At 38.9% G+C, this 143,796-nt stretch overlaps 5 protein-coding genes across 8 annotated transcripts; 3 read left to right on the top strand and 2 right to left on the bottom strand.

Moving 5' to 3' along the window:
- Nucleotides 1-20,143: 20,143 nt before the first annotated feature.
- SKIC8 (SKI8 subunit of superkiller complex) lies at nucleotides 20,144-27,915 on the top strand. The gene is made up of 11 exons (XM_074156663.1): nucleotides 20,144-20,207; nucleotides 20,431-20,474; nucleotides 20,577-20,604; nucleotides 20,961-21,066; nucleotides 21,985-22,157; nucleotides 23,229-23,377; nucleotides 23,731-23,824; nucleotides 24,615-24,708; nucleotides 25,381-25,473; nucleotides 26,126-26,204; nucleotides 27,625-27,915. Exons 2-11 carry the CDS (start codon nucleotides 20,463-20,465, stop codon nucleotides 27,712-27,714), a joined length of 918 nt encoding a protein of 305 aa, XP_074012764.1. The 5' UTR covers nucleotides 20,144-20,207; nucleotides 20,431-20,462; the 3' UTR covers nucleotides 27,715-27,915.
- On the bottom strand, nucleotides 26,621-34,624 carry DNAJA4 (DnaJ heat shock protein family (Hsp40) member A4). 2 transcript variants are annotated; one of them, XM_074156661.1, is made up of 8 exons: nucleotides 34,570-34,624; nucleotides 34,328-34,465; nucleotides 32,494-32,674; nucleotides 31,487-31,591; nucleotides 30,423-30,650; nucleotides 30,113-30,343; nucleotides 29,479-29,579; nucleotides 26,621-29,393 (listed from the first exon to the last, which is right to left on the bottom strand). In XM_074156661.1, exons 2-8 carry the CDS (start codon nucleotides 34,457-34,459, stop codon nucleotides 29,175-29,177), a joined length of 1,197 nt encoding a protein of 398 aa, XP_074012762.1. In that variant the 5' UTR covers nucleotides 34,460-34,465; nucleotides 34,570-34,624; the 3' UTR covers nucleotides 26,621-29,174. The 2 variants fall into 2 exon arrangements, with proteins under 2 accessions (XP_074012762.1, XP_074012763.1); XM_074156662.1 differs by lacking the exon at nucleotides 32,494-32,674 and having other exon boundaries at nucleotides 28,451-29,393; nucleotides 34,570-34,613.
- A 7,421-nt stretch (nucleotides 34,625-42,045) lies between these two features.
- ACSBG1 (acyl-CoA synthetase bubblegum family member 1) lies at nucleotides 42,046-77,056 on the top strand. Its single transcript, XM_074155850.1, has 14 exons — nucleotides 42,046-42,122; nucleotides 51,629-51,711; nucleotides 60,496-60,713; nucleotides 61,384-61,472; nucleotides 62,282-62,402; nucleotides 64,514-64,594; nucleotides 67,413-67,562; nucleotides 69,412-69,588; nucleotides 70,106-70,287; nucleotides 71,332-71,565; nucleotides 72,157-72,374; nucleotides 74,915-75,054; nucleotides 76,067-76,313; nucleotides 76,980-77,056. Exons 1-14 carry the CDS (start codon nucleotides 42,046-42,048, stop codon nucleotides 77,054-77,056), a joined length of 2,094 nt encoding a protein of 697 aa, XP_074011951.1.
- Nucleotides 77,057-77,536: 480 nt separating this feature from the next.
- IDH3A (isocitrate dehydrogenase (NAD(+)) 3 catalytic subunit alpha) lies at nucleotides 77,537-91,181 on the bottom strand. Of its 3 annotated transcripts, none has more exons than XM_074155985.1 (11): nucleotides 91,072-91,181; nucleotides 88,763-88,825; nucleotides 86,861-86,944; nucleotides 85,547-85,661; nucleotides 84,792-84,979; nucleotides 84,400-84,533; nucleotides 83,630-83,732; nucleotides 83,487-83,551; nucleotides 82,441-82,525; nucleotides 81,798-81,950; nucleotides 77,537-79,875 (listed from the first exon to the last, which is right to left on the bottom strand). In XM_074155985.1, exons 1-11 carry the CDS (start codon nucleotides 91,096-91,098, stop codon nucleotides 79,792-79,794), a joined length of 1,101 nt encoding a protein of 366 aa, XP_074012086.1. In that variant the 5' UTR covers nucleotides 91,099-91,181; the 3' UTR covers nucleotides 77,537-79,791. The 3 variants fall into 3 exon arrangements, with proteins under 3 accessions (XP_074012086.1, XP_074012087.1, XP_074012088.1); XM_074155986.1 differs by having other exon boundaries at nucleotides 88,787-88,825; nucleotides 91,072-91,118; XM_074155987.1 differs by lacking the exon at nucleotides 91,072-91,181 and adding an exon at nucleotides 90,279-90,631.
- A 36-nt stretch (nucleotides 91,182-91,217) lies between these two features.
- CIB2 (calcium and integrin binding family member 2) lies at nucleotides 91,218-141,903 on the top strand. Its single transcript, XM_074155984.1, has 6 exons — nucleotides 91,218-91,443; nucleotides 108,429-108,463; nucleotides 125,007-125,118; nucleotides 135,270-135,417; nucleotides 135,514-135,709; nucleotides 140,758-141,903. Exons 3-6 carry the CDS (start codon nucleotides 125,029-125,031, stop codon nucleotides 140,777-140,779), a joined length of 456 nt encoding a protein of 151 aa, XP_074012085.1. The 5' UTR covers nucleotides 91,218-91,443; nucleotides 108,429-108,463; nucleotides 125,007-125,028; the 3' UTR covers nucleotides 140,780-141,903.
- Nucleotides 141,904-143,796: the final 1,893 nt, after the last annotated feature.

Genomic DNA, 143,796 nt, shown 5'->3' with positions numbered 1-143,796 from the left:
ACCTGCTCTTTCTATCTTCTTTTCTGAACTGCTACAAGAATACAATAAAATGGAGAACTGTTTTCTTAACCAAAGTAAAATTTGCTGCTTTTACTCTGAAAACAAAGGGAGTTTGATTGTCTTTTCACTTGGGCATTAATTCTGTAGACTGATGAGCAATTTGATCCTGATCCAGCAATCTATAGTAGCAATGCTAGTAACATAATAACTGTGAACTGTGTTTTAGAGGTGCTCAGGGGTGTGTTTTCCTGGACTAGTACCAGAATAAACCCACAAATACCAATGGGGAGGAAAATCAAGATTGCTTAGTCTCAAACTAATATTCTGTCTGTAATATAAATTAGTTTAGCTCACTGCTTTGGAAAACCACTTAGAAACTGCTAAATAGTTGTGCAGGAGGGTCATACTGAATAACTAACTTCCAATAAAGATTTTTAGTAGCTGGACCCTTTAACCTACATGCACAGAATTTGAGTACTGGCTGAGAGTGTTAGGAACACAAGTGACATTACCTTCTGTCCAAACCGTCCAGCTATCACCAGATCACCAGCTGCCTTCAACAGCTCCTGTCTCCCAAAAGTCAGATTCCACATGTGGCTTGGCAGCTGAAAGGGAGTTATCAATGCCCAAGCCCCTTTGGTTCAGATAAAGCAACATGGCAGGAAGTAACAGTTTTGAAGCAACGTTAACAATCTGCCAAGTTTAAAATACAGTCTTGTATGAACAGGAAAAAAAATCTATTAACATAATTAAACAAAGCTTTATGTTTTATTGGGTACTTCAGAAAGAAAAAGAAAAAAATAATTTATTAAATTTCAGAATCCATGACAGTTAAGAATGGCCTGGGGGTTTAAGTCATCCTCTGTGAAGAGCTTTATGCATGTTTTAATGGATTTTTTGTGGATCCGTGAATCAAGGATGGCTGTCTGGATGAAGAAGATCCTGGAGAATCCCAGCAGATTTTTCACGAACCAGCAAATAAGATTCTAGCCTCCTTCTCTCTTTTCCCAGTTTATCCTTTACTGAAGGAAGCTAAATGAAATAGTCTGTTGAGACTGATTCAACTAATTTTGGGGATGCTACCCTTCAGCCCAATATCTTTGCTTTGGACAAGATAGTGATCATCTCTTTAAGCAGTAAAGTCACTTGCACTTGCTCACAGGCAGCCAAAGACAAGGACTAGGTGAGGAGAGCAGAAGATCTGAGGCAGGAGCTTCCTGGGCTCCCAAGGTTGCAACACACTGGTCTACATAAATCTCTAGGAAATAAAATCAAGCCACCTACAAGCCAAATAAACTTTCATATATATGTCCAACAGTCAGGAACAAAGTTACTATTCCCCTATCAGAGGCTTTTAAATAAATACCTCATATGATGTATTTAATCAATGTTTCCAAATGTGCACTTGAGTCAGACAAGGGGTAGAGATGTTGATATAGCAGCTCTTAAAAACCAACTTTTCCTTTGAGCTATGCCTGGTAGTTTCCCTCTGTGGTCACAACAAATAACTGAGCAATGCTAGAAAAGTGAGAGCAGTGCTCTGCGTGTTACACAGCCTTGGTTTGATACTGCAGGTTGTGACATTGCTGAAGTTTGCTTGTTAAATTACTAATGCAGAAAATTATCACTAATGCAGAAAAATTGTTTCTTTTTCATGAAGGGGCTATCATAACATTAGAAACCAGTGATTTCCACAGAGGCTTTCAGGAACTCTGCAATTCTCATTTGCTTGAACAAAAGGCATTAATAAAGCTGTAGCTGTCAATATAAAAGTAATCAAACTGTGTCAGCTCTTCTCTGAAGACAACACAGGTCTATTAAGATTTACTTACTCAGGCAGATGGACCAAGCTGGTGCATGGATTACCTTAGATATTGGAGACTCTTAAAGGATCTTCGTCTCTAGGGATAGAGGACCGTGTTATTTTTTCCAAATGTTCAGAAGAAGAATGAGTGAATTCAAAGGAATACATTCTCTTTTAGGTCTGGACTGAACTCCCAACAGGGCCATGTCCTGAAGCTATAGAGGCCATGCCATTTGCACAATCCTAGGTTTTACTCTGGTGCCCTGACCTTTGTGTATATGCTAAATTCAAAAGCTTTCCACTACATCTGGCAGACAAAAAGAAGATGAAGAAAATTCATTTTCCCTTTTCTAACAAAACAGAGTATTTAGCATTCCACATAAATTAGAACCAGGAAATAGGGATCTCATCCGTTAATTCAATTTAAAATTCCAAATGTTTTTGAAAAGCTTTTCATCAGCCTATTTCAAAGCAATAATAAGTCTAAGGGTTTGGAGTTAGTCCTTCTCAATATAAACAACTATAATCCTACTAGTTCCAGTGAAGATATGACAATTTATACTATCAGAACAAGAGGTCTAGAAATATGTAAGCCATAGGTGTTCTAACTCCTATCAAACCTTCTCCCATCTTTGTTTTGTCCTGCTAAACTTTGCTCAGAAAATGACCTTGAGTACAACTGCTCCTTCCATTGTTAACCCTCTGACCTTCTAAACTAACATCCTTTGCTCTTTCTAATTCAGAAGGTTTCTGGGGCTTATTAACTAAACAGGCCAAGTGACCGTTCCCAACTGAAACCAGAGTCTCTGACAAGGAGGTCATTGTTTTCCAGGCTTCCTCCCTAGTACTAGATCTGCAGAGCTCAGACTGAAAAGGAATAATGCAGACATTCTTTGTCTAAACATTATCTGGAAAGCATCAAGATAACTCAAGCCACTTCCTCGTCATTTAAGATTGGAGAGGTCATCCCTAGGGACCTAAGTGATTATGGCCAAGGTTTTCAAACTTGGATGCTGAAATCTGTAGCAAACTATATCATGACGTATCTGAATAAAAGAACCTTCAGCCTTCAGAATTAATAATAATTTGAAGTCCCACTGATGTCAGTAAAAGGAGAGGGTACTCAGCACCTCTGTGAATTGCAATATTTTTGCTTAAGTGCCTCACTATATGCTTAGATGAACAGCTGAAAGCAATCAAATTTGGAAAGTGTGAACAAAATTCTCAAAAGAAGATGCCGTATTTAGGCTTCTAAATTTTTAGTTTAGGATCCATGTGATTTTCAAAAGTGCTTATGAGCGAAGTACCTATTTCTGAAAATTCTTTCCCTTTTCTTTCGGTAAGACATAAAAAGTCTGATGTTCTGAATGGCTGTACAGGTTGAAGGGTCTTTGTGTAATACATCTTGGAAAAGCAGAAATTCTGACTGTGATACAGGCGCATACTACTAGGGGCTTCAGTCCCTTAGGAACAGCAGACATATTTTTACATTCATGTAACCCATTAATATAAATAACTCACTTTCTACCGAATTTGTCTCATTTCTCTCAAGAGCCCCTTCCTCAAAAAAGCCCACTCAAAATCTAAGAAATACACTCTGTATGTCTCAAAATATCTTTGAACTCTTCTTATTTTAAAGATAATGGCAGTGAATTTACTGGAGCACTAAGGAGGCTTTAGTTTCTCCCATCAGCACCACCTAGTGCAGAGCATGCTTCATGTCACTGCACCCACATGTAGCTCTTCCATCTGTATCCCAGATGCATTCAGCCTTGAGCAGTTTCCTATGTGCATCTTACATCAATAACGTTAACAGGAAAAACATGGGAGAAGGACAGGATATTATGTCAAGTAAATTCAAGGTATCAACTCTCAAAGAAGGGTAGGTGAAATACTACAACTGAATTTCAGGAGGGTATTTTCATAAAAGTTGACACACAAACAATAGAAAGTTTTTTATATAGGTACGCTATTAAAGGGGAATTGCTAAATTTTAAACTTGGTTGTGCTGATGTAATCTAATTTTCAGATCATAGGTGACAGAAAAAGGGCCACAGTGAAGCTGCAGTGATATTTAAATTTTTATTTTAATGTAGTATCGGTTTATTTTGCAAAGGGCATCAACATCTCTCCATTTCAGAAATCTAAACACCGGTCCCAAACCACAGATTTTAGAGCAAAAAGCTAAACTCTTCCTTTTTACCATTAATTGCTGTGGGTCACTGAATAAAGATGACTCTCCTCATCTGAACTCAATTTCTGCCACCAGAGCATCAGATTGCTATGGCTTTCCAACCCATACAAGAGATTCTCCCTTTACAAGAGAAAATTAAAAAAAAAAAAAAAAAAAGAAAAAGGAAAAAGAAAAAAGAAAAAGAATGCCATTGTTTGTTCTATTATTTAGAGTGTTTATGTCTGGGCAGATAGTTTATGAAAGGAGAAATGTCATTTTTAAAATTTTGCACATTTTAAAAGCAATACTAAGTCTGCATCCAAAAGAAAAACTCAATAGTTCCATGTAAACAGCCAGACCTAAATCATAAAAGGGCCTATGAACACAGACAAGACTAATCTTTTTCAACTATGCACTGTTTTTCAATACTGCATTAAAAAGGCCTTCCCAAGATTAAAGTCCCCAGTATGCCAGATGCTATACATGTAATTCTGTCTACATTTTTTCATTCATAAATAAATGTGAACGATATTTTCTTGGCACAAACAAATCAATGTATATATCTGGAACCCAGGCTGCTGAATCTCTGCTAAAATGATGGCTACAAGCCTAAGCAGAATTTCTACAGAGAAATGAAGCCCATATGTTCAGATTATCACAGCTGGATATGACAAAATTGTAGTATATTGATTAATTTTGCTTTTGTTTAATGAGCTATGACAGAAAGCCACTAAGCTAAAAGCATCTTACCTTCTGGAATGAGAGGAGTTCTGCCCATAATAGCACTGACTTTGAATGGACTCTCTCTATTTTTTTTGTGTTTTGTTTCTGAAATTTTGTGATCTACTGCCAGAGCAGTAGTAATGAAAAGACTTAGACTAACCAATTTAGAGAGAGAGAGAGTTTAGTAATGGAGGCTACTTTCCTGAACAAAGAGATGTTCCACTATCTGAAGCAAGATTACGGGGAGGGCTGTCTGTGATCTGAAACAAGAGGGAAAGATTGGTAATTATCAAGGCAACTAAACTCTATTCAGGAGCTCGTTGTGCTCCAGGAATCTGAACTCACTGTCTATGAAGGACTTGATACACTACGGATTTCAGTAGCCTGTGGCATAGGTGTAGCACAAGTGTGGTATAATGCTTAGGCAACCAGCCTACGGGACACCAAATACTTCTGCTTCCAGGTGCCAGATACGGGAGCTGTACCTGCAAAGCGAGAGACTGAGAGGTAGGAGCATTGATCAATGGATGGGACTGAGAACTGGAGAGGATTCAGCACTTTGGTTCAGTCACAAGGGAATGGTGCTCTTCTGGTGAGGCACATAAGGACAGATTGTGATACCAGCTACAATTATCATTGTCCACTGTTAGCAAACCTCTCAGTTTGCTGATCTCAAGTGACACCAGCAAACCTCTCTGCAAAAGAATACCGCCTTGCTGCTTATCATTTTGAGATATCCCAGTTCCAGAAAGAGTATTTGCCTTCGGGAAATGGGCTAAGCATCACAGACCTAATAGTGAAACATTTACATTAACTCATTAGAACAATTATAGACACAAAACCCAAGGTTCACTATCCCTTTTAAGGTAACCAGCATATAAGCTCCTCCTGACTTTCTGCTGTTAAATCAGACCTTCATTTTGATGATTTATTTCTTGCTTCAGAAAGACACTGCCTGTAGCTGTGATTAGACTTTCACAACAATCTCTAATGCACTTGCCATGCTTTTTAGTCTAATGACTCTGACAGTGTAGTTTGCTGCTAGCTAAAGGTTTCAAATTCTGTTTTATCTGACAGTTCTAAAGGGCTCGGTGGTACCATGCTCACATGTAGTGACTGGTATGACACTGACTATATATAGTACACCACACACCACTAGTCACTTTGGTAGGAAGAAACCCCATAAATATATGTAATATATATAATGGCTTAAGCCATTACCTCACACATCTGAAATAACTCACATAGCCAGTTCAGCTGGCACACATTTCAGAGGGAGTTCCCAACCTGGGAAAAGGCTAGGCAAACAAATAGGTGAAATATTTGATCAGTCATACTGTATGATCCTGCTGAGGGAACCAGTCTGTGCATCCAGCTCTCACAAGTCATTCCTTCCTGTGGATGCTGTGACATTAATTACATCCAACAAGAAGAGTAGGTGTGCCACTGTTCTAAATATGAAACAGACTCACAATGGCAATTAAAAGCAAGACAGGAGCAGTGACACACTGAAAAGATAAACAGACAGCTGAACATAGGTAGTGGGACTCTAATTGAAGCAGTACTGGTGGTGTGCTTCGTCAAGGATGAATTAAATGCCTTCAATACCTTTCAGGATCCATAACTTGATTTTTTTGGCACACGCTTGATTTTACACGCTAGTAAGCTGGAAAAAAAAGATCTGCACCATGGTCTCCTAATTCTAAATGTATATCAAAAGTAGAATGTAAATAGTATGTAAGGCCAGCTATTAGCTCATATAGCACTAATTAAGTGCATAACAGTCCTGACTACTATATCTAGAAAACTGTTTACTGCTGCTTGTCACAGCCCAAAAGCAGCACATCAACACTCTGGTTTCAGAACAGATTAAACCTTTCATTTCGGCCTTGGGCACTGACAGCAAGAGAAAAGAGGAGCTAATTTATTCATGATATCACTGCTTGTTTTGGAGTAGCTCTGCTCAATTGACTCTTTGTGATCTCTAGACAGCATGTAATGTTGTAGCAGATGAGAGTATTAGGATAGCACTGAGTGCATGTGTAGAAAGATGACGGGAATATTAGAAACGTTTACTTTACAAAGCCATCAGGCACACAAGCCAACACATTGGAACAGTTTTTAAGTTCTTGGCATCTCCTGCAGGCTAATTCTTTCACTTGTGGAGCAAGAAGAAATAATTGATATTCGTAATTTTATCAAAAGAGTATAAGGAAAAATGACTTCCACTAGCCTGCAATTTAAAAGATTAAAATCTGTGATTTTCCTACAAATTCCTGTAAATGTAAAGAATTGGATAAAAAATATTCTTGTAGCATTCTTTTCAGCTTCTTTACTTTGTGAACTGCAGGATCCAGTAAACTCTAGTGTTTTCTTCAATTTCTCTTTGGAGTCAACTTTGCCCTATAGGGTTAGTTTCAGTTCAGAGATGGGGGGGAAATCTAGTGAATCTTAACCGGGACTACACATGGTCACTATGGTCATCCATGAGCATGCAGTAGCAGGGTCACAGCATTCAGTTGTTCCACATCCCCTTTTATATCTTTATCAAATAAATAGTACAGAGAAAAGCATTTTAAAAAATAAGAGAAGTCATAGCAAAGCCACAGACCTGCAGGAAGACTCCATGGAGCACCCACTTCAGTTTTAAATGCATTGCTTTAAATTGATTTGGTTTTCTGCCAGCTGTATCTCACTAGGGTGCATATTTACAGCAATAGCATGAAAGCAAACTCTCACTTTTAAGTGAGATGTCAGAATTGGAATTTAATAAGGAAAAAAAAATTTGGAAATAAAATTTTAAAAATCCTTGTGATATCCCCATCCTCACAGGAAAGCACATTGACAGAACAAGCCTCTGGGTCAGGCAACAATAGAAAATAAAGATGAGACTACTGCACTTTCACACTTTTAGAGGAACCCTTGTGGTATAAAGCACTGCAGGGGCAATGTGGCAGAAACACAGACTTCCACTGCAGATGCTAATATGGTCTGCTGCTTTAGGAAATCATTTTTTCTCTACCACTTGGATCAGTTCTACAAAGAACTACTCCTACCAGCATGGATGTCATTGTACCAATATCTAAGAACTTCACTTGCCAAAAAACCAAATGAATGTCTTTCACAGACATACATACATTTTTGTGTTCAGCACCTCCTCACCATTTTCCCTAATACACAGAACGGTGCAATCCGACAGCTAGAATAATACTTTTTCTATGAGACTGATTTCACTATTAAGCAAGCTTTTATAAAAAGGAGTGTTTTATCTGGAACATTATGAAAATTGAGCAATTTGCTATCACTTTCATTAAATGCATGTCACATTCATATACAGAGTATTTTCCCACCAACTTAGAAAGGTACTTTTAAATGAATGAACTCTTAATGCAATTGAAAATGGGGGAATATACTCAAAGGTAAAAGATAAGGAGAAGCAGCTAATTACTTACTTGTGGCACTTTCAGAGTTTAAGATATATTTTTTACATCATAGATTCTACGTAAATCATTGTGTTTCACCCTGTACCATTTTAGAAATAAATTTTAGTAATCTCCAAGTTTTTATTTATTATCTACTTCAAAGTAGTTAGTGCTAACTTTCTGATAAAGTGTAATACACATGGGAACAGATCTTCATCCACTATACAAATAAACAAACCAAACAGAGATGGTAATCATGGCAATGAATTTCAGCTGCTGTTCTAGGAAAGTCTAAATCTTAGACTTGAAAGGAGCTGTTTTGTTCAGTGAAACCGTTAAATCCAATAATCTCTCAATGACTGCATGATTCTCTGTGGTCACAAGAGCTACTTCTAATTTATTTAATGATATTTAATTAAGTCCTCATTAATGCTCATTTTTAAACAGTTTCATCATTACCAAGAATGACTACTATTAACTGCAAAGAGTGTAGCCCTGGGCACAGGGAGATCAAAGATTAATAAATCAACTTAATGCTTCAGCGGTGCTATTTTAAATCTATCTATTTAAATCTATTTCTGTCTCTGAAAGCTTTCTAAATTAGCTAATGGTGCAGTATTATAGTTCTCATTGTATATGAGTTTATTTAATTATGGTAATTGTTAATAGTTTTCTTATATCAGCTACTACAAAACACGAGCTGATGGATGTTACAACAGGCAGGGCATTCATGCACAGGCATCTATTTACTTCATCTGTAATTCATGTTAACAGGATGATACATCTGTTCTTGTTACTTACTATTTCAAAGGATACTGATTTTGAAATCAATCCAATGATTTCATCTGGAGATTACTTATTATATAATAATAATTCAGAACAGGTTTTCCTACCTTTACTCAGAATGGGTTGTATGCAATCTCTCAAGTAAGCCCATTGAAACTGCAGAAGCTACTCCAAGAGTAATATACTGTTGCACATGAAAGAGAGAAGCAGACTCCAGCCCACAATTGTTGTTACCATGATTATTGCAGAAGCTATTATACTGAGTGGCCGAGGATAAAAGGGCCAGAGTTCATAGCTCTGAATGGTCTTGAGAGTGAAGACAAGTAACTTATGTTTAGCATGATGAAGATACGAGAACAAGTGAGTCTGTGCAGATGACTCAGAATGGTTATAGCAAAATCATTCTGGATAGAGCAACCCAAATCATCAAGACAGAGAAAAGAATATTATAGCAGCAGAGACTCAAGTCCCAGGATCAAAGGTTAGCCTGTAGCTGTCAATATCATAGAGATATTATGGAGAAAGACTCTACAAGCTTTAGAGACAGCTGTATAATAACACAGAAATAAGACAAGTCAAATGCGAAGTCCAAGCCTGAGACACAGAGCTGAGAAATTCACCAAATGATTGTTTTCCTCTGTGACTGGGAAAGACAAAGAAATGGACTTAAGGCAGAAGGAAGGGAGACAGGGTATAGGGAAGATAAATTCTTTTTGGCTATGTTGAACTTCAGCTGGTTGTGAGGCTTTAATAAAAACAGGTAGATGTAGGAGATATGAGTACAGTGATTCCAACTGAAATTGTAGGGGAAAACGATGTTACTCAGAGATAATGTAAGATGAGCGAGAAAGAGAGATTTACTTCAACAAATATGCTTTAATAATTATATGCTGTTACTAATTTTACACTCCTTTTACAAGGTCAGTTCTACCTGCAAGTACAACTGAACAACTACAGCTACACACAGAGTGTATTTCTTTTGAAATAATGGGGAGTCAGAAACATCAAGGGGACATTCATCTCTACACAGAGATGGGGATCTCTAGAAGAAATCTGCAATCACCTTCTAGAATGGGGTCCTTGGGTTCATTCTGAGTTCTCAAGTTTGTTCTTCCTTCTATATTTTAGCTATGTTTAGAGCCCGATTTTCTGCAATGCTCATTGTCTAGTGGGGCAAACTTTATTTACACTCCACATGAGGCCTTTATTACACACAGGCCTCATAAAGGATGCAAAGGGATACCAGTTCTACATTCCCAGGCCTCTGATATCAGTGCCTTTAATTATAACAATTTTGCAAGAAAATATGCACCGAAACCACCAGTATTATGCCTGCATCATTAATTTATCTGAGCATGTGTGTTTGCAGTGGAATGCACTGCAATGATATTAACATCCTGAACACCTTAGCCCCGAGATAAACATGTCTCTGATCAGAATTCAGTATATGGTGTATGTCACGATTTTGGTTTCATCAGAGTTGAAAACAAAATATAGCCACTCCAAGAGGGAAAGGTTATAGCTGTTCTTGCAAGCAGTTTAGCATGGCGTCAAAAAAATTTGTTGCCTTGACGGGATTGTGTTAGGGCGGGACCACCTAGCAAACTCTAGGATTTCTCATCTTCTCTTTTAGGTAGTTACCTAGAAAAGGAGGAGGGGATGAAGGAAACTCTGGAAAGAAGGGTAATCATGATCCCCAGCCACTGTGTATGCAGCAGTGTCAGTTCATGTAGAGCAAGCTGCAGCAATACCATGGGTAGCAGAGCACATCCTCTGCCTATCCCTCCAACCCTTCTCTCCCCTACTAACCGTGCTGAAGTTCTGGTTCCCGGGAGCCCAGTATCTGCCCGTACTGCCCAGCTCGTCTCCTCTTGCCTCAGCAAAGTGGTCTATGTGACTTGCACTAGCTAGACTTCAGTACAGAGAAGCAGGTAAGGAAAGCAGCAGTAGTCTGGGGCTGTTTCCTTTCTTCTCACAGAGCGTAGCAGCCTGAGAAAGTTCAGATCAGCCTGAGAGGACGGTCATTTCCACACTAACTCAGCGTGTATCTCAGATTTCCCTGCTCACCTTTCCCTTTGCTTATGGACTGCCTCTCAGATCTGTTTCACCAATCAAAACATAGTCCAATTAGGTTTTCGGCAGTTTGCTGAAAAGTCAGTCAATTGAAGCAGTTGGAAGGACCTGAGACTGTGTTTTCCAAGAGATTTAATTCCTTCAAGGGCAGAGCCTTTCTTTGCTGCCTCACACTTCCCTCTTGAAAACATTGGAACATTTGGGGAACTGTCACATTGGATTTTGTTACCATGCTCTAATGCAAGGAGACTGGAAAGTGACCCAATTCATACAAAAAAAACCCCCACAACAAACAACCCAGACCAGCAACAACAAAAAGAATTTGTGCAGACATCAGTGCAAAGATGGCAAAGCAAAGGGGATTGCGTTTACTCAGCAAGCTGATATTTTTCTTAAGGAGCTAAACAATGTAAAATCATCACTCTGTTAACAATTGAATTTTGTCCACTTGGTTTTGAAGGAAATCTAGCTCAAATTCAAGATATTCATCACTGAAGACAATCAAAAACCTTTCTGATTTTATGGAGTCTTTCTAAGGTAAAACTGTCCAGTGAAACCCATGACTTACAGTCTGCATCTCTTTAAATCAGCACCTTATCAGCAGTTGCTATAACATATTTCTATTACCACATGTAATAAACGCAGAAACTTTCCATCTCTAGAAAAGAAGCTGTTCTTGCTGTGATTTACACAGAAGGAAAGGTGAATACACATGCAACAGCCACGGCTGACATTGCACTGAGGATAAACAGCCAGCCAGGTTTACTACTCTTCCACTTACAGGGTCAGAAGGAGGATGACTAGAATCTAGCTATCCAGGACTTAAGGCTCCAAAGTATGTCAGATTGCAGCTCACATTACTAAGTCTCCTTCAGCTTTTATGCATTACCCTCCCAGCAAAGGCCTTCTCCTGGGCATTACTCAGTTCCTCAGAAGCTGAAACCTGGCACAAGAAGCAGTATATGGAAACAGGAGACGACTGGTCCTTGATACTTATGCTGGAAATCTGTAATTTGTTTTTTCTTCACATTGTAAATTATTCCAATTCTAAACACGTGCTGGGAAAGCTGCTTTTCAAAATCTAAAACTGCTGCAGAGGATCATGTGCCAATATTTAGACCACCCGGCTATGAAGCTGAATTTCCCATTCTCTCTTCTGATGTTTGATAGAGCACCTTTTATATTGAGAAGTGACTCTTCTCCCAGAGGGCCCCAAAACCTGCACACATTTTATCAAAATGCATGGAGACTCTACTAGGAGCATTCACAATTCAGGAACTGAAGAATCTGACCCAGGCAAAACATCAGCCTAAAATATCTCCTTAAAATTGATTCTTTGGTATTTGGGCAACACTCTTCACTGAGGAGATGGGAGAGGACTTTTATTACCTTCATCTCCTGTTATTAAAGCTCAGAACCAGCAAAATACTTAAGCATCATGCTTCAAAATACTTTCATTTCAATGCTAAAACACTTAGTATGTGCTTAAATATCCTGCTGGACCAGGACCTGAGCACACTGGTATGTATTTAGTTCAGTAGTGTAAAAGAGGCAGACAAACCCCTCTACTTTCCGAGCATTCTCATAAAATCCCCATTCATAATGGCAGTCCAGAAGGACCACTGCTGTCCCTTCTCTTGTTCAATACTGAGCTAGCTCCTGGGCCAAAACTACAGTTCTCTGCTTTCTAAGAGTGTGTTCCTGTGGGCAAGAACTGGACCTGTGTTTGCACTAGACTGGTGGATGCTGTGCTGACTAGCACCCATGGACTTTTACTATCACCTTGCTTGGGGGTAAAATTTCTACAATATGGCTTTTACTCTTAAAATGCTAGTTACAGACTTCTACTAATCCCATATTACTGTGATATACTATATATCACAGTAACATCCAGCGATGGCACTCAAATTCGAAATATCCCAGTCATTTTTATGGTGACTAGCACTTCAAACAATAAACTGCTAAATCTCTGCCAGTAACCAACATATGAACTAAAACTAGTAAGTGAGAACTACTGACTGCACTTCACGAAATTTGATGATGCATCACAAGGGCCCAAATGATCACTCTCTTTGTTCCTGACCTCAGGAGTTTTGGGGTCAGTGGGTAATTGTTTTCATGCAGGGTCAGCTCTGGCCTAGGTGTCATTACAGAAATGTTGTGCTCGACTTCCCTCCATTAGGCAGCATCAAGAGCTGTAACTAACTGGGTCACAGATGCAAATACAGCTCAGTACAGTGGCATAAACTAGTTGTTCTCTTTCAGGTGAATGCAGAAGGCACTGACTCCTGTGCACTGCAAAAGCCACTTCACTATCACTTGCAAACATCATATGATGAGCACATTTAGGGGCGCCTCACCCTTAGTACCTCAAAGTCTACTCTTGAGGGCCAAGACACTGGAAGGAAAATTGCACTCTTGGTATTTTCAATGCATCCATCTCTGCAAGAAAACCTTTCCCCACCATGGTTTTGGGAACTTGCAAGTCCAATTTGGAAGGGACACTTGCATTTTAGACTGCATTTCCAAGCCACCAAAATTCAAGAATCTCTTATCAAGAGTTCAGGGTTCCAAGTGTCACCTCAAAAATTAACTCAAATGTTACAATCCTCAGAGGACAGGTGTCCAAATTCTAGTAGTGATGGCAGAAATCCTCCAGTCACAGCGATTGATCTGAAATTCACTGAAATCAGGAGGCGTTTTTCCTCTTTTGTTTTTTGGTTCTATGTCTGTCTTAGAAAGCTTGAGACCTAGATGATGATTACCTCACATACAAAATCTATTATTTCCTCATGCCATGCTTCTGCTCATGTCAGTAACACATCACTAAACACAGGTGTCCCAAAACATTTATATAATCATCTCATTAGAAGTCAGGAATTTTTTTCATTATATGAAACACCCATCGCTGGTACAATGTCAAATGTGAATGAGGTACTTATGATGGAAACTCACAATAGCAGGGGAAAGTGTACAGCATCTTGTACAAGGTATTTATGGAACTGATTCAGCAGACACTTGAACACGTGCTCAGGACCTAGTAAAATCTATGAGACATGAACACATGCTCTTGCCATGCAGAAATAGTATGTTGAATCACCACTGTAAAACAGGCTTTCACAGCTAGCAACTGACACAATGATTTAACAAACTTACATGGTTTGATTCAAGCATCTCATCCAGAGGTAGCTGAATGTAATGTTTCATGATGTGCCATGCTCCCACAGACTTCCATGGGAGCCAGAGCATGCAAAGCGCTGGCATTTATCCTCCAGCATAGCTCCTCTGTGTAAGGTTAATTCCGTCAATTCGATTCACAAGAGTTTGTGAGCCAGACAGGCAAGCTGAAGAAGAATAAACCTCTCTCACAAGGAGACAAGAACACGAAAGAGGTTGCCCAGCAAAGTCATCAAAGCAAACAGCATGAATAAGACAGTGTTGATGAAGACAGAAGTGGCATTGAAGGCTGCAATAACAAAGCAGGGCAGTGACATGAAGATAAGTGGCAAAGTAATTGGCTGGTTGAGGCAAGTGTATCCATATAGTTCGCCTGCCAGCAACCCATGCAAACGAATACTAGGCATTGAAGATTTAAGTGTCTATTTATGTAAATATATTCTAGATGGTGACACAAAAATACATAGGAACAAACACTTACTAAATACAACTAGAGGCTTCTGAGTATCTGAACTAATTATTACAAACCTTCTTTGCATCTACTGCCAATGAAGGAAGGGTTTTCTTCCTGAGTTTTCTTACTAATTGTTCTCAAAATCCAGAGTTCTGTGCTCTACATATGATTCTGTAAGAGTTTTTTATATCAAAAAGGCCCTTGAGATTACAAAGGTGTCACATTGCCAGGTCAGTTTCTAGCTATCCACTCCAGCAAAAAGTAGGGTCAAAGCCAATTTAAGCAGCTAAGTTGAATGTCAACTTATAAAGAGAATCCCTAAGAAGCATAAGATTAATAACATCTTACAGTGGAGCAAATAACATATCCAGAGACTGGAACCATTATGCCTTCGTTTCATCAGCAGTGAATTGTGAGCAGCTTGGTCAGGCAGAGAATGTCCCACAGCAGGTAGAAGAAACTCCTTCCCTCCTCCCTGTCTCCCAGTTCAGCAACCTATTCAAACATTTGTCTACATGGATCAGGACAAAAAAGATGCTTTCTCTTGTCTTCTTTGCCACCACCCATCATAACTTCACATGACCCAGTTGCAAGCATTCTGGGTTAAAAAAGTGAGTGGGATCCCTGGTGCCTTCATACTCTCACTTTGTGGAATAACGTCTTGCTTTGTACGGGTAATGACTGTAGACATTCCTTCACACTTGAGCATTGAACATCACTCGGGTGATGTTTGGCATGGAAAAGCCTACCAATATGCATGTGTTACAGCATTTTCTTCTTTTAGCATCAGGTGTGGACACCAAAGTAAAAAGTACAGGACCAGGCTTAAAATAGTGGCTTAGATTTTGTGATCATTAGTTAGTTGCTCACAACAGATGATTATTAACTGACCATCAAAAATGTTTTCCTAGAGCTCAAGTACTTCAATTTTGGCACATAAGGTCATAGATTAGGTCCTCACCAGCTGTCATGTATATCTGAAGCCACAATAGCAAGGAACATACATTAATTTTGGTAAAACACATGAGATTCATCATACTAGAGAGAAAAGTTTTACTACTAGATTTGATGTATGGGTTGAAACTTTGTGCTTTCTAAACTCCCAACCACATGCACGATGTTTTAAAGGGCCTTATTTCAATCCTGACAAATGAGCACCAGATGTTTCTTTTATTGCACTTGCATTTTATATAGTCATTCAACATTTCAGGCTCATGTTAAGGCCTCAGAAACTCTCTCTGACCCACCTCTCGCCCCATAAAAAAGAGAAGCTGCAGGAGAGAACAAAATCAAGAATAAAAGATCATAATTCTGATTAAATATAGCAAATAAATGAGGGAAGGACGGAATTCTTTCCACAAGCAAAAAGAGAAGATAGGGCAAGAGTTACGGCTGGGTTCAGTTATCATCAAGCACAGCCCTACTGTTCGAAAACCTCTCGTGAAGAACAACGCTATTTTTCCTTTATTTTATTATTTCTTTAAAAACAACTGTGCTCGGAAAGGTTCCCTTTGACCTATAAATGCCATAAGCAGGAGATTAAAAGGCCTATAATTACATATAACCATTCTGGCTTCTCTGCAGGTGACAGTGGGGATGAGGTTGCTTCCGTGGAGAAGGGAGACGAGCTTTCAGGATTTATTTGTTTAATTAACTGTTTTCTTTTCTTCTTTTCTTCCTTTCTTCCTAGAAGCAGCTGTTCATTCACTCCAATCTCACTGCCTACCTCATCCATTCTGAAGGAAAGTGCTCTCCAGGCCAAGCTTTCCTCTAACCAGTACCCCATAAGGACACATTGAGGTGGAACCGCACAGTGTCAGTTAGAGAAAGATTGGTTCCTGCAAGTGCTAAGTATTATTTTCATTCCCATTAGGTTCAGCCTCTGGCAGTTTTGATTTGCTTTTCCATTTTTGCCTGACCCAAGAACTTTTTACTGCATGTTGACTGAATACATTGAAAGGCTTGCTTTCTTGCTAGAGAAGCAACTTAATATTTAAGCGTAAGCTTTAGTGTGTAGGTACACACTGAGTTAGAGCACATACCAAGAGGTTGAGGAAAGGGTTCCATTCCTTGATCTACCACTGACTAAATTCGTCACCTTGCTTCAGATTTCACCCATCTGTGAAACGGGATAATGATCCCTCCGTAACTCACAGGGCAAGAATGTCATTAATATTTGGAGTTGGTTTCAGATTCTTGAAGAAGAGCTTTTCCATTATATCATTTGCCTGTTTTGGCCAGCACTTGGACTAAAGATGTGAGTGTAGTTTCAACTCTATATTCTACAAAATCTGATGGCTCGGTGTGGTGCCATCACCTGCAACACGCAGTACCTTTATAATAGATGTGGTGAAAAATAAGACACAAGACTGCTCTAAAGCAAAGCCTTGATTTGAACTTCTGTGAACTTCAGGAAAATTTATATTTGACTCCACATCCCGGTTTAGCTGCTTGGGACCATCAAAGACAAACCTATCGGTGAAAAAGCATATGAAGTTGTAAGAAAAGTGAAGAAAGGGGCCTGCAGCTGACGAAGAGATAAGTGAGCAGAGGAAAACAAAGTAAAGCTGAAAGTTTGTCAAATCTGCATGCAAGCAACTGGACTAATTTCAAAAGTGGAACTGTAGACTGTTTTAGGATCTGATTTTCTGTGGCTCTTGCTTTTGCCTCAACTACCCTGATGCTAATGAACTACAATGCTGAGGGGTGCATTATACATGCTTTTATACTGTATTTCAAGAAAAAGGTATGTGTACTGTGTGTAACTGTCTTCCTGGAACTTGATGGAGGGGATAGATATCTGAAATGAATGAGCAAACAGTGCAAATGCCATTCCAATTCACTCCCAGGAACACAGTCCCTTAGTGGTTTCCTAGAGGCACATCAGGCAACACAAGCAGAGGATTCTTTGCTGCTGCCACGACAGTTCAGAGTCCCCAGACACAAAAGGATGCAGAATCATTAATGTTTCATTGTGAATGCCAACCCGTTGCTACTGGAAAGAGATGGAGATTATCTTGATGCTGCTGCCCCACAACGGGCAGATGGTATAAATCTGCACGCAGACTCCAAGCTCTGTGAGAGGTCGCCCTTTGTTTCGGCAGCACTCGCAGATTTCTGTGACTGATCCTACACTGAACACTAAGATGGAAAATCAAACCCCAAATTGATGGATCAGCCCTGAAAGGGCCCTATAATTGAATCCAGCCCTCTGCAGGTACAGTTATGTTATACAGTCACTTTCCTAAACCGACAAGGTCATTCCGTCTTGGTAACCACAAGAACACATATCCATGTATTACCCACTTCAGCACACACCACACATAACTTCTTCAAATACCATTATCATTTTCCTCAAACCCACTAGTAAATGAATTATTTAGTGTGGAGCAGGGAGAGGAGCTGACACGTCTGACAACGTTTGAATGCCGTAGTGTTCAGGTACCTGCAGAGCTGAAACTCCCAGTTAATTATCTAGCCTTGCTGTTTTATGGAGGTTCATGTGTCTTCAAGATCTTACTAAATCAAGGCTTACTTGGCATTTGTCTTCCATGTAAAGCTGGGCAGGTGTTCAACTGTGAATGCTGACCTGAATTGTGACTGCAATAGCTGGCACAATGGCACTCTGCCTGTTTTTTTTGAACCTAAGTGTTTTGCTCTCAGTGTGTCCTCTGGAACTGAGCCTTGCGCTGGGGAGTGCCTTTTGTGATGTTTGTGTGGCACCTCAAAGTCTTGACCTAATTCTCTTCCATGTGTTAGCACAGTGTCAGGATGATCGTAATGTTTTTAAATGCAGCAGGTTTTTTCCTTGTAACATTGTTTAAAAAACTGGTATTTAAACACATACACACTCATATAGTATTATTCTGATCACAGTTGAAATATCCATACAGATACAAAGCATGCTAGTGCTCCAGAACAAGGACAAACATATAGAAACATGCTCTCAGTCACCATCCCAAGGAGGCAGTTTATCTATAAATCAAACATGTGGCACACTTTTCTTCAGATTATCCTCTTGATGCACCAAAGCAGCATCTAATCAGCTTTCACTCTAACAAATAAAGATTTGTGGCTTAAGTAAGTGATGTAGGAAATAACCCACAATCTCACTCTGTGCTTGCAGGAGAACAATAACAAACTTTTCCCATGAATGTCTAAGGTGTTCCATCTACAAAGTAAATACTAGCGTGTAGGAGATCTTTGCATGATGTGAAAATTCGGGAGGGATTAGAAACACTGTCAAAGATTATATTACAGTACTGCTGTGCTCTATACAGAATTGCAAAACCAAACCCTGATCATTTGAACTTAAGGTGAAGGTACAAATTTAAATGGAAGAATTCTTAGGAGAATCCTGGTAAGAAATAAGAGATAGAATAATTTCTCTCACTTTTGGAAAAAACTTACCATTGCATCATTACTAACAAGAAAACAAGCATTTCTGAAATTCAATGTATTAAAGCAGTATGCCTTAAAATCCTCTCAAAGCTCAATCTAAATAATCAAAGAACTAAGGATTCTGTAATTATATGTAAGAGTTTTACCCAGATTTTCATTCTTGACTGCAGAACTGTGTTAAGACACATTCAGAATTCCTGTTTTGGTTGTTACTTTGCTTACTCAGACAAGCTCTATTAATCTCAAAGAGCTTTGTGTACACATAAAGACTGATTAAAAGCTGTGAAAGGTCACTGATCCTTTGTCTTTAATTTTAAACCTCCGGGAATCTGATTTATTCTCCTGAACTTTAATTCTGACATTTTTTCCATTTCTACCTTAAGCAGAGGCAACAACTTGAAAAAAACTCAGCTTCTGAAAAAGTCATACCTTTTTATTTTTCTGCGACAGATGATTAGTAGGGAAACTTCCTCTCATTCCAATGAAATTAAAGAAGCCTTCTGTGCTGCGGTTAGAGAAATGGGCAATACTGCTCAACTTTTACTGCAATTCCAGGATCCTGGGAGCTGGTGGTTTGTAAAATGACCCAACAGCCCAGGATAAGAAGTTAATTTTGTGCTCAGTCTCCCCTGGTGGGTTGGCATTCCTCCTCCACGTCTTTGACAAAAGATGGCCAGCTCCCATTTTCAGTCAGGACCTTCCGGTACTGCTGAGACTCGAAGGCACTCCTCAGTCCTTCATGTTTTCCACAGTTTACATCATTACTACCGTCGCAACACCCAAGGGTGTTACTATTATTAATATCATAGGCAAAAGAGACTTCTGGACAGCGGAAACTGCTGCTGCCAGAGGGGCAAGCCGTGAAGGTTGGGAGGGGATCATCTCCGCCGCCTTGGGCCCCGGGGCACTCCTGAGGCACACCTGAGGCCCTGAGGCCGCTGCCGGTAGAGGCCGCTAGGGCCGGTGGAAGCCGTTAGGGCCGTTAGAGCCGTTATAGCTCCCTTGGCCACGCGGCGGCGGGAGAGAGCGCGAGGCCGGCGTCCTCTCGCCCGCCGTGACGGAGAGAAGGGCCCCGAGGAGAGGCGCTCGTGCCGCGTTCTCGCTGGTAGGTGACGTCATTACCGTGCGACGGCGGCGAGGGCGAGGGTGGGCAGGAAGCTCGGTGGCCGGCACGGCTCGGCTCGGCTGGGCGCGGTACGGCGAGGGAGGGCGAAGGCGGCGGCGGGCTGAGGGGAGGTGGCGGCGGGGGTGCTGGGCCCTTGCGTGGCGGGCTCTCCTCGGCCTGCGAGGGAAGGGGGACAAAGAGGCGGGGTTTCCCCTCAGGCCTTGCTCCGGTACCTGCCGGGTTTTCGCCTTCCAGAGCGGTGTTTCTGAGGCAGAGTCTTATTTCCGAGCCTAATGGGTTTTCTCCTTCCAGAGCATTCCTGTTGAGACTGCTTCCGTAAAGACATGACCACGCAGGTATGTATGTAAAAACACAGCGTTAATTAAACTAATTGCCAGCTTGATATTTATTTTTTTTTAGGCTGCTCATTCGTAATATTAATTATTTTTTCTTTCCAGTACGGTATTCTCTTCAAGCAAGAGCAAGGTGAGAAAACACTAACATGTATTAAGTAATACCAGCTTCCTTGGATGATGTAAAATTGATAATGGCATATAGACTTGTGAGATGACCTGTATTATGTTTATATTAAGTATAAATCTGAATAACTCAAAAATAGCTATGCTGTTTTTTCAACAGTGACCTTGGTGAACAAAATACATCCTGTGTTTTGAAACAATGAGAACAGTGACAAGGGTCTTAAGAGCACTGAGAGATGTGAAGAGCAAAGGGTCTATTGCCACCATTACAATCAGCAATTTTAGCATTACCAAAACTGGTAGATGTCTTCCATTAAAAGAAACCACTTAATTTTTAATTTCTATGCTTATATTTTCTTTTAGCTCACGATGATGCCATTTGGTCAGTTGCCTGGGGAAAAAATAAAAAAGATGGTTCTGAAACAGTGATCTCTGGTTCTTTGGATGATCTAGTGAAGGTTTGGAAGTGGTAAGTGAAGTGCTCCACATTAACCAGTTTTAAGCCTTGGAAGTAGTCAGTATGGAAGTACAGCAGTCTTGAATTTCCATGATCTGCAGGGATTTTAGAAGTTGCATCAGGGAAGGGGTAGCCTGGCACACAGAATGTTCCCTCGAGCAAGCTTATCTTCATTGGTGCGTGCTTTCTCTTGGAGTGGTAGCTTTCTGATGTGCTTTAGTTGTTGAAGAACACAAACCGTTTTGAAAATACTTATCAAATTTTACGTGTTGTCTGCCAGAGAATAATACATGTAGTGACATAGTACAAAGAATGGATTTCTAAACCAAAGAATTAGAAATATAACTTTTTATGAGGCAGTGCACTGGAGCGTGTGTACTGTGAAAGGAATAATGGGAGTAGAGTGAAACAGGAAACGACATCTTCCTTTTTTATTTAGAAAAGAAAAAAATCCTCATAATCCTCATGCAAGTGACACTGAAGTGTGCTTTTGCAAATAAATCGTTTTATCTTTTAGCCAAAGCAGTATTAAGTATGTGCTTAACTGTAATGACATGAGTAGCTTTGTTGTGGTAATTACAAAAGTGTTGGTCATTGCGTTTCATGGTTTGCCGACAGATTAACAGTCTGCTGTGTAAGTACTCGTGTATTGATGCGCAATCAAAATTTCAGTGGCACTGCTTACAGACTTAAGATGAAGTACATGCTTTGCAGAAACATGATAAATGATGGATTTGCCGGTTCTTTCCCTTAAGCACAGAAAGCAATTTGTGCATAACTATCTTCATGTTTCATGGGTGAAATTCGATTCCCCTTTTGCTGAACAAAATAGAGAAATGTGGGTTGTCTTTCTTGTTTTGTCTGAGGCTGGAGATCAGTTATGTACCCCCAGCTATTAATAACTAGGCTTTTCTTTCCCTTGAACAAAAGGAATGATGAAAAATTGGATCTACAGTGGACTTTGGAGGGTCACCAGCTGGGCGTGGTGTCTGTGGATATCAGCCACACAGGCTCCATCGCAGCATCCAGCTCCCTTGATGCCCACATTCGCCTTTGGGATTTAGAAACTGGCAAACAGATCAAGTCAATAGATGCTGGCCCTGGTAAGATGTCAGTGTTAACCTGTCTCTGTGTAAGAAGTGTACTTACTCTAGATAGTAATACTGCACAGGGTATAATTAGGGTACATGAGATGACTAGTTTGTTGCAGTTTGGTTTTGTTGTGTTTTTTTTTTAAATCTTGCTTTCTTTGCAAAAATCTAAGTGATTTTTATGAACTCAACATAAAGTATATCAGACAACTTTACATTTATTTTTTCACACTGCTTGCGCTTTCTTGGATACGTTTATTTGATAAAAGGCTATTTTAAAAGATAATTCAAATGCTTATTTGAAGTGGCTTACGAAGAAGATCTGAGCTTTCTTTGTAAGCACTGCACTGAATTTGAGACAAGTATGTGATGCTTGTTTATGCAGTACATCCAAGCCTGAGGGAACAAGTCAAAACACAGTAAAGCTGGTCTGGATCAATGTTGTGTCTTCTGAGTTGGAATTCAGGGCCTAAGATCTTATTTCAAACATTTCATTGGTCCACCGGCAATCCCTAGTTTAAGAACAATCTTGCAATGTTTTAGGTAACTAGTATTAAGTTTATAGAAAAAAACCTGTTAATTACATTGTGCCAGATAAATACGTTGTACTGCTATAGAAAGGTATGGTATTTTAAATTCTGTTGAGGGGATGTTGCTGTATGTTACATTTGTATATCTGTGTTTCTCCTGCATCTTCTGTGCTTTGCTAGATACTAGTGTTGCTTTCTTTTACTAGTTTAGTATCTTTTGGTACCAGTAGAAAAGTAAGAATTTAGACTTAACTCATGCAGTCGTAAATTCTAAATTTATTGTTACAGGAGGGTCTGAAAAGCTCAAGGTCTTACTAGAAAATGTAATCTTTCACTAAATGGAAATAAATAGCTCAAGCTATGCTCCACTGATTACATAGAAGGAAATTAACTTTCATGAGTTTGTAAGCTCTTCTTAAGAGTAGAGTTTAGAGCATTAAGAGTAATTAGGGGGTTAAATGTCTAAAGAAGTGCATACAGAACTGACATTGTTGAATACCTAGAAACAGTATTCAGCTAACTGATTTATTTATTTTTTTTCTTTTCAACACAGTTGATGCTTGGTCCCTGGCTTTTTCACCTGATTCCCAGTACCTTGCAACAGGAAGTCATGTCGGAAAAGTAAATATTTTTGGTGTTGAAACCGGAAAGAAAGAATATTCCCTGGACACCAGAGGAAAGTTCATCCTTAGCATTGCATATGTAAGAAAATTGATAATTTCTTATGTGAAATTGCTATTGCTGTAATGTGTTGTAAATCTGATGTTTTGTTTCCATCTATCAGTTTATCTCTACATAATAGTTAAATGACGATCATACTTTGATAGTTCCATATATAAACTGTGTGACATTCCCACCCTGCATATATGGAAAATTTACTTTGATCTTGCTTATTCACACGTTGTGAATAAGTCAGATGAGGTCTTTGGGATTGTTGGAGCCCAGGTATCTTGCACAGATTTGTATTTGTGACAAGTTGCCAAGAAAATGTCAGGGAGGTACATAGCATAAATCCATACGGTTGTTAAATGCATACTTTTTGTGCTTTATTACAGAGTCCAGATGGAAAATACTTAGCCAGTGGAGCAATAGATGGCATTATCAATATTTTTGATATTGCAACTGGAAAACTTCTGCATACGCTAGAAGGTAATGATTTGTGTATTTGCAATACCCAAGTTTTGGCTTCATTCCTCAACAAAATTAAACGATATAACACAAGTCAGAATAATATACAACAGCCATGGCATAAATGAGTTCATGTTTCTGTCCATTAGACTGTATTTAGTTAGTTAGTGTGCTGTAACTTAAACCACTTAAAATATTGGAGGCAAACTGTAAACCGAGGCTTGCATCATAAATGCCTATTCTCAAACGGTATAGTCAGTAATGCTTAACTAAATCTTGACTTGCAGTTCCTTCTTGTATTGCAGTGCAGTACAAGGGAATAAAGCTAAACCAAATGTGTGCTGCCATGTATATGACTATTCTTTTTGCTGTGGTATTAGTTTTATAGCAGTTTATTCATGTTGTAAATAATAACCGAACATTTTATAAGACATGCATTTTTCTAACAGATAAGTGGGCTTCTAATGTCCATACAGTTTCTGTCCAGTTGTATAGTTAATTAAAAACCCAACTACAAAATGAAATGATATTAGAAAATATGACATACTTTCTAATAAAGATCCACAGCTGAAAAAATAAGATACTTTTGTGTTGCAGTGGACATGCCTTAACATTCAAAGTTCAGAATCACCCTCGGTTTCCATTTTATGTTGTGCAAAGAAGCTTGTAGAGGCGTAAAGAGAAACCCTCTTCTGAGGTTGCTTTCTTTTAACAGGGAACGCAGGAATGCTCTTCTGGTGTAGCTTCTTAAGCACTGTCATTAGGAAGAGGAATAGATACGTTCTAAGCCATATATAACTTTGAATTTCAGGTCATGCGATGCCTATTCGTTCACTGACATTTTCTCCGGATTCTCAGTTACTTGTAACTGCTTCAGATGACGGCTATATCAAAATTTATGATGTGTAAGTTATTTTGCAAGACACGCTAACAGGAAAAGAGAGGCTGATAACTTAATGTATCAAACCCTTTGCTGTCTATAATTTCCTCCAGCTTTTAGTGACTTCTTTATGTAATAAATAATATTAAATACTAAAATACTACACTGTTAAATAGTTTTTAAAAAGTGCATAGGTGGATGACAGGCTTAACTTGAAAACAAATTACTTTCCTCATATTTGGCCTTGTAGGCAACAGGCGAATTGTTTTGTAGATCTGTCCTGTGTGTTTGTGCTTACCCATCTGAAACATCTGCTCCATACCCAAGAAATTACATTTATGACCTGTTTCTGTTGCATTGTGCAAAAACCTGGAAGACCTTGTGGAGGAAAAAGCACAGCTTCAGTGATCTTCACTCCCCTAAACCTGCATTACTTTGCTTTCTTCATGGTGAAACTGTTCTGTCCACCAGTTTATTTTCTCAGTGACTTCTTTGTACATTAACCATTTGAAATGGAAAAACAGAATCTGTTGTAACACCAGTTCAGCCTGAATGAACAAATGCCTAGTGGTCACCTCCCACAACCTTGCGTTCCTGACTGCGCTACCTAGAGTATATTCCTGTTGCTTTTTCCCTGGAATTCACAAACGTTAAAATGTTAAAATTCTGTGTTGTCTAAAATTTGTTCTTTCCACAGGCAACACGCAAACTTGGCTGGTACATTAAGTGGGCATGGATCCTGGGTATTAAATGTAGCATTTTGTCCCGATGATACCCATTTTGTTTCCAGGTATTGAGGGTTTTTAACTTGTTTATGCTTATTGGAAAAAATCATATAATTTTATATTTACAAAGGGAAATGGATCATAAAAAGTAAACATGTACAAATTGCAATGGAATCTATAATGGAATAATGTACATTACAATTAAAGACTCAAGAGCCAGTCTGTGATGTGCTGCCAGTTGCAGTGAAAAGCTTTTTATAGTCTTAAGTCGTCCCACTGCAGTGTAGTTCCCTACACAAGTGAAGAACATGTAAAAGAAGGGCAATTTGATTCTAAATAGCTGAAAAATTGCCATTGAATTAAAAAGTACAACGTAATGTAGTAGTACATTAATCTAGTTGAACTTTAGTGTTAACTCTCAAAACAGCTGAGGCAGTTGGGGACCCAGTATATGTAACAGGAGTTTCTTTATCCAAAGAACTTACTTTAAAGAATTTTTTGGCTAAAACAGGAGTCCTCATTTTCATGTTGCAGATGTTGAAACAGTGAACATATTTTAAAGGTAGCTGGAAGACACACTCCTTTGTTAGTTTATCCCTCTATTTGGTGGGTGACAGGGGATTTCTTATGTCCACTGCATGAGAATCTTTTAAGCTTTGCACTAAACCGCAGTTGATCTATTCATTTAAATATTGATCAATACTATTTTTCTTTCAGTTCATCTGATAAAAGTGTGAAGGTTTGGGATGCTGGGACGAGAACCTGTGTTCACACTTTCATTGACCACCAAGATCAGGTATGTCTGTTTCTGCTTTGCCTGGGTCACTGTTCACAGGAGAACTGTAGTTGTGCACATTCCTGCTTCACGTTGGTGCTGTAGCTTCAGGGTCGGACTTGCTGTAATGAAATCTTAGGAGTTGCTTGTAATTATTTGGCACTTAATATTGAACTAATATTCCAAGCGTGTAGGTTGATCTCTTCCAAGTAATTTACTTTTTCAGGGCCAAATAAGGGCAATCCTGAGTGGCCAAAAGGATTCTTTCCAAGCCGTATTTTGTATCTTTGTCTATGGTCTTATTTCTGTATCTTACACAGTGTGTGCCTGTGCAAGTGGGGAAAATACTTATTTAAAAGGATGGAATTACCTAAAAAAGATGCTTGAAAGCAGCCTTGAAAATCTTTTGCGATTTTTTTTTTTTTTTTTTTTTTTTTCCTCCGAGTGATAGCTACCTTTGAGGGAAAAGGAAGTTAGGTATCTATCAAGATACTCTTTTACCAAATGTTAGGTGTTAAATAGAACAATGCTGTTTTTTAATGGATCACAGAAGAAGCCTTAACAAAGGAAATGAAGAATTTTTACTTGGGCTCTTTCTAACACAGTACTTTTTTGCTGGTAACCTTCTTCTCAGTTATCTACAGCTGTGGGGGGCTTAGTATTGAAATACCAAGCAGAATTGGATTCCCAGTGTTGTTTTAGCTGTTGTCTATAGCGTCCTAAGTTTGTGACAGGCAGAGATGCATCAGCTCTTTGGAAGGCTGGTTTTTAGGTATTAACGCACAATGGTGTAGAAGATACCTCAAAACATGTTGTTGTCAGTTTGCAACCCCACTCTAATGTACTGGGGGGCCTTCACTTTTCCCGATGTCATCCTGGTGATGGAGATGGGGGTCGATGAAAAGTTTGTGTAACTGTCCCAAGCTTAGGTCAGAGGACTGACCTGAATTTTTTTTAAGGTTTGCACAAGTAAATAGCTTTCTTAATGAGCCCAAGGATAAACTGCATCATTCTTCAGTTTGTCATGATGTGTCAGTCTGCGTGAAAAGAACAAACTCCCTCTCTTGCTTTCCTGAAAGCACTGGAAAATACTCTTTTTGGAAAGGAAGACAGGAGGGGCAGAAGTGAAAATGTTAGGTTTGATTTATGCAAACCGGGGCAAGCACTTTTCAACCTTTTTCAAGTAACCTTAGATTGTGTAAGCCATTGTCAGTAAAAAAGGAATGTTAAGAACTTGTCAGGCTACTAGATGGCAGTGTCTCTCTGCTTCATCAACCTCACCTGCTGTTAAAGCAGGAGCCATAACTGGACCAGCTCTAATAAGGTGATCTTAAATAATCCTCCCTCTTCTGCTTGTTGTAGCCAGTAAATATGACTGCTCTGAAGGCATTTTTTTTTCTTAAGTCTCCTGCTGATAACTTTGTCTATGTTCTAATTACAGGTTTGGGGAGTGAAATACAACGGAAGTGGGTCCAAAATCGTATCTGTTGGGGATGACCAAGAAATTCATATTTATGACTGTCCAGTTTAAATGTCTTGACTGGGCCCCTTTGGTTAACTCTTGTGGCAGTTTTCAGGAATACTACTGTCCTTCTATGTAATTTTTTTAATATGATAAAAGCATTTTAGTAATGCTGAGCTGCAAAATCAGATATGTTTATATGTAATTTTGATTTTGTTTAGCATGAAAAAAAGCTTTACTTTTTTAAAAATAAAAGCTAATGATGCAAGTAACACATGTCTAATCCTTAGAAGAATGTATTTTTGGAAATACGTCATCATGGGCGAAGTAACTGCCCAGTTAATCTCCCCTGTCGTTATACAAAAATAGACTGGAGCTGGGAAGTGTTGACCAAGTCCAACAAGTCTTATTTTAGGAAAAGGAAGAGTGACTGAGGCTGGGTGTTGTACGCATGGGAAATGGGAGCCTGCATTCATTTTGATGGTGGCACAGTGAGTGCAATAGGGTCACTTGAGTTGGAACACCTGTTCTGACAATTGTAGGATGACATTTAGCTCATTCATCATGATTTAATGTCACTAAAGGGTGCGAGTTGGTTCCAACCCTGACTTAACAGAAACTACTTAAAAACAAGTAAAAGAGCTTTAGTGTGATCATTTTGCTCTGGTATCTGGTCACAGTATAAAACAGCAGCAGTATACCCCCCACATGTGGTTTTGGTTTATTTGTCTTCGTTAAGGCTCAAGTACGCACCACCAAGGAGCAAGTAAAAACCCTTTCTAGGGAAGGCTGCAATACAGAGCTTGAGCTTCTGAAAGATCAAAGTTTTATTTGGAGGTACATGCCTAGATGTAGCTAGAAGTATACACATTAGGAGGATACCTTCTAACCCTTAGTTACATAGAGGTAAGCAGCTACTCTAATGCAACAAAAGAACAGAGGGAAGAATGTTATGCAAAAAGTGGGTCATGCACAAAGTGCTTTTGAAATACAAAGACAAGCACTAATGTTGCAGCTGACACCAAGGTGAATGTGGAGAACAGTCTAGACTAGGAGCTTGGAGTCTGAGCTTAAAGAAACTGATTTAAAAAAATAAAGGGATTTCTAGAGTGGCTTAGAAAGTACAAGAGAAGCATGATAAAGTGTGAAGAGTTCTATTTATTAGAAGTTATTTCTGCTATGTTTTAGTCTATGAAATTAATTTTCCAGTATGAAAGTATTTACATAAGACACTCCACTTAGCCTCTATCAATATTGCCAAAGTCTTATATAAATAGCATAGGTGAAATAAATTGAGAACCTTCACAGCAAAGGAAAATGTATACCAACTCAGTTGGGTCTCAGCTGTGTGACATTTGCTTTATATATAAAGACTACAAGAACACAATATAAATTAGTTACAAAAAGGTGATACTGACAGCGCAGCAACTCAATTTGCTGAACACAAAAACCACAAGCAGTGGCTATTACAGCCATGCAGTTTTCATTGTGAAAATTTACATTTTAGATGGCATCCATTCCACCTTGCCTTAAGATGTCTGACATTGTACTCCTGTTCTTGGACCCTCCTCATCTTCTTCATATGCTTCTCCCCCACTGTTACGGTAGGCTTGCTCATTTGGATCAAAATCTTCAAGGTCTACCTGCTCCATTTCATCTGTGACCATAACATCTTCTCGTGGAGGAAGCAGAGCCTCCAGCAGACACAGTTTCTCCCTCGGGAGCCAACAGTGCTCTGGGAACTGGACCTACAATTTTATATTTTTATTTTAATTAATAGTTATTTATGTTGGCATCAGGAGTATCTTTGGTACAGAACAGCAGTCAACTTACCAAAAATTGTATAATTAAGCTGCCTTTGTCCATCGGAGATTTGTAGATAGGCATCCCTTCATTGTAGATACACTTTAGGTCCCCATGTTTTATCACTTCACCTACACAGAGGGAAGAACTGTTAAGTAAGCGTATGTGACAGGCATTTCAGAACCATGAGAAGCGGGGTTATACAGTGCTCCTGCAGCACCTGAGAGAGAGCAGTAAGTGGCTCATAGAAAAGGCTGCAGACTGAAAAGTATCAAACCCAAGCTCTACAGAGCTAAGGCCATTTAGGCTATTTCCTCTACTGTAAGAGAACCAGCTTCTGTTAGCACAGCCTTCAGCCTGAATTAACAGATAATTTAGTAGAGCTGGAGTTTCTGACCTCTGGAATATTCTCCTGGCTATCCACTGACTGAGGCTGAAGTTCATCAAGAAACATTTGACAGCTTTAGCTGTAATTCTTCATGTAATTTTTAGGAGTGACAAGAATGACAAAGAACCAACTAAATTAAACGACTGCAAGTGCAGTTTGAATCTGTTGCATCAACTGGTTAAAAAACCAAACCAAACCACCCCCCCTCAAAGATCCCCAGTCCAGGCACAATGGAACAGGCAAGCAGTTTGTGTAGCATCAGAAGTCAGGACCTACCTGGCCTAGATGATATGACAAGAACTCTGTTATCCAGTGTTTCAATGGTCTTTCTGAAACCACATAAAGCCTCTGAGAGTTGAATTCTCATTTTTGTGATTAAGTCATGCCCTCGCCTCTGAAAGACACTGTGATCCTTTTGATCAAGCACAATTATAACATCACCAGGCTCCAGATCAGGTTCCTGGTCACCTTCTCCATGAAATACTATCTTCTGACCATCTTTCATACCTGGAGAAAAGAAACTCATTTATTCTGTGCAGAGCTGTAGACTGTGAATAGGGACACAGAACAAATACCCAGTTCTTACCTTTATCAACATGAACTTCTATGATCTTTTTCTCTCTTACAACCTTACAGCCATTGCAGTTGTCACACCTGTCCTTCGGATTTATCCTTTCACCTTGGCCTTTGCATTCTGGACACACGGTTTGGATTTGTTGTACCATGCCAGGTCCAATCTGCTGAACAATAACTTGCATTCCTCTTCCTTTACACACAGGGCACTTTTCTATCGCCCCTCTCTTTCCACCATAACCTTTGACAAAAAAGTTAAATCTGATCTCAGTCTCAGAAAAAAATAAATTAATAAAAGTTACTCTACAGCAGTCAGGCTGGAACTCACTGACTTCAAGGGCACCTTTAGGGCAACTTAAAGTAGTTCAGTAACATATTTCCAATGTAACTGGAATTTAGTTTCCATCACAAAACATGCCCCACAAGTTAGAAGTTTCTGTAAGCAAAAGAAAGTCAAGTTTTCCATGCACAGCTTATTTCATTAGCCTCTGCCCCACCTCCCAATACATCTTGCTTTTCAAGGAACTATCAGCATACAGACTTCAAGACCTAGACATTCCATTAATTCCATTTATTATGGAATTAATTCCATAGTATTAATGGAATTGATTATATTAATTAATATTAATGCCATTAATACTTTAGAAAGAATCTGCCTGCTAAATATTTAATAGACTACTAAGATACAAGACCTCATGAAGATTTACCTAAAAGACCATCATTATGGACACTTAATAGCTGCAAAATGAGTTGTGTAATACAAGCAACTCCTATCCTCAGCAATTAAAAAAAAAAAAAAAAAAAAGAGTTTAACAAAACAGCCATTTATTAAAGTTCCGGATTAAGGTACTTTTAATACAGGTACCCTTAACTATAATTCACAGTGAGTTTAGATCTGCCATCAGAACAGTAACTTTATACCACCATGTTAAAGAGAGGCTTACTCTGGGATAAGCACAAATAATAAAATTAAAAAAACCCCCATGCTTTATTCCCAGCCTCACTCCCAATGGTCTTTAAAAGGAAAGAAGGAAAAAGCTTGGAGTAAGAGGGGTTTGAAACCACTACTTTTTTTACCTTCACACTTTCCACAAATAACGTTTTTTTGCAGTGCCAGTTTCCTTGTAACACCATTATACAAGTCTTCAAGAGATACACCTAACTGGTGCACAACATTTTTCCCTTAAAAAAAAAAAAAAAAAAGATTAATTCTGGTTCAGCTGTTGTAAGGACAAATGTTTATTTAAAGGCTTCTACACTTGTTCATACATGCAGTCTCACTGAAGAGACATAAAGTTCATTCCAAACTTTGAACACAGCTCACCCCCCTTAAAAGCATGTGCAGTTCCATCAGCTTCCACTGAGCTGCACCCGCTTATGTCAGAACATAAAGTTTAGCTGTAATTAAGCAAAGCGTCATTAAAGCCACCCTATCCCTAACTTTTTAAGTTTAACTGAAACAGCAAGATGCAAGGACACTACCAGCTTCAGATCTAGTCAATTTAGAAGTTGCCTACCTATAAATTTCCATGCCTCTTCATAGCACAATTTCAAAGATTTTACAGCAAGTTACTACTTGCTCCTTTAACAGACATTGGGCATAGAAAGACAAAAGTCATACTGTGCTTTTGGCAGCACTCTGTACTCAAGTTTCACATAATTTCTCCCAAATATTTTCATGAGATTTAACATTACTTAAGTTGATGGTGTCCTTTGAAGCAAGTTGCCCAAAGCGTATGAGCAAGTGAGGCACAGATCTGAAAAAAAGGTTAACTTAAACCAGGTCTAATTCAACTGCTCTAACCTACCAACATTTCCCCCTCCCCTACAGATTACCCACACCCATTTTAACAAAAAATAAACACAACTCATCAGAAAGATTACTATGGCTACATCATGTTATCTACTTTATTAGACACTTAATACTAGAGTAGCTAAAAAAATAATCATAGTTTACTTGATCTATGGTTGAAATGAGTAATATCCACACTATGTGCACTTAGCAGAACAGCAGTACCATAGCACATGTGTTTTATGCTGAAGTGCATGGTTAGAGTTTCTAGAACTTGTTTAGAACTGTGTACCTCTTCTCTCTCTATTCATTCGGCCTCCACCACCAAAGAACATGTCAAAGATGTCCATGGGTGAAGAGAAGCTGCCGCCACTCAGGCCTCCTTCTTTAATAGCCTGCTCCCCACCCTGGTCATAGAGGTCCCTTTTCTTTGGGTCCGACAGAACTTCATATGCCTGGGATATGAGTTTAAACTAAAAAGAAAAAAGAAGCTCTGAACAACTATGACCAAGAGGAAAAGTAACCCTCTCATATGCAACTCCATCTTCAGATTGAGCCACTATAGCTCTCTCTTGTAGCATTTGTCTTTTTTTTCCAAAAGGAAACTCCCTAAACAAATGTGAAATAGACTATAATAGTACACTTCTGTCCAGGAAACCCACCCCTTTTCTCCCTCTCCCCCCTCCTCCCATGTTACAAGTGGACTTAATTCAGAGTTCCATCTAAGTTACAAGCACATGCAAACTACACTTTGATGACTGCGGTAGTTGCAACCATTATACACCTCTAACAAATCCATTCAGAAAGGGCTATGATATTATCCCCAAAGTCTTGAGGTCCCAAGACACTCAATGGCCCCAGCAGTGCCAGTCATTCTGGAGCTACACAGGGATCCTTCACGCCTGCTGAGCTGCTACGTCCAGCTATAACTTCAAGCTAGACATTTAAGTGACCAGACACTGGTGTTGCTTAGTCATTGCCAATAGAAGGCCTTAGATACAAATCAAAACATCCACTTTATCAAAAAAATAAGCATTTTTAAATAGCTATTAAGGATAGCCTATTACTAGGATGACTAAGCCAATTTTTAAACAAAATTTGCTACTACTGAAATTTCCAAATTAAAAATGGTTTAATTATGACCAGGTAAAGCAGTGGAAGTAAAAAAGCAGACCAAACCAAAAATAAAGGCAGAAAAGGTTACCTTTGACTATGTTACTATTTAGCTAGCTCAAATGTTGTAAATTGCATCTTCTCACAAATTCTGAATTGTGAATTTGTAAATTGTGTACCTAGCATACTAGATACACAAATATGGAGCTTCTATTCTTATGTTAACATATTATCTGAACAGTTTTTAGATAAATAATCCTATTATTCAAGTTTTCAACCGTTCTCCAATTGTGGTACTCATTTACCCTCCTAGGCCACATGCGGAGTTGAGCAGGTCTCTGCTGACATCGTGTAAGATGGCTTTGTTGTCAACAGTCCACCTACGTGCAGCCCAACGATTTCCTCTGGATAGTTACCTTATCCATCTGCATTAACAATTTCTCTGGAGAAAACTCATCCTGTTCAAGGGCACAACCGGATCCAGTACAACCCCAGCATGCCCAGCTGTGCTGGCAGCTGGATCCACCACTGGCCTTTGCAACATCTGACACAGCACGATGGCCACCAGCACACCAGAAAGCCTTTCAGCTTTGCCTGTTTTAACCAGCACCTCTACAAGAACGAGCTCTCGTTGGCAACTCTGGGGAGACCGGTAGGAACGGCCCCCAAAAAGAAGAACCAAGCCCTCCCCCCGCCCCCCGCCACAGCCGGGTCATCGGGCCTGCTGGCAGCCCTACAGGTTCTTTCAAACGGGAGCCTTCATGTAATGGCACTACGCTGCGCGTAAAGGCGTTACGTCTCTCCTTCAGGCAAAACAGAATTTAAAAATACAACTAAGGCCGCGCTTTTCCGCCGTTGTACACCGGCAGCGGCCGGTACGTGCCCGACCGCCGTGCCCTCCGCCAGACCCGGCCGCAGTCGCCCATCTTGAGGCCCGGCCTCGGCCCACCGCCGGGAGCGCTGCCGCCTCACCGCGGGCGGCCCACCGGCCCCGGCCCCGATCCCCCGCGTACCCGCTCGCCCTCGCTGGGGTTCTTGTCGGGGTGGTACTTCAGCGCCAGCTTGCGGTAGGCGCGCTTGATCTCCTCGGAGGAGGCATTGGGCTTCACCTGCAGGATGTCGTAGTACTCCGTCTCCTTCACCATGGTGCTCTGCGGGAGGACGCGCCGCGTTAGGCCGCGTTACACCACCGTGCCCCCCCCCGGCTACCCCGCCGCCACGGCACCCCACAGAGGCCCACCGGGCCAGCGCTCACCGCTGCAGCCTCCCCGGTACAGCCACCCGATGGCCGATCGCCCTCGCCCCGCCTCTTCCGCGGTCTTTATACGGGCACCGGCCGAATCTTCTGGAATGACGCCGCCCTACGTCACGGCCCTGGAACGGTCTAGAATTCCCGCGCGTGGCGTCACCGCCGGTACGTGCAGGGGGAGGGGTCCGTCTTCCGCCTGAGGGGAGGGGCAGCGGCCAGGGGGCGGCTGAGGGGAGCCGGGGCAGCCTCCCTCTGCCCTATTCTGAGGGGAAAGGCGCTCCGTGGGGGGCGGGTTCTTTCCCTCAGGTATCACGGCTTTTGGTCACTAAAGTGTAGTTTTACGGCAGCCGTCTTAATTGGTGGCAGTTTTCCTTCACTCCTCTTCTCTAAAATTCATTAATTCACGTCGGGAGAGTGTGATGAACACCCTCATATGAGTTTCCCGCTTCTGTGGTACAGGCTGCTGTTCTGGTTAGGTAACAGATTGGATTTCTGGTGCCTTCTTCCTCAGTAGTTTAAAATTAATTGAGGTAATGGTGTGCCCCTGCTCTGCTCTCATTTGCTCCTCGCCCTTTCCTCAAGCCAGCCTGCTGAGAGTGGGCTAGAAAGCAGGATTAGTTTTCATCTTTCTCCCAGCAACCGAAGGTCTGCAATTAATTATTTACCACTCAGGTGAAAGGAGATAACTGGTACCAGCGTGGGAGCTGGGTAAAAGCATATTTTCATAGAAGACCACGAATGCTGAAAATTGCAAGTGAAAAAATACAGAAAAGCTGTATGCACCAAGAACAGGTTTTGTTCAAATTAGAAACGAGTAGAAATGCTTATAAGCTGTTTGGGTTTTTTTTTTTTTTATTCCAGGGAGCAGTTCTTTATTCCTGGAAACAGTTTTCTAAACCAAGAACATCTCCTGTGGTTATGATAACCCAAAGGCTGCAGCGCTCTGTCAACTGCAGTACAGGTAAAAAGTTAGGATGACCGTGGTAAAAAAGAACCCTGTTGCATTGTTTAACAGTGGAAAATGGAGAAAAAGGAAAAAAAGGGGGGAAATACGAGTTTTGAATGAAAAATTTTAATGGTTTAAAAGTCTAGTGCCATTATAAGGAACTTTATACTGTATTTCAGGTAAATACTATTAGAAGACTGAATTAATGCAATCTCGCCTTTATGCATTTAGATTAAGCATGTAGATTTACTAAAGGAGGGGGAGCTAATCTACAGGCAAGTAATGCGAAATATCAAGGAAAGGACCAATTCAAAAACACAACAAAGAAACCAGCGTTGGTAACTCTTATTTTCTCTAAGCATAATTATCAACAGCTGAACATGTAAGTCTGTGTTTTGCAATTGTGAAATTATATTGACGAATAAATACAGAAATTATTTTCGGAGATTACTCTATTAAGTTGCTCTGTAAACTTGTAGGCTGAGAACTACATGTCCCTTTTTTAAGGGAAAAAAAACAGTTTATTCTAGTAATGGTCTTCACCTTAAATGAGCTACAGTCCTAAAGATAATCTTGTTTAAGAAAAAATGATAAATCCATTAATAGCTTTGTGGAAGCTGAATGCTTCAGCAGATGAGAGGCTTTCAAAGCACCTAAGGAATTTCACTGAGACTTGAATTTCAAAGATCAATTTATAGTATGTTTTAAAGAGAGAGTATATAATTTCTGTGAGTAGAAGCCCTCATGTAGGTATATGTAGATATTGGTAAATAAAATATCAGACTCATAGGTGGTTTCTTACTAGTAACAGGTGTTACTAGTAATAACACAAACTTTGCTGCTGTGGATCTTAAGAGGATTGAGCCTCCTGCTTTGTTTATTTTCCTTTCATTTTGTTAGGGGGAGCTATCATGTTATTTTTACTTTTATCTTTACTTTTATTCAGCATTTGTTTTCTCCATCTTTGGTTCCAGTTGGTACAACCGAACTTCTTGTTTATTCAAAGAATTAGTGGGAAAAGTAGTAAGGGCTGGTGGTTTGCATTAGAAAAATATTTTCATACTTCTTAGCAATTACAGAGGTGGTTCCTTTACTCAACCAACCTGGTCATCAAGTGTGTATGTGCTCAATCCTTTTTCTTTTGTTACACACCTTCCCCTCCTTGAGTTTGTGGTTGTTTCTAACCAGCAGTCGCTCATTCGTTTCTCAGATGAACAACTCATCTGTCTTAACTGTTCTTTCCCTTCCTTTCCCTCTTGTGCATGGTAATATTATGAATCAACTTATCACTTTTTACTTGCACAGTATCAAATTTGCTTGTAGGTCTAAACAGGAAAACAAGCAGACAATTTCCCTTCTCGGCAAGAAGAGGGAGTGCCCTGGACTGGGATTGGGGAATAATAAACTCCTACTACCTATTTAATTTAACCACCAGAGGACTTTGCCTTTAGTTCTGAAATAAGTATTCCTGCTGTTAGGACAAAACAGGAGTCAAAATATTGCCTCCCACCTGGCCTTGGGAGCATATAGCATCTTTATATGCTACAAGAATTATGCATTTATCTTTTAATTTCTGCTATATGAAATACTCATTGAATCTCCTTGTTTATATTTCCATCTGGCCATATTACCATTTCTCATTAATTGTGCCTTTTAAACTGTGAAGCTGTTGTTGAAAGCAATATCCCAGGGACACAGGTGAGAGTACAATCTGCTGACTTGCAGTTGCAGTTTCTTGCAGCACCCTTTATTTTTGTAAAGAAGTTCCAAGAATAACTTTCATTACAAACACCCGGGAAAATAAGCCAGAAATCTGAGGGCTTGAAACTTGTGTCTGTTTTCAATTGCACTAAATTGGCATAAAGAGCTTCAGTAACCCCTCCAGAAGGTGAAATCAGAATCACAACAGACTTTCTTTGGTGTCGACCTGGATTCTTTCAGCATTTAAACCTGATCAGGTATCACGATCACTACAAAGCTTAGAAAAACACCCTCTAAATAATATTTTTAACTTAGGATTTTTAATCTTATTTAAAATATACTTTAAAAAGTATATTTTAAAAAGGCTATTTAAATCCTAACAGTTTTGTGTAGTGGACCTTTAATGGTACTGGAACTTCCCCCCCATAATTAATATCTGAAAAGGATGTTTTATACAGAAGTAAGCTCTTAGGAAAATCTTTCTGCCTGTGATGGAAAGTAAGAGATCTGTATCTGCAAGAAAATTTAAATTATGACATTTCTTTTGAGCTATTTTAGGGCAGCGTTTTAGTAAGTGACTAGCATCTTTACAGGATTTTTCTGAAGCGAGTTTTAATTAATATGTGCAACAATCTGCAGTAATTAGTTTTAAGTTATAGTAATACAGAAGGACTAAGAAAGACCTGTTTTCATAATACAGTTTTGATTGGTTAAAGGCTGGGGATCACTAAGTGGTTTGGGGCTGTAGAAAATTTGACTGTTGATATGACTGGATAAATGAACACCTGAAGGTAAATGTGAAAATGCAAGCTGCTTACTGTGAGTTTAAAACAGTCTTTTCCACAGAAAGAAGTGGCAAAATTGTTTCTAGATGTGCTGGTCCTCAGACCAACTGTTGTTTTGACCTGACAGGATGTTCTCCCTCTCTCCAGTTGCTGGGAAGCAGCTACCTCTTTCTCCAGATGTGCATTTGCAGCTACTTTTTTTTCTCATGACTCTCCTCCTTAATTAGTACAAACTGGTAGTTACATGCAAATCTAAGATACTTTTCTTGTTGGTGGTCAGACTCCAGAAACTGTCCACAAACTAATTTGTTTTGGGGTTTTTTTGCCTATATTGTTGTGGAACAATTCCCTAGAAAGCAGAATGCATTGTTCAGAAAAGCAAAATGAAATTCCTGTTGCTGTGGCATGGTCAACGAGAGAAAACATTTCTACAGAGAGATTGCAACTGGAAATTTAATGAAATATTAATATAGGCAGCTGGTTATGCTTATGGATAGCAAAGTGTTTTGTGGGTTAAACTTTGCTTCACCTGGCCAATGTACATGAGGTAGTCTTGTTGGTTTTGCCTAAAAATGCTAATTTGAGTATGGATAAGTTCTCTTCAGTTCTGCAAGTATGGGGAGAAACAGGTAGGCGTTAAGAGTCCTTTTTCTCATCTGAACTCCTTCATTAGAAATGAATTAGTATAAAAAGTGTGTGTGAAAGTTTTTAAAAAGATGTTGCTTGCCTGGGGCTTTTCATTATGGAATCTGCCTTCAGCATCTTTTCCTTGGCCCAAGCTAGTGTAAATTTGTTGATCGTTAAGGTATGCTTTGAGACTTCTCTGTTTACTAAAACTTAAAGGAAGCATAGCCACAGTAACGTCTGAAGACATGTTTGGCTTTAGAATTTTGCTTAAGCCCTGAAACCTACTTTTGTTTAAGAGTAACTGTGGAGTTGACTTTGTTTTTATTTTAGCAAAAATGTTTTAGAGGCCAGATGTCATCTTTAATTCTATGAAAAACAGGGGAAAAAAAATAATAAAATGTATTAACATGTCTTGCGTGCAAGCTGTATATAATCACAGTAAATGCAGTTAACAGCCATTCAGGAGTGTAGCAGAGGGCTGCAATTAGTAGCAAACTGAAAAACTGCCGGGCTTTGAGAGGACTGATTTGAAATAATGAAAAAAGAGTAGAAGGAGTGCCATTTTTTTGTAAATAAAAGTAACAAAGCCTTTGAAATAGAAACTGCAAAGGTATTAGATGTTCTGCTGGTTGTTGTGGGGTGGATTTTTAGTGCTTTTAGACTTAGTGCTAGAAGTCCAGAATAACAGTAGGAGGGTCAGTTTAACATCATGCTTGTACCAAAAAGCATCGTTTTACACTAAGGTGTTTGTTACCAGTTAGATGACTTAAAAAAATGTGCTAATTACACATAGTTGTTTTGTTACATGAATTAACAACCTGCTTAAACTAACTGGGATGAACAGCAAGGAGCATCCAGAATTAGTATATTCCTCCAGTCATTTTAATAAATACAAGTTTTATGGCAAAACAAGCACTCTTGCCTTACAAGTGAAGAAAAGAGGCAGTACACAACTATTGGCAGTTTCACGTTGCCATAGAGGCATTGTGAATTAAACCTGAAACACCCTGTCCCAAACGCGAAGGGGTGCCACACACTCCACCCACCCCGAGGCTGATCTGCGCATTGTGGTGCTCTTGGTTACTGACCTTAGTAACAACATCGCTTTGTTTCGGCCTCTGCAGCATTTCTGTTTGGGATCTTGTGACAGTGCAAGCTTGCAGTGACAGCGTCTTCAACTCTAAGTTTCAGTCACTAATTCCTGAAAGATACCAATCATAATTGTAGGGCAAAGGATGTGAACAGTACGTGAGCTTTGTTTGCCTCTTAATTTCCTTCATAGCTCTGTAAGCCTGTCAATGCCCAGAAATCTTAACCTGTAGCTGGTAAAAGCAGCCCATCCTGCTGCAAAAATTCTGTCTGAGTCTAGTGCAGTCTTGTGCAAGTTGCAATGCAGGTGGATATAGGCATTAAAAAAAAAAGAAAAGGCCCATCGCATCATGTAAACGGCAGCATGTAAAAGTAATTTGAAGGTAAAGATAATTTCTTACTGAACTCTACAGCCAACCTCATTTGTTAGGATTTATTACTTGAAACTCGAGGAGTACTTGGAAATGTGGTACCAGAACTACAAAGGCAAATTCCGTGTAGAACTATTTCTTACAGCATGATGTTCATAAGGCTATTGTTAAAATGACAGGCCTGTTTGTAGCTGACAATTGCAGAAAACTTAGTTTAGCACAATCGTGTGAGTTTTCTACTACAGTCCAACAATACATGGTCCAAAAGCGACTCTTCTCCACCAGTCCCCCCTGATAAATTCCCCTCGCTTCACAGGCTGGCTGCCCTGCAGCCAGTTCTCTTACTGGGGCAGTGATTTAGCAGAGGAAAATCCTTGATTGCATCAAAATAATTTTCTAGCCGTCAATTAGTTTAAGGAAGATTATGTGAAAAACAAAACAAAAAAATCCTTTCTAAACACAGTATGTATAGAAGAGATGTGTATTTGAGGTTTTCTGTTTATTTGCTGAAAGTACAAGTTCCAGAGAAATAACAGCCATTTTCCTTCCATGAGACCAGCCTGTTACCTAGTCACTCAACATCCAAGATGCAACCTGAGCAAGGTAATTAGTGATTGTCTAATTGGATTCCTTCATATAGCATAGCATGTAAAACATTTTAGATGACCAGAAGAAGAAAAAAAGCAACCAGATTTCTCGCAACAGAGTTTAATCCTGTTTTTAATTTATGATATTTCTGGAAAGCTAGTTGCAAGCCCATGGAAGATACCTAGCGGCCTTCTGAAAAGAATCATTGGAATGAAGTGGGGATTTGGGGAATTATCCCAAAATGAAGGAACTAAATCAATCCTGACAAAATTGAATTTTAGCTGCGTAAGATGACACATTTTTACCACGGAAATATCCCTTGTTCAGTTTTCAGATCTTTTCAAAGCAAGTTTCTGGTGTGAGAATAGACCCCTTGCAAATCCCACTCTGAAGTTTTTTTTCTCTTCCCTTCATTTCAAATTGCACTGTCGACCATTAGGCATTTGGATGTGGTGCAAGATCACATCTTTCTATAAAGTTAGATGCTTACTAGCCTTACATTTTCCTAATCACTATAGCTGTCTTTGTACCACTAATTAAAACATTCTAGATCATGTTCTCTGGCTCTGAAGGCAAGTGGCATGGCCCAGCTTGCGTCCCTCTCTTCCTTCTTCAGACAGGGCATTTGTTAACATCGTCTCCCAGTAACAGCCCCTAGACTGGGTTATTCCCTAGCTTAGGGAAGTGCCAGTTCAGTTGGCACAGACCAAAACCATCCTAGGAAAGGTGCTCACAGTGGATGGTTTGAGCCATTCCCTGAATCTTTTTTGTTTACTACTATAGAAGTAGCCTAAGTAGGTAAACTAGACTTTCTTACATCCTGGGAAGTAATTTGTTTAGTCACGTGTAGAAACTTCTACACTGAAGTGTTGGTGTAGTTGTGATGCTGGAGGAGGTGCTTGGCTGTTGCGGTACTGAGTATAATTGACTTGAAGCCATTTCCTAATGTAATTAATCTGCGTTTTCTTTAAGAAAATAACTTCATTGAATGTTCTTTTTTGAAACTAGAGTTAATAAAATTAGAATTGCTTGAACTTCTGTGAACGAATTCGTTGGAAATCTTGGCAAAATAAAAGATTTGCATCTTAAAGCATTGTAGACTCATTAAAATTCTTCTCATGGATAATTAAAGAAAACTGAATTAAAAGGAAAGTTTAACAGTAAGCAGCTCACAGGCACTGCGACATTTCAAGCATGTTAAAATCAGAAAGAAATAGCTTTTGTAGCTGTAGTCTCCTCCTCTTGTATTACGTGTTGTTTTTTTTAACAAATAACCGGTTACTGTTGGTTTCTTCAGTTGTCCAAGTAGCTTATTTATGCCTGACCCGCACAGTTCTTTGGCATATTTGTGACCAGCTTTAGAGGGTTTGTCAGCATGCCTAACAGTGGAGAGCTCGCGAAAAAATTACAAGATGAAAACACAATGAATATTTCAGAAAGCTATGGAAATGGGTAAAGTAGCTCAAGTATTTATTTCAACAAACTGATTTACCAATTTTTCACAACTTAAGTTTGTCTTCTACTGTACAGATCCACAAGAGCCTTATGTGCCTAATGGTGCTTCTACTATCTAATGCAGAATAGGTGTATCTTTTGAGGCTAGAATGAGAGAAAATTGTAACGAAGTTTCTGAATAGATTTATTCTCCTATGCTAACTTCTAGTTTGGCGTTAAACTTAATAGCGTCATTCAGTATAGACTGTGTTGCTTGTATCCTGTATGTATATATCTAGCTGTGTAGTGTTCATTTTATCATACAGTGGCTCTTAGCCCCAGAATTGGGCTCAGCAGAAGTTCGTGTATAGCAGTTCCGACAAGAGGTATGCTTCGCTCCTGTGGCTCAGCGGCTCACAGCTTAGCAAAAACATGGAATGCTAACAAAAATACTAGTAAACTGCTAGACTCTTATGCTTCAGTAAATTAAATGATTAATGGCTTTTCAACCATGTGGTGAGATTATCGGCCTTCTCAAATACCAGAAAATAGCACATTTCAGATAGCTCAGGAAAAAAACATTCAAATACCATTCCTTCATGTGTCTCTGATGGTAAGAGCAGCACTGAAGACTCTATAAGTCCAGTACCAGTTGCTCTGCATATATTACGATGTATATAATCTACTTTGAATGGACTTTCAAAAATACCTTAGCTGCAGATGTGGAAGTAGGTCTCTCTTTCCTCCTGAATTTGGGGGAATAATCCTTAGATGATGATTTGCCTTTGTGGTTGAGCATCTTCTTCCTATCTAGGGAACAGAACTTAACGAGGTAACCCATATTTTAGAGCATGGGCTAGGAAACTTCATTTTAGAAGAGTTTGTTTTAGGGTCTATGTGACCTTTTTACAGAATGGCTACTGGATGCTTTCTGTCCTGGACAGCATGAAAGGGAAAAATACTTTCTTTTTCCTGTTACTCTGTCACTGGAATGGTATCTGGGAATACCTAGTTTAAAAATAGAACAACACATCTCAGAAGAAATATTTTATCTCCTGATTATTATAATTTTGTCACTATTGCTATGTAATAATTGTCCATTGCCAGGGGCTGAACTATTGTATCAGGTAGATACTTACTTTTCTGTTAAGTTAAATCTAACTTCACATTTGTTTAAGTAACAGCTTGTATGTTATATCACTTGGAAGATTTGCTTGACGCTTTCAGGTAAACGGTTGGTTGGGATCATTTGTATCATAATAGTTTCTTCTGTTCTGGGCTTTGTAATACTGCAGAAGCATCATTAGCAACAAACTGTAGACTTAACATTTTTGGAAAAGAAAAGAATTTAAGGAATCTTTGAAAGTGTTTGTAGGTTTTGATGTTGTTGCTTCTGGAGTCCTAATGTAGTTAATACTAGAATTTTCATTTTTTTTTTTGTTTAATCTGTCCAAAGATCATAAAATGGTATTTGGCTTGTGATCAGTATAGGTGTATATACACATTGACTCATGAAAGTTAGGATTTTGCTAGATTAGTAATAATGCCCCTATTTTAGTCCACGCATGCTTTTATTTGTGACATGCTTAAGCAAAAAAAAAAGTTTCCATGTTTTCTTTATTAAAAAGGGAAAAAAAAAAAAGATAAAAGAGAATGTAAAAATACATAGGGCATCCACTGTGTTGTGGTTTGGGCTGGACTGGCCAATAAGACCTGCAAACAGGAAAGTTAAGCTTCCTGTAGTAGAAAGATGTTTAGCGTTTGGTTTGTTTCTGAATTTCTAGCAAAAGAATATCACAGACACTAGAACTCCAAATACTTTGAATGCATTCAAAGCCCTTGGCATAAACACTTCTTTCTTAGTTTTTTGAAGAAGTCGGTGCATGTTGTCCTGCATGTTTACCTGGTGTGGTTTGAAGTTCAGTAGCAAACTTTGTATACCTTTTTTGTGTGCTGGAAGTAAGATTCCAGGTAGAAAGGACTAGACAAAGAAAACAAAATTCTGGCAAAATGGGAAGAGGAAGAAAAGACCTTTTATAAGGCTGAAATTGAATCAGTGTGACCTAAAAAATGAGGAAGAGATGAAATAATGAGTTCTGTGTAACTGAACTTTTCTGCGCACCCTGCATACAGAGCCGTACAGAGGCAGCTGCTGGAGGATTTCAGCTTCAGGTCTGGGTTTTTGCAGTGCAGGGGAGAACAGAGCCAGAAAATCTGTACCAAGGTCAGTGAAGGGTTGTAGTACACTCCCAGCTGCTGAATAGAGCCTTTTTTGGGGGGAATAAAAAAAGGCTGGATACATTGTTCATTGCTTCCCATTCACCCACATAGTTCTCAGCTCTCTGTAAAATCGGTCTGCTCACCAAAATAAATGGCCTGATTTTTGAGGATATTTAGTCCTAACAAAAGAAAAAAATACTTTAGTTTTATTTTTTTGCATGAAAAGGGGTAGGTTTTACTAGAAGGTGTGTGCCAGCTGTGTTACATGGCAAAATGGGTCTCAACTGTTAACTTTATCTTTAGTACTTGTTCTTTATGAAGCATTCGTGTTGCTTTTAAATATACCTTTGTGTGGGAAGAAGTTATATGCGTAATTTGAGAAAGACTGGTTTCTTGTGCACTATGAAAAGCAAACTGATTGTCGAATTAGTTGACCCTTTTTGCAAGAGTAGGAACAAAATCTGGGCTGATTTGTGGCCTGCTTTTTAAATCTCATGAGAGCATGAAAACCAATTAAAACCTAAATCTAACCTGTTCTTCGAGGACAAAGAGAATTTTTAAATAGAATGAATAGGGAATGTATTATAATATTGCCCTAATTTGAATAGAGGAGTAATTAGTAAATAAGACAACCAGTCATAGTAGATAGCAATGTCCCTGTAAAGGACCAGGAAGACCTTTTGTGAATCTTTACTTTGCCTCTTAATATAGGAAGAATTTTACATGTAATACAAAATTAGGGTTTAAAGAACTAATATTGTATGTCATTACTGTGTGTGGTTTTTTTTTTCCTTATGCTGTAGAAAATGAGAAAAAAACTTCAAAATGTCTTAGGTAACAATTCACAGCTCCTCAGAGTCTGGAGTTGTAATATTTGCTGCTTGGCTATTTATGTGCTGGCCACAGATTTCCATTTAACTGCTGAGCTATCAAAGCTTTGGTACTATGTTTCTACGTTGATTTAAGTCAGAGTGACTTTATTGCCTTTGTCTGTAACTGTAGAACAGATCTGTGATTCTAAATTTATTGTCTTGCACTCCCTCTTACAACCTCTCCCCAGAGCTCTGTCTTAAAATATTGGATTCAGCCCTTGCAGGATGCATGAGAAATCAGGAAAGGATTACTCATGAATGGGATCCAGATGAAGATATTTAGTTTCTGAAGTTTCTAGGCAAAGTGCCAGAATCATTAAAGTTTTCAGAGGTACTCATAGGTAATTTAAGCCATTGCTTTTTGCTGCCAGAAGAATTGTCAGATGATTACTTCATGATTCCATCTTGAATTCAAATGCCCCAGTGAGCTGTTGAAAATGCCTGACACCCAATGAAAAGTACTTTGGAATGTGCAGATGTAGACCCAGAACATACTACCAAAAGCAGCTCTAATGTAGATTAAGGCTGGTGGAATGTGTATAGTTTGGTTGTCCTAAAGATCATGTAACTAAAGCTTAAGGAAAAAAAATTATTTCCCATTGTTAGACCAGAGATAAATATTTAGGACACTTGTCACAAAGAACACAACAGCAAAAGATGCACAGCAACAGCAAAGAACACAACAGCAAAAGTTGGAAGGAGGATTTTTTTGTCTACTTATTTATGGATTATTTAAATAATCAACCAAGCTGTAGGAGTTTAGAGGTGAAATTCACCAAGTCATCCTCAGGAGACGCAAGAGGGAAAGATTAAAAGAAAATTTATGAAGTTTTGCGTTGGAAAAAAATGCATATTTTCCATTCAGCCTATTTTTGGTGTAATAAATAAGATTCATATTTAATAGTTAGGAAAGCCAATTCAACAACAGTGTTTGAGGAAAAAAGTACTTGTACAAATGGGGATTTACACACCTTGCTCCCTAAGATTTAACACCTGCATATTACAAAACATTTCTTTGGGCAAGGCAACCGGAGAAAGGAGTTTAATTATAAGGTGGAGACTATGTTGGAAGAAATATGTAGTAACATGCTTACTGCTGCTTGAAAGTAGCCTGATGGGTGAGCTTGTAAATGATATGCTCAGAGGAACAGTGAAGCAGATGAAGGAGCTGCACTGCTTTGGATCATCAGTGTGGGCAAAACACAAGTGAGCCTTCCTGAGAGCCACTGAGTGTGGAAGCCTTACGCCCAGGAGAAGCTAAATGGATTGCTTTTTAGAAAAAACATGTTTGTGACCAAGAATTGTATGCGCTCAGCAGACACTGTAACTGAGCATTCCCTCATTATTGGCTATGTTCTTTGTTGTAGACAATGTGCAGGGTAATTTATTTTGAAGGAAGAAACCAAAAAAAAAGTCATGTGATAGTATATACTAAAGCTTTGGAAGTTAAGCGGACAGAAACTGCAGTAACATGGTTGACCATAGCCATAGCTTTGCACCTTGAACGTATTATTCTTCTAAAATTCATAGAATCATAGAGTTGTCTAGGTTGGAAGGGACCTTTAAGATGATCTAGTCCAATCATCAACCTAACTATGATAAAACCCATCACTAAACCATGTCTCTAAGCACTATGTCAACCATCTTTTAAATACCTCCAGGGATGGTGCCTCAGCCACTTCCCTGGGCATCCCATTTCAATGCTTAATAACCCTTTCAGTGTAAAAATTTTTCCTAATATCCAGTTTGAACCTCCCCTAGCACAACTTGAGGCCATAAATTAGGTATCACATTAATCTCAGCTTACCTGATAATATCTGAATGCAGAATCTTCAACAGCAAACATTTCCCGTATGCTAAACCAGAATAAAATTCACTAATAAAAATATTTTCAGTCTATAGTGAGCCCACGCCTATGGTACAACATTATCCAGGTGAGAATGGAGAAGCTGTGGAATGGGAGAAGCCTCTGCATTAGAAACACTAGGAAAGGGAGCAGGAGGCGTTAGTTCCATTGTGAATCCAGACAGCATAGATGTGGAAGCTAAGATAATGGGCTCGGGATGAATGCAGAGTCTGAACTACTTACTATTTTAATTGCGGAAAAAAAATGCTTAAGTCTTTTTTGTAAGCAGTTGTGAATGTGATTTCCAGACTGTAAGTACTTGCTATATGTATATAAGGGATTATTAGTAAATATCCTGAAGTCTAAAGGAATACCTTGTGCTGAATGATGTATTAGCAATATACAATGTTGTTATTTGATAAAGTGCTTATTTTAGCAAGTTTATAGAAAGCTGGCTTATTTTTTCAAATTCTAATAACCCCTGTAGAGAGCCAACTGGTAAACATTTAACATTGACAAAGCTACAGGAGTTGAACGGTAGTGATAAGTAATAGGAATATGAATAGAATGCGAGATGTCTTTTTATTTGCCACTATACATAATCTGTTTAACAAATAGCTTTCCCTTAAATCTCATGATGACATGACTGCTGCCTAACAGTGTTCATATTCCATTGGCGCAATTTGTCATCTTAGAAACCACCCTTCAGAATTAAGGGTGAAATATATTGAACCCTACAACATGAAGTTCATTGGTTCGTTATATTAAAGACTGACTTTATAGATTCTTTTCAGTTTTACTCTTAGTATTTTTGCAAGATTTTACTAGGAGGAGATAATTTTCAGGACAGCAAATATCTCACTGTATTTGACCTAGAATATGAGATGTAAACAGAAATTCCAATCTCCAGAGAAGGAAACATAGAGACTGCAAAGAAAAGGCCAATTCCAAATTCCCTTGGCACAAAAAAAATATGGAAATTAGTATCACAGTAAGTAGTGCCATTAATCAGACACTCCGTATCATTATGGTAACAGAAAAAAACAGTTTTTCTAATGTGTAACTTCAGCAAAGGAGCACTGCCATCTCATAAGGATAAAAGTGGAGATATTTAGCTGTTACATTTAATTTCTGTAGTTATGATAAGAAATAGTACTGTATTCACTTCTTCCTATCAAATACACTTAGTTAAAAAAAGTAATTGCTATGCCAGCAAATTGAGATTGGATGCTTTGCTTCTGGTGAATCAACACCAGCAGTAAGGACTGTCAGTTACATCAGTCATTATTTTACCATTGTCATGTCACTTGCACATGCATCACTTCCACTGGTTTGCAAAGGTAAATCTCTCTAGAGCTGTTACAATCTTAGAACCAAAGAAGGAAAGGAGGTTTTCCCTTTGTTAAGCCAATATAGAGAATGTTCAAATTCTTGCTTCTTAGGTTGGCCTGATGTGTGAGAAGAGCTTCAATAGGATGTAACATGTAACTGGCATAGAGTAGTGGTGGTGGCTGCAAGTGAGTTGTGCTGCATAAGGATTTGCCACAGACCTGTGGATAGGTCAGTCTGAGCATGCCATGCCTCCATCTGGGGTGAAGGGGGTGTGTGCGTGGACTGAATTCAGGTAGCAGGTGAGATCATGTTTGATAGAATGGTACCTTGAAATGAAATCCCAGACTACTTCAGGAAATACCATCATTCAAAACCCACTCCTGCTAATGGAGTTACACAGAAGTATGCTTTGTTTAGTTCTAGCTGGTCAACGTTGTGTAACACGAACTCAGTTTGTTCTATTTGGCTTGCCGAAGTGACCTCCACTGCTAAATCCTATGTGTCCTTTGTGAAGGTTTTTGTGTATTACCTTTGGAATTGTAAACTTTTTTTTTAAAGCAAAAATCGGATGTAGAAAATCCCCTTTTAAACTGGTAGTTGGATTTTGGAACACGCTGTCCCTGCACTAATAACATCAAATAGTTTATGCAGAACCTCAGCCTTAATAGCAAATGTAGCGGCCAAAGTCCAGACTTCCAAAGCATTTTGGGTTTGCTGGGGCATCTCGCAACCCAACCATAATTCTGCAGCATGTTTTCTCCTTGCTGCAGCATGCTCAATAAGCTCTTGATCAAACAGTCCCACTGAATTCTGCTCGGTTCAGTCTCACTTGAACAATTCCAGGTAAGGTAACCATTCTTGGATCTTTACTTAATTTTTAAAAGAACAGCTCCTAACAAAAGCTAAAACTAACAACATTAAAAACATATTCTTTCATTCAGAAGGGATGGTTCACGTAAATTGTTGGTGAAAGAGAATGAAAGAGAAAATTTCTTAATTGTACTTTCAGGGCAAAAAAACTCCAACTGTCAAATTGACTGCTTAGTAGAAACAGGTAAGAACTACTTTGCACATAGCGCCACTGCCTTTAACACTCCTGAAGATACTGGGTGCATAGAGCTCCTCATATGACATTTGCATGTTGAAACACCACCAGAGCAAGTCCAGAGGTTCAGACGTGTTGGTCGATTATTTCTCTATTAAGGGAATATAATATAAACTAAATCAGTATCATATAGCAGTCGGATGAGAATAAAGCAAACTAAAAAGATTTTCATCTGGGAAAAGTCATTAATGATGATTACTAGAAGTTTTGAGCGGCCTCACAGGAGGCTCTTCTGATATATTACTAATCAGGTCTGTTTTCTTCTGAGGGCTTTTTTGCTATTTGTTTTTGGCAAGAGTAACATTCAGTTATCTTTTGACTAAGCCTTTGCTCTATTTGTTTTGTAAAATAATAAAAATTTTAAAGGCTTTAGTGTTCAAGAGGTATTTAAAGGAAAAGATTGCAAAAAGATGCAGATTCCTAAACATCAAATGTAGTTTTTCTTTAAAATAGGAAAAAATTCGAGAACTTTTGTTTTGAGATGGCAGATAGACACGTTTTTAGATTTTTTTTTTTTTTTGATGTTTTGTTTTGGTTTTATTTCCAAATGTGTCTTCCTGGTCTGTCATTCTGTCCTTGCAGTCCCACTTCATTAAGTCCCCATTTTCTGATATATCAAACACAGGCTTACTTTTCAAAATGCAGTATAATAGCCCTCTATATTTAAATTACTCAGTTTCTCATCAACATCCGCTTTCATCGAGCCAGTGACTATTTTCAGAGCCTAACTCTGCTTATCAGACAAGCCCTTTCATGTTTTGTCCCATTATGCCATTAACAAGAGAGGAAATATCCTCGCAGGCAAGATCAGTGATGACTCCTCATTTTTCCTTCAGCTCTTTTTGCGACTTGCCCCTCTGCTCGGGGACACGGGGATCTGCAGCACAGTAGTAGCGAGGGAGGAAACGAACTGCGATTGTCGCTTCTGATGGGTGAAAAATTAAAAAATCTGCTAAATTTTGTAAAAGAGATCAAGCTTGGTTAAGGCTTTCTTAAAGTATGATTTCATTGTGAATACCAATAAATTCTAGGAGTGTCCCACGTTACCGGTATTCTACAAAATGTAGTTTTGAGACAGGAAATAATGTCTGATGTAGTGTTGGTCCTACTGTTTGCAACCTGACACTGCTGTGTAAAACAATTGAAGTTGTTTATTATTTATTTGAAAGCTGGGAAGAGCATTGTTTGGACTTTCTTTTTCTACTTTTTGAGTTAATTTATTACACTGTGGAGGGGAAGGACTGACTGAGTTTCACTCGGGACTCTTCTGTTTTACCTGTTGAGAGGGAATGAAGGTAATCCAGATTTGTTCTTGGCTTCTGAATACTGCCAATTCCCACCCCTTGTTCTATTAAATGAAGTCAGCTAAGTTAAAAAACTTGCACACTAGTACTCATAAATAATCGGCAGTGCATTGCTTTATACAGTCAGTCATTTCTAAATGCTTAGTTATTTAGGTTTTTTGCTCACATAATCCTTTGCAGTCTATTACCTTACAAACCTTGGTTTTGAGTTTGTATTATCTGTGCATTAAACTTTGTCTGGTTAATATAAGCCAAGAAGGATAGTTTTGTCCATGTGGCAATGATAATTTGTTGCTTTAGTGACATTTTTGAGAAGCTTTCATTATTATTAGTAGTATTATTATGAACTAGATCTCCTTCTTTTCCTAGCCTTTAAAAATCCCAAACAAACAACAACAAAAAAGCCCCTGTCTTTAGGACTTCAACAGGTATCAGCAGTGACAATTTACAAGGTATTGTGATATTAGTACAGTGGCAGTATGATCAAGGTTAAGTTTGATAATTCATTCTGTATACTTGCACGGTTCAAGGCCTCTTTGTCGGTACGCAAAATCAGCGTCTCCATCTGGTATGTTCTGTGATGTTGAAGTCAAAAGTCCACTGCATGAAATAAGAATGTCATCCTTAACAGCGAAGGCATTTCCCTGTTTAACCTCATTGTACGGGAGTTTGCAACAAAGAGGCAAAATGTTCTTTGTTCGTCTGAGCTTTCTGTTTTCCACTGTTTATACTTCTAAGCGCTTGCAAGCTGTGTTTTTGTTTTCCCTTGGATATAGTGCATGTTGATTGTAGTGGGTCCTACCAGCATTCTTGGATAAGTTTTTAATAGGTATATTTTCTTCTAGAGCCTTTACAGATGCACAGACTGTCCGCAGAGATTCTCTGCCTCATTTGGAGGAGACCCAAAACGAAGGCACGGAGGCAACAGGTAAGCATGTAAAAGATGATCCTTGGAAAGGAGCTGGTTTTAGACTATTTTTAATGTAATTTTTGTGTCTCTTCTAGCAGGCTATGACTGACAATTTTTCAGGGCTGGGATAAGGGGAGGCAACCAAAAATAAACACAAACTGAAGTGAATTGCAGCAACTGAAAAATTTTCAGGACCTTTCTGTAAACTTGCATGAATTCAATAGTTTCTTTCAATTTTTGTCTGTATATTTGAGATGATTACTAGATAAAAGCGAAAAATAGCCTGATCCCATGGAAAAGCATAGCAAATCTTGTGTTACCTTTGGCATCACAGCCTACTTACCAGCTGTCAGCTGTTGAGAATTTGGCATACTGTAATAACTGGAGGCTGTAAAGGAATATCTATACTTTGGTCAGTTCCAAGTTGCATTGAAGCATATGCATACTACTGTAATTTTAAACCAATTGCAGTGGTAAATTAACCTAGTTGTACTACCGTGTGGCTTAAAAGAGGTTTACTGGCAAAATTTTCCGAGGTTCTTTGGAAGGTTTGCAGACCTGAGGGAGCTCCCTGTTGCCGTGGTGAGGCTGCTGCTGGTATCTAAATTTGCTCATTAAAATGGGGAATATTTGTTCTTTGAGACAATTGGAGCAATGACTGCAAGTGGCTTTTGAAGAAATAACAAATCTACACCGGAATCTCACATGCAGACTTTATACATATGTATAAATATATACCTGTATGCATATATATTTATTTTTAAATTTGTTTGATACACAGTTCTTTGATAGACAATAGGTTTATTTCCAAGAATTGAACTGCTAGCCGTTTGCTTTTTGTTTTACAGTAAGCAGGAAATAAAATTGGATGGATAAAGATGATAACTAATTTCTGTTTTCAAATTTTCAGGGTATTTTACTGAGCTATTTGAGTCATACATTGTATACATATATTATTACTGAGGCTGTGATTCTGCAGAGTACTTGCTTGTGTGCTCTTGAAGGCTCTGACCTATTTTTCCAAGAATTTATCTGGGACGCTGGTTACTGCTGTTAGCTATCTACCCTGCTTCTCTCCCTGAGGTTGCTGCTGGCTGCAGTTTAGACTAATACTCTGGGCTGTAAACCACAGTGCTCAGGAAGGAATGCACATGCCATTCAGCCACTCCTGCAGAGGTGACCACAGCCTCTGTAAGAAAGGTGAGGTGAACAACTGAGGGTAGAAGCCATTCCAGCTGTTCCATCATAATTTTCCTGCAAATACAAGTCACACCCCATGCATTTTAATTAAGCATTTCCTTTATTTGTGCTTAGATATGTTTCTAAGTTGATGAATCAGGAGCTTACCGTTTGCCTTCGTCTTTTATTTGACTTTGGGAATCTGTGGCTCTACTTGGTATCCATTTAAATGAGAAGCATTGTACGACTTGGAAACATCATGCAGCTATGCAGATGATGAGTGGTAAAGTGAGGACTGAATGTCAAAAACCTCTCCCAAAAAATCTTTCAGGAGAAGGAAGCTCCGTGTCTAGTTGAGGTGGGTCTGCTTTGTGTATCAAGAGAAAATAATGAGATTCTGGTGTTTTCTAGTTGTGCAGAACTGTATTTCTCATTTTATAATTGATATGTTCTGCAACCTCAGGAGTAAATTTACCTAATGAGGACCGCAGGTTGTCCTGGAATTTTTTTCCCCATTCTTTTCCACCAATGTATAGAAGTTCATTTCTATGGAACCAGGCCAGGTTTTGTTTTTTTTCTAATGCATATGTAAATCCAGAGTAACCTTACTGTTGGCAGCAAGCATTATATTCGCTTAAGACTAGTGTAAAGTTAAAAGAGAAGTCACTCATACCTGTTTTATACTGATGAAATCACAAAATAATATGTTAGAAAAGACCACTGGAGGGCAACTAGTCCAGCTTTCTGCTCATAGGAGGGCTCATGGCTTTGTTCAGCTGAGTTTTGAAAACCTCCAAGGATGGAGATTCCCCAGCCTCTCAGTCCCTCTTTGTAGGCTGAGTCACCTGCATGGTGAAATTATCTTTCAGTATCCAGCAAGAATTTTCCTTGCTGCAGTGCATGTCCATTGCCTCTTGTTCTTCTTCTGTGTGCCTCTGAGAAGAATCTGTCTTCTTTATAGCACCGTGTTCAGTCTGTGGCAGACTGCAGCTATATTCATTCTTTATGGTCTGCAGATAGAAGAAACCTGGCTCCTTTAGGGGCTTCTCATACATGGGACGCTCCAGGCCCCTCACCATCTGGGAGTCCCTCTTCTGGGCTTGCTTCAATTTGTCAGGATCACTGTCTTGCAGCTTCGGAAGCCCCAGTGCATGCTGCACTCTCATGAGTACTGAGTAGGGGGAAATAATCACTTTCCCTGATCTGCTGGCTATAATCTTGCTAATGTGGCCCAGGATGTAGTTAGCCTTTATCTCCACTGGGGTGGTACTACTGGCTCGCACTCAACTTGTCCACCAGGAGCCACAGGGGTTTTCTGCTGAGCCAGCTGGCATCCAGTCTGTGCTGTTCCATGGGGTTATCCTACCCCGAGTGCAGGACTTACGTCCATACTTGTTGAGCTTTGAGGTTTATGTCAGCCCATTCCTCCAGTTTACTGAGGTCCATCTTAATGGTAGCCCTACCTTTTGGCATGTTGGCCAATTCCCCAAGTTTGGTGTCATCTTTGAAGCTGGCGAGGGTGCATTCTATTGTCCAAGACAATAATGCAGTTATTAAACAGTGTCGGTCTCAGGACTAACCCCTGAAGAATGTCACTTGTAACTGACTGCTCACTAGACTTAGATGTGTTGGCCAGTGTTCTTGAAGACTAATTATTTACAATTTTTTGTCCACCTGCTACTCTGACTCCATCTGGTCCAAACTTTCCAAGGATGCTAGGGGACACCTTGTTAAAGGTAAACAACATGCCACTGCTCTCCCCGTCTAAGAGCCAGCCATCTCATCATGGGAAGGCAGTTGGGTTGGATTTACCAAGGCCAAATCAAGCCTGTCCATTCTGGCTGATCTCAGTCACCGTTTTATAGCTCAAAACGACTTCTAGGAGAGTTTGTTCTGTAGCCTTTCCACAGACTCAGGTGAGTCTGATTGGCCTTTAGTTAATTGAATCCTTTTTCTTCCCCTCTTTGAAGAGAGGTGTGACATTTGCCTTTTTGCTGTCATGAGGGCCTTATCAGATTGCCATGCTTTTTCAAGGATGGTGGAGAGCAGCCTTGCGATGACTTTCGCCTGGTCTCTCAGGGTACACTCTGAAGCATTTCATCTGGGCCCATCAACGTTTTTGTATGTGTCCAGTTCATGAAAGTGGTCCCTACTTTGATCTTGCTCTGCTGTTGTAGGTAAAACTTGTCGCCTGCCACTAGGAAGCCTGATCTTGTCAGTAAAGACCAAGGTGAAGAAGGCACTGAGTACCTAAGCCCTTTTCATGTCCTATGTCAGTAGGTTGCCCATGAGATCCTTGGTTCTCCTTTTGGCTGCCAGTGTACCTGTAAAAGCCCTTCTTAGGGCTCTTCATCACTTGCCAATTTCAATTCCAACTGAGTTTTGACTTTCCATTCCTGCATGCCTGGGCAATGTTTCTGTAGTGATGGTTCCTCCTGATTACACCCTCCACACGCTTCCATTTTGGTGCATCGTAATCAGTTTTAGAAGCGTCGGTATTGTTACGAAGCTTATTTTGTACTTGTTCTGATGAACCACTCCCTCTACGTCAGTTTGTAGAGGCATTCTTTGGAGGCTATCTTATTTCTCTGATCCACGTTGCTGGTAGTTTACCGATGTGAAGAGCAGTATGTTTTATTGCAATTCATAAATGTTCCCTTTTCCTCCAATGGAAAACGTACAAGTTCCTATGAACTGAAATATTTGTGTATTTTGGGTAATTTAAAAAGATTTCTGCTACTTATTCAGTCTTTTCTGTTTAAGAGTTCAAAGTTACATGTTTATCATGGAAAATTGATAATACAGCAGAAGACCTTCCTCCTCCCCCAGCTGTGGCAAGGCAAGCAACAGGAAGCTGGTTTCTGTATTGTTGTTTTTGTAAAGATTCACTATTTATATAGTCTGGCTGAAACATTCAGGTTCATTTGGAATTCAGAAATTCTGTACTTCTGTTTTATCTATTCATTGGCATGAGGGGAAGTCTGACACAAATGCCAAGCTCTCAGACTCCAACCTGTATGTACTCAGCTCCAGCTCTTACCAAAAAGAAGTGAAGCTTTCAGGGCCATAAACATCTTGAAGAAAATTAAAAATAATGGGTGAGAGAAGGAGTGATGTATTTGTGTTGTCAGCAGAATGTGATGGCATCATAGCTGTGGAATTTGGGATGATTACTATCCATCAGAAGTGCCTCCAGCAGAGCTGAATACCTTCTCTTGTCATTAGAGCAGAGTGATGTTTTGCAGGAACTGGCATATAATCAAGATACTGTTTTGTGAGTTAAATCTGAAGCAGTTTCAAGCAGAAGTTAAATTATTGTTTTAGTGCCTGCTTCTCAGCACACATCTATGGAATATCACTTGGAGTCACTCAGGTCATGCAGCAGGGCCATTCCACAATCAGCTTGTGTGTTTGTTTACCTGTCTGAAAGGTGACCTTGCTTCTTTTGCATTTTATATGGCTCTCAGAGTTGTTATTCCATAAACATCAGAATTCATTTACATTCCCCAAACCATTTTGGCAGTCACCAGGATACTTGCAGGTCAGGTAGTAAACAGAGAGAAGGTTTCATTCATACATTAGCTTTAAACTGTAGGATTAGTGTATTTCTCTTTTTCTCCTTTTTTTTTTTTTTTTTTTTGGCTAGTACACAGTCTCCTTCATACATCCCAGGAGTCCAGCAGTTTCAGCCAGACTGATTATTCATGCCAAAAAAAACATATGGACTTGCTATTTGTTTGTATGTTTAAAATAATTTTTGATATCAGGGCTGGGAGAGAAAGTCTGGACCATGTCACAACTGTTCAGCCAACCATGGTGGAAAGGAATAACAATTGGCTGATAAAAATACAAAAATTGTGATGTGTTTATGTTGTGTATTATTTCAGACTTGGTAGAACATACTTGAATAACAAATGTACTTTTATAAGTAAGTATTCACATGTAAATGGTTCACAAGTCTATGACTGTATTATAAGAGATCTGTTGAAAACTTTCAAAGTGTTTTTTTAAGTGGTAAAAAATATTTTCACTATTTTTTTTTTTCCTATAAAGTTTCTTGTTGAAGATTCACTTTAGTGGAAAAACTGCACACCTAAAATCCAAAATATTTACATCAGCTGTCCTTAGAGCAATTTCTAAGACAAGCTGCAGTACAGTCATCCTGTTATACACTATTTGTATAACTCTGAGCCACCTATTCCTTCAGCAGCAAAAACAGTGAATCATGGAAAATTTAGTCTGATCATGGAATTTGGCTGGGGAGGAGAATGACATGGGGGCAAAAAACACTTGAAGAGGATGGAAGAGTGAGTCAAGACTACCTATCTGGATATCTGAAAAAATAGTCATCTTTAGGAGAAAATCTTTTCTCACCATATCTGACCTTCAGTGAATTCATATGAAGGACATGACCCAAGGTCACATATTAGTGAATGAAAAAGCATTTTGGGTACAAAGTATAGTGCAGGTAGTGGAAAGAAAGAGGAAAGGAACAAGTATTCCTCTTTGCTTGCATATAGGGAACTTCCAGTGGTATTAAGTACTTTGAGCTGCAATGCTGTTTTATTTTTTTTCTTATGCTCTCTGTAAACCTACAGGTGTATAACATACCAACACTAATAGCATATTTAAAGGATCTTTATTGTGATTTCCACTTTGGTTTCAAGATGGTACTGAGTTCATTTCCAGCCTGGACATTGCAGTTTAATTTTCAGATGCTAATGAGGCAGAGTACCTATGTTGTTTTTCCCAAAGCTTATAATTGATTCATTCAGTATTTAGCCAGGCATTCCTTCCCAGGCTCTTTCTGAGAAGAACGAGCCCTCTGCTCAAAATCCCTCTGCAAACTGGCAATAGAATATATTGTTTGTGTTCTCTGTTTTTACAAATTCTATGGGACAGAATAGTTAGACCTCTAGAATTATTTGGCTTATTATCTAGATTTAGGAACTGGTTTTAGACTTATGTTCTACCTGCAAATACATTCAAGAACAGACACTGAATGGGCGTTCAAATTTATATTCCTTTGCAATATATATTGTGTATTATTGAGGTGATTCACTGTGTCTCTGTGAAACTGATTCTGTTCTTAGTCTTTGGTATGAATCAAAGTTGCATTTTTGACACCAGAATAAACTGTACAAGGAAAAGGAAAAGGAGACCCAGTTTCAAAGTATATTTTTTGTTTCTGTGTATAGATATTGCAATTATTTGATTGACTTTTCCCTCTCCTCTGTGGAAGCTATTCTGTTTTCTACTGTACGTCTGCAGTGAAAATGTAGTCATTATGCAACTTTAGTAATGTTATTGTAGGAATATTGCTAATATTTTCAGTTCCATTGAAGAGAAGACACTCTTTGTTCAGGAGCATTTTTAATAATACATGGAATAGAATTTTGTATTTTAGCTTTGTATGGTATGATTTTGTTTTCAACAGAGCAGTCACCCACCTGTGCTGAATCACACCTGCAGTCCCTGCCCTCTTTGTTGGTTTAGAAGCCAGAACATCATGTAGAGTTTTTGGTCTGGGCTTTGGTGTGTCACTGCAGAAAAAAAACATTTGGATTAACACTAGCTTCTGTCTCTGACAGATCTTATGTCTCATCCTTTTCACAGCGGGATTGGAGTTAAGTGCAGAAACACCTGCTTTGCCTTCACTACTCATAAAATATTTGTTGGGTGGCACAATTTACACTTTGATAAAGTCTGTCTGTCTATTACCTAGCTTCCTTCATAGCTACTTGTTTACTAAACTTTTTTATTTATGATGCCCTTCCTCTACTGACCTAAGCAAAGTTCCACACCTATGTTTTGAAAATCATTATATGCAGTTTACACATGAGAAAATGAAGGCACATGGAGATTAAGCAGCTTTATTTGTATTTATTGCTGTCATTATTATTTTCTGTTTGTCAAGAGAACAAATGCAAGACTGTGAGTCAGGAGCATGAATGGAACATAATGTGAGTCAGGAACATCTTCAGAAATAGTTTCACAGAATACTGGCAGCCAACTAGACTGGTTTTGGTACTTTTCAGTTTAGTAGTATTACTTTATCAGCCGATTATGAATGAGCTTTTCTACATAGCTACGTAATGAAACTTCTTTGCTGCAAGAGAAAGTTGGGTTTGGTTTTAGGTATTTTTTTAATGTACATTTGTGAGATTACAATAGCTTGCTGTGCCTCTGGTTGCTTATGCAGATTGCAAGCCTGACTTGAAGGAGGCTGCAAGTGCATTCCAAAGTGCTCACATGGATCAAGCTATGGTTGGTGTGTTCATATGCCAGAAGTGCTCAGAGAGATAGTTTCTATGCCCTCTGTGAAGCAACTTGAGGAATAGCATTTGAGATGGATGTGAAGCATGTTGTACTTTCAAACACTCCAGAGCTGCTTTTTTCAGCCACTGAGGTCCCAGGAAACAGTATAGATTCCAACTGAGCTGCCTTCACAGTTTGTTTTTTTATAAGTGTAATAAAAGTTCTTATTAACTTGTATCAGAAACTTCAAAAAGTCCTATTTTTGGTTTACTCTTAATTCTGACAAACCTAAGCTATTTGGTCTGAAATTTTCCACTAGGTCTCTGTGGAATATATATATATAAAAAATATGTTTATGCTAAAAATATTTCTTCATTTTTGAAAGTAAATCCAAAGAAAAAATGTTATTAAAATGTGTATTAAAATGTGCTTGTACTATTTTCTTCTGAAGTATGGGAACTAACTGTTTTTGTAGGGGAGACACAAGTGGTTTTTTGTCTTCCTTGTGAGAATTCACCTAAATTTTGCCAACTTACTAACCCCCTAGATTCTGTAAGGAGTGTATTTTTACCCAGGCTGCTTCTTGCTGGGTTTGCAAGAGCCAAGTAGAATCTTTGAGACAGTCTTGTGAATGCGAGGGACTGCCCCAGTCCTTGGCACCAGTGGTGAGAGCCAAGTGACATTTATTGGTGCTCTGTGTTTGTGTCCTGTCAATGAAAGGGAGGAAAAATACAGAGGGGGAAAAAAGTGGATGGTAGCAAGACAGGGTGAGGAAGGCAAGAGCAGAAGAAGGTGAAAGATGATGTGTAAGTAAGACAGGAGTGAGTGGAGTGGATGGATATACATGCTAGAACACAGGGCAGACCCCTGAGGGGAAAAAAACTGTAGGAAATAGTGAGGAACAGATGTAGGGTGAAGGAAAATAGCTGGAGGGGAAGGAGGGAGGAAAGAGCTATGACAGGCAAAAGAGTTTGGATGCTGAACAGGGACAGAGGTTTCAGATCTTTCAGATTTATGAGCCTTCTTCGCTGGCTACTCCATTAACTGAAGGGATAGTGGGTTGTGCAGGGCTGAGCATGGGCTTCTGGAATTGGTGGTATCCCTGTAACACACAGAAGATCAGTATAATTCTGTATGGTGGTACTTTTATTCAAGATGTGGAACAAAGTCTAAGAAATAAAGATTTCTCTTTCTACGTGACATATTTGATAGTTAAAAATTGGAAAGCCCTTCTCTGAAAAGGTGGGAAGTGCCAGAGTTGTGCTTAGTCCTGGAGTCTTTATTCAATCCTCTTGTCTTTCAGTACGCAGTTACACGGTATTTTTCAAAGACAGAATACCTTCATGATAATGCTTTATTTTCCAGAGGCTCTGTGGACTTCCTTTGCTGATGGCAGAGTCAGACTGAGAATAGATAACTCATGTCCACAGACTCCCATAACAGTTCATCAGATGTTCAAAGAGAGCCTAGGAAAATATGGATCCCTTAATGCCTTAGCCAGCAAAAAGAATGGAAAGTGGGAGAAGATAACTTTTTCAGAGTATTATTACCTCTCCAGGAAAGCAGCTAAGAGCTTTTTGAAGGTAGGTACAGGAAACAAAACAAATTCCTTTTTCTCTCTTTGCCTCCTTAAAAAAAAAACAACAAGAAAAACAAAGAAAACAAAAAACCCCACTCCAAAACACAATATAAGAAGCTTCTCCCATTAATTGAAGATCAGCAGTCATATGTTTTATTGAAATAATAATGATGAAAATTGGTTTTGGTCGAAGAGATAACACGGCTGTCGGGGAACATGACTGTGACTGAAGAGCTGCTGTGTGACACTCTCACTGGGACATGAGTACAAAGCACAAGGCCTTAGGATTTTAAAAAAGAAAAATTGGTGAAAGCAGCACTGTCATGAATTTGGCGCGACAAAGACAAATTTTAAAACATTTTAAACATAGGGTAAGGTTAGTGCTTATTATGCTCTTGTTCATATTGAAAAGTTCTGGTTTTCAGGCCTTTCTGGACAGCAGAGCTCAACCAGACAGGAGAAGGTAGTTGGAAAGTTTAGATCATGTTAATTGCTGATAAATACTGGTTTTGCTGTGGATATCAACACAGAGATGTGTGTAGGCATGTCTCATCAATACAGAAATAATAAATAAATCAAAACTTTCCCTGGTTTATATTTGTATGTATGTTTCATGCTGTATGTTTCTCTCCAGTGTGTCTATATTAAATAACCTTATGCTTATTATTTTTAAGCTTGGTCTTGAACGATTTCACAGCGTAGCAATCCTTGGATTTAATTCTCCAGAATGGTTCATTTCAGCTGTTGGAGCTGTTTTTGCTGGGTAAGGTTTTTTTTGGTTTGGTTTTGGGGGGGATTTGGGGTTTTCTATTCCGCTAGGTCTGGAAATGTAGCAAATCAGTATTTGGTGGTGTATCTTGGAGACTGTGCTGCAGCTGATTAGCATGCTCAGAGACCTACTGGAGTCTCACAGCGTTCAGTATATCTGAAATAGTCCAGATGCTCATAAATTGATCCTGTTTGCTGTGGGTTTCACTGTGATAGTCACACAGAAACTTTTGTATAGTATCTTATCACTGGAAGATGTGGGAAATGGATGAGACTCACAGTTTTATGTTAATGATATTTGTCGGCAGCAAGATGTGGTCAAGTAGATGAAGTGACAGATCAGTACTGAGTTGCCTGATTCCTTCTGTCCTGATACCTGTTTATACAATTTGGATTTCACCTCATAAGCTGTTTCTGTGCCAGTGAAATTCAAATTGGTATCTGTGTGCAGCTTCAACAGAAAGAAGACATAAATCATTTGGTGTTTTTTTTACCACTTCCTGAGCTAACTCTCATGTAGCCTCAAGTAGGTTAAAATGCTGAAACCTAGCCTACGGCATCCTCTACTGAATAGAGTTTGGAGATTAGTTTTTGCAATGTGCATATATCAGAGATATTCATGTGTATCTGTCTACTTGAAACAAACATGGCAGCTGTGCTGCTCTTTACTTCCACATCTTCATACTTTCAGCTTTCATCTGATCTCTGATTATTATTCTCTTTTTTTGATACTAAGTGCGTGTATATGTGTCTGTATATAAATATATGTTCTTTTATATATATATGTTTACATTTTTGGTACAGAGGAATTGTCACAGGAATATATACAACCAATTCTCCAGAAGCCTGCCACTACATTGCGCATGACAGCAAAACCAATATCATGGTTGTGGAGAATCGGAAACAATTGGAGAAGATAATGCAGGTACAAGGTGGCTGAATGGTTACTTAAAAATCATAATTTTCCCATTTCTTGATGCTGTGTTGGTCCCAAATACCATATGCACTATGTGTATCATGAAGCTTTTCATGGGAGGGTTCTTATTCAGAAATTTGGTATCTGGTGCTTGAGCTATTGGGTAACCTGCAGCTCTGTTCTCTGTAGTGTCTGTGGCTCACGTCTGAGCAGTTCTCATTCTCTCCAGCTGAGACTTCACTGGCTGGTTCACTGCAGACTTACCTGGAAAAAACCTCACATTTTGATTCCATGTTTATAATGTCACCGCTTGATTCTGTTTGGAAAAGCACAGACCACTCAAATGGAAGAGATTAGGATGATGGCAGTATGTAAAGGCCTTCCAATTAAATAACAAGTGTTCAGAATTTCCTCTTTTCAAAATGTCATATTTTCCTGCTTGTAATGTTAACACTTAAGGCTGTGGAGTTTACTGCACTTTGATAACATGACAGTTCGCATGAAATAGACTATAGTGAGAAAGGAAGAGGTTCTTTAAGTGAACAGTCACAATTTTGACAAAACTCTTTAGCAGGTTTGAGTGGGTTTCTGCAAGGGTGCCAGATTGAAGAACCAACTTGAGGGAAAGACCCCTGTTGCATGACTTGGGGGAGGAGCATGGGGGCAGCTCCCTGGGAAGGGTTTGTCTGTTAGTGAGATGTTGAGGGAGGCCTGTGGCTGGAGCTGAGCCATCAAACTTGAACCATATTGTACGGATTGCTGAAGCAGGGGGACCCTCCATGATGGAGTTTTCTGCCAAAAACACATACCTGCCAGAGAGAAAATATCCATGAATTTTTTTCAAATGTATTTCATATAACTTATACGTTAATTGCTTTGTATTTTATAGCTTTGTTTTAGATGCAAATTGGAGGAAGATAATTTGGTTTTTTTATAAGTATTCTGGGAAAACATACAATCAGACAAGCCGCCTTGCCGTGTCACTGACTAAATACCAGACTATGCTGTCACAAACGTGGAGACAAGAATATAAATTGAAGAAGTTGAGGGATTTGATTCATACACATTTCTATCTAGAAAAAGAAGCGACAACTCTAGCCATCACTGCTTTATCCAGTTCAGGGTGGTTTTTTTAACCTTTTTTTTTTCTGGAAGAACTCTAAACTGAAATAACACTTCAATTGTTATCCTTCTAATGATATATACATTATGGCTACCATGAAGCCACTGCTTTCGTGTTAGCACAGGTTGATTGAGTCAGTTCAGAATATGATCAAGGCATCTATGGCACTGGGTCCTACCAAGTTCAGTGAAATAAATGTTCTCTACAGGCCATGCAAAGCAGAGAAGGAGCTGCTGTCTGCCTGTAAGCCTCCAGCTTTATATTTGTATTTATCCTTAAAAATGTGCATATTGGCTTCCTTTCCTTTTTTTCTTTAAGAAGGTAGAATGTTTTTTTAGCATTTTAACAACAGTTGTTGCTGTTGTTGAGGGACTTCCTCTGTCTTTATTGGTAACCACAGCAGCTAGGGTCAGCTTCTAGCTTGACCTAGAGTGTTCCTTGATGTGCCCTTTGGTGCATTATGAGAAAGGATGTGGAGGAGCCCTTTCTGATTATTTTTTTTTTTTTAATCATAGAATCATAGAACGGTTAGAGTTGGAAGGAACCTTAAAGATCATCGAGTTCCAACCCCCCTGCCATGGGCAGGGACACCTCCACTAGACCAGGTTGCTCAAAGCCCCATCCAGCCTGGCCTTAAACACTTCCAGGGATGGGGCATCCACAGCTTCCCTGGGCAACCTGTTCCAGTGTCTCACCACCCTCACAGTAAAGAATTTCCTCCTAATATCTAATCTAAATCTCCCCTCTTCCAATTTAATCTTTTGACTGCAAACAGATGTTCTAGAGCAGACTATATAACATCTCCGCCCCCCCGTCTCCTGTTGGTTTTGGGCTAGTTGGTTGTGAATTTAGGGGAGAATATTTGAGCATGGAGAGAAACAGTAGGTTTCTTGTGACTGTCAAGTCATTACAGTTTTGGCAGTATTTTAGTGCAAAAAAAAAACCCACACAAGATATGAATCATGAATAATAAATTTGTTTTAAAAAAATCCAACAGATCTGGAATCGTTTGCCATACTTGAAAGCTGTTGTGCTATATAAGGACTCCATTCCAGAGAGACATCCAAATTTGTATACGGTATGTGAATGCTAGAACAGAGTTATAATTCATGGGGTATTATTTATTTGATGAATTTCTACTATGTTTAATCTGTGGTATGTCTACCATTGAGAATGCATTTCTGGTTCCAGCAAGCACATTCAAAAGCTTCATCAGCTTTTCTGTTTAATTTACCTGTAACTTCATGTTTGATTCTGGACATTTAAAATTAGAGCTGCCTTGCTTAACTGTCTGTCTTGTGTCTTCCTGGCTTTTTACTTGACTGGATTAACAAAACACATATAGGCTTCAGGTGGGAACGTGTAGTCTCAAACAGTTAAAAATAAAAGTTGTCCTCTGGTGCTAGTGAAAACTGAATTGTGGTTAGTTACCCTGGATACAAGAACATGAAAATGCTTGTAGTTTTATAGATGATAGTTCCATTTTGTTTGCACCAAACATTTCTTGTGGTAGGCAGCAAGTGAAGAGAAATAACTACGGACTACACAGAGGAGCACATTTTTTTTAGTATATGCAGAATCTTCATATCACATGGTAAAAATACAGCAGAAAAAGGGACAAAACCAGGATCAGAAGTTTCTGAGTGGTAGAAGTACAGTCTTTAACTTAAGAAATATGAGGACTTAAGCAGAACAGTTTTTTGTAAACTTGTTATTCCAATATATTTTAAATATATAATTGAAAATAGTTTAGTAAGAATACAAAAATCAGGGTTTTAAGTGGACTACGGATTATCAGGTTCTGGGCTAGAAAAACTTCCACTGGGGAAAAAAGATATTAATAAAGAGTGAACAATGTAGAAATATTTTAAAATGTTTGCACTTCTGATAATCTGAGGCATTACCAGGAACACAAGAAAAAAAATCTGCACTTGTTTTAATCATATCTTATTTTGCTAAGTTGAATAGCTTATAACTTAATAATAAGCAGTTACAGTTACAATACTGTGCATACTGGTATAGAGTATGCCTTGCATCTCAGTATAACAAAAAAAGTATTACAAAGATGACCTTACTATTTATATTTCTTAGTAAAAGGAGTAAGTGCTAGCAATTAATTATGGAAAAACATTCAATTGCTGAAACCTAAATGCCCGAGAATTGATATATTTGAAAACACCCCTCTCCAGGTGTCATGTTGGACATGTTTTCTCAATGGAGAAGGGCAGCTGTGAGTGTGTCTGACAGTTGCCATAGTTTGTCTAAAGGAAAAATCAGAGATCAAATCACCAAAGGCAGAAATGATTGTTTATTAGGTTTGATGTAAAACCAGACACTGCACCACATGGCATTTGATAAAAGGGATTTGTGTTGCAAGTAGACAGCTAATACGTAATGAGCAGTTGCTGCAGTAAGGGCAGAGCCCTGGTTTGTCCGTCAGTGCCTGTTTCCAGAAGGCAAATGCAAAGTCAGTAGCTGTGTGTGACTGTTTGTACCTTTCACATTCTGTGGAATGGGAACACTGTTTGTTGCAGGTACTGTTCAGTAAACAAAGCCTAGGCAACAGATTCACAGTGGTTAACACATTCTAGTGTGGGAATTCAATAAGGTCAGGAAAACAGGAACATCTGCTAAGTCACATAGAAACAATTACATCCTTGACAACTCCAGACTTTCCAGGAGCTAGGGAAACTGATGCAGCCACATTCTGTGGGAAGGGATAGGGTATGACAAATGCTCTGCTTGCTACAGAGCTGTGCATTGTACTGCCTCCCTTTCCAGAGATGTGGTGTGTTCAAAGAAAGTATAAAACTGATGATAAGTAATGAGAAGAATCCTTAGGACAGCCTTGCCACTCAAAAAAAGGAACTGTAGATGCCTCAGAGGCTAACTATTGTAACCTTAGTAGCACACTGGCAGTGGCAGAGGTCTGAAGGAAAAAAATGAACTCCCCCACAAGTATGGACTCTCCTTTTTTCTCTTTACTGTCCTTCGCATCATCTCTTTTATTGCTATGTGGTCCTGGATTTATCACTGAGAAATCATTGAAGAATGGAGGTGCTGCATCTTGCATAACATGGTTCTGTAGCACGATATGAATCATCTGATTCCAATGGGAAATTGACAGTTTGGTTATTGACTTCCTTAAAAAATCTTTTTGTACTCTAGTTTTCAATTAGGATTGAATTCAATGCAGCATGTCAGGTGCATGCAATAGAAGTATCTGGGAGCAACCAATGTAACGTAGAGGACCAGGTTCAGCATTCTTCTGGGCCAATTTGTGCGGCACAAAAGTCCAGCATCGTAAAAGGTTTAGCTCATTCTAGATTGAGACTAATTTGAATGGAAGTTGTGACCAGCATCATATGCTCTGTTTGCTGTAAAACAGCAGATTATTTGGGCAAACATTCATATATCTAGATGATGATGCTTTTGCAAAGAAGGTTTCATCCTATTTATATTTGTATTTATATAAAGGAGAAGGAATTATAGATGGAATGTCACAAGTGTACTCTTGCTTAAAAACAGTACATCCAGATTCCTTTAAATAAGACTCAAAATCCTTCTAACAGTGTGAGACAGTAACAGAATTTTAGCCTTTATGACTTGTCCATAGTATCCATCTTGGAGGAGAAATAGTATTACCATTCCCTTCTTAGACACTGAAAAGACTCATGGCAGAACAATTTCAGATAGCCTGTTTGCAATTATCACATGAAGTTTTAAGCTAGTCATATTGTACTTCTTACATGGGCAAGGCCTGGTGAAACTTGCCTTGGAAATGTTCAGAGCAAGGCACTGAATTTTTCTGCCATTTTTGAGACTGATGAGGTACTGCATCCTTCCCGCTTGTAAGAAGCCATTTAATGTCCTGTATTTTCTGTTACATGTTCTAGATGGAGGAGTTCCTGGAGTTGGGAGATGATATATCTGATACTACTTTGGATTATATTATTAACTCCCAAAAGCCGAATCAATGCTGTGTACTAATATACACATCTGGAACAACTGGGAAGCCAAAAGGAGCCATGCTGAGTCATGATAATGTATGTATTTTAGGCATAAAAATAGAAAAGTATGAGGATATTTATTCCTGTATTTTGAAATGACTGGTGCATACTAGAGCCTTGAAATCCTTTTGCAACGTGGATATTGTACTGCAAAGCAATATTCAAAATGCAGTTGGCTTTTTCTGGTAAGTGTAAACATGGTAAAGAATGAAACTCCATTCAAACTGTTCACCAGGTTGAACAGTTTGTTATGAATATCATTTTTTTTCATTGACTTGTTTTCTTGTGAAATACAATGCATTTTTTCGTAAACACAATTCACAGATTGCCATAATGTCTCTCAGGTGATGTCACAGGCCATATTAAAACAAATGAATCATATATATCAGCCAGCCACCATCAAAACAGCCTGATAGACTGCTTTTTCAAATTTTATTAGAATTAGGGGTGGATGTGTGGGGTTTGTTTTGGTTTTTTGTTGGGTTGTTTTGGTTTTTGTTTTGGGTTTGTTTTTTTTTTTTTTGCTTTGGCATTATTACATTCCTAGACTTGGGTTCCTACATCTGTCACTGGAGGATAATACAACTCTAGTGCGTAGGCCTGGTACTTAAATAGTCCTACCTGCATTGTTGCGAGCAGAAAATTTTCCAGTGATAGAGAAAAGCAAATCCATTTGCAAAAAGGACTTTACTCAGAGGTCTGCTAGCAAAGATCTGGAGTGTAGTTGTTTTGGGGTTTTCTATATTTAATTTTTTTTAAGGTGGCTGAGCAGGAGTGTGAAGTGGTAGGGAGCCTATCTGAACTCATAGACAATTTGTGAAAAGGTTGGGCTAAGTTGTGACCTCTCCTCTTAAAATAATGCAGAAACTATTGCAGACACGCACACTGTGGCGAGCAATTCACCCAAATGTAGGGAATCAGTACAGTAGCATCTGGAAGTGGAACATAGTAGACTTGTTAGACAAAAATACTTATCTGACATTGCAGATCCTATGCTCTTCCACCTCAAAGGAGTCTGGTGTCATTTCCATGTTAGCTGCCAAACTATTCCTGGCTGCTGATCACAAACAGGCTATTTTTATGTTGACGAAGGGTGGAAAACATGCCTTGCTTATAACTGTGCTGCTGCCTTCTTTAGTCAAAAGATGTTTGTCACTGTCCATATGCAAAACCAATGCTGAGTCAGTCATGTATGCACCCACACAGATCTGCTGTGAGTGTGCCTGCGTGCTGCGAGGCTTGGAGGATAAGCAATCAATGTAGCCATATCTCAAAGACATACCATTCTCCCTGCTGCGTAAGTCTCCCACAGCCACTTGTCCAGTGCTGCCACCTAAACTTAGAGTGGCCTGGCCTGGCAGCATGCTGCTCCTTAAAAACCTCTCTTGAGAATTTGTATTTCCGTAGACCACTTGTACACTCGTACCTGTAATTTATTAAAAAGAAAAGGAGCTGGCAGGAACATACTGTGATAAGAGGTATTGCATGGGATTTGTATCTCTTCCCTGCTGTCTTGAATAATCTCATTTCTGTGTCCTGCCTTACCCACTTTAGATTACAGACTCTTCAGAAAGAGCTGTTTCTTTTCTTGGTGTTTTGTTTTATGGTGGGTAGGTGTTTTTTTTTTTTTGCTGTGCACATATGTCTCCTGCCCTCCCATACCATCACATATATTTGCGAGTCTTCCGTATGCTATGTTCTGATAATGAAGATAGATATCCATATTTAGCATCCTTGAACTGCGTCTTCTGAGATCAGCCTGGTGTGTTGTCAAAGATTGCAATGTCTTACAGCAATTTCTGTGAGCACAGATTTCTCATTAGCACAGCATGAGCATCCTTAAAAACTCACCATACCTAATGTGTTTTATTTTTTATTTAAACAGATAACTTGGACATCAGCACATTGCAGCAGAGCAGGAGATATGCAACCTGCAGAGGTCCAGCAGGAGTCTATAGTCAGTTACCTCCCCCTCAGCCACATAGCTGCACAGATATATGACCTGTGGACTGGAATCAAATGGGGAGAGCAAGTTTACTTTGCTGAGCCAGATGCTCTGAAGGTATCTGTCTTGTATTGCACCTAATTAAGCTTGCACTTCTTGCTCTTAGAAAACATCCCAAGGAGAAAATATGGTCTTTGAAGAGGTACAGAAGATGAAGATTGAGAGTCAATTATTGTAAGAATTATGGAAAAATAAAATTCATTACACTTGAGATCCAGTGCTCTAGACTCCAATTAAAAGGTATAATCCAGATCCATAAGCTTCTAATAAGGCAGAAGAATATGCATCTAAAACAAAAGAAGCATAAGCAATTTTTGGAGAAAAGGGAGGCAGAAGGAACTAAACCACTTGTGTATTTTCCTTCTTTTATACATACTTACCCCGATGTGTCAGAGCTGGCACATGCAAGTGCATGTATCTGACTGACGTAGGTGCAGCAGTGCTTCTTCATATCCTGAATGTTCAGTGATGTTCTGCATGTTAGCATTGCAAGATGCAGATGGCATCACGAAACCTCTTTGTCACTGCTGTGGATGTTTTGCAATGTTTTGAAATGATTTCATGATTTTAACAGGGCAGCTTGATCAACACACTAAAAGAAGTGCAGCCAACATCTCACATGGGAGTTCCCCGAGTATGGGAGAAAATCATGGAGAAATTAAAGGATGCTTTTGCTCAGTCAGGATTTATAAAGAAGAAAATCCTGTCATGGGCTATGTCACTTAGCTTAGAGAGAAACCTAAACTGCTCAAGCAGGTATGTATTATAATGAGGTTTCCATCAGCCTGAAAGTAAATATCTGCTTGTAATAAACTATGAAACATCAGTGAGACTCTTCAGTGTAAACGAGTAAAATTTGACCTGGCAACAGAGCAGATAAAATGCAAGAGAGAGGATGGAGTTATCTATTACAGTAGGCTGATTTTAAACACGGGTGACTCTTAAAAGTGTCCCTCCATCCTCCCTGAGAACATACTCCCACTAATACCTCCTCCAACTCTGTGTTTTCTGTGAATTGAACTGGCTAGTTTTCAGCTGGGAGAGTTCCCTGATGTGGTGCGCCATGTGATTGCACAAGTGCTAGTTACTGGTGTGAGGAAAGGGCATGAATTGGGTAGAGGTGTATGGGAGGGGGGGAATTTGGAGGGGCAGCCCAGACAGACCGGCTCATGGCAGTTTGGGGTATGGACCGTGTGAAAAATCACAGCTCATCTCCGCACAGAAACTCAGGGACAGCCCCACAGACGTGTTCTCTGAGCTGTAAGTACATTATCTCTGGTCTGAATAACGTTGGTGTTTTTCTGCATAAGATTGCCCACATAAAGAATGTTGTATAAATTCAAATATTAACTAATTCACAATTATTTCCTGTTCCAAATTTCTTTAAAGCGGGACACAATGAAGAGTGTAATTGCTCACAGAAGATGGTATTGCAAAAGATCATGCAGTGATACTGCTTTGCTTGTCTGATCATTTATCTTTTCAGACAGGTCGTGCAAATTGCAGATTTTAGTGGTATACGTTCTCAGAGACACATTAACTGATAAAGAATCAGGAATACAAGAGCTTTGTTTTATACAACATGTTTTTATAGATTCTTTATGTATTTGCAGTATTTGGACACCTCAAGAATTGGGAGTTCGCTAGCAATGAAAGACATCGAATAAATGAAAAAAGGAAAAATATGTAACCTGATCTTACTGATTTAACTTCTGTCAACAAAACTTGTGTCTGATTTGGTTTTGGAAATTTCATAGGTTGCCCTGGCTTACTGTCTTCTTCTGTGTGTTTTGTACTCAGCAGTGATTTAAAGCAGTTCTGGACAAGGTTAGCAGACTACTTAGTGCTTGCAAAAATACGCAATGCGCTGGGTTTTTCTTCCTGTCAGAAGCACTTTTCTGGTGCTGCTCCTCTCAATACAGAAACGCTGTATTTCTTCTTGGGTCTGAACATCACCCTGTATGAGGCCTACGGGATGAGTGAGACCACAGGCCCACATTGCCTCTGTGGGCCCTATATTTACAGGCAGCACAGGTAACTTTACTTTTTTTTTTTTTTTTTAACGGTATGTTTCATTATATCTATGAGAAGAGTATTTAGTAAGTTCAGCAAAGATCTTACTGCTTATTTTATTTTCTCCCAATGCACTGCCACTCTATTGTGACTTTGGGAGGCAAAATAACTTCCAGGTCAGAAGCTGAACACATTGCCTCCATACCATGCTGAGCCGAGAGCACTAAAAGTGATCTACAGCATTATATGCAGAACACGGTTACTAAATCTGATATATACCCTAGCCCTGGCCCAGGGTAGGATGGCTTTCAAATGCAAGACCTCAAATACAAAAGTGGGTTTATGTCTGAAGACACAGGGCGGGGGGGAGAGGGGGACAGGGGGGAAGCAGGAAGCACACTGCAAGAGAGACAGCTGAAAAGTGCTTAGATAGTCTAACATATCTGCCATAGTGAATTAATATTCCATAGCTTTCAAACAGTTACAGCAGGGTGTTACTTACAGTCACTAATATTTTGATAGGTTCAAGGATTTGGCATGTTAGATGGCTTATCAGTATTATGTTTATTATTTCTGTGTTCCTTGTGGGTTTTTTCTGCTCCTCTCCGATAGCTGTGGTAAACCAGTACCTGGCTGCAGAGTGAAATTGGTGGATGAAGATACAGAAGGCAATGGAGAAATCTGTTTCTGGGGAAGGACTGTTTTCATGGGTTATTTAAATATGGAAGACAAAACAAAAGAAGCCTTTGATGAGGATGGGTGGCTGCATTCTGGAGATTTAGGAAAACTAGACGAGGATGGCTTTCTGTATGTCACTGGAAGAATTAAAGGTAATAAGCAGAATCTTGTTCCATGTTTGTGGTAACTGTTCAGCACTGTTCAGTCACGTCAGATGTGGCCCATCTAATTAAGTGTCTTTTCTCTAATGCCAGCAGCATTGACCTGGTAGGAAGGTAAAATAAACTTCCCTATAAGGAAACCATGGTGTGCCCTGTTTGGGAGAGGTTTCCCTCTAGTCTGTAATAGGCAGATGTGATTCAGTTGCTACAGTGAGCCTGTTTATCTACCAGACCTTTATGCAGTATTAATTACAAGTAGTAATATAAACTAATAATGCAGGTTTAATGTCATCTTCAATTCTAATGATCCATTAAGCTGTCCAGTCTCCCTTTGAATCTTGCTAAATTGTCTTAATTGCACATGAGAATGTTTAGACAGTGACAAGAGACAATGCTCTGGTACATAAGGGTTGTTGCTGTAGGTCAGAGCTGGGTTCCTCTGGTGCCTTAGGTGATGTGTTTGGAGAGACTAGTATTGAAGCTTGAAAGCAGAAGGGAAAGTTAAAGAAGTAAACTTAGGTATTATTACAGTACATGGTTTGAAGTCTCATGTGAGTAAGACTGGTCACTTGCTTACTTGGAAGCTTTTTTTTACAATACGTATTTGGAGAGTGGGATTGGTCGCAGTTGAGATATAACTGAAGAAGATTTAAAAATTGACTAACTATCATCTTAGATTATGCAGTGAATCACTAGGGAGATAACACAGATGAGTGAATTTGTCATAGAATGACATAGTGTCCTGTTAGGAACCAGGACTTGAGTAAATACTATTAATAGTCTGCACCAGGTGCAACTAGCTTGATTTTTAACTTGCTTTCTTACCTGATTCATTTTCCTTTAGTGTAGCAGTTAGCAACTCCTAGTCTCATTGTGTCATAACATTTGTATTTCGCTTACATCTTCCTTGATTGCTGAACTTATAGCAATTACTCTAAATTACAGAACAGGTACGCCATCTGGGATAAAATAACTGTCTCTCCAGTTTCATTAAAGTTTTAAATCCAAGTCCAAATAAGGTAAAACCTAATAGAAGACAGTAAAGAAGCTTTTCTTCTAGTGACTGAAACAGGACTTCCTTTGCTTCTGTGGGTCTTAAGAGCTTTAGGACTCATTAGCTGCAAAGCACAAAGATGTAGCTGGGAAAGTCTCTACAGGGGGAGTGTTTGTAGAGGTGTAGAAAAAATTGTTAAAATTATTACAGTTGTCTGGATCAGCTGGAAAAAAGCTGGCCCATCTCAGACAATGAAGAACTAAGTGCCAGAGAGGTCAGTAGAGGGTCTAAGACAAAAACAGGACTAAGGCAAAAGGAGGGTGGAATGAAAGGAAAAAAATAGACCTAGACAAGTTTGGATACACAACTAACTTCGGTATGTATCTGTGGTTTGACAGAAATCTCATCCTATAGACACTATTTGTGCTTCCTCAAACATGTGCAGTGTGGTTACTAGGGAGAGAAATAGTTTCTATAGTTATGAGATCAATGCCTATTCCATACTAGAAGGATGGGTATAGACTGGAAGTTATTTCTTATCGTAGTTCTCATCTGAGAACTGTTCCCTGTGAACGTTGCAAGGGTGCTATATTCCCTTTATTGCACCTAAATTCTTCACGTTTATTGCTGACAGGGAATCAGGTGCCAACCCAGTCCCAAATTCACACAATCCACTGCATTATTACCCAAAGGACTGGTATACCATTTGTCTGAATTATTTGTTGTAGCATGTTATGAAATGCTGCAAAGGCTATTATTTGAGGATAGTGAGAAGTCATCAATGTAATGAAAGCAGAGTTGGAATTTACTTAGACAATACTCAAATTCCAATGAATATTTGTATTATACTTAAGAATGAATGCATTCAAATAAAAATGAATTCTACCTTTATCAGTAGAATAAGGTATCACTACCATTGTTTACAAACCTAAAAAATAGTAATATTCCAGTCTGTTGTTATATTCCTCTCTTGTCAAAAGCAGGGCAGGAATCACTACTTCCACTGCAGACTTCCTCTCTTAGATCTTTACTTCCTCCTCACACTCCTCTCCCTTCTTTCCCTGTTGCTTTTATGGAGCCTTCCTGCAGTAGTAACTTGTTTTTGTCTGACCCCTCTTGGTGACTTTAAGAATTAGTTTTAATCATGATAACAACTGCTTTTTGTTGAGAGAGTAACGGTAAAATAGAGAGTGAATCCTATGCTAATTTGGAAGAGATGATGGCTCACAGAAAAATCCCAGATTATGCAACAGTGCCTTGAGAATAACTAACCTGTTTCTGGATTATGTACAAATTATCTGGAGCAAATACGTTATACTGAGGGAGAGCTGAGAACCTGAGCATGTATTTGAAAAATATTAGCATTTTTATTTTGAAAATAATTAGTTAATAGGCTTTGTTCTCCTCGAAAACTTTATCTTTGAAAAAAATTTCTCTTATTCTTTGTGTCAGAATAAGGAAAGTGGGTCGATCCAGAGATTAACCCAATTTTTGGAATTTATTTGAATTAAACTAATAGCCTTTATTTTTTGCCTAGATTTGATTATTACAGCTGGAGGTGAAAATGTGCCTCCAATTCCAATTGAAGATGCTGTTAAAGAAGAACTCCCGATCATTAGTAATGCTATGGTGATTGGAGATAAAAAGAAGTTTTTGTCAATGTTGCTGACCTTAAAGGTACACCAGTTTTAATCTTGATTTCAGTGAAATTATATACACCTAGCACCTAACAAAAAAAGACGAATTCTGAACTTTTTATAAAAAGACCCAAAATTAGATGGGAGCGCGTTAGTGGGCAAAAAAAAATATGTAGCAACTACAGGCCAAATCCTGATGGTCTACACTTATGATTAGATGATTTGCTAAACATCTACGTGTTTACTGCTGTTTCTCCTATACATATAATAAGACCTATTTTTTTAATCTAAATGCATATTTTTAATTAAGAAATCTTGAAAGAGTGAGAAGTCTCTCTAATGGAGCACAATAATAGCTTTTATTCTTGCAGATGAACTTTTCAACAGAAGCAGACTTGCCAACAGAAACATTTCTCCACAATTTGTTCTGTTCGTGTAACACAGGAAGGATGACTGTAGAGCAAAATAATGAATAGCTTTGCTGTGGTATATGCTTTAATTGAGAAATCCCTTTTTTCTAAGACATTTGCACTTCATGTTCTGGGTACATCAATAGTGAAGGACCCTTTAGTTTTTCTCAAGTTGTTTACCTCTCTGACTGATACTCCCCCTATACAGGTACAATAGAAATACTAATTTAAGAAGTGTAATTTCAAAGAATATGTCTATCTCAAGCTGCTTACATTATACCACAGTAATTCTATGTAATGATGAGCTAAATGTTCCCCTGTAACTATAGAGTAATTTGGAAAATATGGTAGAAATTCAAGGTCTTTAGATGGACTTTATTGCCTGATTCATTGACACATTTTAAGTCTGTTCATGTCATCTGCATATAAGCCAAAAATATTTGCATTTGGTAGCCAAGTGGAAAGAAAAGCACTATCATCTGTAGGCGTTTTTGCTTTTTAAGCCTTCCAGAATGTTTAGGGGTTGATGCTGAGCCTTCTTGATTCTAGTAATTCTGACTAGTAGTCAGGGACGTGATCAGAGAACATTTAATGCCTTGTTAAGACTGAGCATTTGATGATTCACTTCATTTGATATTTTAGAGCGTGCTGGACCCAGATACATCTGATCCCACTGACATTCTCACTGAGCAAGCTCGAGACTTCTGCCAGAAGGCTGGTAGTAAAGCCACTAAAGTATCAGAGATTGTAGCTACAAGAGACCAGGCCATCTACCAGGCCATTCAGGAGGGAATCAACAGAGTTAACCTGAAAGCTACTAATAGGGTTCATTGTATTCAAAAATGGATAGTCCTGCCAAGAGATTTTTCCATTTCTGGGGGAGAACTAGGTAAGATTTTCTGACTTATATCGACACAGTAAAGCAGCTGCTGATGTAAGAATATTTAAATACAGTTTTGTATGCCAAATTCTGGGTACAGCCACTAGAGGGAAAGATGATATTATGCAGCATATGTTAAAGAATGCAAAAATCAGAGTTTTTGCTGGGTACATATCTATATCAAACTGTGCTTATTTACAAGTATAGTTCCATAGTTAGAATTCAGATTGCTTTGGGTAATTAAACAGTACTTTCTGGTTAATTCCTTGTGCATCACAGTATTAATAACTTCCAGTAATACCAAAAAATTTTCATTAAAGAAAAGAGAGAAGCAAGACAGTGAAAGCCTGACAGCAGAGCCCCAAGCACATTTCCAGGCTCTTTGAATAAACTGGGAATGTTTAAAGGCCTTGAAAATTATTGTTTAAAAGTCTTTTAATGAAAAACATAGTAGTCGGTCATCACCCTCTTATTTGTAGCTCCCTTTGAAGTCCTCATGCTTATGTGGAGGCAACCTTACATACCACGCTTGCTTCTCAGTTTTAGCAGTTATTTACACTTACAGAGTGGGAGATGTTCTTCCAAACAGGCTCTTCAATAGAAAATCTTAGGAACCTAAAGCTCAAACTGAGTAGGAATTTTTGTTCTTATTTCTGCTATTGTGACTCTTTTAAGGTCCAACAATGAAGTTAAAACGGCTCACTGTGCTTGAGAAATACAGAAATGAAGTAGACTCCTTCTATGAAGAATAAGAAGTCTTTTACCCAAGCATTGAGAAAGATCTGTGAGCTTAAGAAAATATTTCCTAATCAAAAGCATTAATGAAGATTTATGCTTGTTTTGGTTTTGTTGTTTATTGAACTGAACCACTAGAAAACTGCTGTGTTAATTTAGTTGTTCCTGATACTCACCTAATTGTTTGTCCTCTTTTTACAGAAGCATCTACACAGTGTGTCTGCCTTCTAATAGCGTTTTTACTTTATGCCTTAAATGATTAAGACTAAAACTATCCTCGTGTTGTATAAAGCAGGTCTATCTAACTAATTCCTCTAGACTGAAACACAAAATTTTTTTATACAGTGATCTTCTTTTTTTGTTGTTGTGTTTTTTTTTCTACAGGACATTGCCTGTAACTCATGATATAATTTGGTAGGTTAGCAGTTCTGTATAACAGAAACTGTTACAGCACTCCAGTGATAATTATTTGAAAAAAAGAAAATACCAAAAGGGCTGCGGTTTTTTCCCTCCCAGAGAAGAGTTTATTTTTGTTCACTAACGCAACAATTCAGAACCTAAAGACACTCCTTTTCCATTTTTACAATGGCTAGAATTCAGACTCTTGTGAAAACAGCAACTCAAATTTTCTTAAATACATGTTAAAATAAGCATCACTATTTCTCCTAAAAACAAATAACCAAGAAAGTGGAGGGAATAGCTAAGACTGAAAGACATAAAATAGCAAATATAGCTGCTCTCACATGAAAGTACTGTTTAGAAAGAAATGTCTTTAAAATTGTTTACTTTTTTTTTTTTATTTTAAGCAAAAGAGTTTAGAAGAAACGTCAGCATGTATCTGCGTGTTTCAATATCCACATTGTACTAATTCTGACAAATGTGAGCTGCATTTCTTCTTCCCTTTGTAAAAAAAAAAAAATAATCATATTTTGTGAAGGACATACTTGACAGAAAGTTGTCTAAAGGGTAAGTGATCTTTGGCAGCGTTGTAATGGCTAACACAAGCAGGCAGGCTACAGCCACTGTTCTTGATAAAAAAACACATGCAGAATAGGATATTTTTTCCATGAAAGCTCCATTACCAGTTTTATGCATCTTACAGATTTAACATTTGCTGCAAGTACCAATAATCAGCTCAACACGTCAGACAAGACAGCAGCCTGGGATTATAAAAACAAAACAAGCAGTAGGACTTTGAAAAGTTTATTTTTCCCCATTTTGTGCGTAACGGTAATTCCGAAGTTCTTTGACAATATTAAGATCAAGGAAACAAGGAAGCAGCAGCTTGTAAAACACTGAAAGAAATGTTTCTCTATTTACTGAAAGCAGAGTCCATGAGGCATAAAGCTCATTGTCCCTCCTCCAACATGATGTTAGACTGTATAAAACAAGCTGGGATGCTTACTTTGTAGACTGACACTAGATGTTGTTACTTCAAGTTGATTTTACTTCTGACACAACCAGCCTCAACAGTCTTAATAGAAAGTAACGCTGTGGAGTAGTATCTATTAATAGAATTAAGCTTTAAGAAGCCTGGTTCTGGCAGTAGGGGTAATCCTGTGCTGTCACGGGTTTTAAAACACACATTTTCTTGTAGGGTGTACTAATGAAAGCATACCTTAAGACATACAGATCAGAATGACTCACATGATGATCTGTATGCAATGAAAAAGGGAGTGAAAAGTTGCTTTTGCACCTATTAAGCTTAGAAAGCAGGGAAAAAATAGGCTCAGATCCCCTTGAATAGGGATGAAATGTATTTCTGGAACATAAGCACCAGAGCCAAACCTTCGATCTGTCTTAATCCATTTAGCACTAGTCCCTTACATTCGGAGTTTCTAGAATAATATTACTAGTCAATACAGTAAGACACACTGAACAGACTATGCATAAGAGTACAACACGAAAAGCATTCTAGCAGAAGTCATGAAATATTTAGTATAAATTTGCCAAGTTGATACTTTCCCCTCAAAATATATGGCAGAAGTAATTTTTATAATTTACTCTCATTAAAATAAAGTGTGTTTCAGAGAGGAAAACTTGTAAGAATTATTTTGGTATATAGATTTGAAAAATAATTTTACTTCACCATTAATTCTCACCCCTTGCTGGTTAATGATTGTGGGCTTTTTTAAAATACACAATAGATAAATCTCTAGACTCCTCTATTTCTTTATTCATGCCCTTGGAGAGCAAAGCTATATTTTATGAATCACCAGAGCATCTAAAGTGGTTTCTGTTCATTGCTTTTAACAGGAAATTGCTATTTTAAGTTATTTTATACCCGTTTCTGTTTACGAAAGTCATCTTGTGCTATTGTTAGGCTGAAAACCTATCTTTTAAACTTCAGCAAGATCAATAAAGTAGGCTTTAACCATTAAGGTGCATTTACATTTCACTAATTCTGGTACTGGTTTATTTGCATAATTTTTCTTTGTGGAAAGTAAAAACCTCCAGTTGAAATGGAAAATGGTATACAGTTACACTGGCAATAAAAGAATTCACTTACATAAAAACATTCACCAGATAAGAAAAAAATAAATAAGACAAAGCACTTGGAAAAGTCCACTGAAAGCAGGCACAAGCATCATTTGTAGCCATTTGGACTAAATTTATTAATTGAGAGGCCCTAACTAAAAAGTTTGCTCTCTTAAGAGACAAACAAACTATATGCATATGAATATCAGGTTACATATAATGTACTTTGTGTGATGTGTCCTTTTGGAGTTATTGTAAGTAGTATGAGAAAAGTTTAGTCTTTGTCCCGTACTCTGCGGCAGATCTCCTCTGTGAATTCCGAACACTTGGCATTACCTCCCAAGTCTTTTGTCAAGACCTGAAAGAAAGAAAAAATAATATTACCAAAATGTTTTATGGGGCTAGTCTTGTCTTTGAGCAGTTCTATGTGTTGTGTACGGATATTAAGTAGGGGTGAGAAGGAATATATCAAGTTTAGGTTTTTCTGCATCCTGTATAGCCTTCATCTGAAGTAGGCAGAGAAAACTTGAGTATGAACATCAGGCATTACGTTATCCGATTTCAACATGATTTGATCTTGACTACAGGAAGAAAGTGTGTTTGGCCAAAGCTCTCCAAAGACCCTTGTCCACATAACAATGTAATTAATTGTTAAGTATTTAAATTTTCAATAAGAAGTTTGTCCTTTGGAAGTAAAATTCATATATGAAGGCTCAGCTGAAAGGCAGCTCATTAAAAGTCATTCTGTAAGGTTTTGGGGTTTGGGTTGGTTTTGGTTTATTTTTTTAAAGGAAACCCACACAGTAAAAAGCACACATAGCTCTTAATGCTGCATGTTAACGGTTCTTTAAGTTTGCTTAGTTTAGTTAAGAGATGGAAAAATGCAGAGTTAAAAGAAATTTTTTCATCAAGTACAAGTCCTGTCTGGCAGCATGAAGATAGTAAAATAAATTTAAAAAATTGGGCAAGATTGCTTGTCCAATCTAGCTAGATTAAAGCAGTCTAGGAGATAATTTAAAATCATTAGTTTTCCCCTTACATGACACACACACAGATCTTAATTAAATGGCTGGGGGGAAGGGAAGAAAGGGAGAAATAGCAAGCATAAGAGGCAATAAAGGTTACTATTTTAGGATCTTGTCATTTTAACTGCATTACGCTTTTTTCAATTGAAAAATATTCTCTCCCGTGTGAGATTATAATCATAACATTGTAAGTAAGGAGTAAACAAGTAGCCATGTCACAAAGCTTGCACTATGTTATCTTCCATAGAATTACTGACCTGCAGATGGAGGATTTCATTTCCAGAGCAGTAAATGGGAACTTTACAGGAGCACCTCTTTATTCACTTGTAAGTTTAGATTTTATTTTTTTTAACTGGCTCCTACACACAGTAAGATAGCTGCAAACAGACCACTTATGAAATGATGACAGCTTTTTGATTAAGCATGCTTGTTACTTTTAATTACAAAGCAGCTTCTTATCCTCCTGCCTAAGATAATTGAACAAGCATGGCTAACTACTAATCCTCTTTGACTGTGATCTTCAGGATATTTCCAGCTAGGTTTTGAAAAGGTGGACATCAAAGTAGATGAGTGAACCAATAGCGTTAAGAGCACAAATTCAAGTCAGGTTTCAGAGCATAAGCCCCCCTATTTGAGTCTTGAATCAGGAGATGCTCATTGGCGAAGAGAAATCACTTACAATCTTAACTGAAAATGTAAATACTGGATAAAAACTGTTCTTTCATAGTCCAAAAAAGGAATGAAAGCAGTTATAAGTAAAAAGAAATAATTGACCTGAAAAAACAGGAGCAGAAGTATTACTGTCAGCACTGAAATGCTTTACACAAAGTAGATAATTAAGCCTGTGAAAGGCAAATGAGTATCCTTCACTTCAGGATCCAGATTTAAATATATATGCTTTGTATGCATTATAAATTTAACAAGTGAAACACAACTAGTTACTTAAGCCTCTAATCCCCTTCATGAAAAACAGACATCCTAGTCTAGCTTTTAGAGTTCACAAAGCTGTGGAAATGTAAAATGAGCACTACTGAGACACAAGGAATGCTACAGCCTGTCCTTATTACTGAGCTGGACAGATTTAATACCACCAAAGATAATATATTTACTATCAGAGAAGGATAGCAGCACTGCTCTTGCGTCAGGCTAGCACAGCAGGTCATCCATTGTTCTGGTGTTAATGTTCTAAGTTAATTTTTGCTGTGATAGAATATGATTTTAATTCACTGCATTTATTTGCACATTCTCATATTACCTTTCCATCTTTAATTGTATCAAAGCAAGCCGTCTCAATTTTTGTGGCATGTTGGTGTAGTCCCATGTGACGCAACATCATTACAGCACTCAGAAGAAGGGCAGTTGGATTTGCCATGTCTTTTCCTGCAATGTCTGGTGCTGTTCCATGAACCTAGAAATAAAAGCAAACCTATCTGTTAGGATATAAATATGCAGATTAAAATGTCCCGGGCCATCCAAGTGTATGCAAGCAACCTCAAACATAGTCCTCGTGCACAAGCATGTTAAAATAGGACTTATTTCACTGTGATACAGTTAGCGGAAAGGAGACAGGAAAGACCAGAACAATTCAGTTCAAAGGCATCAGAAAGGGGGAACTAGGTCACCTATTACTTCCCAATTGTGCCCCTCAATTTCTGTTTCACAGAGTGTATTTATCTCACGAAAAAGAGGGAAAACAAAGCATCAGTAAGAGGACATGCAAAAAACTGCAATAACTACTCTCTCTGGGTAAAGTTTCATCTTCACAGTAAAAAATAGTTTTACGGAGAACTTAGTTAACTGACAGCCACATTGTATGTCATGTTTTAGATTCCAAGTTTTAGATTTTCAAGTTGCAACAAAGCAGTTATTAATACTATACCTTGCATAAGAATACTTACAGATTCAAAAATGGCAACTCCATTAGCACCAATATTTCCACTTGGGGTTACTCCAAGGCCTCCAATCAATCCAGCACACAAGTCACTGAAAAAAAACCCAAACAGAAAAAACCACATTTTTCCATATACAATTACCTCTGCGACATATTAAAATATTTTTGTGTCTCATTTTATTGCAACAGTAACTTCTTTTATATACCCACACAGTCTGAATAATATTGGGTAAAGAATAGATGCCGTTAGTCAGTTGTACTCCATTGGAGCATTTAAAAATTTGTAGAACTATGAGCAGGAGACAATTTAAGAAAGTAAAATTAAAAGGAAATTCCAAATACTAGAATAAAGCTGATTAAGACATAGGCACAACAAAAGGTACTCGAAGCACAGGATACCTGTAGAAGTCTCAAAAATTAGCAGAAATTGTAACATACAGTTCCCTGTAACTATCATGGAATCACAGAATGGTTTGGGTTGGAAGGGGCCTTAAAGATCATCTAGTTCCCCTCCTCTGCCATGGGCAGGGACACCTCCCACTACACCAGGTTGCTCAAAGCCCCTTGAATACCTCCAGGGATGGGGCAACCACAGCTTCTCTGAGCAGCCTGTTCCAGTGTCTCACCACCCTCACAGTAAAGAATTTATTCATAATACCTAATCTAAATCTATCCTCTTTCAGTTTAAAACTTTATCTAGAAGTCAATATCTAACTAAGCGTTCTTCCTTACAATTTAAGCCATTAAATTCTTCACACGTTTGGAGAAGTTTCTCTTCTGCCCCATCTGAACAATATTAATAGCCTCCACAAGCAGAATTTTTTTTTAAATAAGCAGCACATTCTCATCATATAGCCCTTCCTAACAATATATTAATAATTGAAGTGTAATAATAATACGATCCTTTCTTCCCATTTACAGTCCGATTTATAAAGTTTTAAACCCTGGATGCATAAAAATCACCAGCCAGCTGGTTAGCCTGTGACATGCATAAGTGTCTAGAAAGTAGCAGTGCTTTACATGTTGGGTTAGTTTAAATTAAAATCTCCATACCTGAGGATGTCACCGTACAAGTTTGGCATAACGAGCACATCAAATTGTGATGGATCCTGAACCATCTGGAAAGAAGTATATTTTCAGTAAGGTTAAGAATTTAAACTAAAAAATAACCACAATTAAAACACATAAATACTCACATTCAGACACACAGTATCCAAATACATTTCATTAAATTTGATATCTTTACAGTTTTCTGCTGCCTCCCTGCATTTTCTCAAGAAAAGCCCATCGGACATTCTCCTGCAATTAAATAAGTAAGAGAATACTGCAGTTATGTAAGTAAGCAATACTGATGATAAGGAGAACTGCATGCAACAGAGGATTACATAAAAATATTGAGTGTAGAAATGCAGTTTGTGACTATCATGTGAAAGATATTGATGTTAAATATAAATAATATTTAAAATATATTACATTTAAATTTCATCCCAAAATATTTTTGTATCAGTAGCTTAACAGGCATAAATTAATTCTCAGAATGACTTACATTCATTTACTAAATGCTGATTGAGTTTGTAAAGGTGGTGTCAACATAATGTCACATGTTATGACTCAGTTAGTACAAAGTGGCTTGGAAACTGTAGAAGATACTAGCCATTGTCATCCTCAGTTTTTAAATCAATTTTCCTAGTTTAAGACTATTTTTAAAAATAAGAGCTTTGCAAGGAAAGTAACAAGACTACTGCAAACTTACTAATAAAAACATTCATACGTAATTATTACAGCCCTATCAATACTGGGTCAATATTGCCCATTTTACTTAGGAGGCATTTACCTTACTTATTGCCTGTTTTAGTTACTCCCACTAGCATCAACAGGAGTTCTACATTTGAGGAAGATTTTAAAAATTATTTATAATTAAATGCATATTATTATTTGTTGTTCTCAAACAGAACTGTCAACATACATAATGTTTGCCTTGTGCACAGCAGTAACATGGCTTCTCTGATTATTTCTGGCGTACTCAAAAGCAAATTCTGCGATGCGCTTGCTAGCTTCTTCTGTGATCAGCTTGATGCTTTGCACAACACCTTCAACAATCTGAAAGACAGTAGTTGCATTGAGAGTAAAAGTGTAAGCTCACTTTTCAAGTCACTAGTGTGAATGGTTGGAACAAAGTAGTAGAACTGTGAGTGAGGCAGTCTTGACAGTGCATTTCACGATAAAATAACTTTTTTTGGGGTAGCAAACTTAAAAACCACCACCCGATCTCTTAATACAGACCACCAAGATGGGCAAATGTTATCATTCATGAAACACAGAAAACCCATCAGAAACACAGCCCTTCCAGCAACGTACCACATGCTCAATTCCACTGTATTCGCCTTCCGTGTTCTCTCGAATTGTGACGATGTTCACATCTGTGTATGGGGTTTTGTACCCCTCAATTGAGACACAGGGACGTACATTTGCATAAAGGTCAAAGGTTTTACGCAGAAGCAGATTCATTGACGGGTGCCCTGCAGCAATTGGGGTCTTTAAAGGCCCTGAAGAAAAAAAGAAAAAAATACCAGGATGAATGAGAAGATAAACTCCTCCATGGGTTTTAGAGTTGAAACTCTAGGTAAAGCAGTACTCTTACAGAGCATCTCCAAAGTCCTATTTAACCCTTATGCTGAAATGCCACAGGAATTCTCTGTGTACTTAAGAGTACCACACAGTGATATTAATCGGCTGTTTAAAGGCCAAATTGCAACCCTGAAATGGAATAGGAGTTTTTACAAAAGGTTTTCACCAAAAATAACATAAAAACATACTATTCATTAGGAATATAGTTATCACATACTGTTGTGTATCAGCTGCATTAGAACTGCATTCTGCATAGAGTCCAAAGGCTGGTATGTAGAAATACCTGCCTTTAACCTATTTCCTAGAAGACCTATGAAAGTTAAGGCTTTGAAACAAAGGACTGTTTTAAGATAACAGAAGACTACCTGACAGGCTGTCCCCTATAATTAGCCATTTTATTGTGCTGCACATGAAGGACTTTTGCTTCAAATCAGACTCTCAATAAAACCAACAGTATTTAATCTTTGTATTAACCCCTTAAGTACCTTTTAATCCCATTTTGTTTTTATCCATGGATTCTTTGGCATCTGGAGGTATCATCCACTTCCCTCCTGGTCCTTGGATAGCTGTAACATTCCTCTCTTCCCACTGAATAGGAGCCTAAACACATTTACTCTATGTTAACTTAAATATCATGACTTTTGCTTCAAGCTTTAACTTTCCTTTCACAAAAAGGTACATAAGGAATTTCGTTGACGCCTTCCTAAACAATTCTCGGGTGAGCAAGAGTAACCATGAGATGTTTGAACTCAAAAATAAACAATTTGTTAAAAAGTGTAATTATGTAAGTGAAAATGAAGTAGTATGAGCAACGAATCATCATAAACTTGAATACCACAAGATGCCTCCCTAGGCAACATATACACAGAATCATTAGAATTGCAATATCCATGCTCCTTCTTTCAAGCTCTTAGAGCTGTTGAGTTTCTTGTATGCAAGAGACAAGACATTTGAAAACTGAATTCATTTGGGAACTCATCATCCATACTGCCTGGAAGACAGTACGTAACATAGATAGGTATCTGTTATCTAACTGAAAATCTGCAAACGTTCCACAATGCTTTCTGAATTTGCATTCACCACAGGAATCTTCTAAGTGGAAACAGGCTGCCACCCATTCATTTCATCAGGAAGGACCATAAAGGAAAAGATATAACAGCTTTCATAAGCAAACAGAACCAATCTAAGAACAACTTACTGTGCCTTGGTGCTGTTACTAATGTAGAACAATTTAAAAGGCATCTTTCCTGATGAGCTGTATTTCCTTTCAAAGAAGCCAGACAAATTCTGGTGATGTTCCTCAGACAGGGGATAAAACAGTTCTTGGATACTAAGTGATACTTAGTTTTCGTATCGCTTCAGCAAATGTGTTTGGGAGTGCAGCAAAGTAACTGCAATTTGATTTCTAAGAATAAACCAGTCTTTTCACACAAACTTTCATCTGCAGTGGAGGTCACAATGAATGAACATCCTCTTATCAATTGCTCAGGATCGCTATATCAACCGGATGGATTTCTCATGATATACTGAGTTCGTATTTCCAAAAATTAAACACAGCGTTTGCTCTCAACTCTCTCCTCCTCTGCCAGCTAATGGCTTCAAACCCTGCCTTAATATTGCAATCCTGTCTTTTATTAGCTGCAGATTCAGACTCTTTCTGTTGTCAAGAAATTTTAATAGCTTAAACATGAATGAAACTTTTGGAAGTTAAAGAGAAAACATTTTAAATATACGTACACCTAGTTAATACCTGTTGTAGTTAAACTCACAATGCTTACAGCAAGACAAATACAACTTACTTTAGCAGCATCAAAGATCTTCATGACAGCAGCAGAAATCTCAGGTCCGATGCCATCTCCTGGGATTAAAGTTACTGTTTGTACCTAGGTAAAGAAATATCAGTAGTACGACAGATGAATGCTTGTTTTCTATGTAGAAAACATTTTCATGTGGTGTAGGAACAAATAACTACTAGAAAAGAAAATAAAGTTTCAGATAGCAAATACTATGAAGAACAGCAGTACTGGACAGAAGCAAGAATGACTAGCTTGCTTTCAAAGGCAGCGTGCAAACGTTTCGAGAGAATGGTTTAAAGGTCTGCCTACTATCTATTTCTATTTCAAAACACAGAGGTTTAACCTGAAAGGCAAATTCCTGCTCACTCTTTGAAATGAATGATCTCAGCATGCTTTCTTCTTGAAATTTAGAGAGGAGGTAACACTACCTAGTTATGGTTGTGTTATCCATAATAGGTCTCCAATATTATGAACATGCTGCATAATACTGACGCATGCTAGAAAAGATTCAATTTATGAAAAGCTACCTTCACCTTAGGGAAAAAAAAAAAAAGTTCCATGCATATCTAAACTTTTCAAGTGACTTCCTAAAAATCTCAGAGCCATTTTTAACAATACCAAGTTATTCTCCTTCCATAATGCTCTCTGTCTTGTTTCTTATATCATCATCATCAAACAGATGAAATAAATTGCACGGCCCAGGCTCACTGAATAACAGCGGAAGAAAGTACTCTGCTTTGATAAAAAAAGAAAAAAATTATGATCACTATTCTAATCTTGTGTGCCCCAACTCTTTTTGTTTCGTTTAAAGATTTCCAGCAGTTCTGCAAGTGCTCATTATTACCTATCAAAAAAGACAGCTCAGATACAGCATTATTTACAAAACCCCAATTAGATTCAACTCACAAGATACATTTCCATCATTCTCCACACAAAATAGTCAGAATATCAATATATATTGACTGATTTTTTTATCTAATTTGAGCCAAAGAAACTCAGTGTGCACTACAAAAGCAGTAGAGCTTTGGATAAAAGAACGCTGCTGATGAGCAAGCACATAACTGATGGAATGCCTCAAAATGAGTTTTGTGCTGTCTTGCGTTGTTGCTTCCCAGCACAGCAGGGCTCCCCCTCAGCCAGAGAACGTTTTATCTGAAACTGTAACGTGGCATAAACAGAACCGGAGATGCCTCACCTTTTTTTATACTGTATAAGATATGGGTGACCCTTCCCTTTCTTTTCTAGCTGCTCTACAAAACTTGTAATTAAAAGCCACAGTTCCTCTTTAAAATTAAGTCCTGCTTAAGGGTGCATGCAGTGGTGCTGAGCCCTGCTTCTGCCTGAGCAGTTTTCAAGGCTGCCTTCACTGAAAAAGAAAGGCCCGTGGGCACTTCAAACAGATACATATAAAGAAGGTAAAAAGGAAAATAAACTTATTTCCTACAAGGAAATACACAATCAGTGTCTAAAATAAAAAGAGGGCTTTGAAAAGGCAGAACTTTAAATGCAAGGTATTCTAAAAGCAGCAGTAAAGTAAATCTAGTGCTTAGAGGAAAGCCTACAAAATGAAGAAAATGAGAAGCTTCTCAATCTTTCTATTTTGCCCAATATTTGCCCATTTCCAGATGAAAGACTGGCTTTTGTCCATATTTTGTGAAAAGTTTTCATGCCACTTCCATCTTTTCCTAGAGCTTTTTATTTTATCACTTAGGCTTTAATATGCAATTGCCAAAACCAGTAATTAACCAGTATAAATCTAGCATGGCATTAAGGCAATATGTTCACTTATTTAGGCCTTACTTTTTGAGAAAGTAAAAATAACAACAGCAATCTTTTAAAAGTAAATTTCTGAACCCCTTTCTTGAGAAACTTCTTAAAAGAAAATAATGGTACTATTATACTCACAGCACTACTAAAACTTCTGGTCACCTGTTTTTGGTTTTTGAAAGCACCTAGCAATCGAGAAACCTGCAAGAATACAAAACAGAAGGATGCTATTTTACTACAGAAATGGGGTTTGAAAAAGTTAACAGTATTTCAGCAGATCTGCATTTTACAATCGTATCGCTTTAAATTTCCTATCTCGAACTAGGAAAAATACCCAACTGAAACAAGAGCGCCTCACGCTTTGCCAAGTTGCTCTCTAACATTCTGTGCAGCATCGCCTCGTGGGTATTCTTAGCATGAGGTAAAGCCAGGACACCGGGCTTTGCAGTGCGCAGTACTCTCCTGTCTTGCCTTGGGGGCCAGGGGAAGTTACTGAGCAATAAGCCCAGTCCTTACACACTACACATTGGAAATAAGGTTGCAGTAACTCTAAATAAATAGAAGATACGCTAAGGATGAAGATTCGTGGAAAGCAAAGTGAAAAATCAAACACTGCCACTGATGGTTGGGTGGACAGTAGCTTTACATGTTTTAGGTGATGTTTCCAAAACTACTTCGCATTAGTGTCGCTTCTTCCATTCAAACCGTGGTGAATTTTATGCTTCCACCTTTTACCTCCATAGGTTTTTTACTGTTGCCTTCTCCATGCCTGTCAGTTTTTAAAAAGCGTAATTGAAATGCACATTAAAGACAAAATTCACCATAGCGACGAGTCTACACAGCATAGTCAAAGAATTACACTTCCTAACATCTGAATATTCTGCACTGGCATAAAGCTTCAGAACTGGGATGACATCTCGGCTTGAGCTCTTGCCCTAGCTGAGCACCATGAACAAAATCCCCAATTGTATCAGCATCCATAACTTCACCGCAGAAAAAAATCACAGCCTCCTGATCTTACCCTCCTCTCTGGGATTTATCACACCTCTCTGACTTAAGAGTCAGACGACACCTAAGTGTAAATAGACTCGGAGCACTTCAGATCTGCCACACTCCCGTTGGCGGTGCGGCTGCAGCTAGCAGGCCAGGTAGGAACGTATTTGACAACCGCTGTTCCTCTCCTGCCCAACTGCTATTTGTCATCTCCGATCTCTACTGACACCTATGCTTAAATGGAGCTGTACGGCAAAAGGGACAAACTCTGGTGGCACTACAGCTAGAAACAATACAGTTCTCGTGTATATCGTAACGAACGCTGCGAGAGAAACAATTTAAGCTAACTTTATTTTTAGTTGTAAGTCAACATGAGATGTTGAGTCATTGCAACAGGCGAGCAGGGTTTGCTCTAGCCAGCCATATATTTGAGGCAGCAGCAGCTGGAGCAATTAAATGAAAAGGTTAATTCGACTACACAAGTGTTAAGTGCCCTTCTGGTACAGTTCCCGCCCGTAGGGTCAGGATTCACATTCCAGAGTAGCCCTGGAAAGGGAACAGTCTGTCTTGCTAGAAATCGTGGGCCTGGCACGTTATACTTCAGTCCGACGCGGGTAACACCAGCAGGGAATGGGGCTGAGCAAAACCCATCCATTCTGACCTTAAAGCCGTGTCTCACGATTAGCTCTTGACGCTTCTTCCGTATTTTGGCAGATAGGTGAAGTGGGGCTTCCTGGGTGGCTTACCCTCCAGCGGGCTCTGATTTACGGGCGCTACAGGCATTTCATGGACCCCGGGCCGAAGGCACCAGCGTCTCCCTGACGGCCCCGGGAACAACGGCTGCCTTTCAGACCGGTTCAGGGCAACCCCAGAGAGCAGGCAGCGGCCAGAAACCCCCCGGGCAGAACCCGGTAATTCTTATCTTTTCCCCACAAGGCTCCGTCACGACCGGTACCGCAGGCTGCGGTCAGCGGTGCCGTTTTCAGCCGTTACGGTTCGCAAGCAGCTCACGGTGAGCCCCGCATGGGGAAGCGGGGAGGGGGGGGGTGAGGGGGGCAGTAACAGTAGGCGCACCCCGGGGCCGAGCCCCGCCCGCGGACGCGGTGACCTCTACGGCGCGGCCTCCGGGCCGGGCCGCGCCCAGAGGGATGGCATGGGACGGGACGGGATGGCGCGGCGTTCCCCGGCCCTCCCCGCGGGCAGCGGCGGCCGCTGGAGTAACGGCTCCGCCGCGGTACCCTTCCCGGGCACCGGGCCCGGGCAGGGGAGAGAGCCCGCCGCCGCTCACCGCCAGCCCCGCATCCCTCGGCGGTGCTGCCAGGGCCCGGCGGCACCGCGACCTTGAGGGCGGGCGAGGCCGCCTCCGCGGCCAAGGTGAGGGGCGCGCCCCGAGCGGCCGCCAGCCTCCCCGCCCGCCGGAGGCGCGGGGCAGGAGTTTGTCCCCCCTGGCTTACCGTCGGCATCCACGCGGCCGCAGCCATGATGCCGCAGGCACCGCCGCTCGCCCAGGCCTGAGAGCGCCCGCGCCCGCCTCCAGACCGGAACCGGCGCGCGACGAGCAGCGTGTCCCGCCCCCGCAGGCCCCGCCCCCGGGAGCGCCGCTGCGGCAGCGCTGAGGGGACGGAGGTTGTGGCGGCCCCGCCGCCGCCCCCACACCGCCCCGGCACCGGGGGTGCCCCCCTTCTTCCCGCCACCCCGGCTCTGTTTGGCGGCGAGCGTTCTCCTCTTTCTCTTCGCTGCCCCGGCGGAGCCCTCTCTCCCTCCTTCTTTCCCGCGCTGCGCTGAGGTACCGGCCCGCCCGCCCTGGAGGGCCGTCGCCCTTACCGGTGCGTGAGGTGCCGGGGTGGGCCCGGGAGCTACCGGTCGTTGCCACACGAGCTAAATCGGTTTTCCAGGCGGCCTCCGGTTTTGCAGCATTCGGTGCTTTTTTAAAAATCTCAGCTGCTAGACTTGGGTCGTTTGCGGGACAAAACCAGTCGAAGGGTGCCGGGGGGTTGTTGCAGCAGAGGTAAAAACATGCTCTTTCTGCGGTCAAAACCCGAAGTTGAAATAGGGACAATTTAAAATTTGTATTTGCCTTCATTTATATATAATTCAGTAATCATTCAGTACATATAATTCAGTCTATCATTCTGCTCCCTGCCGAAGGGTGTTAAGGTAGATTGGGATGTTCTTGAGGGTAAAGCACCAAGCTAGAGCTAAGGCAGTTGGAGCTCACACGGCTGGGTATAACCGCTTCATCTGATTTTTTAAGAAAGACTTTCTTGCCCGTGAAGTGGGGATGGTTCTTCCACCTTCTGTTCGATCTGCACAGACAAGCAGTGATGCAGACTCTCTTGCAGTGTGGGATGCTCTGCTGTCTAAATAACAGCCGTTGCCTTTGCTTGCAATTCTGTTCAGCCAATTTATGTCAACTCTTTCATAGTCAATCCAAAAAATTAGTTATAGGAGTAAACAGGACTCTCAGCTTTGATTTAAAATCAAGACCGAATTTCTAAACTCAGCAGTTACAAAGAGTGATATAAAATATGAGTCTAATATATGCTGAAAATTTGAACTCCAAAAGACAATTTAAAAAAACAAAACTACCTTCGGTTTCTTAATCCTCTTTGGCAATGTAAAGATCTCGCTATTATTTGGTGCCAGTTTTTGGTGATGGAGTTATCGAGATACTTGCAGCCTTTTCATTTACTTCTGTCCTGTGTGTGCCAGAAAACCCGGGACTAAGACTGTGTGTTCGGTTTGCTCTTGTCTTGAAAGTGTGAGGGAGTAGAAATCCTTAGAATTGCACAGCATTGGTAGCCTCTCTTTTCTGGGTGTCGCTTGCTTTCCCCCCAAGCCCCCCATGACAGGGCACCAGAGGGTACTCACAATTTTTGAAACGGCTTACTGTGTGTATGTTTTGTTTTATTTTTGATAAGGCTTTGAATTGAGAATAATCTCTCAGATTTGTCTGTAATGGCAAGTGTGCAGAATTCTCTTGATAACTGATTTTTTACTGGTAATTACTGCTGGTTTTTCATTTTAGTCTTTAAAATCCAAATTGGCCCTGCAGATATTTAAAAGTTACTGTAAAATAATTTTTTTTTGGTTCTAAGCTTGATCATACTTTGCACATATTGGCTCTTTTGTTGTGCCATCTTTACTTTCCCCAGCTTACATGTCCTATTCACTGCTTTTTTTCCCTCCCCTTTTATAAATTGAGGCTAGCTCCTACCTGAGATTGACCCATGATGTTTCTAGGACGTACCAGCTGAATTTTAAGTGTTTTTACTGTACTGCTTCCACTGTAAAGTATACATCTGTTCTACTCCTGTCTTTATATTTGTTGTTTCTTTCATCATGATGCTTACCCAAGGACTCCATAAATGTTAAGTTGATCATGTGCTGATCAGTGTATTCACGTTGTTTGCTTGTGTTCTCTGACTGTCTCTGCAAGTACTTTCTGAGTTTACACTCTGATTGTAAATTGAGGGGAGGGGAGAAATTGGGGAGAAATTCTTTTTTACATATGTTTTCAACAGCTGTTGGAACAGGTTTCTCTTATAGGTGTTGCCATAACAATACTACAATAATAAGCCATTATCAGTAGCTGGTTTGGATCTGTTCTGAGAAGGGCTAAACAACACAGTAATAGAATCATCAGTAGTTATTTTGCCTAGAAAAAAGATGCCTATATAGAGCTGGCAGTAATCACTGTATTGAGACTCACTGTGAGGAAATTAATGATATTAAATGTAATTTTCTTAAGAAACCATTAGTTTTCTTATTATTATTTTGTCCCTGAGGCAAAGCATTGTCTTGTGTAAAGCATCTTTAAAAAAACATGTCATTTTTACTTGATTTATTATGGATAAATTAGGCTTAATGAAATGCAGTCAGAAACCTCCGTCTTCCAAGGTAGTGTATTTTATTAAACTACATAGATAAGATCATAAAACCAAAAAATTTGGCACAAGGTTTTCCTTTCTGTTTGTTTTCTTTAGCATTAAAAGCTCTCTACAGAAAGTTCTCAGTCATCGTAACAAGTGCATTTAGTCAGGTAGTCAACACCTTTCGGTGGTTTGAGGGCTGTGTTTTGCATCTTTCTCAAGTTCTGTTTATTCACCCGTAAAATGGGGCTCAGTCCCATGAATCACTCACTTGCAGGCTAGCACTTCCAGACAAATTTAGTGGGGTCTAACCATCCTATCAGTCATGTGTTGGAAACGCTATTTTTCTATCTACTGCAGTAGCATCAAACCATCGTTTTCACTTATTTTAGGATTTGTATTTTGTAACTGTGCATTTACAGCTCATTTTTTATTTATAGTTTGCAATAACTATTAAATAAGGGGCAAGATGTCACAGTGAAGCATATTACAATGGTAATGTTTTGTAGGGATTTTCATTTTAAGGGGTTCACAAGCATTTTAACTGTTCTATCTCCATAGAACCTATTGTAGGTGAACATTATTATTCTTCATTTACCTGTGAGCAAAGAGAATTGTGAATAGTGTTCAAAGTAGATAAAACATGCCCCAAAGACTTGGGGTGAATTTCAACAGCATCAGTGGAGGATAGAACTTTTCCCTTGTAGTCGTTAGGAGTAGTGATCGTTGTTACTTACGCTTGCAGTAGAAGGACTTAGAACACAAAGTTTCTATGCAACTTAGTGCAGAAAAACTAGCAACAGAATAAATGTAAAGGCAGCCCTTTTGGATCAAAACTTCTTTTTGCTAATGGGTAACAGTGCATCTTGATGAAGAGCTAACCTGGGTGAGAGAGAAATTGTTGGAATATTTGGTGTAATGGGCATGAAATCTTGCAGGTTCCTTTTTCCCCAGTTAAAAGGACAACTTTTGATTATGTCTATATATGAAAACTCAGAGTTGTAGCAAACCAACTTGAGCACTGAAGGCAGTAGATATGGAACTTGATTGTTACAACTCTGTGTGGATCCTCTCATTAACAGGTAAAGTGATCTCCGTTCATAGTATCGTGATCTTCCTTTTGAGGAATAAGAGCTTTCATACTTAAACCACAGTCAGATTCTCACTGCATAATTTACAGAGGCAATTTAAGGTAGTATGACCTCTCTGTTGGAGGTTATTAAACTTAGACCTCTACTAATCAGACAGAGCAAAGTCGCCTGATGTAGCAGCTATGGCTAGCTGGAGATGGCGCTGAGAGCCATCAAGAGGGATGATTTGTCCCTGAGGTCTGGCAGTGGAAGCGCGTCCCTGCGGCTGGGCTCAGATTGCAGCCTTAGCTGGGTGTTAAGCTGTTGCAGCTGACAGCCGTCTTGCTGTAAAATATTAAATCTGGTGTACATGCTGGATAGTATATTTTCTGCTCCATGAATTAAACTTTTAAAGCAGGTGAACAGTGACTACTTAACCATGTTCTCTGGTATAATGGCCAGTGTAATGGCAAGACTATTGTATATGTACCTATAGTACTACATAAAATTTACTTGCAACTGATAGCAAGATGTATGCTATATGTTGCTAAATAGCTTAAAATCACTTCCTTTGGCAAACAGTTTAGAGAAATTGAAATACAATAAAGCATGATGAAAGGCTGGTACTGATAACTCTAAGGTCAGACCTTGCTGTGTACTTAGAAAAGTATTGATTTATTGCAGAAACTTATGCTGGGAGTAAATATTGCTTAATACTCAACTGGCAAATTAAACTAATTGTGATAAATACAAACAGAAGAAGTGAAAAAGAGCAAACTGGAAAATTATCTGATCTTTGATACACATAAAAAATAGCAAGAGTGGAAAAGAGTTTGTGTGTTATACCATCTTTCAATTTTACCCAGTTAGTACAACAGGATAATTACGCAGTGAAATATAGGTACCACTCTAGCGTGCTTGAGAAGAACTAGTTAGTATAGTAGAACCCTGAACATCCAGTCTTTGAACCCTCTTTTTAGAAATCTGTGCATTTTAGTTTTATTTACTAATTGAAAATACTCTTCAGAGTATGGAAAGAAGAATTGAAGAAACAGTTTATTGTCTGTCCATATACTCAGTGGGTGCCATTCCCTTGGTAAGCTGAGTCTTTCTTTTAAAGCAATCAACTCTTTTAACATACTAGTTTTCCTGCAGAATTTCTCTACATTAGCATGAACCCAAAGCATTTCTAATACGCAAGAGAAAAGTGGAGGGGGCAGAGTGGAAAGCCAGGCCCAAAGGCATAAGCAGGAACGTGTCCATGAACCTCAGGAACTCAACCTCTGGCCTGCTTTGTAACCACAAATAAGACTTATCTAGTTGGTGCTTTCCTTTTAGACCTCCTGCTTTCTATTATTACTTTGATTGTAAAGGTAGAGACTAGCTGATATGTGTGTCATCTTGGATACAGTGGGACCAGATAGCCGGGAGTATGAAAGCAGGTAAAAAATGAAGAAATGAGATGTCAGTCTTTTCGCTGTGAGAATACTATTAAGTATACAGAATCACAAGACTAAAAGATGTGGACCCAAATCCACCCCTGGTGTTAATTCACTTCTATATAATGACATTAAAGATAATTTGGCCATTTATATTTAATCTGATTTGCATAGACAGGCAGCAGGCATTAGGTAGCTGTGAAAGGAGTGCTATTTCATGCAAATTACTTGGCTGTGTATTGCTCTGCTCTGAGCGAGAAGAGCTGCTGGCTCTTGCGTTACAGTAGCACCGCATCATAACACGAAACGTGCTTAATTATATGCATAACCACTAAATCCAGTGATGAAGCTCCTTCAGAGTTGAGGATGTGTAAGACCTTTCAGAACTGTGAAAATTCTTAATCTCAAGGGGCTCTTACGGATTGTTGTTTTCTGATTTAAAAAAGCGTGTTAAAAGAGCACTTTTAATAAGTAGAAAAAACTGTCTTTTGCAGTTGTTTTCTTGGAGTTGTTTTCTTCTTTACATTCTGACTTGCTTGTGGAGAATCTTCTTGCACATGACAAGAATCCAATGCCACTGTGCCCTGGGGAAAAGAGAAAAACCCAGAGCACTAGTGGGTAGAAAAACAGAGGTCAGTTTGGTCGTGTAACAAACAGTCCATTCAGCTGTCTGATACTTGAATAGATCCTTGCTGCACTCTTGATTGGATGCTAGGGCATCCAGAGTTTGTATTCTTACTACTGTAGCTTTTTCCTTTTTATTCTGAAACTGTGCTGCAATACCTTCTCTTGGTAGAATCCATCCCCTTTCACTGTTAAAATTCTGATGTTTGCTTATCGCTAATAAGCCTTGTTGAATGCATTCTCATCCCAAGCCATTTATTTTGTATATATGGTAATAGCTTGTGGTTTTGTAGCACAGGGCAGTGCTGGTTTGCAGTTCATCGAATCTGCGTTTCTAAACATTAGAACCTAAATAAGCTGTCTTTTAGAATAGTCTGTGGTTCAGCACTTTGTAGAATGTTTTTACTACATATCCAACACCAGTGCTGTTATCAGGTCAGGGTCATTAGAAGCTGTAGGAAAAAGAAGATGGTAATGCTCCAGGTGTTTTCATTGAACATGCTAACTTGCTGAGGAACCAATGACCGTTGGCAGAGCTGTAGATAAAGAAGGTAGGGTTTTTTTTAAATATTTACAAACCCTTTCCCATTCTGTGTGCACAAATGGGAAGTGAGCAGTCTAAAGAAACTTTTACTCATAACAGGTCTTTCCTCCCTTTTCCCATCCTTTCTCACTCATCCTTCTTCCTACTGTTATAAGAGCTTAACCTTCTGCAGATGTCAGATAATATAATTTTGGTTTAGTTAATTTTTTTTGTCTGCCTGCATCTCTTATAAAAATGCCCTTTTATTTTATTTTTAAAATTTTTGTGGGAATAGGGTTGTATTACTTTAAAATACACTGTGAGCCCTCTAGTGGTACTTTCTACCTTTGCTTTAGGCTGTGGTAACATTTTTTTCTTTCCAGCTGTGCTTTCTTGAGCTGAAGGAGTCAGATTAACGTCTGTTTAAACTACTTTAATCTGATTACTTTTTTATTTTATTTATTTAATGTGAGAAGGAATACTTGTGCTCACTGGTGTACCTGGGAGTTTGACACCTCTGGTAGTGAACTCACACCCTTCCTGGCCAGGGCTGGTTATAGCCACAGTGTAGACTTAAGCACTTACTGGGGAGCCCCTGCAGCACCTGCTGATGTTGTGGGGACGCTCTGCACACTTTGAGCCTCCATCCAGCTGTATCTGACATTGGCAGCGTGCTATGGGTCAGAGCCCAGCACCGACTAGGATGTCCTTTTATCTGTGGGAAAACGAGGTGCAGAAATGTTTACTCTGCTAATCCATTTTCCTAGTTCCTAGATTTGCTCTGTGTGTGTGTGTGTGTGTGTGTAATACGACTGCGCTACCGAGCGCCATCGGGTGACGCAAAGCTGCTCTAAACCATGAAGGTGCCGAGCAGGAGCGCCCTGGTCACAGAGTGAGCGAGGCACCGAGGCAATAGAGAGCTGATTTCTTCTAGCACTGGCTGCTCGGGTTTTACATTGTAAAAGCTCTGTATGCCTCTTAGAAAAACATCTGGAAAAGGAGGAGAATGGCATCACTGTTTCTGGGCGACACCTGCCTGTGATTTTAACGCTTTCCTTCCTGGCACACTCAAGTCAAGCAAAGATTTCTCACTACTGCGTCCTTCCTCATTGGACAGGTACAGTCAGAACCAGTTCAATGCAGGCTTTGGGATTTTTTCAGCACGCTCACGGAGTATACGTGCTCTAAATGCCTACAATACAGAGGAATCCAGCTACTTCTAATGGGATGCATTTGCATAGAGGAAGAATTCCTCATTTAAGATGGGTAATAAGCAAACGATATTTACTGATGAACAGCTAGATGCCTACCAGGTAAGATATCTTAGTTTGCATGAGGGGAAGGAAAGGCATAATCTTAATATGTTTGGGGGGTGTGCGTGTTGTTGTTTTGGGGGGTGTTTTTTCCAAATATAAACAAAAACTTCATTTGAAGCCTGCATCATATGTTCTACTGATCCTTCCCAGGAATTGTAACAGTATTTTAAGGATGGGATGCTGAATATACTCAGTTTAATTCCCTTTTCTGTATACAAGGGAGGGAGTCGAATCCTCAGTGTCTGGACTAGGAAGTAAGATAAGACTGTGATTAGCTTGACAATGGGAGTTCTTAGTAGAATCTTCCTATTCAGTGTTCTGTAAAGAAGAAAGTGTAGCAATAACCTCTTTTTCTCTCCCTGATGCCTTTGTTGTCAATAGAGGGGAGAGGGAAAAAAACCAGAAAGGTCTTTCCTAATTTATCTTCTGCTAAGGATAAGGCATAGAAATACGCTTAATGTAGTTCCAGAATAGGTATCCTTCTGTTTGCACCACTCCTGCATGGCAGTTTCTTACCTTAACAGAAGTGGTGTGCATTCTGTGTCCAGGGATAGTTTATCGGTACTTCTTTATTTACTTCACATTGCATCAACTGAATTTTTAACAGGGTAAAAAAAAAAATAATTCTCAGTTTTCACTCACACTGCAGCAGTTTTCAGCACACTGCAAATCTTACTGAAATTAAAGAAGCTCCATTTTCACATTTATAGACTCATAGAGTTGTTTAGGTTCTGCACAGTGGGCATCTTGAACAAGTTTCTGAAAATACAGTGAGGCAATATATCACATAGAAGTGTGCTGAAGGAGGAGGCAGCTGACTACTTATTACAAGATGCAGATAGGGCTGGCTGCATTGCTCTCTTCTCTTATATGAAGCAATAAACATAGATTTAACAGCGCAGGAAATCAGCATTTAGCTTCTCTGGGGATAACCAAGGAACAGATCAGTGCACACAAAAGGAAGTAACTTTCTTTTTACCTTAAGGATCTTTTGCTCAAATTCTTGAAGTAGAAACCATTATTTTAAATACTAATTTTCTTTGGAGTTACTGCTAACATGGACTTTTCACGGTGTAGGTGTTTAGCCACAGAGAGTCAGGCTGGGGATATATGCTAAAATGCTTTAAAATGTTATCCTGTGCTGAAAATAAGGTATAAATTAAATGCTGTTATTAAATTTCTAACCTTTTTCTTGTTGTAGACTTTATGATCGTAAAGGTCTTTTCCAACTTAAACGATTCTATGATTCTATAAATGTGAACATGGAGCTTCTTTAATTTCCACTTTTGTCACACATCTCACCCTCACCAGCCATCTGTCACTGTAATACATTAGTCTAATGACTAAAACTTAGTAGTCTAAGATCCAAAAAGGCATTTTTACATCCCTGCTGAAAGGGAAAGAGGGAAATCAAGGATCTGTCAAACACCAATGTCTGTCTTCCTACTAACAATACAAGTAAACACAGAACAGAGCCCAACTGCAGTGAAACAACAAAATCCAAATGTAATTAATGTTATCTTCTTGACATAAACTGGCAAATGCAAGAGCTGAAATGTCATCCCTAATTCACTACTCTTCATGTAGAAATTGCCTTTCCCTAATGGCTTTTGCAGCCCCTGCCTTGCATAATGCTGGGTAATTGCTCTCAGAGCCTGGCAGTAGTTAGGCCCAGTGGATTCAGTCAGCCTGTGGGATTTCTCTGTTACAGGCAGACTTGCAGTTCATTAGTATAGTGCTAGATCATTTTGGACTAGTAATAGCACTTGTAATATATGGTAAGTACAATAAAATAACAAGTTTCAGGACAATAACTAACCTCCGGAATTTGTCAGGAAGGAATATTAGCCTTGTGCTGTGAACAATCAGGTAAAGTCCTTATTTTGCTGGTGATTTGCCTCTGCTCCATTAATTACTGCATACCTCTTCGATCTTTTAAACATAGAAATCCTGGGGTTACCGCTGTACCATCCACACAGAGAGCTCTTGTCTCTCCACTGCATTCCGGGGGAGTATGCAGTTGCTGTAATACAGAGCTGTTTGACTCGGAGTTTGCCATCTTATTTGCCTTTTTCTCATGTGTGGAGTTCCTTCAGAACAGAAAATGAGAGAATGGGGTGATGGTTCCAGAAGTTTTAAAACGCAGGTTCTTCATTTCTTGAAACGGCAGTTGGGTCAGCAGGTCCTCTGAACACCAGACCAAAGTAAAACACTCTGTACCTGGGTCCACTTTGCAAGAGTCTCTTGTGCACATCTGCCACCCATTGTACAGCCAGGCATCTACATATAAATAGCTTTCAAAATGGATCATTGATTAAGTCTTTTTTCTTCTTTTTTTTTTTTTTTTTTTCCAAATAAGAACTAGGGAACTTCTTGTGAATTTGTATGTCTGTAGGTTGGTACTGTGCTTCTTACAGCGATCCTCAGGGTTACAGAGTCCATAGTAGCAGTATAGCAGAAGCAAAAGCATCAACTTAATCCTTTTTGTAAAATGGACTTTTTTTTTTTTTTTTTAATTCTCCACAGTTCCTCTTAGAAGACTGTTCAAAACCTCGCTCCCCTCATGGTTAGACTTATAATTTCTTTATTTGAGTATATTTCTGGTCATAGTATTATCTGGTTGTAACTTCCATCATTTTTGTGGAATTGTGTGCTAGAAAGAATACAAATTGCTCTGAGCTTATAGCACCTGAATGCTACTTCAGTAGTGAAATGTCTTTTTTTAACACTTTTTTTTTTTTTGCTGAAGTGCTTGTTCCGTAGGAGACACTCTGATAGGTAAAAGGGAGATGGAAAAATGAGAAGTTAATGTGCTTAAAGTATGGCAAAACCATATATAAGTGGCTTTAGTTCTCTGGATTAAAGGTTAAGCTGCAGAAAAATCACCTGCTTGAAGAGCCAGCATCTCAGATTGTTAATGTGATATTAATGAAATGAAATAACCCTATTTGATTTGTCTAAAACTTTCTGAAATGCTCATATGTAAACTTTTTTTTACATATAAACTGCCATATTGAAGAAACACTTTTTAACAAACCTTTACATTTAAATGAAATAATTGTAAATCTGGTCACCCACAAGATGACGTCAATGGTTTTAATAAATGAGTGTTTTAAATAATCTTCCTTAAAACTGATGATGAGTGGCCAGTGGAAACTGTTTGTAAAAGAGATGCATAATAGGACTTGATAATATTAAATCTCTCATAGCATTTTTTTTTTCATTATTCGTAATGGATAAAGGCAATTTATCTGAGGAAATACTGGAAAGCTGCAAATCCAACACTTTGTCATGTCACCTGTTATTAAGATAGTGTTATAGTTGGCAGCTCTCTAAATTCATAAGCTTAGTGAAATGTTTTGGAAATTAGGCTTTTGCGAACAGTGGTTTCCTCATTGAGATTCAGCTCTGTTAAAAAGTTAGCATTGTAAGAAAATAAATTCTACAGGGGATTTCTGCTTCTTCTGCCCTTAGAGTACTTGACTCTTTGAGGGGTTTTTTTGTGTTTTGTTTTGTGAGGGTTTTTTTGGTTAGGTTGTTTGGTTTTTTTGGTTTGTGTGGGTTTTGTTTTTTTTTTCTTTTCATAAAATGCAAAATCTAACTAAGGTCTGGTTAGGGAAAAGGTAAGGATTAATGAGCAAAAAATATGTATTTCATTGCAATCAAAGAACATTTTAAAATTAAGCTTTTAAAAGCTGCCTACAGATTCGGGAGGTCAGGTCTTATAATGAGAAAAGAAAATGGATGGGAATTTTAGGGGTTTTTGAGTGATGCTGTATGAAGATTCTTGGAGCAATGGAAAAGAAAGGTATGCAATAATGTGACGTCAGAGCTGTATATTTGCCTCAGTGCATTGCATTTATCACTGAGAAACAATTATATTGAGTAGGAAACGCATAGAAGCTGTGCTTGGGGTATGGACAAACTGCCCCACTGTTCAATCAATCTGGGGTTTTCTGGGGTTACTCAAAGAGGTGGTCTGAATTTGATATTAATTTGATTCTAATTTTTTTCTTAGTAGACAGAATCTAGAGAATATAGATATTATTACATCAGATATCAGGTTATATCAGATATTACAGGTTTTATTGCAAGCCATTTCTTTTTGTATTTGTTCATTAATGGGATTATTTACTCTATTATTTAATGCTGCCTCAAAACAAACTGATGTTTATCCTGGCCATCTTCTAGGCAATATTGCAATAAGAGATAATAATATGAAATAGTGACTTGCTGCTTTTACACAAAAATTTGTCTAATACAGAACTAACTTTTTCCTTTTATTAAAATTCTAGTAAAGTGGGATTCAACTATATTTCATGAGAATTACACAAAACCAGATGAAACAAGTTATGTTATGATCTGTTAAGAAATGCCATTTATAAAATGAAACTAGGTCATCAAGCTATCTTTTGATTTAAAAAGCTATGCTTGACTCAGTCAGGATCTCTGATGAAAATGAACCCTTTGCAAGAATACAAAAAGTGTATTCATCACAGGTTCTCCACAATCTTCTGTAAAAAGTGCTTTTCAGTTTGACAGAATATTGCTGTTGATGTGCAAATTTTAAGTAGCATAATAATGGAACAAGGTTTTTGTGAAATTATGCTTTAGTCCGATTCTGGTTTCATGTTACCAGTTGGTGCATATATAGATTGAGCAAAAGTACATTTGCTGACGGTTTCTTCCTCAGTCCTTGCTAATGTTTAACTGTTCTTATTCCCATGTTGCAGTATATATATATAAACTCTGTGTGAGGTTTAGTTGCTCTGACTGTAGCTCTAAAATATATCTGATTACAAATAAAGATAGGCTGTATGTTAAAATCGCCATTGACATTCTGATGCAACCAGCATTTTTTTAAGATAAAAGTCCATATACTAATACTATTATTAATGTAGAAACTAACTCTGGCAGGATTTTTTTGTTTTGGTGTTTAAATCTAGATTTGCTAAAGTACTTGCATAGGTACGCAAGAAAGACTGGTGCTGGTCTCATTGACTTCTAGTAACTCTTTATATGTTTACAGTGATGAAAATACATAAATATCTTGCACAACTCTGCACCAATCTTAGTTGTATAGTAACTGGAATAAAAACATTGCATTTGTAAAATTGTTACCAGAATAGAGTTAATAATAGATCTTATATGAAAGTTCATTTGCTTCTATCCAGCACCCTTTTTATTACTTCGTAGGATGATGGTTTTATGGTCTCTGCTCTTAAAATTTACTTTATAATTAGAGTTTTATTCTTTGATTAAATGTTCTCACACACGTTGTGTACTTTTGGCACAGCACAAAACATCATTTGTGATTTTAAAAATGAAACCTCTGAAATGTTAACATTTAAAGTACTGCAGTGTTCAGCACTTCTCGTTTCTTAAAAGCTGCTCGGTAAGATCTAAGTATGGATCTAATCTGTCTTGCCTTGAGGATATTGTCAACATTCCTGTTAGTCACTGGTTTACTTTATCTGTGGCTCACTGGCTTTTGTTTGAGACTGGTTTTCTAATTTGGAGTGATTTTGTATTGCTAAGACTGTTTTATATTATTTCCTTATTTATAAAACTTTCCAATGGAGCTGTTGCAGGATCAGACTAAACCTGCCCTTATGAAACCATACATATAAAAGCCGGAATTACAGATTTAGTGTCTTAGAGGACAAATATGCATTTAAGGGGTTTCAGAAATATTATTTCGCAGTAGCTTTGCATACTTGAGCATTGCAATTCTTTCATTCTGTTGTTCTGTTTTCCAGTTTTTCTTTTCTGTAGAGAAGTCTTTTGCTTACCTATGTGAAACTAGTTTTATTCGGAAACTGTGCTTTATGCACAATGATACTTGCTTCTAGAAGTGGTAAGTGACAATCTCCCATTCAGTGGACTCTGCTGCCATTCATAAGCTGCCCGCTGTGCTCTGGTATTGGCAATAGATCCAACAGAACAAATTACACGTGGTCGGATTCTGGAGCCATACCTCATGTTACACTGTGTATGCACACTTTACATTAAGTTAAGTATCAGCATTCTTAGCACAGTTATCTCTATACCTGGTTTTGGTTCATATCACCGTAGAACTAAACATAAAGCAGAACTGATGCAGGAGTTTGCGGTGAGGTCTTACAGATTAGGGGAAAAGGTAGTGAACCACCATATTTCAGTCTGTTCCCATTTTGCCCTAAACTTGCATTCACCTGACACAGGAAATCAAAGAATAAAACTCTAATTATAAAGTAAATTTTAAGAGCAGAGACCATTAATTCTACTTTACAAGACACGTTGAGTAACTTGCAGAAAGTCATGCTGCCAGCCAAGAGCAAAGCCACCCATGGAACCTAAATACACCAGCTATCTGACTCTTTTCTCTGCAAAATATTTTAAGAACCAGTTAAGCCACCTAAATGCCAAATTTGAGAAGCAAGTCCCATTACGCAAGCTAATGATCTCATTAAAATCAATAGGAAATTTTCTGTTTGCTTTCTTTTGTTCACTTTGCTGGGCATGAGGAAGTTAAGTAGATAATTGCAGATTTCTTTCAGTGATATCTTACCTCCAAAAAACCAGCAGTGATCCTTTATGTCAGACTTCTAATTAACTTGATTATTGAGGGCACGAGGGCAGATGAAGTGGGATCTTATAAAAGGAGCATGTATTATCTCAGGGGCTGGAGTAGGTGACCTTTCAAGGCAAAGCCTCTATTCTAAATAACCTAAAACCCGCAAGGGGCCTGCTGTTAGCAGAAGTTTTTCAGGCCATCGTATAGCATTAGAAATAAATGCAATGATTCTCAGATTTCTTGCCAGAAATTTTGAATTTATAAGAATTATGAAAACTCGAGTGACTCGAGCATTTGTTCAGTAAATACAATAATTTGTTCAGTTTGTGCTTTTCTAGCTAGACTCCCAGTGGCTTTAGTGTCCAGACAGAACAGACAGGTTGCTTTTTAAGTTCATAATGAACTCAAATGCAGTCCACATGATATCGTGGAACACATTTGCTATTTCTGGCTTGGAGGAAGATGAATGTCATCATATGCAGAAATGACAAGTGCTTTCCAGGACCCACTTCACCTTTCCTCAGGAGGGAGTTAATGTAACATTTTAGTTTATTATTTATTGTCCATTATTGTGTATTGTCTATATGAATGAAGTAGCCAGAAGAAAATTGGATGATTCACCTCCGCGTTTCTTTGGCCAAAAGTCTTTAATTAAATTGGAATTAAATTGCTGGATTTCCAGCAACTATAAAATGTAATTATGTGATTTAGACCCTTGTTCCATTGTGACTTTAATCCAACTTAGGGCTGTGCTTTCAAAAAAAAAGGGAGTCCTGCACCTCTTTCCTGCCATCAATAGATACTTGTTTCAGTTTCATCTCTCGTACCAGCACTACTGACGCTACATTCTAAGCCACTAAAAGGAAATGATCCAAGCTTGAAGTTAATCCATTTCTGCTAGGTTAGTTTCCTTCTTTCAGAGTTCTCTGATGCAGTTACGCTGCTTATCGGTGTGAGGTCTGCATAAAGGCAGAGGCAGAAATAAGAAGCTGAGAGAAGCAAGGGGTGGCTGGACCTCCCTTTCAGAGGTAGCTTGGAGCCGTGGCTTTTACATTTGTCATCTGAGACGAGACAGGCTTCTTAATGGTAAAGCGTTTCTTAAGTGCTGTGTATGATCTTGCTGTGGATCAAAAGTATAGGCCAGGTCCCAATTAATTTGTGGTGCCCTGACCCTGAGTAGCTTTAAGGTCTCTGTAAGTGGTCTGTGAATTCACTGTAATTTTTTTTGATGCCCTTCTTCCCTGACACACATTTCCATGGAATTGGCAGGCGTAATTGGAATACTGCAGTCAGTAACAGTGGTCAGACGGATATTTGCAACTCCTTTTGGTATAAAGGTTTTCAAAATCGGTGTTTTTTAGATTATATTAGTAAAAATTTTGTTTCATTAAAAAAGGCAGACAATAGTGTGTGTTGTCAAAGACATGAGGTGACTCAGATTTAAAAAAAAACAAAATTATGTGGACCTTCAGTGAAAAAGGTTTATGATCCGACCTCTTAATTTGTCTTCCAACGGCATTTTGGCATGAATTCTGGAAGGTAAAGGGTAACTTTTCTTTTTCATCTTTATCGCCATTTGCATATCAATTCCCTGTCAGCTTTCTAGTTAAGTAACTGTGTCTGCTGTTTTCTCAAGCCCGTATAATTACGGGATGATTGCTGCTGAGGGCATTACAGTTATTGGTGAGATTGCACCTGCCTTTCAGTAGTAAATGAAGCATCCTTAAGTGACTGTTTGACCGTAAGTGTTGAATGTGCTGGAATTAATGAAGACTTAACCAGCTGGCTCCTATTTCACTTTGTGCAGTTCCAGACAATGTGACATCAGTGTCAGCAGCTCACAACGTGCTTCCTGTTGTGCCTTGTAACACTATTCTGCTACACAATACACTGAAGGAAGAGCTGCTTCCCCGGCCACTTTATATGGAGGAGAGCAAGCAAACTCAGTAACTGATACCAGGCAGGACTGAGAGCGGACCTGGATACCTGAGACGAGCTCTTTGACTGCTTCAGCCAGCTGTGATCGTTTGCTTTTCCCCTCTGTGGAAGAAGCAGACATTTAGCCAGGATGATTCTCAGCTTAGGGAAGAAATGCTTTTTCATGAGTTGAGTGAAGAGCAGGACTCGGGGAGTCGTACTATTTGTATGTACTTAGCAAGTCTGATGGTGTTACCTTGTCGCTAGCTGATTTAAAAAAATGTTCTATTTTAAATATGTTTACATTAAAGGAGGAAAACTACTAAGAGCTGAATTCTTAGGCAGATGCCTCGCCACATCACACGGGCCTATGAGAGAGGTGGATAATCAGGAAGAATGTTGTGGTTTGGTGGTTGTTCCCTATCAGTATCCCTATACACCCTCATCAGCCACTAGCTCCGAGACAAGAAGATGCCTTTTCTCTGAATTCATGACCTGAACAATGTTCTAAACTGATCATCCAATATTTCATTGCCACCAATGTCCCTGGTTTGGGATGGAGGGTAGAAAGTGCCCTAAATATATATTAGATATGGGGATATTTCTGTTAATGAAACAGGTCTGATTATTATGGTTCCTCACAGCACCTGCAAATATAACTTGTTTAGTGACTGACATAGAATGACATGAAGTGCAAAGTCTTTCACTCCTGGTATTATGGTTCTTTTGTGTATTATGGTGTGTGAATTCTTCTAGCAAAATGCAGGTGTTCATAAAGAGTGAATTAAACCAGTGTAAGTGCAGTCCCACCACAGAGCCATTCAGAGTGCAAGGAAATGCTTGTAAGCTCTTCTTTCATGTTCAGCCAGCTCTGCTTTGCATTCTAGTAAGTTACTCCAAATTCTGTGATACCACAGGGAAAGCGGAATAGTTTGCCTGCTGTTCGGAGCAGGGGTTGTCCTTTTATCCATGTTCCTAACATATGGGAGTTTGCAGCCTTCACCAAAGCGACCACAGGGCAAAGTAGTTGTTAGTAAAGGGTTACTAACTAATAAATAAGTATATAACTTCTATTATTAAATCACTTGCCTCTATTAGAGGAATATCCCGAGTTAGAAGATAGTTCTCTTCATCTATTTGTTATTTATAGCTTTCTAGATCCATTTATTGAATTTTTTTGGCCTATACCTTACTTTTTGATTTCATTTTGTTTAAAGAACAAAATGTTGTGGAGAAGTATTTGAGTAAGCTGGGTTTTTTTTCCTCCTAAAGTTTCACATTAACAATATCTTTTTCCTGCTAGTCCTGTCCTTAGGATATTTCAGTTATTTTATAGCTTATATTGCTTTCTGAGTCAAAAGCAGATGGTACGCAAATGGCATTTTTAATGTTTTTCCACTAGATCTGAGTTTCCTTCCAAAAGGTTGAAAAAAGATTCTTTGCTGCTGTTTTCAATATTTTTATAGTACAGTAACACATTTTGTTTTTTAACAGGATTGCACGTTCTTCACTAGGAAAGAAATCCTTCGGTAAGTAACCTGTATTACATTTTTCCTTCATGATTCCTATGGAAGGGACTAAATACTTTTTTTTTTCTGACTTGTGAGGAAACCAAATAAAGCCAGTTATTTTGCATGAATGAATGAATGTAGGATTGGACTCAAGATACAATTATAATATGTAAATGTATATAGGGAAACAGGTGGGAAGTAGCTGGATGTCAATATCATAGGCTTTTTTAGGGATAAGCCATCGAACAGTCGAGAGCCAGTGACTTTTTATGAAGGCAATTTGCTGCTTTTTCTGCTCAGTTATACCAATGAGGGCACATCCTTCAATCAGTCAGTACAGGTTTTGGTATGGACTTAAATGTAGGGAAAACTGGTGGAACTTAAACTGTGGAGTGCTAAAAATGCTGGTGGGGTTTATTTTAGTGTTGGTTTTTGTTTGTTTGTTTTTCTGTTCAAACTTTCCCTATAGAAAAGTCACAAAGATTAAGTTCACTACTAAGCAATAATAGAAGGTCTCACTGTTTGCAGTAAAAGAGACTTGGGTTTTGTTGGTAGTGATGGATTGAGTCAACGTGAAGTATTGTCTGCCTTTGTCTATGCTGACTTCTTGCCCTGGATCCTGCCATGGATTCTTGACCTTCTAACCATTCAGACTAAAGATCTGTAAAACCATGATGAAGATCCTGTCCTGTCAATACACCTGCTGTTGTTTTTCCTGAGGATTTTTGCCCCATTAGGGAGTGAGAATAAATCTGCGGTATGTATCTAGACCTAGAAGCTCATAATGCTTCAAGATTCTCAAATGTGAATAGCTTCTCAGACATAGGAAGCCTTTGTTCTCATGAATATTGGGAAATGCTCTGAGATCAAAAATAGACATGGTATCTCAGAGAAATGTTCTTTGCCTGTGCTCTGTTGCTGTAAACCTCAGTAAGGCTGATGTTCAGTGACTGTGAAGGCAAAAACTAATGGCATGGCTTTGAGTTGGCTGCTTTATTTTTTGCTGGAAACATAAAGGTGGTATTTCAGCTAATTTCTTGCATACCTTGTTCTCATTTCTCACAGAGAAATGATGCACTTGCTCCTCAGCAGCGCACATCTCCGAGACCATTGTGCAGTAAGACCATGCAATACCACCACCTGAGCCAGGATTTAATTTGATCCCTCTCACATAACTGTTATGGTTTAAAATGATCCATGACGGTGTGATGGAATAAGACAGAACGTGTGTGCAGTGAGTGGGTGACAGGTGGCCCAAAGAGAAACTAACCTTAATGCAGGCTAGCTCCAACAGAGGTACTGGTGTCCTCAAAGTGAGTCAAGGCTTCACAAAAGTGAATTACTGTAGCATGGATGTAACTTGTTTAGCAAAGCATCCCTCAGCTGCAAACCTCTAGGAATGATGCATAATCGTTAGCTATAGAGAGGTGTCATTCTATGTTTGTGGTACCCTACAAAAACTCATCCAGCATCAATAAAAATGAATGGTCGTTGTATGTTCTGCCAAGGCTGCAACGTTGTTAGTTCTGCTTGAAAACACTGACTTTGGGAATAACAGAATTTGTCGTCACAATTTGTTTAGAAAAGCAGCCGTGAATCTGAAATAACTGAGACTTTATGGTTTAGACATCAGAAGTGATTCGGTGATATTCCTGTACCATTATTAGTTCTAGTAATTGGATATGGAATAAAAAATCCTCCTTATGTAGCCCCTAAATCTCAGATACATACATTTTATAGCCAGAAAAAAAAAATCCCCAATGGTTTAGTGTAATTTCCTGTATAAATCAGACCTTTAGCCACTGTCTAAATTTTGTAAAAATCAATACATATTGTTCTTCTGTTTCACAGATCTACCTTTATACACAACTTCTGAAATTAAATTTGTTTGGATTGGATAAACTGAAAAAATTGCTTTATATTTCTAGAATTCCCTTTAAGCTCAAAATTGTTAAAGGCTTTATAAACAGTGAATTACTTCTATTTGTAATGTGTTCCTATGAAGGAAATAATTATGAATTAAGGATTTTAGATTTTACACAAGTTAAGCTTCTCTTTGTCGCTTTGAATGCTCAGTTTAATCAGAGAATTGGGACCGTTCCTGGGGAAGTGGTTTGTAAACTGTGACACTATGTCATCTTGCTCTTAGGATTAATTTCTTTTTCTCCTCTGGGACAATCTCTAAGGAAATATTGGAATTAGCCTGAAAGAGTAATTGATTTCCACTGCAAGAAGAAAAATGACTGATTTTGGTACTTGCGCATCTAAAATACACCTATAGAAAAATTTGTGGACAAATAGGAAGCTTAAAACGTGCAGTATAGGTCCAATTTAAAGAAAATGACATAAAATGTGACCAATTTTATAGGAAAGTTGTAACATTGGTGGGGAGAGAAGGGGAGAATGGACTCAAAACTGTAAAATGCTGGTGAAATAAAGGAAATAAGGACTCAAATGTCTCCACAGAAGTTGTAATTAGGAAACTGCTTAATCTGAATAGGATTTTTTTTTTTTTTAATTCAGAAAACAATAGTTCCAAACTGTAAATTTGAACCATCATATGCAACTGAGAAAATAAGTGTACTTTGAAAAATACACTGCAGATTTCAAGAAAAGATATTCAAAAGTAATGAAATTAGAAAATGTCATTCGATGGTAGGCGAACAGGAATTTACAGTGTTGCAAAATCTGGCTATGAAATGAAGAGTCAGCAAGTTCTCTTCTCTTTTTCTGGATAAAAAAAACTTGTAGAGAATGAATGTGCAATGTGCAGCTTTGACAAGCGGATAAAAACTGGCTGAAACGAGATATTTCTGTACAGAATCATCATAGAACTTTCACATTCATTCTTCTGTTTTTCTTTACATGTGAGACGTGATGAAGCTTGATATCAGGGCATTGAAGACAAAGTTTCAAAACATTCTCAAAATCACAACAATACATGATCTGGATTTGCAAGGTTTTTTTATATAACAGTATTCTGGGGTTGATTTTTGGTGTGTGCCATATCCAAAACCTGAGACTGTATCGCACACAGGACCTTTGGTAACGGTAAAAAACAGGTCCCAATTTATTTCAGCAGGCAAGAGCACTCCATTGTCCTGGAGGACTGTTGGCAGCATGAAGGAATAGCTGAGTAGAAATGGATCTTTATTTCTTCTTTGACCTAGGCAGATTGCACGGTACTACAAATTCCACGCTGCTGGACAGGACACTACATGTGTCTCTCTCAAAACTGTGTAGTTTGGAACTAGATTTGCAGACAGATGATTTGTAATCTTTTTTTGCATGGCAAGTGGGACACAGAGTAGAGGAGGTCACCGTGATTCATAGGACTTGAAGATAAAGGAAACAGGATTGAATTGTGGAAAAGATTCTCTTGCTGTTCAAGAACAAGAGGATGCTTTTCTAAGGACGTTTGACATGGGGACTATGTGTGGGATAGGGACCGGGGAATTGGAAGCTCCTGTTTACTTCCTTACTCTGGCACTATTCTATGTAAGCAACTGAGCACCTTTGACAAATTGCCACTGTAATTTGCCTGTATTTCCTACACTTCATATTTTTGTGCCTTTTAAGTATGAGGGTATTTCCTTTGTCTTGTCAGTTTAGATTGCAAGCTCTGCCTGGTAAGAATAATTTGAACTATTTTTAGTGTGCTAAAACTGATCTTAGTTGTAGGTTTTACCTTACATGGTATGAAAAAGCTGTGCTGGATATTTTTTTGAGGCTTATGGTGTCTCTGAGAGGTGTTATTGACACCTGAGAGTCCTGGTCCTTTAAACAGAACTAAAGAACAGTGAAGTGTTGAATGTGGCAATACTATTTAAGTTAAAGCAACCCTGATAGATTTTTAGTAAGTACTGTTTCTCTAAAAAGCATAGAAATGTAAATAAAGAATTTTGTCTTAGTTTGCTTTTCTCTCTTCAGTAAAATAAAAGGGCATGAGTGATGCTAATGGTAACACCCCAAATTGTAATAATTTATTGTGAAATAGAAGCGCAGCTTCTTCCAGTAAGAAACATTTAATGGACCTCTGCTTGAGTACTGTGAAAGCCTAATAATACATTTTGTATTTTGTAACTGAAGTTGCAAGGAAACAGTCTATTTCCTGAGAAGAAAACAAAGCATGCACTTAGACTTAATTACATTATTTATGCTTATGGGCTGAGTATGGGAGATAAGCGAGCCATTGCCTGTGTGACTTTGCACCCTATCTGTATCAAAAAGAGCAAACCAAGAAATTCTTATGAGAAACAGTGCAACCTTAGGATATGATTGTGAAAATTAGATATTCTTGGGGTAAGAGATGAGGTTAATGGATGGTGAAAAATAGATGTTCTGTTTGAAAAGTACAGTGTGCAAAGCTGAATATGAACGTTTGATGTAAAATGCTTAGAAGAATAAAATCATGGGAGTAGTTTTGTAAAGGCCTAAAATCGTGGGAGAAGGAATAGTCATTTGGAATCATTGTATTTTCTTTTTTGCCTTATCCTCACAGTGGGATGTTTCTGCTTATTGGGAACCCCTATACATGATCAGTTTATGATATGGCAGATAGTCATACAATCAATAGCATTCATTGACTGTATATGAACTGTTGAATACAAATTGCTGTCTAAGGAACAGCGTAGAATCAAGAGGTATTTCTGCCTGTCTGAAATTTTACTGGGTGGGAATAAAACGGGTTATGACCCCGTCGTTAATTAACACTGATTTAGCATGTCCCCACCTCAGTTAAGAGGGAAGCAAGTACTGTTGTGCACATCTTCATGCACTGCAGAACGCTCTCGGGTGTGATGTGAAGGAAGCACAGGGCCACTTCTGTTTAGGCTGAACTGAATTTCTCATGCATCTGTGAAGTTCAGGGAGACAACCCGGCAAGGAGTAACCTTACCAAATTAAAAAAAAAAGAGAGAGAGAGAGAATAGTTTTCTGGCTAAAGTCAGCCCCCCTGTCTGGCTCATCATCCAGCTGCATGAGTGTCAGCATGGGCACAAGGGAAGGGGCACAGTTGTGTAGATGGGGATGAAGGGATGAACATGGCTGCTCCAATTTAAATCAATTTGAACTGATGTAAACCAGCATGAGACTGCAATTAGGTGAAACGGGCTAAGTGGTTTTATCTGTCCCTACAGGAAAAGTAGCCCATCAAAAAGCCCAAACAACAACAAATCTATTTTCTGCTGGTTTAATGAGCTGAATCAGCTCTCCAAGGGATAGGATGAGTGCTAAAGCTGGCACAAGAGCCAGAGCGAACTGAAATGCAACTGAAAATGAGGAAAGGAGAGGAGAGCAAGACTGAGCATTTCAGTACCAGTAAGGTGTTAGAATAGCTTAGTCTAACTTTAGTATTGGTACCAGCATCAACTTAATTCAACATAAACACAGGCTGCAGTCAGAGGGGTTGAGGACACATTCTCTTGATTGATAATCTGGGTGTGGAAGGCATTATGTTTGCAAATTATCAGGAAATAGTAGGATTTACAAATTTAAGGTGAAGAAGAAAAGAACACAGAATAATGAAAATGGGTCTAGGAAAAAAAAAAGTAAGTTAGACTGCAGCAGAAGCAAGCATGCCTGGTGAAAGAGAAAAATAGAAACCATAGGTCATTATTGGTATTTGATAGCTACTTATCACCAGAAAAGATTAAATACACACTTAAGTCTTTATTGAAGATGGTTAATTTTAAGATGTGCTTAAGACAACTAAGAGGATTCACTCATGGGCCCAGGGTAAGAACGTGTTAAAGAATGTTGGGTAATGCAGACATATTTATGTTATCACTGACTCAAAATACTTATAGGACAGCTGACAAATTTTTAGAGTTGTTACTGATTTCGTTGGTAGGTATGTGTTAGAGCTTTGAAAACATGCCCTGCTTTTCTGAAGGAGAATGTGGAAGTTAGACAAGTGTGTATAACTTCAGGCACAACTCTGGTGTATGGAAAGATGCCATAACACACTGGCAGACCATCAGTTCGTAAGTGCCTGCAACATAATACGTGCTCAGAGTCAGCCACTGTGGAGTTGTTAAAAGCAAATCTCTTCCTTTGAGTGGCTGCTGTTGTGGCTAAGAGAAAAGAAGCAGATGCAAACATATCTTTATTTTGGTAAAGCCTTTTATATATTCCTGTATGTGTTAGTCCTTTTTCTACCTGTGTAAGTGCACTCAACTCTTGGCTAAGGTAGTATTGAACATACTTAGAAAATTTGTAAGAATGGTAGGAAACATTGAGGTGAAGAGGGTTGCAGGCACTATGAAGATCAAGAATAGCTTTTTCAACAGTGCTCAATATATTAGAGAAATTATTAGATCCAAAATCAGCAAGAGGACGTTCACACAGCCACATACTAAGAACTAAGAAAAATTTGCAAGTGCAGAATGCAATGTAACAAAAAAAAGAAAAAAATGGGGCAGGAGTTAGTTGTTCTAAGTGAAGTGAGCATAATTTTAACAAAGAAACAAACCCCCAAATCCCCTGATGCTCTTGCAAAAAATAGGGAAATGTAGTTCCAGGGTGCGTTGACCTCAGCATTGTACATAAAACGGGAGAATTCCATTCCAGTCAGCAGTGTTGGGACCTGAGTAGGAATAGACTGTCCAGTTTTGGGCATCGCCATTCAAAAAGATTTGTTGTACTGGAAAACATCCAGTAGAGAGAAACAACCATAAGAGAAAAAATTACATATGAAGAAAGGTTGGAAAAGCACTTTATTCATAGCATGGATCTGTTTATACAATGTGCCTCTCTTGTGATTGTAAATGGGAACAAATGCTTGAGTTGTCTCTTACAAGGCAGTAGTTCTCTTACGCAGTTTTGTAAATCTGATTTTCTAGCAGGCAAGCTTTTATCCAGTAATAATGCTTGTCTGCTAGCCAGCCCATCTGTTTCTATTTCTCCCTGTAGACGAGTACCATTTGGCAAATACCCAGGTATTCAAACACAGGTGCTCTTGGATTGCCTGTCCGAGCCAAAAAGCACAAAATCTGTAAATTGAAGTTGCACAGCTTGAGACTGACGTAACCTAGCTAGACAGTTGCTGGGGGAATATGGCACTAAATTACCAAGCTGGGCACCCTCTGGACAGTCAACAAACCTTTGAACCTTTTTGTAGAAGAAAATTAGTAATTCTGTTGCATTCACTTCTCTGCCTGTTTCTTGGCATGTATTAGAGGGCTGAAAGGTGAGGTGCAGAGGAACCCTTCTGGCCAATTCAGTTTTAAATCTGAAACGTCCCTGAACTGGGCAGATAAGCAGGGATTTCCTCCAAGTGTCTGGAAAGCCTTCCTTATATGGAGCAAATGCAGCAAACTGCTGGAGATGCTTCTCCCTGTGGAGCAAGTCGTTACGCGGGTGCAGGGAGGGGTTAGAATACAGCTCCTGTTTTTCTAACAATCCCATCTTTCCAAAAGCTTGGGGAAATCAAGTATGCAGAAAGGGGAAATTCCCATATTGTCAGCTTTGGGGGGAAAAAAACATCTGCCAAGAGAATAAAGTTGGGGAGAACTCTATACCCTTGGGAATATTCCTGAATTTTGTGCAAGAAACTACATACAGGAAGAACATACATCCTGAAGCTACTATTGATCTTGTTAATTATGTTTCTATTCTTGTTGTTAACAAAGTTTCTGTATTCTCTATGAATGAAAAAAAAAAAGGGCTTCTAGACAATTCCTGCATCTCCTGTACCATAAAGCTTTCCTCTATTATATTTTAGTCAGGTTGCACCTGTTTTGCTAGGCTCAGGTGAGCACAATATCATTCTCAGTGTTGATCTGTATGGAACCTGGAGTACTGGTGTACTGTGTCCAGTTGTGGGCACCCCAGTACAGGAGAGATATGGAGCTACTGGAGAGAGTCTGGCAAAGGGCACCTGGGATGGTCAAGGAACTGGAGGAAAGGCTGAGAGAGCTGGGATCTGGAGGGTGCAAAGAAGATGGAGCCCAGTGACAGGACAAGGGCAGTGGGTACAAACTGAAAGCAGGAGGTTCTGGTTGAACATAAGGAAGCATTTTTTTTAATTTTTTTTTTTTTTTTTTTTTATGTGAGGGTGACAAAGCACTGGAACTGGTTGCTCAGAGGTTGTGGAATCTCCATCCTTGGAGATATTCAAAAGCCACCCGGACATGGTCCTGGGCAACCCACTCTAGGGGCTGGGCCAGATGATTGCCGGGAGTCCCTTGCAACCTCAATTGTTCTGTGATTCTTTGAATTACCAGCGGAAAAGGGGTCTGTGAGCAGTTTTTTCAGTGGTGCTTCAAGGAAGGAAAAATACTATAAACTCCTTTTATCTATACTTACTGCACCTCATGAAGTTCTGTGACCAGCAGAGTTACATGTATTGAAAGGCAAAGCCTTCCTAAGTACGACTAGATCTTTTAGAATGAATTTATTAATATAAATTTTCTGCCAAAAACATTTATCATGCAGAATTTCTTTTTAATTTTACTGCAGATGGTTTATGAGAATATTTATTGAATATTGTCTTGAATTAATTTATACAATTTTGCATTGCAGACGAAAGAACACTTGTTAACTAAAAGGCTCATCTATCAGCCTTTTGTCTTCCTCTTATGCTGCCTTTTTATAAATCTGATTTCTGTGTCCAGTTATTGTATTGTATTGATATAATGAAAATAACTTCAACTGGAAAGCATAGAAGGGACAAGGCGTATTAGTAACAGAAACGTATCAAAATTCCTTCACCTTTCAACTCTCTCTGCTTGTGTTGTTTTGTTGCTTTTTTGTTGTTTTCCTGCTTTGTTCTTTATTATTTTGTCAAAGTGTGGCAATTTAGTGACTTCGGGCTTCCTGTCATTTTGGTTCCAGCTTCATATGGTTGGATCTCTTTCTCTAATAGACTGTTCTAAACTCTTGCAATCCTTGGAGGCAGTAATTCACTGAGGAATTGCTGCAGCACAGAGATTTATGCCTTAGTTACCATGTGCAACACTTAACTCTTGTTACAAAAGCAGTTTGTGAATGTATGGCATAAATCTGAGACCTTGAAAGTACTTTTCTTATCAGTTGCAGGCATTCCTGAAGGCCCCTCCTTCCTCAGTTTCTCAGCCCCAGAGTAAAGAACTTCCTTCTCTTTGAGCCATAGCAACTTTTTCTCTGTGTGGCAGACTTAGAGATAGAGGCCTGTCTGGACCTGTTCCCCAGCTCTCCGATCACACATTTGTCCTCTGCAATACTAGCACTATAGGACAAGAGAGTATGTGCACCTCACCGATGCACATTGTTACAGGGCTACAGCCTCTGTGGCATCACCTGTAAATCAGTTTCCGTCAGTGTCTTTGCATCAGCACGATGCATTCTTTCCTGCAGCCTGTGCAATCCCATCTTGAACCCTGTTGCTTCTTTTGCTTCCTGCCAGCTGTCTCCAGGGGCTCAGAGGGGCTGAGTGCTCAGCTCTGTCTGTTTCCAGGGCTATGGATGGAGTAGTTGGTGCTCCTGCTGGTCTCTGCAGTGCTGAATTCTTCTCTGCATATTACAAGAAGTCCTTCTCCAGCTGTTGTGTTCAACTCTGGCATCTGGACAAGAGCCTATAGCTTTGGCTGTGGTGAATAACTGAAAGCACATCTGCACAGCAACAGAGCGCTTCTCTGGACCTGCTGCTGTTTATTCCATTCTGTACAGTCAGTCTCTGGTCAGGTCGTGCCACAGCTCCTCTGAACTCCTTGTGGCACTGTCCATCAGCGCTCACTGCTTTGCTTCATTGTGCCAGTTAAGCCATTTTGCTATTTATGTTCTGCAGAGCAATCTAGAATTTACTCTTTGGGGTGATCTTGATTGTAATGTTAAGGTATTTGAACGTATTCCTGTTATTTAGGAATAAACAGGTTATATATTGCTGAATAAAAATGTTTTCCCTTTGCAACATAAATCAAGTGACAATACTGTGAGGGCAGGACCAGAGTTGGTGAGATATTTGTTAGGTTCTAAAGGCCACTTTAATGTCTCTACTTATTTCTAATCAGTGAGTCATTACAAACTTCTATCATATGCTTTCAGTACTCCTTTAGTGTGGAGTTCTTATTACAAAGGCAGCCCAGGCAGCTGTGATGTGTTGTCACTACACTTAATGGTGGTGATTTGTGTATATCAAGCCAAGGAAGAGCTTCTCCCTGGTTTAACACACCCACTGATGACCTTGGGTACAATCTGATTTTCTCTTAAATCTCAATAGCAAATTAAAACAATTGCTGTAGGGTGTAAGCTTGGAAATTTCTTTTTTCAGGTCCACGCATGTGTAGCTGGAGGCTCTGATATGACTTCCCAGGAGCCATCCCAGTCAAGCTATGTCCAGCAAATACCCACAGTGTCACCCTTGCTGACCCCAGGATGTCACGCCTTCAAGAAGTAGGGACAAACTCTGACCCACCTTTTTTTGCCATGTAAAATACTCATAAGTGGTAGAATGAAATTTAGCCTAAAGGAAAAGTAGGCTGTGGAGGCAATGCTATGTTGGGTTTGGGTTTTTTTTCTGAACACAGCTTTTTTGGTTTTCTCTTGTTGCTGAGCAGCTGAGTTGATTTAAAAACTTGTGCTGCCTACAGGTGATTTATTCTGCCCTTAATTAATTGATGAATTCAATAGAAAAAATACACTCCCATTTATTTGCACAGCCAGTACTGCTGTTACAGTTGCATCAGCTCAAGGAGCTGACTCTGAAAACTTTTGTATTTTCAAACACATCAGTTCCCTGAACCTCACTGCAGTTTCCTAAGTGTTAGTGCTTCTACAAGGGAGGTGGGTGGGCTTGAAATTTCTGTAAGGGCAGATCAGCGGTTTGGGCTTAGACTGGATTAAACTGATACGGAATCATAGCCTTAATCCTCGGATATAGTACATTAAACTTTAACATATACCAAAATCTGTGGGGACAGGGCATCATCAGTAAACTGAATTTGTCACTGTGTTCCCTCCCACTCTCATCTTTGGGAGGGAAGACACTAGTAAACACTGCCAGCTTTTCCCCTCCTTCTTCCATGCAGAGTAAATAAGGCATCCTGGCAACAAAGAGGACACATCCAGGAATGGGCATGCATGCATCCAGAAGAATTTTTTGAAATAAATATCACTGCAGGGCCTGTAGTCACTACTACAAAGACAGTGAGGCTGGTTGCAGGTCCTGGGCCTCTGAATATACATAATGCTCTGGACATGGTAATGGCAGCCTTTCCAAATCTGTATGTGTTCAGACAGCACTGCAAAACCTTACATTGCTCCCCTGACAAAACGTAAATGTTTCTGGGACTATGACATTTAGCTGAAGTAGATATAGGTTATTTTCAGATATGCTTCGTGTTGAGGGGTATGCCAAGTAAAAGGACAAAAAGACTTTCCTCTCTAGGTCACAACTGCTTCTGGTGTGTTCATGTCATCTTATAGAAGCCTTCTGCTTCTGTAAGAACAGGAGAAATATTAAATCCTTTACAACAGAAGCTTCTTTATTTTCCATTTACTGTTAGTAGTTAATGTTATTGAGACGTGTCAGAACAGTCAGTAATCTGTACAGTGCCAACCAGGGCAGCATTTGGGAGATGATTACTGGGTCTGACTAACAGTATTGCTCATAGTCCTTGATCCCAGTATGGCAGGGGTATGACAATTTGATGTAGTGATGTATTGCATTTGTTTTCTACAAAATCTGGTCGCTTGAGAGACTGGCAATCCAGTGCTTCATTTGTCATAAAACAGCACATGGTGTCCCTGAAGAACTTTCCAGCATAAATAACTTTCAGTGGGAAAAGGTGTTACTGTTTTTTTTGTTGTTGGTTGGTTTTTTTGTTTGTATGTTTTATTAAAAAGGATAATGGAGCTCGTGCAACATCCTATATGTTGGGTTTGGAACCTAAGCTAGAGAAATCTTACGGCCTTTTTCATTGTGATATTAGCTACTCGTGCCGGGTAGCGAGGCTATCATAGAGTTGTAGGATCCTTGCAGATAAAAGCATGTGAAAGACTATTTTATTGCTGCAATTTAGTTTTCAGGAATTGGATCACAGCCATTTCCTACAGACTCATTTGGATGCTTTAGTGTGAAATCCACTCAGGTGGAAAGCTCTTATACCTGCAGATCTTTGAGCGATTTCATGAATTAATGGAAGAGTTAGGAGGAGGAGAACAGGATATCAGAGCTGCCCTCAAATCTACCATTAATTACTTGCACATTTCTGTGTCTATCATCTGCCTTCCAGCTAATTCCAGCAGCGCCCAGCTGAGCCCGAGGCAGCGTGCTGGAAGGGAAGGCTGCCTACTTACTAGTGCCCGGCAGCTCCTTTCTGCTCATCTTCAGAGAGAAAAGAAAGACTTAGTTTCAAATGGACGGACTGGCAGAATACTATCTCACCAGATTTCTGTAAAAAATAAATATTGTCTGCATTGGGGATGTTTCTGAATAAAACACAGGTGTAGAAACTGCACGTGTTAACGTATGAATATGTATATGTATGTAGGGACGTATATATATCTTACAGTAAAGTTATTTGGCAGGAGGAGCTGTCTTCTTGCTTTGGTTGTTTTTCCCCACCTCCCACCCCAGGGCATGCCTTTCCCTTTCTGATTCTAAAAACTGAGTTCTGTCAGCAGATGTGTTGCTCAACTCCATGCTTCTGGCTGTAACTCCTTGCAGAAAGGAAAGAGAAATTAATTCTGTTAATCCGTGGCAGCAAACTAAAGGAATATGTTTTTATTCTGGTCCTTTGGCAGTGTTTTTAGCTAAAACCTAATCCCTTCAGAGGGATGCTTTGAATGTTTTCTTAGAGGAGCTTTCTGAAATGAGCGTATTTACATTGTACGGAGGTGTAAGTGTACTCGGGTAGTATCATTTTTTCTTGAAGGAATTGCAAAAACTCGATGTCTGTGGTAGTGGTAAGAGCACAATAAGAAAGAGTGCATCAGTCTTGGGTAATTGTACTCATCACAGAGCCATCAGGTGGACATACTATATTATTTGCAGTTAATGTAGGTGCCTTGTCCGCAGTAAAATAGGAATGCTTTTGTTTGCCTTATACTGGAAGACCCAAATTAGTTGATACCCGTGGGACCAGAAAGGCAGTTCTAAGATCTAACACAAAACTGAATTGCTCTGCTGAGTGCTTTGCAATTAACAGCACAATATCATCCAGTTGAAAAATCGGATCCTTCTTTCAGCTACTGGAGAGTTTAGATTAATTTCACTATAAATAGGTCGTGTTAATTCCTGTGGACAAGATTGTGAATTCTGTCAGCAAGCAATGATGGGTTTACTTTGCAGTGATATTGCGTGTTATAAAGAGACTAAACCTTTGCCCCGAGAAAAGGAGTATCAGTAAGCAGCTGGTAAGGGCTGTGGCTGTGCCCGCTTGTTGATCTCTCTCCCTCTAAGCCTCCATCGTTGAAATAAAATTGTTGCTTCACAGCAAATGGCAATAGGGACATCACATTGCAACCTGTCATGTGCCTTACAAGCGTATTTCTCGTGTTGGAATAATATTGCTTGCTTTATAGATATAATTTCAAAATTTCTTATTTAATTTGGTGAGCATCATAAGAAGCTGTATTTCTACCAAAATAGTGCTGAGTACCAGATGACTGGGAGTCACAGTGGTGACAATGAAGTGCTGCTTTAAGTACTTTTTATTTGTCACCTGAGTATTCAGTCTCCGTTGTAGCACTGTGTTATTCCCAGTACTAAAGTAACTTTAAACTCACATTGTTGTGGTGGCTGCTTTTGTTACCATGAGCATGTGTTTATTTAATCGTGTGATATGATTGTATTTCAGTAAGAGATACTTTCCCACAACATTTTTAGGATTCTGTCATATGTTTGTTCCCAGTAGAAATAGACTCAGCTTTGCTTTTTTTTTTTTTTTTCCTCCAATCAAGAGGTTTGTTCAGAGTTTTTTATTGAAAACTAAGAGAAATCCCATACCTTGCATTTGAGATTGATATAACAAGCTCGGTAAACTATGAAACACAAATCACTTTGTTTCAATCCCTTCTGTGTCTTCTGAAAGATATTATGGAGAACTCCTTTAAGATGCCCAACACAGTGCCTGTATTCATAGTCCTGCTGGAGGAGACAAAGCAAAGACAGAAAAGTCTAATACTAGAGAAAGTAGAGAAGAAAATCTTGGCAGTTAAACTGGGCAGGTATTACCAGCTCATGTGTTTTGAAATGTTGCCCACAATGGTCAGGCTGTTCCAATGATGAGTGCTTTATTTTCATGAAGAGTAGGGCACCACTTCAGTAGTCTAGGTTTAAAAAAAAAATAAAAAAAATTTCTTAGATGGATATTTTATTTTAAAGGTTTGCTTTCCCGTAAGTGCTGTTAAGCTGTTTTTCCTGTTGTATTTAGGGCCATCTTTGCTCTTTACAACAGAGAAATCAGTTGCTGGAGTGGGAAATGGCTCTCGCGTCTTGTATTACACAGTATTTATGAAATGTCAGAGTGAGCTGTGGCAAGAAGCTGAAATATGCTTAGATCAGTGGATATTTAATTTCCTGTATGGCACAGTATATTGCTGCGTAGTGTAAACACATTCATTTCCTGAGGTCCAGACAAAACATATTTCTATGTTCCATTTCAGGTGCTCTTTGTGACACGTCATAATCATGACCAAAAAGGTGCTGAGAAAAAAGATGCCTGTAGATTATTTTCTCCTAGTTTTTTAAATGAATTACCTGCATTAATCTGAAATAGTTCAGTTGCTTGTGGGGCCAACTGAGGGGCTGCTGAGGCTAAAGCTGGAAAAATGAAGGGGTTGGCGAAGCATTACTTCCAGTATTACTGTTTTGTTTGTGTTCAGTTGTTTAAAAAAATGTTGATTTCTATTTGTAATTGTTAGTATACCTAGTGAGCAGGCAGGATTTTTTTTTGTTAAAATGAAAGTAAGTCCCAATATAATAAATACAGCTTTTCAATATAGGTAAGTAGTACATGTGACCTAATGAGAGGCCAGAATTCTCTGTGCTAGTACACAGGACATGGCAAAATGACCACTTTCTGTCCTAAGCACTGTATCAAATAGGTGTAAGCAAAATTGATTAATGATAAAAATTACATTTTATAGTACATTTTCTAAGTTTTCTGTGAACAACAGCTACCTAATCTTCCTACCTATTCTTTTTACGTGTGGTATTTCTTAGAGGATTGACAGGTCACACATTCATGCTAAATATATTGATTTCTCACTAATCTTTGAGCATTAGGATACAGGTGTTCCCTCTCCAACCTTTTTGTGCTGTCATTTGAGAGTCCTGGATTGCAGATACTTGTCTGCTAGAATGAGATATCACTAGGATCAGTAAAATCAGCAAATCAGTAGAATTAATCTCTCTCATATATGAATTGCTTGTAGACAGGTAATATTTTACTTACCAGGCAATTTCTGTCTGTAGCTTTTTTTTAGAGGTCAACATTTGAGATCCATTGGTGAGTTTGAATTGGATACCCATTTTACTTGAAGTGTTTCTATTCCTAGTTTGAGTGAGCATCCCAGTGAGAACAAATGTGCTAAGATAGTTTTAAAATTTGCATCCTGCTTAATTTAATGTTTTATTTACACATGGCTGTTCTCTCCTGGCTTTTGAAACCATTCACTGGAATATTTGGAGACAGCAAATAAAGGGTGGGATTAACGCTTGTTAAATTAATTAACAATTAAAAGTAACATCGTAGAAACACTTGCGCAGTCTTTTCCCAGGTTGTGCCTGAGACTGAGAGTGTTTTTATAATTTACTGATGTTCAGCTTCTAAACCTTTAGAAACATTGATGTGTTTCATGGCCTTTGCTGCTTCTTTCTGAGCTCTCTTACCAAGACTATAACATAATGCTTTTAGCACCATAAGCAAGCCTTAGAGAGTGAAACTACGTTTGTGATTGTTTGACTTGCATCTCTGGGAAAAACACTTGTTTATTGCTTTTAAAAATATACTGGTTTGATGAGTAAGCTGAGCCAAGAATGAAAGAAGACTACGTGCAATGGAATGAAGTGGAAATGGTCTGTGTGCTGGTGTCAGCCAGTGCTAGAACTGTAAGACTAAATCTGCTATGTTAGAGAGGCACAGATAGGAAAAGGGCATTTTGAATTCAAAGTAAGGTCCCCCAAGGATACTGTTGTCTATAGCATCATAGTTCCATATTGTTTGGCTTTTAAATTCCTTGAGCTGTTAAACAGCAACTTTTTCTTGCATAGTGCAGATCAACCAATAATCTGCACTGAGATGTGATCCCTGGGTTATACTCACAGTGTTAGTACATTGGTCCAGGCCTATTTCTTCTGTGCGTGTAGTACCTATATGGTGCTTAAATGTTATATACAGGTATTGTGAAATACTACTTAGTTACACACCTCAGGTTACGCATGGCTGTTAGTAGCAGTCATGCTGGATACTGCATCAAAGCCCTCTTTTTTTTTCAAAAAGTGGGAATTTGGTGGGCTCAGACTTGTGCACTAAAAAGAATAATTAGAGCTGCAATACAAATTTGTGTCTGGTTACTGTATGAATGGAATTGGTTATTTAAAATTGGTCATTGGCTGTTTTTTTCTGCTTGTTTACAGGTTGCATGGCCGATACCATGAAATGGCACCAAACGTTGTGCCCATGGACTATACAAAGGACCCAGATGTTAAACTACCTATGCAGCTTATAATAAACATGCCTGAGCTGAAGGTATCGCTTCTGACTGCTTACAAACTGTATCTTCTTAAGTTTTGTAGCTCATCTGCCAGAGGTTTTGCCAAATGAGTTTGATATCCTGAAGCAATGTGGCATGCTGAGGTCTTCCCCTTCTTGTTACTGTTCAAGGGCAAAACCAGCCCCAGAAACTGGCAATTATTTAGGTGGATGTTCTTCTTGCAGAGATAGTTGGAATAGATGTTGAAGGAAATGAGTAGGAAATCAAATTAAATTTAGCAATCTTTCCACTTTGTATATATCGATCCCTTAGAAGCCAATGGGATCTCTGCGTGAAGAGCTGGTTAGAAATCAGAAGTTCTTATCTCAGTGCATTGATAGGAGATTTGCCAGAGGTGTGCAAAGCATTGTTGATCAAAAGTAAAGATTTTCCCTTTTTTTCTCAGCTGCAAGAGCACAATAGATACTATTGTTCTTAATTATCAGGAGTTTTTTCAGGAGTCATTACATGATGTGGAGAGACAGTCCGTGTAACTACAAATGAGAGAAGCACTAGGAATAAAGCAATCACTGCAAAAAAAAAATAAAGGCAGTATTTGTTTTTATTATTTTGTCAGTTTAATGATTGAATATGGTTTTAACGGGTCAAATGTGATTTTTTAGCATTTATTTTTAAAACAAGTCAATGAATTATGTTGTGTTTGGTCTCGTGGTCTATTTTTCTTTTTCACCTATGCAAATTAGTTGACATCGTTAAATTACTATCTTGAAGAAACAACTATACAATCACTGTGATAGTTGCATGAAGTTTTATTAAACTTTTTAAGAGCAATGCCATAAAAAAACCAACAGGTGACTAGAGAAAAATTAATGCACTACTTTTCACAAGGACAAGGAACTATTGCATGCAATTACCAACAGACAGCTGACATGAGGTGTGAATACATAGAGGAACTCATTGCCACAAGACAGCATTAGTCTTCAAAAATTATTTAAGTGCTTTTATAGAGCAGAATTCCACAGATTGCTATTAAGTTTTATGATCTGGATGTAATATCTAACACGGAAAGTCCCTGAAATGCTCATTGCATTGATCTTATTAATTGCCTTATCTGCTACTGGTTCCAGTTAGAGGTAGGCTGGTGGGCTAGAGGGACTGATAATTATGACAGTTCCCATATTATACTATTTTCCCCCCCTTAGAAGCAATCCCTAGGTCTGTTGGATTTGTTATTAAGTGAGATTTGTCCGAGATGATTTAATTAAAGCACCTGTTCTTAGCAGTTACCTGGAACCAGTCATTTGAAGCTTAGCAGCTAGACAAAAGCAAGAAGATTCTTCATCCCGAAATAGGAATATTTGCCTAACTTACTGAAATGCTGTCATGTTGGATGGACAGCTGTATATAAAAATGCAAATTAGTGATGCATGCAATACAATACAACAAAAAATACTAATGGTCTTACTTTCGTGAATATAAAATAAACTAATCCATTTTTTTTAGTAGCTGGCAGGATGAAATAGCATGGGCTTCACAAAGTCTAAATACATGGGAGCATCTTGAAGTATTCTAATAGTTTGGCCATCTGCTATTTTTGCTTATGCATAAATATTGAATTCTTATCTTTATGATAAAATATATCATCCTTAAGGGGTTTTGATTCATTCATCCCTTACTGCAAGGAGTTTTGTATCCCTCTAACAAGTCTGCAACTCATTCATCACTGTAGCATCTTAAGTGCTTACTTATACTGGCACATCTGGTAGGGACAATCAATATTACTTAAGTTTTATATTGTTATCTCTAGGATCTTGATAAATATGAAATTCTCTGCCTCAGTTATGTGACTCTGAAGAGTTTAGCTGCCAGGTGGCTGATAGTTGCTTTGTGAAAAATCAAGGCTAAGTTCAGAAAAGAAAGCAAGAAATTATAATTGTACACTTTTTTTTTTTTTCTTCAGTGATACAGGGTTGAACACTTACGGAACGGCTCATTCTATGAAAACCTTAGAGATAGAAGACAACTATATTTACAAGACAGCCTGGTACTTAAGCTGAGATATAAACCAGAAATTTTATATCGTGCCATGATTAGATTTTGAGATACAGGAGCACATCCCGCTACCTTAGCAAACTTAGGTGGTAATGATAATAGACTTCCTAATAGATTTCCGTAAGTCAAGTGGATGATAATCTATCTTCTTGCACCACACCACATCTGTGAGGCTTTCTGACCCTGCTTTAGAAGATGTCTCCAGGGTAATGTAACTTGATTTTATGAAATCAGCAGGACAAAATCCAGTGTCAGGTTTTATAATAATTCTCTCCCAAGTCTCATAAGGCTGTGGAAGAACCTTAAAAATATTGCTGTCAAACCGCTCACTTTATTTCAGGAATTCCGGCAGTTCATAGCGAAAAGTGCTTTCAATAGCTAGTGAGCTTGTTTCCAGTAAAATATCAGTTAGAGGAGACTAGATCTTCCTCCATAACTCTTCCAAAACATTGACACTAGAAGCTATTAAAATGCCACCTAGGATCTCTATTATAAACTGGGGTCTTGGTCATGGAGCATTTTGTGATTTCCTGTGCAGACGGCGGGGAGGGGGAGAGAGAGTCTTTCCCCTAGAGTTCATTTTCCAAGCAATCTTAGGTGGTAACTCCAGCTCATACACGATGAAAAAAAATACCTTTAACCTTTGCAACTTGACCAGACCGCTAAATAAATCCTTATGGTGTTTTCTTTCTTCAATAAATTTTCATCAAGGTGAAGACATAGCCAACATTTAAATCTTAAAATAGAAATAAATAAACTAAATGTCTATTGAATTTTAATAAAATTAGTGATAATTTCAATGCACCTGGCTTTTTTCATATACACATTACGTTTCTAGTTACTGGCAATGTTGGGCTCAATACCACTGCAGATTCTGACAAATGGATACAATCAATAATGCACTTTTCTAAATTAGATTCTGCTACTGTAAAGAAAGATCTTTACCTCCCGCATTAATGTTTTGAGCCAGGATTTTTGTGTTTCAAAGAAAAAAGAAATGCTGGTGGTCACTCACTTTAATTGGTAATGAATTATTCACTAACTCATGATTCCTAAAAGTTGAAAGTGAGGACAAGAAATAAATAAATAAAGAAGGGGCAGCTACTTTAAGTTGATTAGGTCTACCATTACACTGAGGCTAACAGAGCTAGTTTACTCCATCTGTTTCATTGCAGTCTCTCTTCTCTAATTTTGGCAATCTTGGTTACACAGGCAGCAGTCTAATAAATTGACTTTAGGGCGTATGGGCACCTGTCAGATTGCAGCAATTAATATTGCGAAATTGTAGCAATGATATGGCCTGTTCAGTATGAGACCATGTAGAAAGAGAAAGTGATTTTATTTCAAAGCAAAACTAATTTCAGTCACGTTATCCCTGTCATTTCCAGAGAGCAAGCTGTGGGAATGTAACCTGATGGCCGAGATCACGTATGATCTGTAGGAGTGGGTGGGCGGCCACCTTTGTGACACGTACGTCCCTCATTGGCAGACTCTTCCAGTCGGTGCACGGCCTGTCTCTGGTTATCGCAGGGCAGAGCAATCCTTCTCTCAGGAGCCAGTCATAAAAACCGTTCCCCTCCAGGAAGTGCTTTTGTTTCATTCACTTTACAGTCTGTTGCTTTCCTTTTTTGGCTCACGCAGTAGCTCCATTGATCCTCGCAGGCCGTGACATTAGCTGCAGTGGCGTGTAAGGTAGTTCATAAATCGGCACCCTGCTGAAACGGAGTGACCAGCAGGCACAGGGACCCGCCAGGAGAGAGGAAGGACACGCAGGGAACAGTGAATCCATCACACCTTTCAGAACCAGTGTTAGCACCCTATTGTTTTGGTAAGTTTAAACATGAACCCATGCGAGTTCCTTCAAAAAAAAATGAAAACACTTCCTAAAATTTTAAGAGGATGGAGTTTTAGAATTCATTTCAACGAGTCCTTAGTTTCAAAGCTTTCCATGTAGTGGGCAATGATGCCCGAGAGTGCAGGTTGATACTCTTCCCGAGCTTCCCCCCCTCCTCTAGCCAGTCGTCGTTGTCTCTGCATTCTGTTAGTTTTTTCTAGTTATGATGGGATGTTTTACCCCTTTCAGACCACTCTTCTTGCTTCTCTGAAGCCCCTTTTTAACTGTGTGTCTCAATCAACTGTATATCCTCCAAGTGTAGTAAGCGAGGGGATTTTTCTCTCCATTGAACTCCAAATCTGTACCTGCTTGATAGTCTTTACCAGTATTGCCTGCAGTTTCCTGCTACAGTTAGTGAATCAGGTTTTGTTAAAATGCCTTATATTCCCATGATATACTATTATGTTCTGTAATATTTAATCAATTCCATATGCAACCGGAATCTTTGGTTATTTGGCTGTTGTGACCATGGAGCAGCCTTCGGTAAAGAGGTGAGCTCATTGCTGAACTGACCTACGTTTCTGCTTTCTAACAGAATGACATGATCATTTTTTTTAAATGTAACTCTATCAGTTTAGCTGTATCTTAGCCTTGGTTTGTGCAGTACCCTGTAGGCACTGCAGAGAAGACTGATTACGTTAAAATAATCATATACACGTGAAAAAATAAAAATTATTGATTTTGAGGAAGAAGACAAGGCAAAGAACCAAAAAACAAAGACGTGCTTTTATCTGCTCCACGAACAATTTGCCGTTGCATTTGTTATGCTTCCCTTCCAAAGCCCCAGCCTCTCCTATTGAGATCTGGTAATGAACAATTTAGCCATTTTTATATTAATGTTTGTCTGATAAAAGTTCATTTCTATTTTTTTTAGGAATAACTCCTGAAATTTGAGAGAGGTTTGCTTCTGATCAGTTCTGAACAAGTCCTGATTAAATCATCCAAAGGGATTCTGTCTTCCACTAGTCTGCAAAGCAGACTGCTTTCTGCATTTAAGTATCTTCCCTACTGCCAGTGGGGACTTATGTCCAAATACAAAAGAGGAAATGATCATCATGTTTCTGTGGATATAAAACTGAGAAGCATTTTGTAATGACTGTTCAGCCTCTCTGGCTTAGTTATCTTGACCTATCTTACAGCTTTACTTGCAACCTCTTATTTCCAAAATACAGTTTGCTTGTGAAAATAAGATACTGTGCTGTAAATTAATTCATCAAGCTGCAAAATGGACAGGGCAAAAAGGCAACACAGTGCTTTCCTAGAGCCTGTGATGGAAAGTAGAGGATAGGGGAAAATAATAAGTGACTTGGTAAGATTTAGCTGCAATCTCAGGAATAAACCCTTTAATAGTTTCTTAGAAAACTAATAGTTATGTTTTATTGTATGGTGTTCTAGGTCTGCATGTTGGACTTGATGCCATGTGGTATTCAAAAATGTATAGAAACACAGTTATCTGAGTAGAAAAAGTGATAGTTAAAAAGATGGATGGCACTTTTAGGAGGATTATCCCAAGCCACTACAGCAGCATCAATCTGCAAAACAGCAGAGTTTTAGCTGTAACAACTCTTCATTGTTTGTCTCCTATCTCACTTTTGTTGTGAGAGGACAGAAAAAGCTTTTTAACATGACAAGTGTACGTTTCTAGTTTTAAAAGGATTCTTTTTTATACAATTAGTGTTTAAGGGAAAACAATCTAGGAAGGAACAGTATCATTTTTCCCTGTACTCCCTTCCCCCAAGGCTTCTCCTTTAAATATGATGGAACCCTAATCTGTGCTCTTTAGAGTAGAGGTAATGAAATTACAGAAAGGATGTGAAAAGTATCTGCAAAGGTAAGCTAATACTTTCCATTGTGTAAACCACAGATATACTGCCTGAAGAGACATAATATGAGAAAGTTAAAGGAAAGAAATCAATATGAGGAAAGATTTTATTTTTCATTTAGGTTTTAGAGATCCATTTGACAAAGAGTTACTTAAGAAGCATTCTTCAGTCCATTTAATTCATTGCTAATTTGTCTGTGTCTTCAAGATCTCTGATATGCCAAATAGATAATTCACCTTATGCAACTGCAATATGCTTCCTCAGTCACAGAGATCATGCCTAACATCAGTAATGCAGAGTGTCCTGGGTTTGATATTCACTGCTGATAGGGGTATTTGCACCTGCGGTGCTCCCTGTTTGTTACCCAACGCTGCCTCTAAGATGTCAGTTTACAGCTGTTACCATGACACTTAGTTCTGATGAGGTTTGTTCCAAAAAAAGTAATATAGTATTTTAGACATAAAAAAGATAATCTATCTGTTTTCTCGTCCACTCCAATATTTAGCATTCTCTAATATTAAACGTTTAACAGGTACACCAATTTTTTTTAGGAAGAAAGTGGGCCTTTTTCATTTATTTTAGCCCAACTGAATCATATTTTGGCTTATTCATAAACTGACAATTTGAAATAATAGAATCAGTTGTTTTCCACTGAGTGTCTGTCTGTATGTTCGTACCACGAACAGGCACATTTCCAAGCACTCAGGTCAGATTTTTTAACCTCAGCAGTACCTACGGATGCACATCTGCTATACCTCCTCTACACATCCTGCACGTGATGTGAGTGATCATTACGGATCCTTTTACAATGACTTTCTCTCAGCCATCTGGCTAATTCTGGGGTGTTGTTTTTCATTCTGAGACTCTTGAGAGATGTGACTCTGCTGCTTTTTTGAGCCTGTTGTCTTTTTATTTTCAGGAATCCCTCTTTCCTATTCTATTTAATTTCTTTTTTATTTTTGTTTGGCCTGTTTTGCCTTCATCTGAACAGTGGGCTCAGCCTTACATATTAATCTCAGAGCACAGTGAGCTCATTAATCTCCTACCCTTTGAAATCTGTAGGCATGCTCCCTATTGTGGAATTACTTCAATCATCGAACTCTGCGGGAGAATTTACATTTAGTATTGACTACCTTAATGGGCTGTTACTTGAGCCTATGGCTCTGTGGTCCCTACTTCACTTATCCATTAAAACAGCCTTATTCATGGCCACTATCTCAGCCAGAAAGACTGGAGCCATCTTGGCATTTAGTGGTGCCAAAATCTCTGGTTAAGGTTACTTTTTGAATTTTGAATCTTGATTATTTCATGGAATCACTCTTCCAGTGTTTCAGATCTCACCCATCCTCAGAAGACTGATAGACATGCTTATATGGTTTGCCATTAGATGGGTATCTGCCTTTTGGCAGACTCCAGCTGGCTTCTACCATGGAAGTAGTCCTGGAGCACAAACTGCAAGGCACGAAGACATCTCATTAGAAAGCTGATGTATTCCGAGTGCTTTTTTATCAGTAAAAAGAAACCACCTGATAGAGTCAGGTGTCCCCTCTGAGGATGTGAATGGCCAGTATAGCTTCTGTGAAGAAGTATCTCTTCAGAAGTTCCAACTGGGATGGGCACTGAAATCCGTTCTCGAATTTCCCAGGTGGCGTGACTTGCCAGATATATGTAGGTGTGGTATAGCCTTGATCAGTGCACGCCTTGTACCAAATGTCTGACCACTTCCCTGTACCTGCTTCCCGGAACTAGACACAGCAAAGGGTCATCCTGTAGTGCGAATCTATGCGTTCTCCAATCACCTGAAGAAAAAAGGCTGCTTTCCAGGAACCGGATCCTCTTTGAAGTTTCCCTGTGCACACTCACACCTCACATTCTTCTTAGAGAAATTCAGCTTTTGTATGTTATGCTTGTCTTTTAACAAGAATCCTTAAAACTTTTTCATTATTTTAAATGTATCTTGAACATTACCTCTGGGTGGGTGACAAATTTCATTATGCTTCCACATTCCCCCTGTGGTTTCAGTTGAACATCTTTATCTTCAGCTCTTGTTGTAAGCTGCCGCGCATCATGTAACAGTTGTTGAATTGGACTTCAGAGGCAGCTGTGTAATAGTGGTATGTAGCCCAATTCTTGTAAGGATGTTCCTTTAAGATGAAGAATACTACATAAATACAAACCAGCAATCTGTTCGTGTAACTCTGCTTTGTACACACTGCTTTTATTTTTTTAGTCTCCACGGGTATGCAGAAAATGTGTTCTATAAATACGTATGTGTGAATTATCGAGAAAGAATTGAAGTAAAATGAAAAATAACATTTTCCGGTCATTTACTTCTCAAATACAGCTGTTTTATGGAATTTCATTTTAAATAATTGGATGGTTTATTGTCGTGGTTTTGGCTGAATTTACCAAAACCAGACCGACAGATGGCCCTGTCCCCCCCTTCTCCCCCCCAAAAGAGGAGAGAGGAGGAGAAAGAGATAAGGAGATTCAGAAGTTTAGAGTGAACTAAACTACTTTAATGAAGAATTAATATTAAAATAAAAATAAAGAAGAAAATAATGAAATAGATACAATATATACAAAACCCTATCAAGCTCCCAGGATGACAGTCACATCACCGGCAGGCACTGGGGAAGTCCCAGACTGGACTCAGTGACGAATGGGAACTGGATTCCAGCTCTGGAGTCAGGAACACACGGATCGGGATCAAAGGCAGATGAACAGACAGAGTCCTCTCTGGACATCGGCCATCGCAGGAAGGAGGCTGACCCTTTGATCCCTCAGCTTTTATACTGAGCATGGGGCAGATGGGATGGAATACCTGAGTTGGTCAGGTTTGGGTCACCTGTCCTGTCCACTCCTCCCCACTGATGTGACCCCTCTACGTTTTTTCCGTTTCCGACCCTCTAAGGGGCAAATAATGAAATTGGCTGACCTTGGTTGTTACAGCAATAAGTATAAGCAAGGGCCTCCCTGCATACCATTCCTTGGCATGGAGCACAAACATTGGGCTTATCATTCTGAGAACGAGCAGTTTTCTCCACAATATGCCATTAATTTCAGAGAGTTAGAGGAGGCCTAGCTAGGATGTAAAGTCACAGAGCAGAAAATTGGTTCGGTTTTACTACAAACTGGGACATTTATGAATACCTGTTAGCTAAATAAACTTACAGGAAAAAAAAAAGAAATTAAATGGATATAAGTTTGAGCTCTGAGCATTCACAGTACTGCTTCTTTTAAAGCCAAATGAAATGCTTCATGCATATTAAAAATAATGAACATGATATGCCACCACCAAAGCTGTTTACATTTATAGGAGATCAATATGTTAATCGGTGTCTTGGCTTCAGATAAGGTCTGTAGAACAGTTTTGATGAGATGCTGCTCACAGCCCGAATGATGTTTGTGTGTTTTATTCATAATCAACACAATTGAATTGATTTTCCCAGTTTTATAGACATAGCTACACATTTATCTTTGTATATAGCTGTGAGAAAGATGTTTTGTAACTGTAAAAACATCTGGTTTGGACTTCAGAGTACTAAAGCAGCTTTTCTTATGCCTGCTTGTGTGTTTTTGGTTTTAGAATATTGTCTTATTCGAAGTAGCCTTGACACCAGCTGGGTTGGTAGGGTGCTAAAAACAGATCTTAGGATCATCTCCTGCAGAGATGAAATTCATTTAAGACTCTGGAATTTGTAGTCAGTTCAACCAGAGGTTGGACACTGATGTGCATCGGAGTGAAAATGAAAGACTTTTCTACAAGATTCTACTGGGATGTGACTGCATCCTTAATGAACAGACATGGTTTGGTTGATGGTTGATTGGTGGTTCCATATCAGTCAGTTGTGGAATGCAGCTATTTACTTTTTAAGGTGATTTCATAAATAATATTTGTTCCTCCAGCCAGGTGCCGCTAGAAGGCATAAAGTCCGTTTGTTTCGTTGGCTTTCCAGGCTGGTCTCTCTGTCTCCTTCCACTCCTGTCGTCCCCTGTTTCTACATGTTGGCTTCTTCATGTAGGAGCTGTAACCCTCCTGACCATGTCAGTCTGACACCCTGTCAGCAACCTGGTATGAGCAAAACTCGCACTCTCTTGGTACCTTAACCCTAATATTTATAAAGCACATGTTCCACATAGGAGAAATGAGATGAGTGCCAGTTTAGAGAGAATGAATAACAGTGGAGCTGAGAAAATCGGGGTGAGAAGTGGTACTATGCAGCAGCATGTTCTGCTGACACTGTCCGCTGAAGCATGGAAATGTACGTTTTTAGATGCATATTGGAAGAACATAAGTTGTCTTCAAAGAGACAACCATAGAATTAAATACTCGTAATTATTAACAGGGAATCTGCAGGTTTTTTATCTTCCAAATACTAATATTTTTGTGTATATATGTATATGTTTTTCACAGGAGAATCCCTTCAAGGAAAGGATAGTGGAATCTTTCTCAGAAGATGGAGAGGGGAGCCTCAGCTTCAATGATTTTGTGGATATGTTCTCTGTGCTCAGTGAAATGGCTCCCAGAGAGCTTAAAGCAATCTATGCCTTTAAGATCTATGGTACTGTATTGGGATGCTTTTGTACACCTTTTTTGTTTGAAGTAAATGAGTGAGACAGTTGTTGGTGATCTTTCCTTTGGTTCTTTTATTGTTTAGATTTTAACACAGATAACTTCATTTGTAAATCAGACTTGGAGCAAACCCTCAATAAGCTGACCCGAGAAGAGCTAACAGCAGAAGAAATCACTCTAGTTTGCGAGAAAGTGATAGAAGAAGCTGACATGGATGGCGATGGGAAACTAGGGTTTGCAGATTTTGAAAACATGATTTCCAAAGCACCAGACTTTCTCAGGTATTGTTTTAAGAAAAAGATCTTAAGAAAAGAATCTCTTGCATGTTTTCAGGTATTTTTTTAGGATATCGCTGTGTAGTGTAGCAGGAGAAATGCCAGACATAAGTACTTCACCAGAGAGCTGACTAGAGGATGACTTCTTACCCTAACTCAGTTTACTTTTCTAGAGCATATTCCAGTCCTCTCTTAACTCGAAGAGTAAGAGCTCAATGACTTTTAATTATCTCCTTTTTATTTTTAATTTTATTTTTAGTTTCCTTTTTGTTTGTGTGGTTTCTTCAGGAAACTATTTTGATCTATTGTAAGCTTAAATCCATATTGTTCTCAAGCCTATAGCAAGGATCCATGCTGTCTGAATAGGGATGTGTGTAAAGATTGTGTACGTGTTACAAATATACTGTACGATTTCAGTTATTTTCCTGCAGTTAAGGTGCAAAGACTGGTTCGTCTATGTTGATTTTCAGATGTCTGGAAAGATGTGGAATTGTTTTGCATCTTTCTATGAAGTGGAACACTTACAGACTCTTTTTTACACAGCTGCCTGTTTGCAGGAAATTGGCAGAAACTTAATCATCTTTCAGTCACATGTTGAATTCTGCCAAAGGATTCAGAAGTTATGGGGGATGATTAACAAAGCTCACAGTCAGACCGATTGAATAAACTGTATTTTCATAGGAAATAAGGCTAAACATCAGGATAGAATTAAGATCAAATTTTGCACCGAGAATTCTAATGGTGTTTAAGAACTTTTAAGTGTCCTACAAAACACAGGACAGTTTGTTTCTTTGATAAATGACGTTTCTAAGGAAAGCCATTATAACAAATTCATTCTACAATAAAGCATGAGGACACAATCCCTGTGAACCCTGAGAAGCATCAGCATCTCGAGAGGATAAGCTACAAAGTCGATGTGAACGTCTTTTATACATTAGAAACTTATCAGACGTTCCTTGACTAATGAAGTGTATCGGCAGAAACTCTTTTAGAACATGATATGTATCACCATTATGGTGAGGCTCAGCTGAGTAGGTATTCTAATATTTTGTTTACATATATTTTCAGCTAAGAAAATGCTTTCTTTATACTGTTATCCGTATAGAAGCTGCTGGGCTCAGGTAGAGTTTCCTTTGATCAATGAAAAGACTGTATTGTATGTACACATCTGGTAGAGAGCAGAGATCAAATGTGAGGAATTGAAGGCAGATCTGAAGACTCAGCAGAAGCTGTAGTTTCAAGAGTTTCCTGTGCCATGACTGACTTTACTGCTGTGTTGTAGAGGCTCACAAACTGCTGACTGAGAATTCCAAGCTGAGGATGCTGTGCGATCCAGTCATTTCCAGAGCAAGTGGCAGAGAGAATATTTGTCACTGTAGCTATTGGAATGACTGTCATAATTATATTTTTTTTTCCAAGTTTGTTATCCTTGGGAAGCTGAGGAAATGAGGGGAAAAGACCTGAGTGCTGGGTACTCAACAGGACAGGAAGGATGAGTAAAAAGAGGGATGAAGTGAAAAGTTCAGAGCTTGTTATAGATTAGGTAAAGAGAAAATAGAGAGGGAGGGATCACTGACGATACTGATAATCTCAAAGGATCATGCTAGTATTGGAGGACTCATCATCCAGTTGCTCAGTTAAAATACATATAGTTTAATCCGTCTCTATGACATGGTGAACTCATGTTATCAAGATGTCTCCTTGATGTTCAAGGCAATGATGTGTATGTTTAAGGCAGATTTTTTCCATCCCTGGCTTCAAGCGAAATGGTAACTTCCCTCTCCTTTCAGGTCCAAGAGATTAGCTGGGCCACAGGATTCAGCTCAGAAACCCTCAGGTTTAAGATCTCCTTATGTGCCGACCTAGAGAAGGGTTTCCTTCCACCTTCTAGCTGAAACACTGCTTTAGAGCCTCTGATTGTTAACCCGGCAATGTGTTTTTTAACCTTTGAAGTTATATTGCAAAAATGAGGGTGTAAATGGAGAAAGTCTGAGCCAAGAAGAAAACGTGTAGTTTCTCATTCCATATATCCTTATATCATTCCATATATCATTATACCATGATAGCCTTGGACACGTTACCTATTCATTTAATGAAATAATGCTTTCTTTTATCTTTCTGAATCTATCTCCAGCTCAGTTCGTGGCTTCTCATTTTCCTCTCTTCTGTGCCTCAGTCGTAATATCTTTTTAAGTGATAACCACAGACTGTGTGCAGCCAAACTGAAGACAGGGCGTGCAGTTTCTCCATGTAATATAATATAGAACATGCAAAGCACAGGAAATGTCTTAATAGTGGATCAACAACCCTGTATGGCAGTGGTAAACCTAGGCCTGAACTATCTTCTTAATATTGTAAAAAGATATGAAAACATGTTTTCACCTATATAAAATTGTCCCTTTTGAAATCTTCAGCAGATGGGTGGAAGAAATACCAACCTGTCAATGTCCAGAGACAGTCATAATTTAATTTGGTTTTGCATATCTCCGCTTTTTGTGCCCAACTGAATGCATTCCAGACTTTAAATTCAAGGAAGCCTAAGTGCCTGTTGATGTATGCTTTCAGCTGCTCAGCGGCTGTGAAAATCAATCACCTGGGAACCAAAGCAATAGCCACTTTTGAAAACGGTTGCCAGTCAGCAATGGGAGATGCTGGATAACTGCAGTTTTCAGAGACTTTGCTGGGAAGCTACGGGCAATCAGCATTTCTGAATGTCCGATCCTAGAATACCGTACTGGCACCTGGTATGTGATCCTTGTGAAAATGTTGACTCACCAGACTCCAGGTGATGTTTATTTGTAGTAAAGGATTTCTTATTCTTTCCTTTGCCTTCCCCCCCCCCAACAAAAGCCACTTCTTCACATCATAGGAGTAGGAAATTTAGGATGCAAGGCAGTTAGGTTTTATCCCCGGCTCTGCCACTGCTTGAGCAGGTGCTCTCTGCTAAACCACAGAACATTTTTGTTCTCTCTGCTCTGTTACACGGGACCAAGGCTTACCTGACTTCTGACAAACATTGAGAACTCTTGTAATGTGAACTATCCAACTGGAAAATCTCATCATCATTAAAATGAGCTATGAAATTACTGAGGGGGAGTACCTTCTTTACCCTGTTTGTAGAAAACCTTGGAAGGCCAGATTCCTAGAATAATGTACACTCTGGTTTTGAAGCACTTTTTTTTTCACACAGCTCAATTTGTTGTGGTTTTTTTTTAAGCAGTCATACTATCATGCATACTTAGTATGTACAGCAGGCATTAATTTTGGCACCATGATCCAGGCTTTGACCTGGTATGAGCTAATGTTCATCGACTGTATGTTGACTGATTTTCCTTGTCTCATCACTTGTTTCTCAAACCTTTACTTAATGACCCCGTGTAGGTTTAATCTCCTAGAGACAGCCTTTGCAAGCTTTGTACTGCTGTCAAGCAAATGAAGATGCAGTAAAGTCTGTTGCTTGATTTGCACTGCTGTGGTTGAGGAATTTTTTTTAAGACTAGAAGAAAACACTGCTAATCATTGACCGAGGAACAAGATTTATGGATTTTTGGCTGTTATCCTGGAAGTTTGAGTAAGCTGTAAATGATAATGACAGTTGCTAGTTCAGAAACTTTGATCCCAGTAGGTTTATTTAACTCAAAATTGCTATCATTAAGAAGCTGCTTGTAGTTTAATGGAAGCATTAGCACTCTGAACTGGCACTAGCGAAGTGTTCTGTTCTACAAGACTGGTTACGTTTTCCACAGGAAATTGTTTCATAAATCATCCTGGAAGTTTAAGCTTATTTGAATGCCTGAGGGTGGAACATACTATAACAATTTGAAATGGAGTTTGAGAAGAATATAGCATTAGTAACACCTGGGAGCTGTCAGAACTAGACAGAGAAACAACAGATTAAGCAAAAAGATGCCATTAGAAATGCAGTATTTCAGAAAACTTTGTGGGCCTTTACCCATATAAGAGTGGATGTCCTGACTCTGGTCCTGCATAAAGCTGAAGTTAACAGAAGCTCTCTTATAGGAAGTGGACTTACATTTTCAAGAGTTTGGATTAATATGGGACTCTAAACATTTCATGAGTTGTGGACAAGATGTTTATAACTCTTTTTTTTTCTAAAAACTTAGTGCCCGTAAGCTCTTTGCGTCACTGTACACTTGCTTTCACAATACTTAGGCTAGTATGCCAGATCGCTATACATCATACCCCTCGGTGTCACTCAGATTGAATAAATTCCTAGAGGCAAAGTTCCTAAGGACCAATGTGAACATAAAATTTTACCTCCTCCAAATGTATACCACAGAGCTTCCTTCAGTGAATTCCTGATTCAAATCAAATAGCTGTGATTAAGTTAGAGCATTCTTTTTATAAAGCAAAATTGAAAAACTGTACATCCAGAACTCTTCAGCCTCTCAAATACTCCAAACCTTTAAAGTTTGGTGTAGGCATCAACATTATAGTATTTACATACAAAAGTACATAAAAATCTCTTCTGCTTTCAGTCAGGAAAGAAAGAAACATATGGTTTATACTGTTATGACATTGAACAGAGATTGCTACCTAGAGAAAGTGAGCTTTCAGCACACCCTCTTTAAATTGTCTTTTACTGTCCTGCCAAGATGCTCAGGAGTTTTTCTGAAAACGGGTGGCAGTAGTAAGGCATGCTGCTTGCCTGAATCTTAGCACAAAGAGAAAGAAGATAACAATCAAGATCTCTTGGTCCTAGCAAGAGAAACAACAAATTTATCTGCCTAATTTGGCTTGTTTAGGAACCCAAATGCTGTGCCATAGCAAAAGTGCAATTGGGAAACATTTAGCTCTGCTGTATATCCAATAAATAGGTCAATTTATTCTTGATTTAATCCAGTGCCAAGCTTGGCCCCCTGAGCTAACATTTTCAGAAGATGGAAATTTCTCCCAGAATGTTTAAATCTTCCTGAGAGCATGGGAGAAGAGATTCAGATTGATTACATGGCACCTTCCTTTTTGTACTTTAAGGAAAATGTGCATAATGACAGGTGTGTTTATTTCTCTTAATCTTTTTCTTTCCTTTGCAGTACTTTCCACATAAGAATCTGAAGATGTTTCTGTGAGCCACTGTAATCAGAAATGACTTGCCAGTCCAGCCTTTCTGAATCTCAGGCACTTTGGGGGATTTTGTCCTCTAATTATGGCTTCTTAGAACTCAGCAGAAAGTATGGAAATAATTCTCATCCACGAAGAGACAGAAGCATCATGTGATCTACAGGATATTTGGAACAGTCACGTTTTTATCTTCACTGCTGGCCAAGCACTCTGGCAAAGATGGTTGGTTGTTGGGTTGTGGGTTTTCTTTTTTTTATTTTCTTTTTGGTTTTTTTTCTCTCTTTTTAAACAGGCAGAATCAGAATATTATTAAAGGTATTTCCACATAGTTTTTATATTTATAAATATTTAATACTGCTCCTAAAAGCGCAAAAAAAAACAAAAAAGAAAAGAAGATCAACGGAGAGATTTGCTTTGGTGACTTTTTCCAAGAGTATTTGAAAGAAAGCACGGGCCTTAACTAATGAGATGCCTCTATCACTGTGTTGTACAGCTGGGGATCTTGCATGGAAGTTATCTTAGGTGAAAGAACTGCAGTCAAGATCAAGCTCCCAGTGTTGAAGACAACCACATCCCAGGTTTGCCTTTCAGTCACTGAAACAGCAGTTACTGGGTTTGGTGCTTACCTTCAACCAATATTTTATGGATTGTCATGTCCTTATGAAACTTGAAATATTTGCCTTTTATATATGGTAACTGCATACATGATTCACTTCTTCCCAAGATAAACGTTAAAAATGTGTCCTTATTCTCAAAGGGAATCTTGCATTTTACTCATTCTATGGGCTGATAATGTTGAATGGAAGAATATAATCATCTGTAACTCATGAAGAAGTTAAAGAAGCACAGAACTACTACTAAGGACATGAAAAGACATTTTCCTTCTAAACCAGCTATGCAATCTTTCCCATAAAATGCATGAATGCAGCTCTATATTCTCTTCCCTTTCCAGCTGGAATTCAGCTAGATTGTGTTTTTTTTTGATTCCAGTATTGTTTAGGTACTGGGGCCTGAAGACAATCATAAGTGTATTACTGTTCTAACAGTCAATAGAAGGGCTCTGTCACTTACATGGCTTCTGTATCAAAGTCATCACAATTAAAACTTTTGACGCATTCTTTTGTGCGTTGGGAATTCTTGGGCTAAGCACATACTAATTTCCTTTCTGGTCACTATTCCAGTTACTGTAAAGTTACATCTTTCAAAAGATGAAATGTGTTATTCTTATTGAAAAAAGTCGTTGAGGTACAGAAATCAATCTTTTTACCATTTCTGTAGGGATGATGATGCTGATCTACCCCAGAACCTCTTGTGTATGGTGAGCTTGCAATGTAGCCTCCTGTTCAAAGTTTTACACAGTATGCATCAAGAAGAAATATTTATCTAATGGTATGGTGGTACATTTAAAGTGTTGATGGATATCTTGGATATTCAGGGTATACAGGACAGATTTGCCTAAGACAGCACAGTGAAAATGAAATTTGTATTTAGCAATAACATTTATTTTAAAAATATTTAGAGGGATCATATTTGATGATGTTTATAACATTTTAATACTTCCTCCTACTGGTGTCTGTTTACATAAAGGAGTTAGAGTCTGAATCCCCTTTGACTTATTTACCCAAGTTAAAATTAGCATAAATCAATCCTGATACTCAGTTCTGATTGAGTAAGAAGAGATTGAAACCTCGATCTTTTTCATTTTGATCAGATTGTTAGAAGTATTAGTTGATTCAAACGATTTGCAAGACAATTGGCATGAAGAGAGATTATGCTGAAATTACTTCCTGTTCATTGTAATCTCAGCCTGATAGTATTTTATCTCTTTGAAGACACATGTTTAATCTTGAAATCCTTGTGAGATGCGTTTTTCTGTCATGATTAGCGTGTATGGAAAAATTCCAAGTTTCATGATTCTGGGTCAGATTATTCAGACCAAAAGGATCTGGTGCTGTTGACATAGGTCAGTTCCCTTTGACATCAGAGTTCTTCTTCTATGTTTTAAAATTTCTATTAGCTAAAATTCTTTCCTTCCTGGCAGTGTGTGTCATTCCATGATTAGATCATCCTCCCCACTTAAAGGAAGACCTCAGTTGCCATGGAATGTGCTCAGTGTGTTGTTTCCCGTGTCCTCCCTGACCTGAATGTCACAAAGCAGTTGAAGAGACACAGTCAGAGATGTTTAACCCTGGAGTCATCCATGTGAGCTGAAAAACCAAGAGAAGAAGAAATCAGGAGCACCCTGTGAAGGAGTGCTCCTGGCCACAGTCAAAGGAGAACTCTTGCAGAATACTGCAGATAGAAGTGTATGCAGTTGTCCTAACTCCTTTTATTTCTTTGACTTACATTCATCTCCTGGAACAAAAACCCGAGCAGCAGAGTGTGTTCCTGGAGTTTGAGAGAGATACGTACTCTAAATGCTTCCAGAGCAAGATAATCCTACTGAGTAGTGGGTAAGTTTTTGTACCACCTAATGGCAAAGGCAAGGGGTAGAGTTGTAAAGAAACTTCGTATTTGCATTTTCTTACTTCTTTGTGGCTGGATGACTTGTCACTGAAGCTTTTGTTATGGCAAGAGTGTTGAGTGAACAGAGTGCAGCATGATGCAGTGCAAATTTAAGTGATGCTATGAGGTAAAAAAAAACCCAGCTGTATTTCTACAATAGCATTATTGGCAGAATCTTGCAAATTCGCAAGTGTTTCTTCAACCAGGCTTACTTATTCAAAAGGAACTATTAGGCAATTTAGAAAGAAGCTGAAACAGTAAAAGAGATTCAGTTTTAAAACAATTTTCGATTTGGCCTTAAAAGCAAGAGGGCATACATTTCGTATTGCAAAAAAAGGTCTTAAATATGAATTGACATTTCTATATTTGCCTTCAAAAATGGACAAATAAAAAGGAAAACGATTACCTAAAGCCTCTATTAAAATAGCTAAGTGTGTGTGTTTGCTGTAGTTTATATACACTCAAAGCATCTTAGGGACAAAAAAGAGCTAGTGAAAGTGAACAAA

The sequence above is a fragment of the Numenius arquata genome, chromosome 11 (genome assembly GCF_964106895.1).
Source record: "Numenius arquata chromosome 11, bNumArq3.hap1.1, whole genome shotgun sequence".
Classification (NCBI taxonomy): domain Eukaryota; kingdom Metazoa; phylum Chordata; class Aves; order Charadriiformes; family Scolopacidae; genus Numenius; species Numenius arquata.
This window is presented reverse-complemented; position numbering and strand designations above follow the sequence as displayed.

Excerpts from the sequence above, each read along its gene's own strand:
- SKIC8 (XM_074156663.1), top strand. Across the intron at positions 22,158-23,228 it reads GTCAATAGATGCTGGCCCTG|TTGATGCTTGGTCCCTGGCT; the intron begins GTAAGATGTCAG and ends TTTTCAACACAG. Across the intron at positions 25,474-26,125 it reads GATACCCATTTTGTTTCCAG|TTCATCTGATAAAAGTGTGA; the intron begins GTATTGAGGGTT and ends TTTTTCTTTCAG.
- DNAJA4 (XM_074156661.1), bottom strand. The coding sequence starts at position 34,459 with ATGGTGAAGGAGACGGAGTACTACGACATCCTGCAGGTGAAGCCCAAT. Across the intron at positions 30,651-31,486 it reads TATTTGTGGAAAGTGTGAAG|GTTATGGTGGAAAGAGAGGG; the intron begins GTAAAAAAAGTA and ends TTTTTGTCAAAG. Across the intron at positions 29,394-29,478 it reads GCTTAATTATACAATTTTTG|GTCCAGTTCCCAGAGCACTG; the intron begins GTAAGTTGACTG and ends ATAAAATTGTAG.
- ACSBG1 (XM_074155850.1), top strand. The coding sequence starts at position 42,046 with ATGCCTAACAGTGGAGAGCTCGCGAAAAAATTACAAGATGAAAACACA. Across the intron at positions 60,714-61,383 it reads CAGCTAAGAGCTTTTTGAAG|CTTGGTCTTGAACGATTTCA; the intron begins GTAGGTACAGGA and ends ATTATTTTTAAG. Across the intron at positions 76,314-76,979 it reads CATTTCTGGGGGAGAACTAG|GTCCAACAATGAAGTTAAAA; the intron begins GTAAGATTTTCT and ends GACTCTTTTAAG.
- IDH3A (XM_074155985.1), bottom strand. The coding sequence starts at position 91,098 with ATGGCTGCGGCCGCGTGGATGCCGACG. Across the intron at positions 88,826-91,071 it reads CGGCCGCGTGGATGCCGACG|GTTTCTCGATTGCTAGGTGC; the intron begins GTAAGCCAGGGG and ends GTATTCTTGCAG. Across the intron at positions 85,662-86,860 it reads AGATCTTTGATGCTGCTAAA|GCTCCTATTCAGTGGGAAGA; the intron begins GTAAGTTGTATT and ends AAATGTGTTTAG.
- CIB2 (XM_074155984.1), top strand. The coding sequence starts at position 125,029 with ATGGCACCAAACGTTGTGCCCATGGACTATACAAAGGACCCAGATGTT. Across the intron at positions 125,119-135,269 it reads TAAACATGCCTGAGCTGAAG|GAGAATCCCTTCAAGGAAAG; the intron begins GTATCGCTTCTG and ends TGTTTTTCACAG. Across the intron at positions 135,710-140,757 it reads AAAGCACCAGACTTTCTCAG|TACTTTCCACATAAGAATCT; the intron begins GTATTGTTTTAA and ends TTTCCTTTGCAG.